This window comes from Brassica rapa, chromosome A01 (assembly GCF_000309985.2).
Source record: "Brassica rapa cultivar Chiifu-401-42 chromosome A01, CAAS_Brap_v3.01, whole genome shotgun sequence".
Taxonomy (NCBI): domain Eukaryota; kingdom Viridiplantae; phylum Streptophyta; class Magnoliopsida; order Brassicales; family Brassicaceae; genus Brassica; species Brassica rapa.
In genome coordinates this window covers 24,934,813-25,075,441 of record NC_024795.2, presented here as the reverse complement: position 1 = coordinate 25,075,441, position 140,629 = coordinate 24,934,813, and the positions used below count along the sequence as shown (strand labels likewise).

Sequence of the window (140,629 nt, the reverse complement as noted above, 5' to 3'; positions counted from 1 at the left end):
CTTCTTATCTTTGACTTCTCTCATATTCTTCATTTTATTGATACTATAAAATTTGAATTGACACATTCTTGGTAACACAGTAAAACGAAACGAGAGGATTAAAAAGCAGAGCAGGATAAGAAAAAAACGAAAATTACAGTGGCAGTAAAACTTATTAACATTCTTTCTCGTCTCTCCTCAAGTAGATTAATTCTCCGGCGACGACGATACTCTTGGAGAAGTCACCGGAAACAACGGCAGAAGCTGCGGCTCCGATTCTCTCGGAGACCGATGCAAGTAATACCCTTTTTCCGAGATCGCTCTCTCTTCCTCCGACAATGGCGACATCCTGTCAAAAGTGTCGCTGTCGTTACCGTCGCCGCCGTGTTTCAGCGGCGTCACGGGACTGTTCAGTGCCAGCTTCGGGAAATCAAGACAGCTAGGCGACAGAATCTCCTGGTTTCTCGGCGAGAATCTCGGGCTTCCGGCACCGTTTCCGCCGCCGATCATGAGCGTATTGATCATGAGGCTGTTCTTGAGACTGTTGTTGTTAGATCTCCTCTCGTAGAGTTTGTTTCCTGAGTGTTTCTTCGGCTGTGTTGTTTTGATCGGTGGAATCACGAAGTTACCTTTGCCGGGAGGAGTCGTCGGAGGACGCGGCGAGTCTGGGGATCTCGGGGAGGAGCTTCCGGTGAGCATCTGGACGACTTGTTTGAAAGAGGAAGTGTCTGCTTGGACAAAAGTTGTCGGGTAATGATCAGATCTGGTTATGATGTGTTGATGTAAAGATGAGGAAGCTGATGAACAAGAAGTGGAAGATGGGTTTCTTGAATCTCCTTGTTTTGTTGCAATCTCCATTGATGTTTACCCTGATGAAAACTCTAATGTTTTTTCTGTGTGAGTTTGAGTGAAAGAGAAGAGGATGAAATTAAATGGATGTCTCCTCTTAAGGTTTTGGGATTATAAAAGAAGTTGGATTGGTTGATTTATTTAATTTGGAATCTTTCTTTATGGGAAATTTTTCTATTGAAATAAAATATATAAACAAATTAAAGTTGACATGAAGATTTGTGCCCAGGGAATCAAAAGATGTTTTTATTAGGCAATTTTTAAGTTCTTACTTTGAATTTGTCTGCCATATTGAATAAAGAAATTGCAATTAAAAGTAAGAAGTGAATTTTGTCTTGATTAGGCTCTGTTAATATTGAAATCTATTAATTTTACACACTATTCAGAGAAGGCAAATCCAAAACTTTATCGAACAACAAATTATATTTGATATATACTCAAGAGATTTATTTTAAAAGAAAATAATAATCATTCGTAATGCTCCTCCTCTCCGCTGATGTAATTATCAAAGGCATATCTTTTTTTTATGTTTGCATACATACATCATACATGATACGTATATGAATATAAAGGATTATCGTATTTGGGAAATATTCCACAGATACCAATCAAAGTCGTACACATACACATGTGTTGTGTTTGTACATAATGTATGCGTGTGGGTATGACATCGACGTATCAAAATTGCATCTGTGATTTCAAATGAAAGAAACTTCGAGTTCTTTCTCTTATTAGTGGGAAGTGGGAACTGTGGACTTAGACTATATATATAATATTACGATATTACATACTCCTTCAAATAAAAATTACAGGTAGATAAAACCATGATACATTCACAGGGAATGGTAGCAATTACATTTAGCATAAGTGAAATGAACAAATAATGAATTAGTCGAAGTTTGAAAATGTATAATGCTAAGTACATGTTTTTTTTGGATCAAATGCTAAGTAGTAAGTACATGTATCTCAAACTACATACACAAAACATACGGTGCAGTTATTTGTGATTGTTTATTTTCCTTTTTTCTACGACTCGTTCATAGAAGTAGACTTTTGTTAAAACAGATTTAAAGAAAATTTCTTATTAATTTCCACTAGAATAAGTCTAGTCAATGCTTATTTCCTAATTTGAACAAAAATCTTTTGTGCAAGTTACATTTTAGACTGGCTCCTTTTAGAAACGAAGAAAAAAGAATGATGTGATAGGCATGCATGTCTTGAGACGCAAACCCTAATGATTAATATTTAATTATTTATTTAAATTAAAGTCTCTGACCATCGGGACACTTGTATGCCTGAGATTGGCCGGTTTTCCCTTAGTTGAACGAGCAAATACTCATATTAGCCTACCTCTACTAACTATCCCCTATATATTAATTGAGAAGCATTTGAAAATATGTAACCTCAATTTTGTATTAATTAAAAAAGACCCATTGCTTTTGTGGCACATCTAAATGCCTTCTAAATCTATTTTCTAAGAATTCTAGAGCACCTAATATAAAATATAGTTCAATCTAAAGTTGTCCCGTTTTTCCATAATTATATAACATTATAGAACATTATATTAACATAAAATATAAGAAGTATATATTCTTTCCTTAAATAAAAGCTACGGAATTACCTAATATGATTTACATATATAATGCAATTAATGATTATGAATAATAAAGATTTGATAACAATTTTTGCATCCTTCTTCATTTTTGTTTAATTTTATATTATTTAAAAAATTAAACAATCACATTAACCATATAATAAAAATAAATAGATTTTTTCTTATATCTTATATTTTGAATTTTTTAAAATGACTTTAAATTACAAAAATGAGGAAACATTATATGTTATATTTTTTTTAAACGGCTTTAAAGTACAAAAATGGGGACACCTTATATGTTATATTTTTCTTATATGTTAGATTTTTTCTTATATGTTATATTTTGAATTTTTTAAAACGACTTTAAATTACAAAAATGTAAGTTTTTCTTAAGTATATGATTAAAAACATTAAAATGACATGTATCAATTCAATGGTTGGTCTGAAAGCTTTTAAAACCATATGGAAGATAAAAGTCAAAATAATTCAACTGTGGAAACAATACTGTTCACTTTTTTCAAGAATGTGTTCGATGAAAAAAATAAGGTTTTTATGTCATAATTTGTTTAATGTCCACTAAAGAACATTATATTAACCTAAAATATAAGAAGTGTGTATTCTTTCTTTAAATAAAAGCTACGAAAACCTAATATGATTTACATATATATGATAATTAATTATTATGAATAATAAAGATTTGATAACAATTTTTGCATTCTTCTTCACTTTTGTTTTATTTTATATTATTAAAAAACAATCACATTAACCACATAATAAAAATAAATTTTTTCTTATATGTTATATTTTTTATTTTTTAAAATGACTTTAAATTACAAAAATGAGGAAACTTTATATGTTATATATATTTTTTAAAAAACAACTTTTAAAATACAAAAATGATGACACCTTATATAGTATAATTTTCTTATATGTTAGACTTTTTCTTATATGTTATATTTTGAATTTTTTAAAACGACTTTAAATTACAAAAATGTAAGTTTTCCTTAAGTATATGACTAAAAATATAAAAATGACATGTATCAATTCGATGGTTGATATGAAAGCTTTCAAAACCATATGGAAGATAAAAGTCAAAATAATTCAACTGTGAAAACAATACTGTTTATTTTTTTCAAGAATGTGTTCGATGAAAAAAATAAGGTTTTTATGTCATAATTTGTTTAATGTCCAATCCGATCAGCCCATAATAAATTAATTATAATTTTGTTCCATAATTTTTAATAAAAATTGATCCGATAATAAATTATATAATAACAACAAAAAATATTGTATATGTATAAATAAAATGATCAAATATATAAATTATCGATAATATATACAAATAAACTTACCCTGCGCAAGGCGCATGTCTTATCCTAAGTTTATAATTAACTTCGGGTTAGCCGGTCCAATTTTAATTGGTATAAATAAGTATTAGTATATCTGTATACGATAGTCCATAAAAAGCATAATAAATGTTGATGAAAAGTAGTACATGTGTCGTGTTTAGGCTACACACATTATTTCGTAGAACTACAGATGATTTCGTTAGTTTCCACTTTCCAGTAAAAATTAATTGTTCTCTTTTTTAATATGCTTGCTTAGGCCTGGGCATTCGGGGTCCCAATCGGGTTTCGGTTTTATCCAATCGGGTTTTGGTTTTTCGGATTTATCAAAATCAGCCCCATTCGGATTATATGAAAGTTCGGTTCGGGACCGGTTCGGGTTCTATCGGGTTCGGATTGGAGTTAGTAAATCTTCAAAGAACCGGCAGAACCCAATATACTTTCGGGTTCGGGTCCCAATCAGTTTTTCGGTTTAAAAGTACCTGATTTTTACCTATTTTATAACCAAAACATGAGTAAAATCGGTTCTTCGGTTTTAAAATACTTGATTCGTACTTATTTTGTAACCAAAACTTAAGTAAAATCGATTCAAAAATAAGGAACATCAACTATGATCATTCAAAATCAAACAAAAAGTAAACATATTTACTGATAAAAAAAAACCAAATAAATAAAAGCATAGAACGAAAACCAAGTTGAGAAACATTGTTTAACGAAAACAAAATCAAAATCTAAATACTTCAAGATTCAACGGTCATCTTCAACCATCAACCTTCGTGTAATAGAACCACCAACATTTATGTAATAGAACCACCAACCTTCACGTAATAGATAAGTACTTTAGATGTTGAATATTTCTTAGTGTATTTTGGATACATATTAGGAATTGAGATCATGTTTGATACAAGATCTTTTCGAAGTTTTGAATGTTTCGGGTTCTATCGGATATCCATTTAGATTCGGGTTCGGTTCGGATAATACCCATAACCCGAAATACCACAAAACAAGATCCATTCGGTATTTACATCGGGTTCGGATCGGTTCGGATTCATTTTTATCGGATCGGATTCAGTTCGGATTATCGGGTTCGGTTTATTTACCGTACTGCTTGCTTAATTAATTAACGATTATATATGTTGATGATGAAAAATGATATTTGATCTGCTTTAGTCTTTAATATGCCTGAGTAGTTAGATAAACAAACTAATGATGACAACAGATAAAAAAAAATTGGGATGATATAATGATACATTATTGGTTAATGTAAGCAAATCATATGTTATCATAGCATTTGGTTGAAAGTCAATTCCAAAAATAAGATGTCGAGACAATGACTCTTGATTAGTAGAGTATTATCTATGAATGCGAGAGGAACAAACACATGTAAATCTATACTATACTAAAAGGAGGATATAAGCTCCTCTTAGAGTGTCCACGTAGGCACAAAAAATCGTCCAATCAGAGAGTCCGAAGTTGCCACGTCATCTCACTTATTTTTTCGTAAAAAATGAAAAACCAATGCAAAGGAAAGGATCAAACCCAGGTTAGAATGACATGAATATATGAGAGATACCACTAAGCCATTGAGACTTTCTTAGACACATATACAAGAATCACTAAATATGTAATCACACTCTTATGTACATTTATAATAATATGGATTCAACTTTCAAGACTCCAATACATTGTTTTGTAAAAAAAAATAAGTAAGTGACTAAGCTAATATATTCTTTGAAAGTGTGAGAACATTGACATATACCACAAAGAAATAGATTTTTGTTTTCGTGACAAAGTTAAGAATTTTGTAAAAGTAAGTTTAACATATAAATTTTCGTGACAAATATGAAAAAACATAAATTTTTGTACAATTTTGACAAAACAACTCAAAACATAGTTCTCTAATGTCTTAATAAAATATTATTTAAGGGTGCAATAATTAAATATATCAATTCAATAAATTTTGTAATTTATAAACAAAACAATAACACAACAAATTTTGAAACATTTGTTTAACCTATCGATTTCTTTTCATGAGAATCCAACTAAACAAGATAAAAAAAACAATTAGATTTATTTAATTACCATTTTATATATAGATTTCATATACACAAATAAATATAATATAACAACATAAGCTTGCTTTCCCCGATTCATATTAAAACCTTTTTAAGTTATCTACCAAAACAAATTAATTAAATCAATCAAATTGTTAGAATAAAACAAATTAAAATATAATTTTATTTTAAATTAAATTATTTAAAAACTGATTTGATGGTAATTTTTATGACATATATATATTATGTGAAAGAAATATAAGCTTAATATGGAAAAAAATCTTAAATACAAAAAACTCTAAAATTAACAAAAACAACTAATAAAAATTAAACTATGATATCAATTGAAAGCTTCTTAGACAATATTAATAAAATATTTAAGCGATAATAAGACAAATTTGATTTTTTTTTCAGCCAAAAGTTTATTATTAATTAGCATCAGTTATTTCAAAATATTTAAGAAATGATGGACTTAAATGATATATGAACTATGAATAGTAGTACTTTGTAAAGCTGACTTAGATAACACATCTGTACATCATTTTCCGTCCTTTTTGATGTCTAAATTCAAAATTTTCAGAGCAGTTATTCCACAAAGAGATCGTATGAGAAATTGTTTTGATATTCATATTTGTTTCTTGACTGTTAAGAAGATTGATAACTGTAAAAATGTCTCCTTCGAATATTATATGTCTATAATCGAATCTCCACCATGAGACAACTTTGTTTAAAAAGTAAATAATTTCATTTTTTATATTATATAATAAATATATATTATTTAGATAATAAAAATATAGTTATTCATCTATTACAAATATCTATGCAAATATGTGAATCAAATACAACAATCAAACAACATAATGATTTCCACAAAGAAAATTTAAAATAAATATATTTATGTTATGTAGTCTTATTTTATATTCTTTAAATAATGTAATACAATATTATACATTATTTTTTTAGAATTGAGAATTACATATATATCAGTTAGACAAATTAAGCGATAATTAGACAAATTTGATTTTTTTGCTAGCCAAAAGTTTATTATTAATTAACATCAGTTATTTCAAGATGTTTAAGAAATGATGGACAAAAAAATAGAATGAACATAAATAATATATGAACTATGAATAGTATTTTGTAAAGCTCACTTAGATAACACATCTACACATCCATTTTCAGTCCTTTTGATGCTTAATTCAATTTCTTCAGAGCAGTTATTCCACAAAGAGATCGTATGAGATTGTTTTGATATTCAGATTTGTTTCTTGACTGTTAAGAAGATTGATAACTATAAAAATGTCTCATTCGAATATGATATGTCTATAACCGAGTCCCCAACATGAGACAAGTTTGTTTTAAAAGTAAATAATTTTATTTTTCTTATATTATATAACAAATATATATTATTTACTGATAATAAAAATATAGTTATTCATCTATCACAAATAACTATGCAAATATGTGAGTCAAGTAGAACAATCAAACAACATAATGATTTCCATAAAGAAAATTTTAAAAAATATTTATATTATGTAGTCTTATTTTATATTTTTTAAATAATGTAATACAATATTATATATTATTTTTTTAGAATTGAAAAATACATATAAAATTTTATCCGCGCGTAGCACGGTTAAAAAATCTAGTAACTAATAAATACCACTATTAAAGAAGAGACTGGATCTTTACTGCCTAACCCATAGTTTTTGTTTTAAATTGCCTAACCGTGGTTGGTTTCCCACTCTCTTTCTTTTTAGGGTCAATTAGCCAAATAGTTAAAATTTGAAGTGAAATTAAGAGAATAGCATTGATTTTGACGTAATTGGGTAACTAACATTTAAGGCCCATTTGATCCGGTAATACCCTTGGTTGGTGCAAGTAACCGGTGAAAGATAAAAAGTTAGATGACGTAAACAAATTGAGGTATGGCTAATATTTAAATTACATTTGAGTGAATATAAGGAACCACGTCACATATTTATGACCACATACATATGTTTCAATGTTCTATTCCACATCACCGAAATAAAACAGATTTCTAACCTCACTCACATACTCTAATACTAAACATTATCCCAAATCTAACCCATATATACTAAACATTATCCAAATCCCACCCAACCCCTTAATACTAAACCCTAAACCTTAATCAATAAACCCTAAACTCAAATACATAACTCTAAACCTAAATATAAATTCTAAACCCAAATATAAATTCTAAACCCAAATAGAATAAAACAAAATAAATAATATAGTATATATTGGTAAAATTATGAAATGCCTATAATTTCGTAGAAGAAGTTGATGTTGATCCCAACTATACCTCCTCATCTTCTAAATACTAAACCCTAAACTATATTCACTAATCCCTAAACTCAAATATAAACCATAAACTCAAATAGAATGTAACAAAATAAATAGCATGGTATATATTGGTGAAATTATGAAATATCTATGATTTCATGGAAAAGGTTAATGTGACCCAACTGTACCCAACTATATCCTAAACTTTAATCCCTAAACCCTAAATATAAACCCTACACGGAAATATAAACCCTAATCCAATGTCAACCCCAATCTTTCATAAACTAAACCCAAATGGAACAAAATGATGAAATATCTATGATTTCATGGAAGAAGTTAATGCTGATCCCCCAACCATATCCCCTCACCTTCTAAATACTAAACCCTAAATTATATTCACTAAACCCTAAACCAAAATATAAACCCTAAACCCAAATATAAATCCTAAACCCAAATATCAAAGTCTAAAAAATTATATATATTATGTAAAATTAAATTATATTATGTAATATTAAACTACACAATCTAGATCATAGCACGATATTTACTTGTTCAAAAACTATATTTCTTAACAAAATAAAACACTCTTTAGTAATCATCAAATGGAATGGAACATGATAAAATAGAAGAGCAGCAGAATATATCGCATTTCATAACAGGAATAGAACAAACATAACACATATTGTTTTACATTTCTATTCCATATGCGAATAGAATAGAACAAACATAACACATATTGTTTTACATTTCTATTCCATATGCGAATAGAATAGAACAAAATAAACAGACACTGTTTATCTTCTCCGATCAACTTCATCCACGGCGAAAAAATGTAACTGTATCTCGCAACATCAGTGGAGATAATACATATAACCGTATCAGAGAGACAGATTTTGTTGTTGATACAGTAAATAGAAGAGAAGAACATACGGTGGTGACGGAAGATGGTGCCGTTTGCATAGATGGAGGTGATCGCCACTACACAAGTCTTTTCGGCAAGGATCAACACAAATTGGAATGTGAATGCTAATCAGCAAGGGATTGTAATCAGAGAAAATGCGGTGGAGAAAATCTGGAGTGAAACTATTCAAAGGGGTGTGAATCTGGAAGAGACACGACATATTTTTGCAAAATAGTAATTTTTAATTTTATTTTTTTCTAGCAGGTTTCTCCGGTTTCAAGCAGGGGTAATACAGCAATATTATATAAAAGACATGTGAAACAGTGAAAAGTTAGGGTAATTGGCTACTCAATCAATTATGCTTTTTTGTAGCGTCATCTCACCTAATTTCCCTTCTTTTTACTCATTTCGGTTGCTAATGTGCTAGGGAATATATTCATAATACTTCAAATTCATTTTCTATTAACTATATTAATTAACCTAACGATGCTTATATTAGTGGTTACCAAATGCTTTCTTGTCACAATCATTAAGTAGTTAGGTTCTGTCAAAAAAAAAAAGTTTTTAAGCTAGGATTAAATCATCACCAAATTTCATTCAAACCATGTATGTTCCCATTTTTACCTAAATTCTGATACAAAAGAATGACAGACGAGTTTGACTATCTATATTAATGATTCTGATCTTCTTCTTTTTCTCTTTTAAGTCAGAGTTCTGATTTTCTTATATTTTGATGGTGTTTACTTTTTCATCGTTCACTGCAAGAAAAAAAGATCCAAGTACAAGTGTCCACCACCAATTTTTTATCGGCTGTAACAGTAAACACAAAAAAGCAAACAATCAGAGAAGATTTCTCACCATGGCCAAGAGCTGCCTAGGTTCGTCAATTAAAGTTCAACCATTAACAATTAACAAACGAATAAGCAAAACAAATTATCGCACGTACTCAGTTATTAAAGACCCTACGAACTTATTGTAATTGTTTTTATAAGCTTAGTCAGTTAGTCTTATTGAACATGCAAGTCGTTTCAATTTGGGCCAATCTAACCCATTAGTATATTTTCGAGACCCGCCAGTGGATATATGGCGTGACCTCTCTCTATAACATGAATGAATATATATCTCTAGTTACAAAATAAGTTAATAGTACTAGTATCAATAATATCATTCAGTGAGAAAATAAACAAAAATCCTCGACATCTGAGAGACTTGGTGTAGAGTATCGAGTGACTATATAAGCTATTGACTGTCTAGGCTTATAAAATGTTATGTGTGTATGTAATAGTCTTGACTTGAACAGTTGAATGAATGAACATAATACTGGTGTTCAAAAAAAAAAAAGAATGAACATAATACAGTATATTTTCTGCGTAGTAATGAAATTGATTTTTTTTAAGAAAGGGCATTCGTAGTAATAAAATTGTTTCTACGTTTAATAACTATTAGCGATGATTCTACATGCTCAATGGAATGTCCACAGGCTCTTCGAAGGTCACCGGTCAACGTTTAGCAAATAGTCAAAGTAAAAGTAATGAAACATTGGAATGGAGACGTGAACGATGCGTTGAGGGAAAACATTAGAGTGTCTTGATCGCGTTATGCAAGCAAACATGATGGCCATGTGACTCTTACCGAATGTCGTGGCACCCATACCGTTACCACACGTGGAGGTTTGCGTAGGTTTGGGTAACAGATAACCCATGCATGAACTGCATGACTTCTCAAGTTCTCAGCATAGCAGTAAAATGTCATATATATATATATATATATATATATATATATATATATATATATTGTCCAAGTACATAAGAAATCTTATATCAAATAATAAACTAGGAACAAAATGTAACATTTTGGTTTTAGGACTGTAAGAGGGTGGAGTTGATCTCGTGATCACTATTTGTGAATGAACAGACTTACTTCAATTAGAAGATTAAACACATTTTTCACAATAAAGACATTGGCATTTTGTTCAAAATTATATACTTATTATTATTTTCTAGAGAAACTATTATATATGAGAAACACTGTATTAATCCTCAAAATTCCAATGTATGTATGTTAAAACATAATATTCTTTTAAAAATATTTTTTGGCAAAAAAAATGATGAGATGCTGTTAAAGAAGTGTGTAACAAACAAAACTAAAGTAATTCATCTCATAATTAAAATTAAACAAATCGTGAGTTTCACCAACTCTCTATTTATCTCGAGCTTATATCGTCTTAATTATGAGAATCATATTGAATTAATAAGAAAATGAAAGTAACAGCTTGCTCAATACGGGAACTAAAAAGCTGTAACAATGATGAGGACAGTAGCAATAAGATACTTGTAGGTTAAGGTATTGCATTTGATTTTCTTTTCACTTTCCGTTACAATTAGACAGCAAGTATCACTTGTTTTTGCCTAATTTTAAGGAGTTTTATAAACAGTCTAATAAGTATACATCAAATCTAGAGTTTATGATACCTACATACACATCTGACATCTTTCCTTAAATTTCACGTTTCCATTTGCTTCTTTTGTGTTCAAAAGTAAACTCATCATCGTAACAAATGCTCATTAAGATCCATTATACGTTCATTAAACTCATGCTACTCGTCTCATTAATCCTCTATTCCCTCATAACCGCAACGTCTAATCCTCATTCAGTTGTACCCGAAGATATTACCAGTGAAGAAGACCCGGAGTTCTATACTCTTGATGAAATCCACACAAACCTAACAACATCATCCAAAACCCGCGTAATAGTTTCCCAATACAAAAATATCAGAAAAGGGATGAGATGTCATGTTGGGCGTCACAACATTTGCAATGGCGTAAAAGAGGACAAGGGAACGAGTTTGTTGTATTGTTGCAACTTGCAAGAAACATTGTCGGAATAGGTTAGGTGCCAAGAATAATTGTGGACAGTGTAGTCACAAATGCCGATTCGGGCAACGATGTTGCGGAGGCATATGCACCTACATTGGGTTTAATCCTGACAATTGTGGTGATGATATCTGCAATGGCACACAAAAATTTCTTCTATATTTCACACTAAAATAAAATAACTTTATCATAGAGTTGGATTTGCTCCAATGATTCACTCTATAATAGAGTGAAATATAGAGTAATATTGCTTTTTCACTCCAAATATAAAATAAAAAAATATCATTACTCTATAGTTCATTCTATTATAGAGCGAATCATTGGAGTAAATCCAACTCTATAATAGAGTTACTTTATTTAAATGTGAAATATAAATGAGATTTTTGTGTGTCATTCGAAACGGTCTAGAAGCAACAAGAAATGTAAATCTGGGGCTAAATGCGAGTATGGATATTGTGGGTACGCTTGATTTTTTAGAGTATGAAAATAATCGGAAGGTTATGTGATAATTTGAAGAGTATTGTATTATTATTAAAAAAAACTTAAAAGTTTATATTCTGTAAGATTTATAAGCATACGTACACCATGATTCTGCGTGAATATATGTAAAACATAAACAATTGAAATTAGTTATTCGCAGGGGCGTCCCTTGGCACAGCCAACTGAAGCATTGGCCTAGGGCCCCCATTTTTTAAGACCTCCATTTTTAAAAGTTTTATTATAATTTTTATAAATAATTTTGGATTTTACTGTTTTGTAAAGTAAAAAAAATATACCAATGTCAAAATGAATTAAATTCAGTCCATTACTAATATGTCAGTGAAAAAACAAAATAATATTAATATGGAAACATTAAAAATAAAATGAATCCACAATTAGATAGGCCCCCAATTTACTTTTTGTTTATGGCCTCCATAACTCTAGGGACGCCCCTGGTTATTCGTCATCTCGTTGAAATATTTGTCAGTACTGCCTGAAAACAAAACATGTGAGCATATTTATATTGGCAGTGTTGCATAACACTATGAAGACAAAATTTATCGTAGAGATGTGAGAGCTTTCTGTCATCTCTGACCTGCTATTCTTTTAGCTTTGCACTTTATTTTTCACTAAACCTCGACATTTTGTAGTATAAGGCGAGCATCATATGATGACCATGATATAACAACAGTACAAATCATTAACCTATTATGTAAACACATATGTAACAACCAACTAGAAAAATTATTTAACATTGTTGTTCAAAAAAATTGGATTCCATCTTTTTCTTATACAAGTTATGAAAAATAACAGGTAACAATGTGTATCACCTAAAGACTAATTATTACGTCTGTTATATCTTTCAAGGAACACACATGTTTCGTCTTTCAGATTGTGGGTAATAGATGTTGAATTGAGTACTAGCTTTCAGGTCTAAACGTGGACTCCATATAAGAGAAGAGGGGAAAAATCAAACTTTTATGAAATTCAAGAGTAACCAAACTGTTAAAATATAGCTTATGTGTTTGGATACTCTTACATTTCATAAGTTATATCCATTTGTGGGTTCTAAAACCTGTCAAAAAGAGTAGGTTTTGCGATTTATGTTAGGATCCAACTCCTACCAACTAGTCCGTCTTGCCGGTTATACTGTATATCAGAGGTAACAAGTCAGGGAAATTGAGTTTTAGTGTCCTACAAATATTATAGGATACGAAACAGCTCAATCGAAACACTAATAATGGTTCTGGACGCCAGACTTATTTTTTGAAATGAAAACAAATAATCAGACATTTTAAAAGGAACTAGATTCTGACCCGAAGGGCGGGTATATTTTTTAATTTTCTTTAGAAATTTAATTTTTATATTTATTTATGTTTTTTTTATAATCATATTTGTGTTTTTCTTTGTAATCATATTTATGTATAAATTTAAAGCAAAATCTATTTTATAAAATAATAGCAATTTAAAATTTATACGTTTCTTTGTGATCATATGTCTGTACATGTTTTTTTGTAATCATATTTGTATGTTCCAAATCTTGACCCGCAGGTATAATGTCGGTTTGTAATTTTTTTTTAATGTTTCTATAATTATGTAACATTTTGCTCGAGATCTAAATAGACAAATATGATTACAAAGAAAAAATGTATGCCAAATCAACTTTTAAATTGTTATATTTTATAAATAGATTTTAATTAAGATTTATGCCCATGTACAATTACAAAGAAAAATACAAATATAATTACCAAGATAAACAAAAATATGAAAATTAAATTTTTTTAAAAAATATGAAACTAAAAATATATATACTTACTTTTTCAAAGGACGGTCAGTTAATCAAATTAAAAGTTAAAATTGTAAAAAGAAAAATGTTGAGGTTATTGAATAACACAAAAGAAATAAAATTTTTGGGTGGAATACTATTGAAAGTAGTAAACGTAATTTTGGTAAAACCCCAAAAAAAAAAATTGTAATGTACTATATAACTGTTGGATAATATAAATATTAGAAAGAAGTTGCCACCGATAATTTTGGACTGGAAGTTACAAAATATGTATTGACCCATAGAAGGTTGTTAGGGAGATACATTTTGCTTAATAGGACCCGTTAATTTTAAGCAAAACTAAATCTAGTAAATGAATTTTAATAAAAATATCTATTTAAAATTCATCAAATTAAATGAGTTTGAATGATTAATTATTTTTATTAAAAATCATTTAAAACTTGATAAGCAAACTCATTTTAACATCAATACTAAACTGCCCAAAGAAAACCACTCAAAGTCATTCATTGTCATTATATTGTTGAGGAAACCTGTATTTTATAAGGGAAACTGACTAATTATATACAACGATTAGGCACCTGCTGTCAAATTACATTGTGGCATCGCGCATGAAAAATATGATTACACTTAGCTTTAGTTGTATATATTAGTCGAGCATATATTAGTCATTTATTTCGCATGCTCAAATAAACTGTTTATTTTAACCAAAAAACAACGACTGTTATGTGTATGAGAAAAGTGAGTTTTGAAATGTTGGAATTTGTTGTATCAACAGGTTTTAATTTCATTAAATGTCCTTAATATACTTGAAATTGATACAAATTTTGGTTTAGCCAAACCACTTAATTACACGTAAAAGACAGGATTAAAAGAGATAGTGGAGGGCGGATCTACCCTTTACAGCAAGGGGGCAGTTGCCCCCAGTAAAATCTAAAATTAAATTAAAATACACAGTGAATATCTGAAATCCCGTAGCCTAGTTGGTTAAAATCCTTCCAATGCCCCCATTAAACCCAGGTTCGACTACCCTCCCTGCATCTTTTAACCTGATTTTTAATCTTTTCATATTTTAGTGCCCCCAGTTAAATTTTTTTCTAGATCCGCCACTGTGGAGGACGTGGGGCAAAGATAAAAATGCAGTTATATTTTGTAGTTATATTTAGATGTATATTTTTAAAATGGACTGAACTAATATCAATGGGGCATGTTTCTGTTTTAGTAGTATTGATTGTTGAGATTTTCCTATATTCGATACCTTTAATTGTATTTCCTTTTATTTTGATGCAAGATAATTGCGATTTCCTCTTTGCAATCTATTAATTTCAATAAAATTAGATTTCATTTCTTGGTAGTTGGTAGATTCTCTCGGAAGGGTTTAGGTGATTTTCTCTGCCAAAAATTAATTACCTTTAATTGTATTCTCTCGACTCAGTTCTAATAAGTTTAGGTTTTTTCCTTTCTGCTTCTTTCTCCGGAATTCTAAAAGGCAAACACCCCCCCCCCCCCTCCCCCCCCATCCCCCCATTGCTATATCACAAAACGTCTGAGCCTGATAACAAAAGTAGAAAATGCTCAAAGGGCTTTATTTAAACAGAAATAGAGATAGCTTATTAAGCTTTATTGAACAAGAAAGTAAAGAGAGGAGAAGAGATTTAAGTTGTCACCAAGATCTAAATGATTCTGAAATGATATTCATAAAGATAAGGTTTTGGCTGCACAAACCGCAGCCTTAGTTGCATTCAATGTAGGATTCTTACATCATATATATTAGTCTAGAAAACCCTAAATACATGGGTTAATGAGGCTTCTTAGTAGATATAAGTTGGGCTTGTATGTGGGCTTCAATATCCTCCCGCAAACTTGGCATCGGGTGGTGAAGCAAGCAGCTGAGCCAAGTTTGAAGATGCACATGGAGCTGGCTTTGAAAGGAGCATGAGTAGTTGAAGATCCATGGAAGGCAGGTAGATGACTCTATTCAGCTTGGAGAATAGACATAAGTGTGAGAACATCTTCAGGTTCTTTTGACCTATTTGTCTTACAACAAGTTGGGGATTTTTCTTTTTATCCTCCTAACTGGACTAAGCTATCTCACGGCAAAAGAGAATATCCATCCTACAACAGCCTAAACCCAACTCCCTATTTCCTATTCATCTGCCATCAAAACTCCTCATTTTCACAATCTGTTTTTCTTCTGGACATTTAACCAAACATCTTGTGTGTACTCATCAAAACAAAACTTGTCGCCATTTATCTCATCGCTATCAAACCCAGAACTAGCCTATTCATTTTCCTTCCAGATTCCAAGCCTATAGCACTAAATCATTCATAACATACCAGAAGATATGCGCTGATGAAGAGACATGAAGGAGCTTCCCCTGCTTTTGTTCCCACAAGCGCTTCTTCTCGTGTTTCCATATTTTTTTTTAGCAGATGGGCTTTTATCTGGAAGGCCCAATAACATGTTGATTTGCTGGAGCCCAACTTCCTCTTCTTCTTCGATTGGAAGATCTGCTTCTGGCTTTTCTTATCAGGCGACCGTGGTGGAAAGAGTAGAGCTTAAACTTCACTGTCATATCAACACAGATCTGCAGCACAATTGCAGAAAGTCTCTTTCTTTTCTTTGGATTTCGCCCATGAACCAGCATATTGTCGATGGCTTAGATAGAGGGTGCAGAAGCTAGAAAAAGATAGGGTAACCCATGAAAATCGACTGAAACTCTGATACCATGATAACAAAAGTAGAAAATGCTCAAAGGGCTTTATTTAAACAGAAATAGAGATAGCTTATTAAGCTTTATTGAACAAGAAAGTAAAGAGAGGAGAAGAGATTTAAGTTGTCACCAAGATCTAAATGATTCTGAAATGATATTCATAAAGATAAGGTTTTGGCTGCACAAACCGCAGCCTTAGTTGCATTCAATGTAGGATTCTTACATCATATATATTAGTCTAGAAAACCCTAAATACATGGGTTAATGAGGCTGCTTAGTAAATATAAATTGGGCTTGTATGTGGGCTTCAATAGAGCCAAGAAGCTGTATCCTTTACAAAGCGCCTCACAACCCTAATCTCACTTCAAACACACAAGAAACTTCACTTAGTCCTTGACTTGGACAACACGCTAGTCCACAGCGTTAGGGTTTCCAATCTTTCCGAAGCGGAGAAGTACTTAATCGAAGGTGAGAAACCAGGTTTGAAGCTATATCAAAGCAGGATAATAAAAGTTAGACCGTTTGTCAAAGACTTCCTTAGAGAAGCCAACACGCTATTCAACATGTCGTACGTTTACACAAAGGGCGATTTGTTATACGGTAAAGAAATTGCTAAGATGATTGATCCAGACAAAACCTATTTTGGAGACCGAGTGATAACCAGAAGAGAGAGTCGTCACACGAAGACGCTTGATTATGTCTTGGCCGATGAGCGTGGAATCGTGATTGTGGATGATACGGTTGAGGTTTGGCCTCATCACATGAGAAACTTGTTGAAGATCACTAGGTACTTCTACTTCAAACACAATGGTATTGATAAAGTGTCATCGTACGCAGAGAGGAAGAGAGACGAGAGTAAAAGCAGAGGAGCATTAGCCAACCTTCTGAAATATCTCAAGGATATTCACAATGGTTTCTTTAGCTGTGAAGTCCAAGAAGAGCTGGATACAAAGGACGTTAGGTTGTTGATAAAGGGTCCCTTCAAACCACATGGATGTTAGATTTCTCCCGTTTCATATTTGATTTGTTTGGCTATAGTTTTTAAATAAAAACTTTTGGAGATGTAATTAGTCAAGAGACTTGTATCCACAACATTCTCTTAAAAAGACAGCTTGAGGTTTAGAAGCAATTAGGATATGTTTCTTGTTTTTTTTTTTCAGACAGCTCTCTAAACAGACTATGAGTAACATCTAAGGTTATGAAGCTAACAAGAACTATAAGCTCCTCACTCACTCACTATATATCTCTCTTTCTCTCTTTAATTAGGTAAAGTCAAAAATCTTTTTTACTGTATCTTTCCATCCTCAATTTACTGAAGAAATAAAAACAAGAGGCAGAGCGCCAAAGCTAGTGCAGCAGACAAGAGTCCCCAGGGCGAATATTTGTGAGCTTTTCTACGGTTTAAGATGGCTTTAGGGAGAGCTTCTGTTCCTCTTCCAGGGTGTTTGTACCTGAAGCTTTCTCTTGGAAAGATTGATCTCTGCTTCTCTTTCCCTGAGTCTAAAGCCCTAACCTCTTCCAGCTCATTGATTGCTCGGTCTAGTTCTGGAGGAGAAGAAGAGTTTGCTGCAGCTTTCTTTTTAGCCTTCTTCTCACACTCCTGAAAAAATAAAACAAATATTTTAGAAACAAACCAATGAATAAGATAACAAAGATAGTAAATGTAATCTGCCTTGAGTTCTTTTTCAGCTTCCTTTTGAGCTCTCATAACAACTTTCTCTTGTAGTTTCTTCTTCCTTTCCATAGACCGAGCTTTCTCTAACTGCTCTTCTTTTTCTCTCCTTCAAAGTCTCCTCTTCTTCTTTCTCATACACAGGGAAGTCCAAATCAGTAACATCACTCTCCTCAGCACTTGAACTTGTTGAAACCTATCTCCCTGATTACATTTCCCTCTTCTCTATTCATCATGTGAATTGCCTCACCTTCCTTTCTATTCTTCACTAGGGCTTGCTCACCTTCATGATCTCTAATCCTCCCATCTCGGCTCAGCTATTTTTCAGAGTGAATGTGAGATTCTTTTAATGTAGTCATCCCTATAAGCCTTGTCACTGTTTGATGGAGAGCGGAAGCTATGAATTCAAGAATCAAGGGTTTGATTTTGAATCTGGTAGTGTGTTCTTGAAGTCAACTCAAAAACAAGAACGATAGATCGCGAATATGCGCAAAGCTCTTTAAAACCTAAAAAATTTATTAATCTTCTTAATCAAATCGTAACTACAAAGCTTGGGTGCGGTCTTCTTAAATACTAGCTAAGAAAACCATAAACCTAGAGATTAACAACTCCTCTTTCAAAAAGGAAAACAAAAATAACTAAAAAAGAAAGCAAAAACGACTTTAATAAAAGGAAAATTCCTATACTGAAGAGGAGTTGTGAACATCTGCATCCTCACGTTGATTACCCGCGATCACGAGTGTAGTTGCATCACTATTCCAACGAGTCATGAATCTATCAACCTATTGGAAAGACAGTATCAAGATTACATTTTCATACACAGAATCAATTAAACTAAAATAACAAACAAGCCTCAGAGCTAGTGTGCACTTCAAGATCTCTGTGTTTCTAGAAGCAGCAATTTCTTTAGCTTTGCTCATAACAGCAATACTCTGGAAAAATTCGGCATTTTAACAAAACATAACACAATGTTATTACATCCATAAGTAAAACTAACAGAGAGACAATAAATATTTACCCTTAAATTTGTCTCGTTGTATCCTTTCATATGACTTGTCTCTCTGATCAAGTACGTGTGCCATTTCCACATCCAAAGCCATGATCTTGTTTTAAAGATCTCCGTAGATTCAAGCGTTTTCCAAATGGGTCCAACCCAATAGTGTTTGGAGAAGGAAAATCAACTCTTATTTTTTTTTGGCATCAATCAACTCTTATTTGTACAAGTTGATTGTTGACTCTTTTAGTATTTGAATACATAATAAAAACCCCTTTATATCAGGAATTCATATATGTAAAATGTATAAAGATTTTGGCAAGAGAAAAATAGAGATTTGACCTTCCTCTTTTATACATTAATAACTTATGGATCATAAAATTAAATGCTTACAAAGCATTGCATTGGCCATTACTTTTTTGAACTAATTTTGAGCCATTGTGATAGATACCAAGTATCTTACTATTGACTTGGAGGTGAGGAAGCTGACGTGGCTGGTTAAGTAAAGGGTGTAGAGCAAAGCCTTGGGTTGTTCCAGAGGGTTTGCTGTTAGAAGAGTCTGAAGAAGCTATCGGAGGTGATAGTATAAGTAGGGGAGAAGAGGATGATGAGAGACTTTATGCTTTGATGTTGTATGAAGATTGACGACATGAGTCATCTTGACCCGATCGCCATGAGATCGGTGACGAAGGTGAAGCTCGCCATGAGAGCCTAGCCGGAGTCAGCTCAAAGCTATTTGTTTATCATCTTGTCATCTCTATTCTAGCTTGTAATCTGTGTTTGGAGTGATCAATAAGAAGAGTTATAGAGTTTGGGATATCAAAGACTCTATCACATTGACCATTATTTTATATACTATTTCATGCTGCATATTATTAAACTATACTATATTTAAAGTTAATATATATATTAAATTAATTACTATTTTTATGGGATGCTGATCAAAATCCAATTTAATTTGGTAAAAATATTGCCAAAATAGATGTCAATTACATTATTTAACTATGTTTGCCTGTTTGGATAAATGACAAATTTCTACATCTCTCTAATTACCCTGAAACAAAAGAGTTTTAGTATTTAATTATGAGTTGCAAACTTTTTAATGGCCTTATACACGCTACATTAAAATTAAACAACAGACAAAAACAATTTCATTTGGAGAGATTACCATATACAATTTCACACAGTTTTTCTCTCCCAATTGCCAAACACAAAGTCTATCATATTTGTTTTACCAAGACAAACAATATCTACCTCTTTTGAGCATATCTCTTAACAACACAACATCACAATTCTCCTATATCTTGACTTAGTTTCCGATCAAGTTAGTTGTCTTATTTCTTAACCTTTGCCATTTGAAAGGTCAGGAAAATAATACATTTTAAGATTAGACATGCTACTGCTAGTGGGATGTACCGAACCAGCTTGTATTGACAAAAAAATGTCCCATCTGGTTTACAAAAATAAGCCCATCAAATACGTATATTAGAGTCAAGGCTCAACTAATTCAAGGTGTAGTATGGGTCTCGGTCCATGTTGAGCTTCAGAGTTAAGCCCATTGAAACTAACTGTGATCTTGTGATCACTCCATGTGGCTGGTGAAATAGTTAAGCGTGTAAATTGTTACCACTGACGTAACTACCGCAATATAAATCAACCTTTTGGCTATTACAACAACATAAAGTCGTATTTCATGTGTGAAAGCAAAATCTTTTGCTATGGTGGTCCCCACTTAAAAAGTGACGGAAAGCAATGACTTGTGGATACAAATTTATTTCAAAGTGACACTATGTTTTATCTCTTACATTGGTAAACAAATAGAGTCTGAACTAACTCTGAACTCTAGAGATGTTATCAGGCTTGAGTTAAGAAAAAGAAGAAGATAAAGTATTTATTACTTTAATTACAAGATGCACAGAGAGGATATTTTAGGAAATGTTTAAACAAAGAAATGTTGCTATCACATATAACAAATACGTGTCTGTTTGTTACAAATATGTTTTGCTTTAATATGAGTACCTATCATCTACACGCACATCCACACATAATATTCAATAAAATGGGTCATCATGGTACTTGGCTCACTCACTGTCAGCCTTTGAAAAACGTGTCAGCAAAAGGGTTTGCATTTGTAATAAAATAAAATAAAATAAAATAAACCTAAAATTGAATTAGATTCCAGTAATAAAGGAAACAGAGTGACAAAAGTAATGAAATTTACAGCTCAAAGAACAAAAAATTTGATTGGGAGAGAATATTTCAACGAATGAGAGTTTCACACACGTGAAATCTCAAAAAGGCTTTTCTCTATTTGCTTCAGCGAGTTCACAGTCTCTCTCTCTTCTTCATCTCTATATAACTCTCTTCACTCGACACAGAAGAGTCCCGTGTTCTTGAGCTCTGGAGCAGACCAGAACAAAGCCACAAAGATTAAAAAAAAAAAGCTTCGAGATTTCAACAACCAAAATAGAAAGGTTTCGTTTTTCAATCTTTTTTTTTTTATCTAAATCTCTAGATTTGTTTTTTTTTTGTACAGTGCGTTAGATCTAAATGGCAGCTTCAAGATTCTGATAGTGTTGATTTGATCTTGGGGATAGTAGTATACGTCAAAGGGTTTCTAAAAAAGTATCCATTTTGTAATCGGGTAATAGAGGTTTTTAAGAGTTTGCTATAAGGTTTGCGCTTCTGAGATGTCCAGATTGATTCTTTGATTGATGAATCCAGATCCCAAGAGAGCCTTGTCATCTTGATTGAATTATGTTGCTTAATCTGGCAACTTCATGTTTTAGTATCTTCTTCCTTTCTATATCTGTCTCTAACCACTTTACTAAGGTTTTTTTTCACATTTGATAGGTCTTTGTGTCTGATCAAGCCTGAACTCAAGATTGTGTCTGATTTCTCAACTTTATGTTTCTTGTCTCATGATCACTACTTTGCTTCAATGGGGTACGTAAACATGGAGAAGAGATGGGTACTATTCCCTCTCGTCATCACATCACTCGCCTTCGTTTTCCTCCTAGCAACCTCTTTCAACATGGGCCTCATCTCCTCCCTCCGCAAATTCAACAACATCTTCTCCATCATCCCTTCACGTCACAGCCACGCCAAGAACCAAACCAAACTCGACTTCGCAGAGTCCAAACTCGCTAGACAAAGACAAACCCGCCCTCACGAAGAAGACAACAACCTTCCACGTTTCGCATACCTCGTCTCCGGGTCCAAAGGAGACGTGGAGAAGCTTTGGAGGACGCTTAGAGCGGTGTACCATCCGAGAAACCACTACGTTGTCCACTTGGATCTTGAGTCACCCGTTGACGAGAGACTAGAGCTGGCTTCTCGGATTAATAAAGATCCTATGTATTCCAAAACCGGGAATGTGTATATGATAACAAAGGCTAACCTTGTGACTTATAGAGGACCGACAATGGTGGCGAATACACTTCACGCTTGTGCTGTTTTGCTTAAGAGAAGTGCTAACTGGGATTGGTTTATTAATCTTAGCGCGTCAGATTATCCACTGGTGACACAAGATGGTAATAACTAAAACTCATTTTCTTTGTTCTCTGTTTCCATCAAGAGGTTAAGTCTGATTTGATTTCTCTGTATTATGCAGATTTGCTTCATACGTTTTCGAGTCTGGACAGGAACCTCAACTTTATTGAACACACAAGTGAACTAGGTTGGAAAGAGTAAGTTTCTTTCACCTTCTTGAGTTTCCTCTTTGGTATTGATTCTTGTTATCCTTGTGAAGGGAGAAGAGAGCAATGCCAGTAATGATTGATCCTGGACTCTACTTGTTGAACAAATCAGATATCTACTGGGTCACTCCTCGTCGAAGTTTGCCAACTGCGTTTAAGTTATTCACTGGTCAGTCCTCTAACCTGTCTTTGAAGCTCCATTGTTGCTTTTAGGCCTGGACATATAAACCAAGAATCTAAAACCGAACTGGAACCAAACCGAAATCATATCTAAAACACATTTTATATACCTAAAATATTATTTATTTAAAATTACCAAATATTTTTAAAATAATACGGATAAACTGAACTACCTGAAAAATCCGAATTATCCTAGTATTTTTATCTAACATATTTAAAATTATGAATTATTTGAATATTGTATCCAAAATATTTAAATTTATTTGAATTATCTGTTATTAAGTTCGAAAACTGGGGAAAAAAAATTGTTCAAATTATCCAAAAACTGGACCCAAACAGAAAGTCAATTGGAACATAAAATCTATCGGATTTTTAGCCGATTTCCAATATTGATACCCAACCGGATCAAAAACCAATATAACCAAACCGACTTTCATATAATCCAACGAGTCCTATATCTTTAGAACCGAAAAACCAAAAACCGAAAAAGAAAACAAATTAGGAACTGAAAACTGAACGCCCTTGCTTTAGATCCATAGGATCAAAACAATTTTTTTCTTTGTTGTTGCTTTTAAGTACCCATTAGAGCTTGTTGGTATTGCAGATGCACATGATCAATTCTTTATCTTGCCAAATAAAGCTAATAATTTAATGCTGTTCAGGATCTGCTTGGATGGCTCTATCACGTCCATTTGTAGAATACTGCATATGGGGATGGGACAATCTACCAAGAACCCTTCTAATGTATTACACCAACTTCGTCTCATCACCTGAAAGTTACTTCCACACTGTAATCTGCAACGTCCCCGAGTTCTCCAAAACCGCAGTGAACCATGACCTTCACTACATCTCCTGGGACACTCCGCCGCAGCAGCACCCTCACGTGTTGACGCTCAACGACACAGTGCAGATGATATCCAGCGGTGCTGCGTTCGCTAGGAAATTCAAAAGAGACGACAAGGTGCTCGATGTGATCGACAAGGCGTTCCTTAGACGGAGGAATGATAAAGATGGTTTTACTCCTGGTGGGTGGTGCAGTGGGAAACCAAAGTGCTCCCAGGTCGGTGATGTGGCTAACGTTAAGCCTGGTCTTGGAGCTAAGAGGCTTCAGGGACTTGTGGAGAAGTTAGTCAGTGAGGCTAAAACAGGAGTTAATCAATGTAAATAGATCCAAGGACGAAAAAGTGAAATCATATATATATACACATAACATATAGGGATGGTTTCAGAGAATCTTGCAGTTGGCAGGGCTTTTAGTTTGGGTTTAGAAAACATTGTTTTGATTGCGTAGACGCCACGTCACCTATTGGTTACATTAGGGTTAGTTTTTTTTTCCTTGTTTGAATTGAATAAAAGTTATAATCTATTTTATCGAGATGTTTACAAATACAAAGATCCAACATCAGCATCTTTAATGAAATTCTATAAACAATCTTTCTTTCTTTTCCTAACCATTTTAGTAATTGATTTACCCTATATAGTAGCCCAACAAAACAGATCTCTATCACAAGAAGAACTAGAGGTCTTTTGAAGGTATCCTTTTGCTTTTGGTTCCTCAGAGGCTCTCAAGCCACCATTTCAAGAATCTTGATGTTGCCATTGGAGTTAGCAGCGACTAGCGTAGACGACTGTCCTCGCCAGCAGATTGAAGATATGAACTGTGAGGCATCGTCGATTTCAAGACCTGACAAGGAGTCAGTGTTGCTGAACATGTATGACATCACCGGCATTGGGAATGCCTTGTGGTACACGAAAACCTGTTAGGATCCACAACAAGAAAGAATCTCAGACAATCAAGTTTTTAAGTGACGATTGTTTTGCATTAACCCTTTTTACCTCGTTAGTCTCTGAGCCTGTAGCTATATACCCATCAGAGACAGATAAGCCAACAAAGTTCTGCAATAGCATATACCACTTTAGATTGTGTTCTCAGAAAGCTGGAGAATAAAGAGAGTCTAGAAAAGGAATGTTAACCTTTAGATTAGTGTGTCCAGCAAATGAATGAAGAGGGGTTTCATTAACACCAGAAGCAGACATCGATAAATCCCAAAGCTTCAGCATGTTGTCAGTAGAAGAAGACACAAGAGTGGATGAATCCACAAACTTGACATTACTCACTGTCTTGTTATGACCAACCATTGTGCTCAGAGGAATCTTGGGGTTCCTAAGATCGTAGTAATACACTTTGTGATCTGCAGAACCGAACGCTAAAGACCGGCCTGAGTCTGATGGGAACTGGACACAGCATATATTAGCCTTTGTCTTGATGGTTCCAATACTAACTCCCTGAAAAAACGTTTCACAACACAAAAAAAAAACTCCTTATATCATACAATCCTGAGGACTAACATGTAAATTTGGAGAAAACTAGTTTCAGTTTTCAATAGCCGACATTTTTAAATTAGAATTGCCTGATTGATACTCCATAGCTTAACGGTTCCATCATCACTTCCACTAGCCAGCAAAGTAGGGTCTGCTGATGAAATATCAATGGACCATACTCTCTTCTTGTGCTCCTTCATCTCTGTAACCAACTGGCTTCTTGCAACATCCCATATCTAAAACCACAAACGTATATTAGTGCCAGCTTAGATAGGGGGCAAATGGTGCAACCATCTGGTCAAATCAGTTGTCCCTCTATTTCTTAAAAGATACATGTATTTTTACACTAAAATTAAGAAAAGCTGTCCAAAATATTTATAAGAAAATATGTTTATTTTTATCACAATTTTATTAAAAAAGAAATCATATTTTGAGAAAAAAAAACAATTATCTATCAAAAAAATATTTTAAAAAATAGTTTGGAGACTCAAATTTTGTTGCCCTAGGGGCTCATGACATTATTGAGCAGGCCCTATGCCAAACTGATTTCATGAATCTTGAAGTTCTTATAACAACAATAAGCAGAATCTAAAGACTAACCTGAACAACGCCTTCAAAGTTACTTGATGCAATCTGACTCTTTATGTAACTGTTCCAACACACACTACTTAGCCTTGACCGGCTAGCTAATTCCACAACCGGATAGTGAATGTCCCGGTTACTGTTTACAATGGAGTTATATTCGAAGATCTTGATCTTCTTGTTTACACCAGCAGTGGCGAAAAGCTCTCCATCTCGGTCAAATGCAAGTGCGCAAACTAGGTTAGAAGAGTTCAACAAGTCTCCTTGTTTCAAATCTGCTTTCACTCTGAGCTTACTGAACGATAAGTATTTGCATAAACCCTCAAGGAATGGATCTATCCACCCGCCTTGTCTCAGAGGATCATTGTTGGAAACAGGGTTGCTTACTGAGCTTATCATTGAACCTCCTCTCCCGTTTTCACTACTCAAAGGCGAATGTCTAGTTAATGATTTCCCTAAAGCAGCAGCTTTCATTTGCCTGCGCCTTGTTAGAAAGTAGACCGTTTCTAGCTTCTTGAAGTTTCTCATCAACCTGGAGCTTTCAAGAAGTGTGCTTCCTTGACTCTCTTCATCAACTTCAACGTCTGTTTCCACTTGAGGAATCACTTGTCTAAACCGTTTTCTTGAGGCCAACAATGTAGAAGGACCAGAGGGAGATTGGTGATCATCTTTACTGAGATCAGAGTATGAGCTTCCTTGTTTCTTCAGAATCAGCTGTCTCTTCACAACTTGCTCAATGTCTGAAGAAAGAAGTGAAATAGTATCCCGCAAACTACAAGCAGAATCTTGCTTTCTTTGTTGAATCAGTAGCAAGAACTCGAGTAACGACTCTTGTTCCTCGATTCTATCTCTCAGCTCTATTGCTGCTTCATGTTCAACCAAATTGTCTCTTGGTTCGGTTATAAAATCACTCTGCAGCAAGTCACTGCACCAATAAAGACAACTTCCCTATTAGTTCCATTTAGTAAAAGATGATGGAGATCCAGGGCAAGTCCTTGAAACATTCGCCTCTAACACTTCCCTCCAAATTTTTGAAAAAAAATTACATTATCATAATATCTCCAAATTTGTAAAGAAATATTTTATAAAAATCTTTATTAAATCGCATAGCCCCAAAAATCTCATGGCCGGCCTGTAGAAATTAACAATGCACGAAACTAAAAACACGAACTAAACCTCATTGATGGTCGACAAGTTGGCTCGGGATGGAGTAGCCACAAGCAGAAAGAAGCTTCTTTATGACATTTGAGCAGTATCTGAGGCGGAAGTACACGATGTCTTAAACTAGACATAATTCTTGACTTCTCCTCTCTTGAAGTCACAGGGCAGAATAGCTGCAAGAGAGACATAGACTTTAAATCTAAAAGCAGCTAACAATTTTTCCGGGTAACAATTTTTGCCGGAAACCCAAACATTGTAAAGAGTCGTTCCCAACAAAAATTGAAACCGAGTGATGGAGTGCCTACTATACACTTTTTTACCACTAGGCCAACAACTCGTTGGTTGCGCAGCTAATAATTTGTTAGAAATAATGTCACAAACCTCAAAAAGAAGAACGCCTAGACGGTAGACATCTGAGGCACAAGTACTTGGAGAACCAAACTCCTCTTCAGGGCTAGTATACCAACTTGTCTCCATTGCTAATACATGTTTCATCGGAAAACAACGTTGCTTCTTCTCTTCCTCTAGCTTCTCGATTTGTCTCTCCAAAATCTTGTTATATGATCCTTTCTCTTCCTTCTGGCCGTCCTCAGAGCCGGAGTCAGAACAAGAAGCGGATTCGATGAAGGAAACATGGTTAAAAGAAGACATGACAAAACAAGATGGCTTAACGTTATGAACAACAATGCCTTGAGAGTGAGCCGCATTCACAATCTCCACGATTTGTCTGAACACGTGCAAGCACTCGAGAACATCTACAGACCGTTCAGGCTTATCAAGCCACTGTCGTAAGCTGACGTCACCCCATTCCAAGGATCTAACGAAAGGGTCAACCCCTAAAGAATCTTCTTCTTCGGAGGAGGGTTTGTGTGTGCTACTACCAAACATGCTTCTGACACACTCATCAACTGGTGGGAACTCAGTGTTCCTGTCTGAAAACCCTCTAGAATTGGAGTTTGAAGAACCTTCCATCGATAGTAACCAGAAACCAACAAGTAGCTGATGAGTTGTCTTGATTTTCAACTCTTAACTGGAACCATTTCGGATTCAGCAGCTCATTGCTTAGGATCGTTAATCACAAGTCACACGTCCGCCAAGAACTTGAGATTCTCTTTTTCGAGTGATCACACCCACAAAAAAAATCTCTAGGCTAGAGAAGGAAGAACACTGAATAACTTAGGAGACCCACTTGAGAAAAGCACACAAAGGACATAGCTATCATAGAAAAATGTAATATTTTGATCATATAAACAGCCAAAAGAGGGAAGGAATCTTCTGTACCGCAACACTATTTTTTTTTTGAAACTTAAAATTACAAAAGATAATTTTTTAAAGGGGTGCAAGAATTCCAGGGTACGATTCTGTACCACAAAACTTGTTAAGCTTTATTAGTGAGAGGGATAAGATAAGAAGAGAACCTGAGTGAGAGGCCAAGCATAAATGATCTTTTCGGGATTGAAACAGAACCACACATGCAACATCACCAAACACAGTAACTCTATAAAAAAAATTAGAACCAGCCACTCTCTCTCTTCTCAGCCTCATAAAGTCTCGACCTTTTGGGATAAAAAACAAAAACGACTGCTGAAAGAAACCATTCACTGTCGAATCGTCCTTTAAATATTTTATATTATGGATGTCTCTCAGTTCATGTTTTTTTTCTCCACCTCTCTTTTGACGCAAGCAACGTGGTAAATCAACGGCCTCACAAATCACAAAACGAGAAAAAAGAAAAAATTTAAATGAGACAAATGTATGAATATAAGCAAACATTGGGGGTCAAATCTTCAAGCTTCTGCTCTGGAATAAAGAAACTTTAAATAATACAAAAGACCAGATTCTTTCAAAAGCAATGAATCTCCGAAGTTCAAATAATGTGGTGCCTCGAGACCCAAGTTCTAATATTTCAAACTAATAAAAAAAGATTTGGCTCTGATTACGACTTTCCGAGACAATAACCAATCCAGACCGGTTTAGTCGTTGGTCACTTGGTTTTGCTCAGATATCCGAGTTATCGATGGTTTTGAAGTTGAATTGGACACATAAGGTGTGGTGTGAAAGAGGAACAGGGCAAGAAAACAGAGTTTTGTGAATTTGCATTGTCAAATAACAAAACATCCAGCTTGAGTTTTCAAAGAGCCCATTAAAAATAATCAGTGGAAATGTGGAATGGTCAGTTTGATAACGCCACCATCACCACGGCCAGCAACGAAATGGACCTACTGGTTTCAGTGAAACGAGGTTTATAAAATAGAGAAGACAAACAAGTTGTTTGATAATTGAATTCGATTAATAATTGCTTTCATTTGTATTTCTTGTCCTGTTTCTTAATGAAACTTAAAAACAAAAATTTCATAGCTCGTGTATAACTGTAGGACACTCCACGTTTATGATATTTTGCATGGGAAATATTATTATCTTTTGCATGGAAAATCATTTTATTATTCTCTATGGTAGTATTTTCTATTATTCTCTTCACGTGGATGTAGTAATTTGCTCTGTTTAACCTACCGACAAGGACCAGGATCATGAGCACCTATAATCCGAAGCCTCAATATAATTTTTTAAAATGTTCATTTTATTATCAATCTCGGATTGAAACCAACATGAATTACAAAAGTGCAGATACTAAGCCACATATTTGGCTTTTTATTTGTTTTAAATTTTGAACGTTAACTATTCACTCCAATAAACAGAAATAAAGCAAGCTCAACTTACCAAAACCGAACCAAAAACCAAACCGGTTTAGTTGTTCTTGGCGTCGTTTTCAAAGGACCAGCTCCAAACGTCGTGACGCTCAACGCCACGTCCCATGGCTCCAGCAAAACCGACGTAACCGTTTTGCAAAAGAACATCATTGAGCTCTCTCGGACCTTGAATCAAAGGTCTCTTAGGTTTCTTCACGTTTTCAGGCGCGAGCGTAACCGTAATCCTATTGTCTCTCTTTCTAAACTCAACCCAAGCCGTGAACTTCTCTCCACTACTCAGATTCACATCTTTAAACGACCAAACTTTCCTCTTCCCGACACTCGTCTGAACCCAATAACCAGCGTTCGCAGCAACATTTGAAGTCATGGAGTTGATGTTGAGTCCGACATGGTTACCGCTAATGTCTTGAAACTCTTTGTTCTTGAAAGTGTCGAACTCGATAGAGAAGAGGTTGTTCTCCGCCTTCCCGTTGTTGGTTTTGTTGAGGATCCCGAGGAAGCCGCCGCCCGAGGCGCCGGAGTTATCGGCGGTGGGGACGATGATGAAGGCGAGGCCTTGACCGGAGTTTGGGTTGGTGCGAGGAGTGATGGAGAAAGTGAAAGAGGTTTGGAATGAGTAAGGAGCTGAGTCGTTAGAAGGCTTGAGAGGGATGGGGTTGATGTAGAGACCTTGACCGTGTGAGAATGGGGTTTCGTCACGGGTCATGGAGAGTGCACCTGTTCTGCCTACGCCATCTGAGGAAGGACCAAGCTCTGCGTCTCCTAGGAACAACAAGTTGTTGCCATCGAAGGTTTTGAAGTTGAACTTGACGGCGAAAGCTGCGTGAGCTAAGAACAGAGCAATAAAACAGAGTTTGTGTATCTGCATTGTGATTGATGAATGATGATGAAAGTTTACAGGTTGATATTGTGTTTATATAAAAGAGTTTTAAGCCATCGAGTTTGAATATTCAAATCGAAAAGCCAAAACAAAAGATTCGAAAATGGTCAAATAAATAAAGCCAAGTGGACGCAGCCACATGGGCCTTGCAGTGAAATTGGACCGGCCAGATGTTAGTGGGACAAGCCTTATCCTTTTGTTGATTTATAACTATTTCGAGTAATTAATTGATTATCTTGTGTCCCCTTTATCTACGAAACATTGTGTGAACTCATGTTAACAAGTTTGAATACGTTGATCTTTCGTGCTCAGCCTATTTGATATGTAATAACTTATTTGGTTTATGAGAATCTAATGAGAAACAGTTATCATCCAATGCCGTCTTAGCTCAGTGGTAGAGCGCGTGACTTTTAATCCCGTGGCCGTGGGTTCGATCCCCACAGACGGCGTCAATTTTCTTTTTTCTTTCCGTTAAAATACTTTTTTTTTATCAAAAAGAAGATATATACAGGTATAACAAAAAGGCCTGGCCCATCGATAGGCCGAACATTCAGGCCCATTAAATCTCTGGTTTGGTGTTATTTTTTCTCCCTTCCTTTCGCAGCGTCGCCGAGATTCTCATCGGTCCTCCTCGCCTCTGCTCTTTCGTCCGTAAAGGTTAGTTTTTTCTTTTTATTCTTTCTCGAGAACCTTTGTATCAGCTCGCTTTTAAAGATGCTGCAAAATAATCAGAGAACTTGTTAAGTTATGCTTAGGTGTTGTGTTTTTTTGCCTTCAGTCCGTAACGATGCGGTTATTTGATTTAGGGTAATTGAAATAGTAATGAAGACCTTTGGATCTAAAGAGAGTCTTAGATTTGTAAGTGAGCTTAAAAGCACACAAGTATTAAAAGCTAGGAAGCAGCTTCATAACCACTAACTTATTTATCTTGTTTTAGCTGTTCCTCGAGATTGTCGGAATCTATTAAACTAAGATGGAGTTAGACCCAAAGAAGGTGGTTGAAGTATACGAGAGATATGAAGCTGTTGGTGATCAGTTTCTCCTTGTTCGAAATCAGGTGCATATTCATTGTTTTTGATTGGTTGAAAACTTACAAGTACAATAACACTAATGGGAGTTTTGTAATAACAGATGGTGGAGAATGATAGGGAGAGGAACGCGAACCGAGAGGCTCTTACAGCACTTAGGAAGAAAGCTAAGACAACAAAGACTAGCGTCCCTTCTCCTTTCGACTCTATGATGAAGGATACTCATGTGAGCTCAACCAAAGCCTTGATTCAAGAAGTTTGCTCGACTTGTGGATCCCATGACTCTACTGAACCCACCTGGATGATGCTTCCTGGAACAGATCTTTTCGCTGCGGTCCCTTTTCATGCTGTTCACACAATGCTAGAGAAAGGTTCGTCCTCTCCTCTCTACTACGGTTTAGCTACTTTCTTACAGATTGATGATGAACTACTGGTGGTCTAAGAGTGTATTTTTTTAAACTGTGTAGATGAAAAGAGAATGGAGTTTGAATCAAAGAAACTGCAGAGCTTACTCAAGGAGAAGACTCTTGTACTATCTGAACTTGGGGCTCTTGCTGATAGCGTTCCTCCAAGTGTTATCAGATCGCTGATTACGTTAAAGGACAAACCTTCAGTTCAGTAGTAGTTTAGATTGACACAAACGGCGTTATCCATTTGTGATGTTGAAGGATCAAGTCTTCTTAAATGTTGAAAAAGTCATAACCTTTGATTATAATTAAAAAATCATAAAATTTCCTTGTTTCTTCTAATAAATAATATTTTAATTTTCTACTGCTTAATAGTATAAAATAATGTCATGTGAGTCATGCCTAATGGATAACGTTTTTTCATAAACTTACAAATAACATTATTGACATAATTTTTTTGTTTTTTTTTTTACTGACAATTATTTAAGAGATATTTATAAATTATCACTCCCATTTAAAATCGGAAAGCAATCTTTATACGGTGGGTTTTGAATTTCTGTTGAACAATAAAGAAAGCTGACAAAGAGGAGCAAGCAAGATCAAGACAAAGATCTTCTTTTGCATCAAGACAACACTAGAGTTTATCTTAAACTATATTTGATTCAGACAATCTCTCTTTCAAGACCGTATCTTTCCGGCAAAGCTTAAACCCTCACCACAGCCAAGTGTTTGCCTTTTTTGCTCTTCTCTATTAAAAGATTCAGACTTTCAGTTTCATCTCTGTCTTTGACTTTTTGTTTTCTCTCAGGCGATCTAAAAAAAATCCGATGAATTCACATCTCTTCCGAGTAATCTGTATACTCCACTCCGTTATCGCACTCACGAGCGGGACCCTGATGATGTTCTACACAGAGAAAGCCTCCATCTTCGGCCACGGCAGCGACATAGCTAACAAGCTCAAAGGCTCAACGCCTCACGACGAGCTGCTCATCCGGATCTCTCAGTCTTTCTCCGGTTTGCTCCTCTTTGCGATAGGTTTGGTGCTGTTCATGGTGTCCTTTGTTAAGGATACAGAGTTTCATGGCTTCTTCGCTGGAGGGTCGGTGATTCTCTATGTGCTTATGGCGTTGTGGAGAGTTGTGTTTGAGTGGAAGGTTGAAGATCTTGCGTTTGAGTGTCCTAAGCAAGCACTTGGAGATATTGCTTTGGCTGTTTCGTGGGTGTTCTTTCTAGTTTATACTTGGAGGGAGAAGTATGATTGATTGGTTGATGATGCAAGAGAACCATTAGCTTTGGGGGGAAGTGAAGTGTCTTTAGATCAAAACCATTGTCGGTTCTCATAGTTGTCAGAAGATCAAGTGTGAATTAATTGGATTTTGTTGTTGATATAGAGGAATTGTCAATGAAAATAAAGTGTTGGTGACTATCAGTGTTGTAAATAATTTGTTGGTGACTATCCCTTTTCTTCTTTAAGTGTGTATCAACATCTCGTCAAGGTAAGTGTGATGGTTCTGTGGACAATAATCACATTCATAGGAGCTCCATTCTTTCAGAGTCCATAGACCATAGATAGCTTAATAAACTCCATTCGCTCAGCCTCACTGTCTGCTACACTAACAAAAAGTTTAACTTCATCACTTCTCTGTCTTTGTAGTCAACAACATCAAGAGACATTTCTTTCAAAACATGGGCCTGGACCATTTCAAGCCCAAGCCCAGAAGACGGGTCCATAATTCAATTTCGATGCCTTGGTGAACTTGTGGTGTGGATACTTACACATTCAAAAATCAAAAATTCTAAACAGGTGGCTCTACTTTTCAATATTCGTTTCATTTATTTAAGTCGCCGCCTTCTTCTCCAAGCCTAAAGGTCTCTTCTTTTCACCTGTTCTCATTTGATTTTTCCTCTGCAAATTCATTCAAAGGTTTGTTTTTTTCTTTCAGGTTCTTCCCTTTCTGTGAAATGTTGTATCAAGAACTGTGATATTTCTGTAAATTAATTAGAAAGTGAAATACTTTTTTTTTGTAGTTTCCTGAGTTTGATTTGCTTGCTTGCTCATTGATTTCAATTATTACCAAATTGGTTTATGATGTTGGCGCTTTTGTTATCTTCTAGATGAGAATTCGTAGTTTTGAGGTTCAGGGTCTTAAGTGTTTCTTAGGGTTTATCAGATTTGTTTAGAATCTGGAAATTTGATAACCACTTATAATATTTTTTAGCTATTTCCTGATCATCAGTTCTCAGTTATGTATTTGTGGTAGATTTTTCACTTACTTAGTTATTACAGAACCCAAGTATGTTATTCCCATCTTTGTTTTTATTGGATAGTGAGAGCATATGACAGGGTTTAAGGACTTAAGAATTATTACAGATGAGTGTATTGTGTAATTCAGTGTTTTGATGTTAAAACTTCTTGAGTGTAACATATTGATCTATCACAGCATGCATTGAACTACTGATGAATGGTTTGTTTTCTCGTTTAAAAATCAAATAGGATGTTGTGTGGATACTTCACTTAGTATTGTTACCTATGTTATATACGTTTTGATCGTATTCTTCTTTGTCCTCTGCATTATGACTGACAGGATGAGTAACCAACCAGCAAAAGACGGTGCTGTTCCTCCACCCGTTTCAGATAGCAAGGCTGCTGCAGCTGCTGCAGAGACAAAACCAAAGAAGAAGATATGTTGTGCTTGCCCTGACACCAAGAAGCTGAGAGATGAGTGCATCGTCGAGCATGGTGAACCAGCTTGCGCTAAATGGATCGAAGCTCATAAAATGTGTCTCCGTGCTGAAGGTTTCAACGTCTGAAAAAGGCTTCTTTTTTTTCCTACTTAGAATATATAATTTGATGGATCAAAAGTAATGAGAGCAGTTCATTGCCCCCAAAGAACAAGAGATTGATTCATCTTGAGGATTTGTATTTGGATACAGAGTCCCCATTTTGTTGTGGTTGAAAATAAAAGTCCAAAGAAACTAAACAAGCATCGATCTTTTCAAATATGTTGCAACTCTTTGTAGTGTTAGTCAAGTTTTACAAGGAAGGGAAATAAGATGTTTGTTCACACCATTTTAGCAAGTCATACGAGCTCATATATGGCCCCTTTTTCTTAGGCATTCGTCAAGGTTCTTAGGCTGCGGTCGGTGCAGCTTCAAGGTTGTTTGAGCTCTTGTTCTGCTTTGTGATGAGACCATTGATTGCTCTGTAATTCAAAGAGAAAGAGCTTCCACTATTTATTTTAAGAAATGGGCTTCTGTATAATTGAGCCTCATCATGTCTTTTCATTGCTAGCTTATTGATAAAAACTAAAATAATCTACTTAGGCCCAGTTTCTTTTCAAAATCCCCACAAACAACTTGGTATTTTTTCTTAGTTTATGATATCAGAAAGTACTAAGAGTCTCACCAAGTCACCAGTGGTCACCATTCATATTAGTTTTTCTTTGTTCTGTTTTTTAACACATCGGATATTGAATGGTGACCAATGAATGAAAAGGAATAATGTATTCCTTAATGTTCATAAAAAAATTTACCATGTATAAGAAATAATTTTTCTTTTCCATTTTTTTCTCATTCCATTAATTGTAGAAAAATATAAAACAATATGGTTTGACTGGTGACCAAAGAAATGTTAAGAAATATTCAATTCTTTATGATTTCTATAAAATTACATCATTCATAAGAAATAAATTTTCTTTCCATTTGTTCTCATTCTTTTTTTTGTTGAAAATAATAGAACAAAATTATTTCTCACTATATTTGAAAAAGAACAACAGTCCCCATTCATTCTTATTATTTTATTTTTTTTATTCTTTTCTATTTTTTCCTATTGTTTTTACAATGATCACTAGTTAGAGCCATTATCCCCCTATACATTAAAAGAGAAGTCACTTTAGTGATTTTTGCTGAGGTGGCACTCATATAGAGCTTCTGAGGAAAAACGTTATAATTCTATTGGCTGTTTTTTTTTTTAATTTTTCTTTTTCATTTATTTTAATCAAACGCTTATGTAGACAAGCCCAAAACTATTGTCGATTTCGTTAAGCCCATATATAGCTAGTGGATAATAATTATCGATTTAGTTTAGCCTTGGGTACCCGTTCGGGTTCAGGTCGGGTATTTCGGATTTTCGGGTATTTCGGTATAGAGGTGTAGAACCCGTTCGGGTATTTCTGTACTTCGGGTCGGGTATTTTTAGTTCGGATTCGGTTATTTCGAATCTGGTTCGGATATTTAGATTTTGAAAAAAAAAATTAAAATTTTCATTTCTCAAGTTTCTTATATTTAAAAATATAACTTTCAGTTAACTAATTTTTTATTTTTAATAGATTGAATAGTTAATAGATTTGGACATAACATTTTAAAACTAAAAAGGCATTAATTTAGTTATTTTTTAAAAATTTTGGGTGTAACTTTTTGTTAATTTTTTAAATAAAAAACTTGACATGCATTTTAAGTGAGTAGCAAATCTAAATATCTGAACCCGATATGAAATAACCGAATCTGAACTAAAAATACCCGAACCCGACCCGAAGTACAGAAATACTCGAACGGGTTCTACACCTCTATACCGAAATACTCGAAAATCCAAAATACCCGATCCGAACCCGAACGGGTACCCGAACGCCCACCCCTACTAATTAGAAACATTATAATATTTTCTAAGCAAATGTAATTAATATGATACTAGGTGACCGGCCCGCACCCTGTGCGGGCATAAGAACATGATCGGTCTGCACCCTGTGTTCTCTCTCGGCATGTACCTCACAAGAGAGAACACAGTAACGTCAGTATGAAGAGGCAGATATTGTGTGTATGTATAATTGCAACATCACAAAATATTTTGTGTGTTTACGAAGATACTTTCATTCAAAAAATGAAATAAATAGTGTACAATTTTAGAAGTAACAGAGTTTATATTATCATTAGTTAGAATTTTATTGTATATGTTTCGTAATTCTTTATTTTAGGTGAATAATATTATTTTTCCATAAATGATAAACAAACATTTATGTAGACATATTAAAAAAAATATAATAAAAATCAAAATATTATACATAAATAATATAAATTATGAAGTACATTTCTCGATAAAGAAAGCATATTCAATTAGAAACTTGCAAAAAATTAAATAAATTTTGTAAGCAATTTGACGGGTTAATATTATTTGATAGATTTATAAATTTCTAAATTTTATTGAACATGAAATAATATTAAATTGACATACCGTCATCGGTCTCCTAACTCATCACAACCCATCTAGCAAATACAAAAAATAAATAATTGCAACAGTTTATTCATTTTAAAATTTTTATTTGCAAAAAAAGTAGATTAAAATTACGTACCGTGACTACAAAATATTCTGAAAAACTTGTTCAATATTTTTGTCTGCGACTTTCCTTCTTTACCAGTTATTAGGATTTTTAATCCAGATCTCCACTTAACTCTTGAAAGTGAAACTTTGTCTTGCATTTTGTTATTTATTTATAAATTATTTTAAAATTATGATAAATTTATTCTTTAATTAACGATAAATAATTTTAAATTAATATTAATAAACATTTTTGGATTTTTTAATATTTAAAATAGTTATTATATAATTATATTCGAACACAATTCATCAAGTAGAGTATAAAACTATTATAATTATCTTATATAAAATTTCGTTCATTGTATTTTATAGTTTATAAATATTAAAAGTAATAAATAAAATATTATTAATCTTTCTATAATACTTCCAAGGTAAAATGGGTGGCAGAGTCGATGAAAGTGGGTGGCAGAGTTGATTCATCAAGTAGCATATAATACTTCCAAGGTAAAGTGGGTGGCAGAGTCGATGAAAGATGAGGAGCCTTTGCGTCTAAACACATTTTTCTTAGCACACAAGCAGCATCGTCGTAATACCTTAATAGTTTGAGAGAAGAGATTTATGAATAATACTTTAAAGAATGAAAAGAGAATGTTTGTATTTTAAGACCTTGGTGTCTCATATATATATACAGTCGATTTATTTCTCATATTAATGACGCACAATATTTTGCACAATAAATAATGAAATCGTTTAAAGAATATTAAATGTGTATTGTCAAAAAATGATTTGCATATGATATGATTTTAACTTGTGCAAGTAATCCATATTAGAAAGGTAAGTTATTAAAAACAAACAACCTAATTAGAAACATTAAAATATTTTGTAAGCAATGTAATAAATATGATATCAACATGCGCAAGTTTACCGTTTGAATAATAAGGAACTTTTTTAATATTTGTCTTAATTCTAAATCTTGCCCAATGGTAAACTAAATCGATAATATTTAATGATTTCAACTTGCGCAAGTAATCCATATTGTGAATAAGTTATTTGCATATTTACTGATTTCAACTTGCGCAAGTAATCCATATTAGAAAGGTAAGTTATTAAAACAAATTTTGTCAATAAGTTATTTGCATATTTAATGATTTCAACTTGCGCAAGTAATCTATATTAGAAAGGTAAATTATTAAAAACAAACAACCTAATTAGTAGGGGTGGGCACTTTACCCGATATCCGAAGTGGCACCCGAACCCGATCCGAAAATACATGTCAAGTTTTTTATTTAAAAAATTAACAAAAAATTACATCCAATTTTTTTTAAAAAATAACTAAATTAATGTCTTTTTAGTTTTAAATTTTTATGTCTAAATCTATTAACCATTCAATCTATTAAAAATAAAAAATTAGTTAACTGAAAGTTATATTTTTAAATATAAGAAACTTGAGAAATGAAAAATTTAATTTTTTTTTCAAAATCTAAATATCCGAACCCGATCTGAAATAACCGAATCCGAACTAAAAATACCCGAACCCGACCCGAAGTACAGAAATACCCGAACAGGTTCTACACCTCTATACCGAAATACTCGAAAATCCAAAATACCCGATCCGAACCCGAACGGGTACCCGAACGCCCATCCCTACTAATTAGAAACATTATAATATTTTCTAAACAAATGTAATTAATATGATATCAACATGCGCAAGTTTACTGTTTGAATAATAAGAAAAGTTTTTAATATTTGTCTTAGATCTAAATCTTGCCCAATGCTAAACTAAATAGATAATTATTATCCCCTAGCTATATATGGGCTTAACGAAATCGACAATAGTTTTGGGCTTGTCTACATAAGCGATTGATTAAAATAAATAAAAAATAAAATTCAAAAAAATCGACCAATAAAATTATAACAATTTTTCTGAGGAGCTCTATATTAATGCCATGTCAGCAGAAATCACTAAAGTTACTTCTCTTTTAATGTATAGGAGGATCAACATGCGCAAGTTTACTGTTTGAATAATAAGAAAAGTTTTTAATATTTCTTTCTTGTGAGCAACAAATATTACAGAACTCTTAAGAAAATATTTTCTTTGGGCAAGATTTAGAATTAAGACAAATATTAAAAACTTTCCTTATTATTCAAACGGTAAACTTGCGCATGTTGATATCATATTTATTACATTGCTTACAAAATATTTTAATGTTTCTAATTAGGTTGTTTGTTTTTAATAACTTATCTTTCTAATATGGATTACTTGCGTAAATTAAAATCATATCATATGCAAATCATTTTTTGACAATACACATTTAATATATTTCTTTAAACGATTTTATTATTTATTGTGCAAAATATTAAAATCATTAATATGAGAATAAATCGACTGTATATATATATAGGAGACACCCAAGGTCTTAAAATACAAATATTCTCTTTTCATTCTTTAAAGTATTATTCACAAATCTCTCCTCTCATACTATTAAGGTATTACGACAACGCTGCTTGTGTGCTAAGAAAAATGTGTTTAGACGCAAATGCTCCTCATCTTTAGAACCCTGAACTCAACTTTTTGTGTCTTGTCTCCAAAAAGCATGTCTGGTCTATCTTTTCCATGTGTTGAATACTGGTAACGACAATATGGTCTTCCTTTTTTTATATGTAGACCAGGTCGTGAGAGTGATAGTGATCCAGAAAACCTTGATTGAACATGCTGAAAATATTTTCTTAAGAGTTCTGTAATATTTGTTGCTCACAAGAAAGAAATATTAAAAATTTTCCTTATTATTCAAACAGTAAACTTGCGCATGTTGATCCTCCTATACATTAAAAGAGAAGTCACTTTAGTGATTTCTGCTGACATTGCATTAATATAGAGCTTCTCAGAAAAATTGTTATAATTCTATTGGTCGATTTTTTTGAATTTTATTTTTCATTTATTTTAATCAATCGCTTATGTAGACAAGCCCAAAACTATTGTCGATTTCGTTAAGCCCATATATAGCTATGAGATAATAATTATCGATTTAATTTAGCATTGGGCAAGATTTAGAACTAAGACAAATATTAAAAAATTTCCTTATTATTCAAAACAGTAAACTTGCGCATGTTGATATCATATTAATTACATTTTCTTAGAAAATATTATAATGTTTCTAATTAGTAGGGGTGGACGTTCGGGTACCCGTTCGGGTTCGGGTCGGGTATTTTGGATTTTTGAGTATTTCGGTATAGAGGTGTAGAACCCGTTCGGGTATTTCTCTACTTCGGGTCGGGTTCGGGTATTTTTAGTTCGGATTCGGTTTTTTCAGATCGGGTTCGGATATTTAGATTTTGAAAAAAATATATTAAAATTTTCATTTCTCAAGTTTCTTATATTTAAAAACATAACTTTCAATTAACTAATTTTTATTTTTAATAGATTGAATGGTTAATAGATTTAGACATAAAAAATTAAAACTAAAAAGGTATTAATTTAGTTATTTTTTAAAAAAAATTGGATGTAATTTTTTGTTAATTTTTTAAATAAAAAACTTGACATGCATTTTCGGATCGGGTTCGGGTGCCACTTCAGATATCGGGTAAAGTGCCCACCCCTACTAATTAGATTGTTTGTTTTTAATAACTTACCTTTCTAATATAGATTACTTGCGCAAGTTGAAATCATTAAATATGCAAATAACTTATTGACAAAATTTGTTTTTAATAACTTACCTTTCTAATATGGATTACTTGCGCAAGTTGAAATCATTAAATATTATCGATTTAGTTTACCTTTGGGCAAGATTTAGAATTAAGACAAATATTAAAAACTTTCCTTATTATTCAAATGGTAAACTTGCGCATTTTGATATCATATTTATTACATTGTTTACAAAATATTTTAATGTTTCTAATTAGGTTGTTTGTTTTTAATAACTTACCTTTCTAATATAGATTACTTGCGCAAGTTAAAATCATATCATATGCAAATCATTTTTTGACAATACACATTTAATATCTTTCTTTTAACGATTTCATTATTTATTGTGCAAAATATTATGCGTCATTAATATGAGAAATAAATCGACCGTATATATATATGAGACACCCAGGGTCTTAAAATACAAACATTATCTTTTCATTCTTTAAAGTATTAGGTTTTTGCCAAAACTAACCCACAACTTGATTTTAATCCCAAACCTATACCCAAACTTGAATCAAATGCAAAACTAACCTAAAAGCCTAGTGAAATTACAGCTCAGCCCCTTGTGACCAAACAAAAAAACAGAAGCCATTTTTACGAATATAGCCCCAGTAAATCGTCTGAGTCGTCTGAATTGTTGGAAGTCGTCTAGACGACTGAAGTTTCAGTCGTCTGGTACCAGCTTATTTTAAAAATAATTTATAAATCTTGTAAAAAATATTTTGATGCGTGAAAAATAAAAATCAAGTAATTATAAACAGTTTTAAGTGATATAAATTAAGATATGATAAAATTGATTTGTTTTGAAGATAGATGAGTGGAAGTAGTGAATCATGAAATACTTTGGTTTAGGAGTTTGGCAAACATATGTTGTAGTATTGTATGGATTGTTAGGGTTAGATTTTGGAAAACTAAAATGTTTTTTTCAGAAATTAGTTTTCACTTATATGTGTTTATTTCTGTGTATAGTAAACACTTTTCAAGTTTGATTTGGTTTTATGAAGTGTTTAATTAGATAATTAAGTTTAGGGGTTATGTTTAGGGTGTGGACGACTTATATTTCAGTCGTCTGTTGAATAATTTACCCGGACGACGTATATTTCAGTCGTCCAGACGACTTACTTGTAAGTCGTCCAGACGATTTACTTGTAAGTCGTCTGGAAAGTCTTCTATTTTAGTTTCCCACTAAAAATATTTAATTTCCCGCTAAAAATATTAAACTCTTCTGGACGACTTACATGTAAGTCGTCTGTTTTAATTTCTTCACCAGACGACTGAAATGTAAGTCGTCCAGGAAGTCGTCTGAGTCAAAAATATTTAACCTAATTAGATTTTTTGCCTCCCTATATAAAGAAAAATTTACACATTCTCTCTCCTCCTCTCAAATGGCTGCAACAAAAATGTAATGTTCATCATTCTAAAACTCTCCAACCTCTCTCTAATCTCTTTGACTTGAAAACACCAAACTTTATATGAATTTTTCAGTTTTGTCTCATGTATTTCTTACTAATCTATCTCTTTTACAGGTTTTTAATCAAGTGGTACTCATCTTCCACTAATTTAGAGGTAGATCTATTAATTTTAGATATGTATTTTTGTGTGTTCTATAAATGTAGATTTATCTAATCTTCCACTCATTTTTTCTGTTTTTAAGTCATTTGAACGTTTTTGGATATGCAGGTTTTTCAGATCTGGATTTGATGTGCAGGTTTTTCAGATCTGGAAGACTTCTGGGACGACTTACGTGTTAGTCGTCTGGAAGTCGTCTGGAAGTCGTCTAGAAGTCGTCTGGACTTCTTGGAAGTCGTCTGGACTTCCAGGAAGTCGTCTGGACTTCCAGGAAGTCGTCTGGACTTCCAGGAAGTCGTCTAGACTTCCAGGAAGTCGTCTGGACTTCTAGGAAGTCGTCTGGATTTTTCTGAGCGTTTTGGTAAGTTCTTATGTCTGATTTTTCTTCATTTGGTAACTTCTTGTTGTATAAAGTTCTTACTTTTTTCCCAAACTAAAACTCTCCAAACCCACTTTAATCTCTTTGACTTGAAAACACCAAACTTTATATGAATTTTTCAATTTTGTCTCATGTCTTTGTTACTAATCTATTTTTTTTTGCAGGTTTTTAATTAGATGGTACTCATCTTCCACTAATTTAAAGGTAGATCTATTATTTTTAGATATGTATTTTTGTGTGTTCTATAAAGGTAGATTTATCTAATCTTCCATTCATTTTTTCTGTTTTTAAGCCATTTGAACGTTTTTGAATATGCAGGTTTTTCAGATCTGGATTTAATATGCAGGTTTATCAGATCTGGAAGACTTTTGGGACGACTTACTTGTTAGTCGTCTGGAAGTCGTCTGGAAGTCGTCTGGACTTCCTAAAAGTCGTCTGGACTTCCTGTAAAGTCATCTGGAAGTCGTCTGGAAGTCGTCTGGACTTCCTGTAAAGTCGTCTGGACTTCCTGTAAAGTCGTCTGGAAGTCGTCTGGACTTCCTGTAAAGTCGTCTGGACTTCCTGTAAAGTCGTCTGGACTTCCTGTAAAGTCGTCTGGAAGTCGTCTGGACTTCCTAAAAGTCGTCTGAACTTCCTGGAAGTCGTCTGGACTTCTTAGAAGTCATCTGGACTTCTTAAAAGTTGTCTGGTCTTGTCTACTCATCTACTCAAGTTGTCTGGTCTTGTCTACTCATCTACTCAAGTTGTGAATTGCATGTATACTCTTTTAGTTGTGAATTTTTTGTAAAATCAGTAATAATATTTTCCAAGATGTATTAAATGTGCTAACAATGTGTTTACACATTTACAAATCAATGAAATAATAGATTTCAGTAGCCTTTTTCTTATCTTTGGATCTCTCATATGCAATAATAAACTCCAATGGCCTTTTTCTCATCATAATAAACAAGAATGTTGGTAAGAGATGGAAACAAACAATAGTAACTAGTCAAAGCATATCATATTTTTTATAAGTTTGCATTGAAAAACTTAGTCAAATTTAGTAAAACTAAGGGAGAGAACATATTTTGTAAATATGAGTTTTACATATCTTGAAGTTACTTATCATTCTTAAAAATACAAGTTATTCAAAAACTAACGTAGAAGACTTAAAAACTAGTGGAGAAGACGCGGACGACTTCAATCTAAGTTGTCTAGACGACTAAACTATATGTCGTCTGGTCAACGCAGAGGTTATTTTTGCAATTGACTTTGAAATCTGTTATTTCGGACGACTGAAAGTTAAGTCGTCTACTATTGTTTGGTTAAAAAAAAAACTCCAAAAAAGCTAGACGACTTACATTTCAGTCGTCAGAGGTTAGTTTTGCATTTGACTGGATTATTTCAGAAGTTTGACTTTTTGGACGACTTACATTTCAGTCGTCTAGTGAAAATTAAAATAATAATATTTTTTTAAAAGTAGACGACTTAAAGTTAAGTCGTCGTAGGTTAGTTTTGCAATTGAAAAAAAAAACTTCAAGATTTAATTATATACAGACGACTTATAATTCAGTCGTCCACGAGACGACTGAAATGTAAGTCGTCTAGGATTTACGAGGTTTGACCAGAATCTCGGAAAAAAGTCCTGGACGACTTACAATTAAGTCGTCTGGTGGACGACTGAATTATAAGTCGTCTGTGTATAATTAAATCTTGAAGTTTTTTTTTTCAATTGCAAAACTAACCTATGACGACTTAACTTTAAGTCGTCTACTTTTAAAAAATATTATTATTTTAATTTTCGCCAGACAACTGAAATGTAAGTCGTCTGGGGAAGTCAAACTTCTGAAATTATCCAGTCAAATGCAAAACTAACCTATGACGACTGAAATGTAAGTCGTCTAGGTTCTTTGGAATTTTTTTTGAATCCAAACAATAGTAGACGACTTAACTTTCAGTCGTCTCAGGTTACAGATTTCAAAGTCAATTGTAAAAATAACCTCTGCGTTGACCAGACGACTTCCAGGTAAGTCGTCTACAGCCAGACGACTGAAAGGTAAGTCGTCTACAGCCAGACGACTTCCCAAGTAAGTCGTCTGACGAACAGATCTGGAAAAAAACTCGATGTCATACCTTAAATTGGTGAGATAAGTTCCTTAGCATACATAAGGCTTCTCCAAGCACACAGAATCACAAACGAAAGTCACCCACCCATAATTGTTAGCTTCTATGACTCTATGAACCATAAAAAATTTAGAATCAAAATCTTGGGTTTTTTTAGCTCATTGTGGAGAGAAATTGAGAGATATGTTGTGTTTAGTTCACAAGAATGGAAAAAGAAGAAGGGTAAATCGATTTTGGGAGCATTAAGAGCTTCAAATTGGTTGTTCATGGTGGTTGTGGTATTGATGACAATGGCAATCTTGTAATTACTTGAAGATGATGAGGGTGAGAGAGTAAAAATGTCATTTTCGAAAAAAAAAAGAAAAAAAAAATTGATGGCATTTTCGTAAATTATATGAACTTGTGGGGTGAATAGGGCAAAACCAATTTTCAAAAAAAAGGGAGGTTAGTTTTGTGTTTGACTTTAAGTTGTAGGTCAATTTTGCAAAAATCCCAAAGTATTATTCACAAATCTCTCCTCTCATACTATTAAGGTATTACGACGATGCTGCTTGTGTGCTAAGAAAAATGTGTTTAGACGCAAAGGCTCATCATCTTTCATCGACTCTGCCACCCACTTTGCCTTGGAAGTATTATAGAAAGATTAATAATGTTTTATTTATTACTTTTAATATTTATAAACTATAAAATACAATGAACGAAATTTTATATAAGATAATTATAATAGTTTTATACTCTACTTGATGAATTATGTTCGAATATAATTATATAATAACTATTTTAACTATTACAAAATCCAAAAATGTTTATTAATATTATTTTTAAATTATTTATCGTTGTTTAAAAAATAAATTTATCATAATTTTAAAATAATTTATAAAATGCTTACAAAATGCAAGGCAAAGTTTCACTTTCAAGAGTTAAGTCGAGATCTGGATTAAAAATCTTAATAACTGGTAAAGAAAGGAAGTCGCAGACAAAAATATTGAATGTTGTCTACAAACAAGTTTTTCAGAATATTTCGTAGTCACGGTACGTAATTTTAATCTACTTTTTTTCAAATACAAATTTTAAAATGAATAAACTGTTGCAATTATTTATTTTTTGTATTTGCTAGATGGGTTGTGATGAGTTAGAAGACCGATGACAGTATGTCAATTTAATATTATTTCATGTTCAATAAAATTTAGAAATTTATAAATCTATCAAATAATGTTAACCCGTCAAATTTCTTACAAAATTTATTTAATTTTTTGCAAGTTTCTAATTGAATTTGCTTTCTTTATCGAGAAATGTACTTTATAATTTATATTATTTATGGATAATATTTTGATTTTTATTATATTTTCTTTTAATATGTCTACATAAATGTTTGTTTATTATTTATGGAAAAATAATATTATTCACCTAAAATAAAGAATTACGAAACATATACAATACAATTCTAATTAATGATAATATAAAATCTGTTACCTCTAAAACTATACACTATTTATTCTACTTTTTAAATGAAAGTATCTTTGTAAACACACAAAATATTTTGTGACGTTGTAATTATACGTACACACAATATCTGCCTCTTCGTACTGGCGTTACTGTGTTCCCTCTCGTGAGGTACGGATCAAGAGAGAACATAGGATGCGAACCGATTATGTTCTTATGTCCGCACAGGGTGCGGACCGATCACCTAGTTTCTTATTAAATATGATAAGGAATAATTATTGTTCGTCATTGCTAAAATTTTATTCCTATATATAACTTTCCTATAAGTTTTTAATCTTTCTATGATGATTACCAGTTTGACCCGATGTTTTTTTTGTTATGAGAGGAAAATCTCTTCTTCTTTTTTTGGTAGAAAATCTCTTTTTTGGTCAACAAATAGATCTAAGCAAAAATCATACAATGTAATTTAAGGAAATGAATTAAAAAATCTTTTTATTTTCAAAACATAAATATTTTTATGTATACGTATTACTTATCACAACTTTCCTACATATATTCTGCATTATTAGTTAATATTATAGTAAATTAATAACAAGTCATCTTTATCGTATTTATTCAGAAATTAAAATTATTATATACTTTATAACATAATAAAATAATCATCCAATTATAGTTTCTCTTTTGCATGTATATCTAGAGGACTATCTATACCTCTAGATTAGATTTCTCCCAAAAGATCTTTTAAATATCTTACTCATTTTATTTGCTATGATTGCTCTGTAAAAAAAAGAAAACAGAAGAGTTCCCATCCGTTGGATTAATCCAACACTGTTAATCTCTGACATCCTACAACTGTAGAAAACCATAGCATTGGTCACACTACCAACCGTGTCGCGTAAGCTCGGCTCGTTTCCTCTACAGCAGCACACTATACCACAAACCATTACTACCACCGTCGATACAGCCACGTCACCACAAAACAAAATCACAACCGTACGAATAATACCGGGCCCCACCTTGTAGACTTTTTTACGTATTGACTTGAAAAATAAAAACGCACAATTTGGAAAACTTCCATTAAATAATCAATTTCTATATTAAAGAGGGGATTAAATAGAGAGAAGTGGTTTAATAAGAAGGAAAGTGTTGTTTCATCATCGCCTCTGCGCAAGGTTAGTGAGCTGGAGATCGATCGTTTTCAATGGAGCCCGAGATCGCTCACCCCGTCGCTTCTTGCTCCGCAACTCTTAAGGTTCATGCTTTACCTAATAAATTCACTAAATTGATTTTTGCGAGAATTGTGTAATTCTCCCTGGGTGATTGCGTGCGATCATCGTCTGGGTTTCTCCAATTTTATTGATTTTAAGGGTTTAGTGATTCGCCTTAGTTTTTTTTTTTGGTTTTAAAGTTCGATCACGTGCATTGTCCGTGTCTCTTTGATGTTGGATTGGTTTTGTTCGTAGTGTTTTTTTTTTTTGCCAATTGTAGTTTCTTGCTTTCGTGTTCTGATCACTGAGACACCGTAACACTGTGATCGTTTGCTATGTAATGTGTTTTCAACTTTGTTGGCGATTACTTTATCTTATTGGTATTATTCATTGTCTTGTAGACGACACCTCCAGAAGCTAATGGTGTTGTTAATAACAACAATGTTGATAGTAAGAACAAAGGGAAGGCTATACAATTGGAAGACGATGATGAGCAACTTGAGGTAATTAAAGTGTCTATATTATTTTTATTAGTAATGCTTTCACAAGCTAAAAACGGATTTGATTATTTTTGTTTATTTAGGGATCTGCTAGTGATTGTTATGACACAACCAACAACGATGAATCGTACCCTGGTTCCTCTCCATTATCAAATAGCTTGCTAGACCCTGATTCTTTGATCTACGAAGACGACGATGACTACTCTGATCAGTACGGCTATGAGATGGAGGATGAGCTTGAGGAGGAGGAGGATGATGGCGCTGGTGATTACGTCTCTGAGTATCAAGCCCTGTTTGATGCTAAGGAGAAGGATATCCCAGCTGGTGTTGAGGTGTCGATGGACTGGCTTCCAAACTCTGAAGCTGCTAAATCAAGTGGAAGCGGCAAGTGTTCTCGTGATGAACATGGGATCAAACCTGAAGCTCCAAGCAGCAGCTCCAAGAAGGCGACAGTGGGAAGTGGAATCCACTCATCTTGGAACACTTTGCCTCACAACTCCAAAGGAGTTATACCGAACTCTGCTTACGCGTTGCCAATGAAAACTCAGATTTACAATTACTCTGCACATGCTTTGAAGTTTTCTTCTTCTTCTTCCGATCATCTTGAGCCTCAGACTCCTGATACCGTGATGGGGGAGGCTCCGGTTCCTGCTCCAGCGCAGGCTTCTTCTGGTTTAGTGCTTCCGGTGCCGAACCACCCACCTTGGTATAAAGGGCATAAAATGTATCCTAGCGCTCGGCCTAGAGTGGATGAGGTTATCTCAGCTCAGAGTTGTTCCAGGGTTAAGAGAAACATGGAGGATTATCTTGGCAAGTATTTGTTTTTCAAAAAGTTTGACATTGTTGAAGATTTGGGGGATCACGAATACGCTACTCAGGGAACAACTACAAAGCAGGTTTGGTTTGACCATTACTATTGAATGTATGGTTTTGTTTTTTTTGTTTTTTCCTCAAGAACTGACTATTTCTTTGTCCTACTTTCAGCATTCCAAAGAATGGATGAAAAGGATTCAAGAAGAGTGGAGAATTCTTGAGAATGATTTGCCAGGTTAGTGTAATAACTAGTTAATACACTGTCTTATACATAAGTTTCCGCTGCTTTACATTGTCTTTTTGGTTGTTTTTTTTCTTGCAACAGAGATGATATTTGTCAGAGCTTATGAGTCTAGGATGGACCTTATGAGGGCTGTGATTGTTGGAGCTGACGGAACTCCATACCATGACGGTCTCTTCTTTTTCGATATCTACTTCCCGGATACATACCCTTCTGTGCCACCGGTAAGTCCAACGGAACTGTCTCAAGTTGTTGTCTATCTCCTAATGTCTTCTCTTTTGTGATTTTGAATTTTTTTTGTTTTTTCGGTTTTGTTCAGATGGTTCATTACCAGTCTGGTGGGCTAAGAATCAACCCAAATCTGTACAACTGTGGGAAAGTGTGTCTGAGTCTTCTCGGCACTTGGAGTGGTGCACCGAGGGAGAAGTGGATCCCCAACAACTCCACAATGCTACAGGTTCTTGTCTCGATCCAAGGTCTAATCTTGAATGAAAAGCCTTACTTCAACGAGCCTGGCTACGAGAGAACAGCGGGTTCTGCAGGCGGTGAGGCCCAGTCTAAAGCTTACAGCGAAAACACATTCTTACTTTCTTTGAAGACGATGGTTTACAACATGAGGAGACCACCCAAGGTAACTATAAAACTTAAAACTCATCCGTTGAGGAGAAACATGAGCTTGTGATTGTTCTTGATGTGTTTTGTTGGATTTTTACAGTATTTTGAAGACTTTTCGTATGGGCATTTCTTCAGCTGTGCTCACGACGTGTTGAGGGCGTGTACTGCTTATAGAAACGGAGCTCCGGTGGCATCTTTGGTGAGGGGAAAGGTTAAAGAAGGGGAAGAGAGTAGCGAGAGATGCTCTGAGAAGTTTAGCCAAGATGTGGGTATCACTGTGGACACGCTTCTGTTGAAGGAGTTCATTCTTCTAGGTGTCCTTGGTCTGGAACCTGAAGAAGACAAAGCCTCAGAGATTGACGTTGCAGAGAGCAGTAACGGATCACCGAGAGGCGGAATGTCTTCGAATTGAGCTTCCTTTTCTTATTTGATCCTTTTGCTTATTTTAAGGAGCTTAAGAAGCTCTTCTTAGGCGAGATTTCTTCAATGTTAACAGAACACAGAGGACTTGGTTGATCCGTTTCTTATTATCATTGATCCTTCTTATATATGACATGTCTTTATTGATAAGCACTCTCATTTGTACAGTTGCTATCACCTAATAGAGAAGTGAGTTAAAAAGTCTTAACGATACAAGCCTTACAAGGTCTCCATTTTGACTTTCAAGGTTCATCTTTTGTTACATATAATTTAGGTGTTTTTAAACTACTGTATTTAGAAAAGAATATATTCATATAATTATCAAGTATGAAGATACAATATATTCATATTGTCATCATTGATGTCTAGCGCATCTTTTTCTTTTGGGTTAACTTCTTTGAAATTATGCTAAAGACTGGAGACAAAAGTGTTTCAACCGTTAACTATTATTCTCTTTCTAATGTTTAATCAGGTTTTGTATCTAAATATTGCTTTTTGTTTTGAGGCTTTTTTTTTTGTTAAACAAGATTCTTAGACATGTTTAGTTACAAAACCTCTAGATTCTTTGTAATGTCTTCAAGTGGAGGTGCTTCATGTTCATCCTCACGTGAACCTCTTCAATTTCTTGATTTTCTTGAAACGTTATTGCTACGTGCTGCCTTCTTGAATCTCTCACGATTTGTTTACTCTTCCTTAATCTCGTTAGAATCTTGTACGACATGGGTTTTACTTGCATTCATCCCAAGAAAAACCCATATAGCGACGAGCTTCACTTTGTCAACTAGTTCATTGTTGAGATACCTCAGGAGACAGAGAACACCTGCATATCTTTTCTCTTTAGCCTTCTTGTATAATATCCAAAGAATCAAACACAAGGAAATTTTTCTTCGGATTGATATTTCTATGATATACAATCTCCACCCTCTAATGATAAGAGTGGACTCAGGAGTTGAAAGAAACTTCACCCAGAAAGCTCTTGGCAACAACTTCATCGTTTCTTGAATGGTGGCGGGAACATCGACAGAAAAAGCCATTCTAAAAAATGAGAAACTGTTAGTTTTTTCTTTATTTATTTTTTATAACGAAATCATATATATAATAACTTTTCTTGCAGTTGATTTTCTCCTTATCATATTTACAAAATCAATAGTATCAGACCAATCAATATAGTCATGCAGCTCAAATCTATACTCCAACTCCAACCGTACAGTGCTTTCCTTGTACACATAAGTTTCATATATGATATATGGTCCCATATCTCTATGAGGTTCCAGAATTCTAAGTTCACCAAAAACAGATCTCAGTTTTGCTATTAAAAAGAACTCTCATTATTAATTAACTTCTTGAATCTCTCTATTTGTTTTCTTCTCTTTAACTTCTTCGGAATCTTTTTTGACATTGGTTTTATTTGCATTGTCTAACATTATTTCAAGACAAATACATAGAGCAACGAGCTCACTTTGTTAACAAATTCATTATGGAGATACATTAAGAGACACACAACAGTTTGAATTCTTGCTCTTTAACCTTCTTCTCGATTAAAATCAGAATAATAACCCACAAATCAATATTGATTGATCTCTCGATAATAGATTATCTCCAACCTCTCATGATCAATTCTCGAACTAGCTCTGGTGATCAAACAATAGTGGAAGTTTCACAAGGAGTTGATGAATAAAGTCTTTCTATATGTGGAGGAGAGACTTGTTCCACTTCGCCAAAAATTTCCTGGAAACGTCGTTTGTATGTTCATCTTCTTCTTGGATGGCGAGAACATTGATGAAGTCCATTCTGTGAAACAGTTGCGTTCTTGAGAAATATTTACGTTCTTTCTCTTTCTCTCTTGAGAGATGAAGCTGAGGGCTAGAAAGCTCTTGGCAACAACTTCATCGTCTTCTTGAATGGTGGCGGGAACGTCGACAGCAGAAGCCATTTTAAGAAACGAGAAACTGTTAGATTTTGTTTTTCTTCTTTTTTTTTAATACCGAAATTTATATATATAAAATAGATTTTTTTTCTCTTCTAAGAGAGTCCACGCCAACAGTTTTAATTTGTGGGTCCCACGCTTATTTCCGAGTTTGGTTTGGTTATTACGTACATATGATTTCAGTTCAATTCCATATAAAGCCCGAGTAAGCTATAAGGCCGATGGAAATGGTTGGTTTCGTCTCAAGATGAGTGATTTTGGGCAGACAGGAATTATGATTACTTTGAGTATTTCTTACTCCTGAAATGAGGAACTCATCTCTTCAGCTTCAGGGTGTTTGTTACCCTCTAATCTTCCCTAGCGTGAATGGTAAGTATGCATTATATATTCACATTTCACAAAGCTTTAAGTCTTTATTTATTTATTTATCTATTTATTTATTTGAGTTTTGATCTTTTAATTGTAGTTTATTGGAGCTGCCAATATATTGCTCGTGCTTCAAACTTATCTCTGAGCCACTGGCAGAAGATGAATGGTGTGAACATTCAAGATGACATGATCATAGACAAATCGATTAGAAGGTCATTGGATTCTCGTGCCTCGGTTGTAAAGGTCAGAGAAATGATAATATTCTCTCTTTGACATGTAGATTCTACTTTCAAACTTGTTCTTGGAACATTGAAGAATGTTTGGTTGTTCAATGGCAGCGTTATGTTGCTGATATTGGCAAGTCATGGCCAGTATTGATTGTTTGTGGAGGCATTGTCCCGCTCTTCTAATCCCGTTGTTTGGCTGCTTCTTATTCGGCATTTTGTTGCTGCCATGCCATGGATAACCGTTGTCCTTTTCAACATGCTTTTAATATCAGTGACTGACTATCTTCTGTTACTTGAAAGGTTGGTTTGAGAAAATCATGTTTCTTCTGTCTGTCTCAGTATTTTCTCGTCATAATAACTCAATATATGTATTACGTTTCTATCTTCTGTAGCTGGATGGATGATGCTGTAACACCAATTATTGGTGAGCATGTGTCCCCACATAATTTACAAAAATTAGGGCCCCAAATCTCTAAGAAAATCCTTGAAAATTGTTTAAACGTATGTTTTCTTCTTGAACTCAAAACCAAAAAATTACAAAAAACAGTTTTTTTTTTGTTAAAATTATATAAAAGAAAATAACCTTTTATTTGTTTAAGTTCAAGTTTTTTAGTTAATTTTGTTTTCTCAAATTTGTTTCTACCAGAAAATTGTATTTCTATTTAAAATATTTTTTTTTTTAATTTAGTGGTGTGAATGTTGATGGTTAGCATACTTTATCCTATTTTAACATATATAAATTAGAATGCCTTTTGTTTGTTTTCCTTATAATTTTTAAGATATTAAACATATCTTAAAAAAGAAAAAGAAAATTCTTTATAAAAAATGAAAAGTGAAATCATTTAAATACTATAATCATTTTTAATATTATTTTATTTTATTTTTCATTAGCATTTTATATTATATTACAATATAATTAATATTTTGATTATAAATAATTTTTATAGTAAAAATCTAATGCTAAGTCATCGTATTTGCCTCGGGCCCCTGAGAGGGTTGGCACAGCACTGCCTTTAGTCCCACACTTCTACATGCTTATTTGCATTTGCTTGTTCACAGGAGCTGACTCATGTCCGTGGAGTCGCCATTCTGATGACTTTTATCTCAGTTATAGCTATCCTCACTTCAGTTGCCATCATCCACCGTATGTATTCTCATGGCAACATCAGTCCTCAAGGTGACTACTAGCTTCTTAGTAGTGTAATAACTAGTTTGGCTTTTCCTAATGAAATGTCATGTTGTTGTTGTGTATGCTTATGATATTCTTCCAGGCAGCTGCTAAAGTAATAGGAGAAGTGCAAGCGCTGATTATATTCCGGCTATACCATACGCAATGCTCGCTATATTCTATATGTTCTGGCTATCGGCGGCTCTCCATCTATTCAGTTCTGGTCAGGTTGTTCAGAACAACTGCAACAACATAATCTCGTCTTAAAGAAAGTGATCTGTGACAGTTGTTGCGGTTACAGCATTCGTTACACTCCTCACATCACCATTGCTATATTCTTCCATCGATTTGGTTGTTACTGGGACACACAGTTCTTCAGTGAATCTTCTGCTACAGTGATTACTGGTTCTGTTGCTTCCTATTACTTGGCTTGAGAGGAAGCATCGCCAGAGATTCCTTTTCTTCCTGTGTTTGCCTCAATGAAGCGGCTTGCACGCTACAACCTAGGAGTCTGTTTGACTAGAAAATTTGCTAATTGCTAATATGTTAAGACATCATGCAATGCAAGTGATAATCATATACAAGAAAACAGAGACATGGATCACAAGTGGAGTAGTGTTTCAAAAAAAAAAAGTCACAAGTGGAGTTGGAACCACTTATCTAGGATTCCATCTCCTGCATCTTTCACTTTGATTAATAAATTATACACACACTTGATATGGTTTGAATTGTACTTTAGGGAATTAAATTTAGGAACAACAAAAGTATAATGCCTGCCGAGAGAAGCACAACTAACTACTCTCATTGCAGACTTACATATACTGATGACCAAAATAGTTTGCATATCAGCTTCATAAACTCTACGAGGATTTTTGATCTGTATAATATCGCTAAATATAATCAGAAGTAGAGGACATGTTTCCTCCACAATGATGGAAACTGGTGTCCTCTCCTCGTCTGACTGGAACCAAGAAAACAAAATTGGGAAGTAGAATCAAGATGATGCAGGACATCTAGATTTACTGCTACATATGCTTAAACAATGAGATTGTCATGTCGATTTGTTGCTTCTCTACATGTAATGCACACTTTTCGTTCCTAGCTAGAACTCATCCAAACTCCATAAGACATTACGAATTTCATTCGAAAGAGCCATGGACATCATTGTATTCTAAAGTACACTTTTAAAAAATACATTGTTAAATCATTAAATCAGACACAGAACGAGTGACTCTTCCCTTAATATGTTTCTACACAGGAGTTGTTACCACCTAACTAGTCGAATCGATGTGCTACACTGAAACGACCAATATTTTCACTAACTAATCGTTAATCATACACAAGAATGGACATACGGGAAGGAAAAGCTATGAACTTACTCATATTTTCTATAGAGTATCTGCAATACAAACAAAGCTCAATAAATTTGTTGATTTTGGTTGTACTTAACCCAATCTAAAAAACGTTGCCATCGTTCTGTGTAGTCAACATATATAATTGTCTTGAAGGACTCTCCAAGTTGTGATCTGGATCAGAAAATTAAAATTATTATTGGCTTTTAAAAAAATCATTGTTGTTGTCGAGTGTTGTACAATGTTTATTTAGTTAAAAAAAATCACTATATGCGCAGTTAGCTACATTTACTAACTGTTTCTTCTGTTTGACTAATGTATGTTCATCCTCATGTGAACATCAAGAGATCTTTCTATGGTTCCAAAAACTATTTCTTCTCAGTGTACATGCACAAGCTGTAGACTCTTGGATGAGTTCTTTTCGAGTCACTATTGTAGCAGGGTTGTGACAGTGGAGATAGAATGGATCTTATCTCTACTTTAGCGAATACAAAGTCTCCAGCTCTCGTAAAACCTTCAAAGGATAAGTAGAGAAGTGACTGAGCTGGTCTAGGATACTTTGAAAAGTTTCAATGAGGATTGAAGACCATACGTTCTTCTTCATGTCTTCTAGTACCACACAATGTAACTACCTCCACTACTTTGTAGAAAGCATACTCCAACCTTTTCATTCACATCAAACAAGCCTGATTTGAATAAGTACTGGCCAAATAGTGGTAGATGAGGAATTATAATCTCGGCATGAAGAGTATAATTCATGGCTCGTTTTTTCAAGCACTTTGGCTGATTCTATACATAATTATTGTGATACAAATTGTCATGAACCGTATGTGATATAACGTTTTTCCTTCTGGACTAAGGCCATCTTGTCTAATAATTTCAGAAAAATAAATGTAGGTGTTGCGACCTTTATAAGGTGACTTCGGAAACTAAATATTAATATCTTGCAAGGACATCAACAAACATATTAGACTTCAAAAACGAATTCTCTTTAAAATTAGAGGTAACAGATTGCATCAAGTTTACATTCCAAGGGAGTTTAGACCATTTATTTTTCTATATATTTTCTATATTTATACACAAACTTCTTTTATTGATGACTATCTCCTTGTCATATTTACCGAAGTAATGGTATCAAACTACATAACAATAGTAACACTACCAATAATTATAGTCAAGCAGCTCAGATCTATACTTCAACTCTAACCACATGTGTTTTTCTTGTACATAAAATATTTCATATATGATACATGGTCCTACAACACTATCAGACTCCTTCAAAATTCTAATTTTACCAAAGCAATCTTAATCTAGATTAGAAGAAGGAAGATAAGAGTCCAAACACGACACAAGTGGAGATTGTGAGACATATTGTCAGCTCAATGTACATAATTGTCGCCACACGATTACAATAGAAGCTACAATAAGAGAAAAGAAAGAGATGATCCACAAACCAAATTTTTATTCATCCTTCTAAACCTCTTCAATATCTTCTTTAATATGGGTTTTCCAAAGATATACACATATAGCGATGAGTTTCACTTTCTTATTAACAAGTTTATCTTGTAGATACCTCGAGAGAAAAAGAGCCGATTGAGATCATGGTTCTTTAACCATCTTGTGGATTAAGATCCGAAGAATTACCCATAAGACATGCTTTCGTTGGACTGACGTCTTGAGAATAAAGAATATCCAACTTCTTAGGATAAATTTAGAAACGAGTTCTGGTGGTTGAACATGAGTAGAATTATCACATGGTGATGATGAAGACACTCTTTCAATAATCTTGTTAGTGTTTTGGTTAAATTTTATTTGAGGTGGGGATAGTTATTAGATGTTTCTTCTATACAATTGAATCTGTTTTTGTCTTTCAGAATCATGAATCACTTATGTGAAACTCTGAATTTATAAGGATTGGAATATGAAAGTAGAACTTTTAAAGCATCGTTAGTGGTGAGAAACTCGGTTGAGTATCTCACAAATATATAGTAATATATTCAATATAGTTTGATTGTTTAGTTAAATTTTAAGTCATAAAAATAAAGAGACTAATGGTATGAGGCTAAGTGTAGAAGAGTATCTTAAATTTTATTGTAGAGACTAATATACTCATCTCATTCTTTTTTATTACTTTAATGTTGAAAAAATCATTGAGATATCTTCAATGAAGACTCTCTTAGATCTGAACTTTGAAACATATCATATAAGGAGGAATGCTTTCTTGAATTCTATAGTTTTTTTTTTCTTGAATTATATAGAATTAAAAGCAATGTAACTGTTCCTCAAGGTATTGTGATAAGAACTTGATTATTTTTTCAGCATAGGGTTCAATATAACTCAAAAACAGAACCATGACTTAGTGGCTGCGATGAGAAAATGCAGTATTGCATAAAACAGCCATCTCTGGTTTTGAGAGATCTAGTATTTAAAAACTGTTTGTTTGATGGTGCAGTGCCAAACCTATCTGATTCCGAATGGCAAACACAGGTTCTCAAGTCAGATATCCCAATGTTGGTAGAGTAATTTTGGCCACCTTTGTGTGGAGTGTGCCGTATGATTCACCCCAAAACATTATAAGCATATTGTAATAATGTCAGATGACTTGATAAACCAAAAAATTATATTTCTGCCAAATGCTTCTTTGCTTTTGTTACATACGAATATTGTTTGAAACATCATAGTCAAATTTTGTAGTGGAACTAAGCAAAAGGATATGAACCAATGGTGTTTTTATTTCTTGGCAAAACTCAATTTCTCAGGGTCAATCTCATCAATACGAATCATCAACACGAGGCCATCATCTTCTTTAGACCAGGCAATGGATTCACCCTCCAGCAGCTTTGCAATTGCAGTATGCTAAGAAAACAAAGTGAACCAACTCAACTCAAAGTTCGTTTTAGAGATGAAGAAGATATATGAGCTAAGATAGTTAGGTACCCTTCGTTTGCATTTGGAATCTTCCTTCTTGTCACCTAATTTGACTCTCAGGCATTTGATAGCTGGATCATAATCCATAAAACAGATTAGATTCGTTTATGCTAAAGACAAAAATGGTTTAGTGAGAGTGAAAACGTACATGGAATGCCAGTGAAGTTTTTAAGTTGGAGTTTGAGAAGACGAAGAGCTTCCCTTGGTTCAAGCTCATTCACATTCACTAATACTACCTCGTCTTCCTTATAAGTGGAACCATTGTCTTCTTCCCTATAACATAGTTTAGAAATTTTCTAAACACCTTTTCCATGTTACAGTACAAGATTGAAAAATAAATGGTTGCGAAATTAACCCACTTGACTTGAAGCATCTTTGCTATGGATTTGTCATCAGCTTCTCGAGCTTTTTGTCCAAAGAAGTGTCCCTATGTATTGTGAAAGATATCAAAATAAGACAAGAACGACAGAGAGATCACATTCAACCACAAAGTTCTTTTACCTTTTCCACTAGTCTCTGTGCTCGCTCGGTTTCTCCTTTGGAGAATGCTTCTACAGCCTGCCCATAAGAGAAAGAGGTTTTTTACTTATCACATGAAAATCCTTATAATCTCAAAATACTTACAGCTCCGTAGTATTCTTTCATCTCATGCAAATTCTCGTGCACTGCTTTGCGATGTGCCTTGTATTCATTTTCATCATCTTCATCTATCAAAATTAAAAAGTGAGAGACATAGAGATAGTTTAGCAAACTCTTGAGATTTAAACTCAAATAAACGTACATGTAAAGACTCTGACACGGTTTTACCTTGTTTAGATGTATGTGACGATTGTTTCACAGTGACAACTCCCTCTTGAAAAGGGTCTTCCAGAGGTTTAATAACAGGACGACCAGCAGCTCTTCCTCTCATTTCTCTAAATCGCCGAGTTAGTTTTGGCACTTCCTCATATCTTTCTGGACACGAGAACAAAGCTTCTAAAACCTCCTTTTCAAGACCCGAGTTGTCTTTGCCTCCTTCCTGTGAACCTGTTAAGTTTCTTGCTCCATCACTGCATCTTCACAGAGAAAAAGAGATCAAAACGTTTGCCAAGGGAAGGGTTTTGTACAAAGATTTGACAAGAAAAAAGCGTACCTCTGAGACTCTTCCACTTGGTTGCAGGAAGTGGATCCACTTGGTCTTTGAGGATCAACTTTTGACATCTTTAAGAAGAAACCAAGTAACCAACCAGAGTCAGATTTAGTAGAAAAACATTCAAAAACAACCACCAAAACTGAATGTCATATAGCAAAAACTCACAAGTTCATTTGAAATTCCAACATCAGCATGCTTCTTGGTATCAGTCAAGTCAAGTAGTTTCTCCGTACTCTGCAATATAATTAAAGAATATAGAGTGGATGATGCCAAAAGAAGAAGGTTAAACACACAAAGATCCAGTAGCAGGATCTACAAAATACTCACAGGAGCCATATGCTAAGAGCTATAGAGAGATAGCACTAACAATCAAGTGAACAAAATTAGAGGAGACAGTAGGAATGATTAGTCAACTCTATCTCACAATTCAGTCAGCAAATAGTATTAAAACACAAAAAAAGGATTGTCAAAGTAGCTCAAGGGTAATAATTATAAATAATTTTCCAAAGTAGCTCAAGGATAATAATTATAAATAATTTCCAAAGTAGCTCAAATAAAAAGTGATGCAACTATTAAGGTCACTGTTCATGTTAAAGGTGGTGGTCATCTTGATGAGCTTCAAATGTATGAGAGAATATAACAATATTTAGCCAAGAAAAGGTAAAACATATAATATATTTGTTTATATGATAAATACAAAGGAATGTGCAAAAGCAAATTAAAGAAACAAAAATACATTACTTATCTCAGAGCTAAGGGAACTGGCTTACCTTCTTCACATCATAGCCACATACGCCTGATAGTTTGTTGGACAAGCAGATAAGTTTTAGCATCATGAATACCATTAAAGAAGAAAAGGATGTGTAATCAAGGAAAGGAAGAAGAGAACTCTGCTTACCAAGAATCTGGTGAATGAGCTCAGGGCTAGCTTGAAAGCCTTCTCCAAGCATCTTAACAATAAACTCCTCAACCTCAGTTGGCGCCCTGCTTATGATGTTTGCCTCCTTGCTTTCTTCACACCACATCTCAGTTTCTGGTATATCCTTTGAGTCTATTTTCACCGGTTTACTCGCTTCTTGGCGAGGATTAGATACAGGTCTGGTTCTAACATACTCCTTACCAATAACACTTGAAACACTACCAACAGACACAGAACTCTTTTTTGGCCTCAATACTTTGGCTTTGGCATGAGTTGCTTCATTCTTTTCAACTTGGTCACTCTCAGTAGTCTTTTCAGTCATGGCAAAGAGAATCTCGCCAGCCACATCAACATTCTGACTAGCTTCGTGGTACGCAGCGGTTATGTCGTCTAGAGAGAAACGAGAACCAAAAGCTTCGAGAAGCACTTGCAAGCTTCTTGAATCTTGATCACTGTGTGAAGAAGAGCTTGCAATCATTGACATCTTCTCTCCTTTCTAAAATCACACTACAAAACAAATCGTTTATAGTTACTATAATGCTGAGTGAACAGTGTTCAAGTTTCAATCTTTGACTAGGAACTAAAAGCAGAACACGGGCTTGTAAAAGACAGGATTTTTAACTATAATGAAGCGGAGATAGACCAAAAGGAAATGCCTTTGCAGCAAATCAGAAATGCCAAAGAGTTTTCGCTTTGCCTAAAACGCCGGAGCCGTACAGAGGAGGAGGAGGAGGGAGGGAGGGCTATTCAATCGAGACTCTGAAATGGGTTTTTGGTTATCGAAAGGACCAAACTTGTTAAGTCTAACGGAGAAAGAAGGGGACAAGAGAGAGGATTTGCCAGCGATGACAAACAATTTTTCAGTTTAAGTAACGAGACATCATGGTCAGTGGTTGCATGAGGACTGAGGAGTGTCTAAAGGTTTTTTATATTGTATGTAGGTCCTTTATGTTTTGTTTATTGTTGACTAAGTCTCCAATAGTTTTACTCTTTATCAAAAGAAGCACTCTTTGTTTTGTATTTGACAAAACCTGAAACTGTTGTTCCTTTTTGATGTTTTCCAGTCATAAAGTTTGCGTTTTTACTGGTGATTAGAGAGGAGGTATTAGCTACAAGTGGTCAATGAGGATTCTATGGGGCTGTGCAACCGTTAATGTTGTTAGAGATTTGAATCTGTTTTCTCCACATCTCATCTTAGACATACCTTGTTTGTTAACCATATGACTGTTCAGGTTTATACAGAACAGTGCACATGCTTTGGCTGAAGGTTCTACCAACTTTTAGTCATATATAATAACATCATGTTCCAAAGATTTTGTGTGGATGGAGTACTTTCTTGTTGGGCAAATCATCTTAATAAATTTTCAAAACTTCAAGTTGGTAAACATACAATTTGTGTTATCCCAGAAAATCTCCTTAATATTCTTCATGCTAAGTTTGTGAATCCCTATATTTCTTGCGTATTTTCAGCAAAGGCACTTTGCGTTTAAGGGATGTGTTTTGTTTAAAGTAAAATCTAATATACTATAAAACCATGAGGTGGTTCTTTACTCGGGAATGTACAGCAGAATCAACTTATTTTCTAGAAAATAAAATGGCAAAGGGACACCAAGGCAAATGCTTTGGATTTGTCCTCTTACTATGTTTCTTCAGTTCAACTTTCGCACGCAGGATTCTTAAGGATCTAGACCATGTAGTGAAGCCTGGGAAGGTTAGTTTGAGGGAGCAAGATCATGGCTTGTTCAGTCTAGAACCTGACCACAAAGTCAAGCCTGGCCATAATCCGCAGTCCGCGTGGTGGGGTGAACCAGAAGAGCCTGAGGACAAGGTCAAGCCTGATCATAAACTGCAATCCATGTGGCGTGAGCTAGAAGAACCTGATCCTGAAAAAAAGCATGCTCATAAAGTAATGCCTGATTACAAAGAGAAGCTTAATGATGGTGGCAAAGAGAAGATTGATGACATAGAGAAGCCTGATCATATAGTAAAGCCTAATTACAAAGAGAAGCTTAATGACAAAGAGAAGATTGATGGCATAGAGAAGCCTGATCACACAGTTAAGCCTATGGGATATGGCTATGGCGTTGGTTATGGCAGTGGAGGCAGCGGCTTTGGAGAAGGAATAGGCTCTAGTGGAGGCAGTGGTTTTGGAGAAGGGATAGGCTCTAGTGGTGGCAGTGGTTTTGGAGAAGGAATTGGCTCTAGTGGAGGCAGTGGCTTTGGAGAAGGAATTGGCTATGGTGATGGTTCAGGTGTTGGCATTGGAGAAGGAAGAGGGTCAGGGTATGGCCAACCTAACTGCGGTCCTGTCAGGGGAGCCCCAGGTAGGGGATTTGGTGAAGGCATTGGACGAGGTAGTGGTTCAGGGGAAGGGATTGGTATCGGTAGAGGAGGAAGTGGCTCTACTGGTGTACCCAGTGTAGTTGTCCCTCCCATAACTGTACCAGGCACAACAATCCCTCCCATAACTGTGCCAGGCACCCACATTCCCGGTTTTACGATTCCGGGAGTGACGGTTCCTGGCTTTGGTACTGGTGGAGGATGCCAAACCGGTGGGTGCACCCCAAGCGTGCCATACTACCATCCACCTATATACCAACCACCAAACTGTCCCCATTGTCCTCCTTTCGTTTCAGGACAAGACAAACACATGTCAGATAAAGGGACCATGACCGAAGCTCTTGCACCCATGTCAAATGAGATGCACAACTAAACTTTGTGTCCATGGAGAACACAAAGTCTGACAATGAGATTAAAGTATATTTTGGTTTGGTAAAAGCTTCACGTTAAATTGAATAATCCAACTTTATCCCAAATAAAGTTCTGAATAAATTAAATGTGGCGAAGGAATAGTATTATGTAAAGAAGCAAGCAGGCAACTGGAACTGTATTTTGCATTTTCATGGATGTATCTTTGACAATGAGTTTTTAATAGGGCCAAGCTTGTATTATAGTGTGTTATTTTCTTAATTTTTAAAATAAAGAGTGATTATGGTGGTGGGCTTAATAGAAGGATGAACTGAGATTATACAATTATAAAAGACTTAAGTATAATATATATTGATATATAATTATAGAGATTCTTTCTAATTATAGTTAGGTTTTTATACATTAAAATTTTAAAATTATAAATGAATTATTTACTATGCTTAACATTTTTCAATAAAATTTAATTTAATAAACATAATCATTTAAATTTTATAATCTCTTTCATTATTAACTAATAAAACCAAAAAATGGTGGCAACTAAGTTACCAATTATTATAATAAATAAACACAGATTATGAAGAAAAGAAAAATTTAAAAGACAAAAACAGTGTCAAGGCAACGACCAAGCCTCTCAAAATATTCTGCGAACTCGACAGAGAGGAAGAATCGCCACAAAAGAAGAAAGCTTAAGAAGCAAGATATTGATTTCTCCCTAATTCTTTTTTTTTTATTCCTCTTCACACGTCTTCGCACCATTCTTCTTATATAAGAAAAAGAACTCTGGTTTACACTTTTGATTTCATTAGTGGCAAACTGATAAAGTCAAGAGCTTTTGCTTTCCAGGTTATCTGTCACCCATTTCACATTCCTCTTCCTCTTCTGCTCTTCTTGATTGTTTTTGGTATTCGATCGAAAGTTTCTTCCTTTTTTGGTTTTGTTGATTGCTTGCGTGTTCCTCTGTTTTGGGTTCAGGTGAATTTCGGTGGTCGCTTGAAACTCTGTTCTTTAAAAAAAAGGCTGAGAGGAACTGGTTGGTTTCCTTAGAGGATCTCCCTTCTCATTTGATCTTGGAGGTATTAACCTCTGGCCGGCTTAACGCTGTTGATCTACTTAGCCTTGAATTGACCTCTAAGGTTTTTGGAGGGAGCTCTGGATTGTTGTACCCTTTGAAGTTCAGATCACTAGCTGATTACGCTGCGTCTCGGCTTTGCTATGTGCATCCTGTGTACGCGGGAATGGGTTTGACTACTCAAAAGGAGCTATTTGCTAACTGTGAGGGGAACTGGAAGCGGCTTTTGAGGTTCTTGCAGTCTGTTGACCAGTCCTCAGATATGGTTCAAACCTCTGCAGGCAATGTATGGTCTCATTCTGTGAATAGGACTAGAGCTCTGAATGATTATTGGTTAGATTGATTTGGTTTGGAAGTCTCAGATGCATTTTCTTTGATTCTTTATGCAGATGCAAGTTACAACAGGGAGGTATCACACGTTGCTAATCAACAACTCAAAGGTCTACTCTTGTGGTTCAAGTTTGTCTGGTGTGCTTGCTCATGGCCCAGAAACTACTCAATGTGTGGCATTTACGCCTATAGAGTTCCCATTCTCTGCTAAAGTTGCTCAGGTCTCAGCCACACATAACCATTCTGCCTTCGTATTGCAATCTGGAGAGGTTGGTAGCTTCTGTTTTTATTGAAACCTGTCCACCATACTCACTCATCTCTTTGAAATCTGTTACAGGTTCTCACATGTGGGGATAACTCATCGCATTGCTGTGGTCACTTAGATACTAGCCGTCCAATTTTTAGGCCTAAGCTTGTTGAGGCTTTGAAAGGAACTCCTTGTAAGCAGGTTGCTGCGGGGCTGCACTTCTCTGTGTTTCTATCAAGGGAAGGGCGTGTGTTCACATGTGGATCAAACACACATGGACAGCTTGGTCATGGCGATACCTTGGACAGTCCAGTACCCAGAGCTGTTGAATTTTTCCAAAGCGTTGGCCCTGTGGTGCAAATTGCAACGGGACCGAGCTATGTGCTAGCTGTGACGCAGGATGGCTCGGTTTACTCCTTTGGCTCTGGTTCTACCTTCTGTCTTGGTCATGGGGAGCAGCAGGACGAGCACCAGCCGCGTGTTATTCAGGCTTTTAAGAGAAGAGGTGTTCATATACTTCGTGTCTCTGCAGGGGATGAACACGCAGTGGCACTTGATTCCAATGGACGTGTAAGTTCTTTGTTAGAAGAATCTTGTTTTGAGAAATTAGAAGAATCTTGTTTTGATTGTTCTTTTAAAACGCTTAGGTTTACACATGGGGTAAAGGTTACTGCGGTGCTCTAGGCCATGGAGACGAAAACGACAAGATCACTCCTCAAGTTTTGGTCAGTCTCAACAACTGCCTTGCTGTCCAGGTCAGACATTCTTTCTAATATGTTTTCTCAGGGAACTAATATGTGATCCGGTTTTAGATTCTGTTATTTCGTTTACTTCAGTGAGGTTTTGGTTCAATTTGTATCGGTTTCAGAAATGTTGTAGTCATGAGTCTGCTTTGGCTTGTAGGTGTGTGCAAGAAAGAGGAAGACGTTTGTATTAGTGGAAGGTGGAGTGTTGTATGGGTTTGGGTGGATGGGATTTGGAAGCCTAGGGTTCCCGGACAGGGGAGCTTCAGACAAAGTCCTGAGGCCAAGAGTGTTGGAGAGTCTGAAACAACACCGTGTCTCTCAAGTTAGCACCGGTTTGTACCACACCATTGTTGTCACTCAAGGTGGTCGCATATTTGGTTTTGGAGATAATGAAAGAGCGCAGCTTGGTCATGACTCACTGCGTACCTGCTTAGAGCCAACCGAGATTTTTCTCCATTGTGGTCATTCTTGTAGTCAAGTTTGTTGATCCTAAACGTAAATAAACAATTGTATGAACTGGATTGAGATTGGATTAACTGGTCAGTGTATTTTGTATGATTTTGTATCAGTTTGATTTTTTTGTTTTGTTTTTTGAGTCATGGGATTGTATCAAAGATATTTCGGGTTTTGTGGATCGTAAATACTTCTGGTGTGAATTAAGCTTGTTTTTATATACTTAATGATTATTCGAAAATAAGTTTTACCAAAATAATTGTAACGACCGTCACCCGGGTCTCTTTAACCGGTTTAGTTTGTCTAATTATTATTATTAAACCAAAGCCTTATTTTTAAGTTGTGCGTGTGTGTATTTAAAATGAATCAAAACCCTATCAATTTTATTTGGTCGAGAGTGGAGCCGCCTTATCATATGATCATCTTGTCCTTCTCTCTTTGGTATCTTCTTCTCCATGCACCATTTCTCATCTCCTCCCGAGCTCTCTTGCCTGTTAGTCTCTTCTGCTCCTTCATTATCATTCATGTGTTGGTGTGAAAGGAGAGATCATCTTTCTTGTGTTCGTGTGTTGACGTTGGAGGAGACGAGACGCGCCGTTCACCATCAATCACCACTGGATCCATTGTAGCTGATTCCTATGGAACTATCGTTGCTCTTGCTCTTGTTGGTGTCATGTAGCAGAGCTGAGACGTGGGGGAGAGACAAGCGATGTCGGCGTTGTCGCTTCTCATCATCATGACGCCGATCCACACCACCACTATACCAGCCGTGAACTAGTGGAGGAGTATGCCATTTTACCGGAGAGCCGCGGCGTGTCACCGGCGATAATACATCATGGAGTCTAAGATCCATAACCGTGGGCCTTGCTGTGAGGTTGAGTGATCTTTATCCACTTACTTGTGCAACAAGTACTCTTATGTTATAAACCTTAAATTAATTATATTTTAATTATGTCTTATTGTTTTGCCTATATTCTTTTCCGATCTGGTGTGTTGTTGGCGAGATCAAGATCCATGGCGAAACCTTAGCTTTCTTGGTGATCAAGTTATGTCATCGTTTTCCGATCTGATTCTAGTTCTAGATATTGGCTAAGGTGAGGGTTATTCTGTTTAATCCCGTGCTAGTTTAGTACTACCATTATGGAAAGTTTAGTTTCGAAACATGTTCCGTCTCTGTGAATCGAGTCTAACTAGAGTCTTGCTTGTTTTTATTTTATTCTTTGTCTAAACCGGAGATAGGAGATTAGATGATTCAACTGTTGATTGATTTGTTTGATGTTAAAAGACGGTTATATATAAGTATACATATAGTATGGATTGGTTAGCCGGATACAGGGAAGTACTTCTATATCGGCCTATTTGTGTGGAGATTACGGGGCGTACAGGGAAGCACTTCTGTACCACGTATGAGCTGCGGGAGTACAGGGAAGCACTTCTGTACTACGTGGCAATTGTTTGAGTTGAGATTGCGGGGCATACAGGGAAGCACTTCTGTACCACGCATGAGCTGCGGGAGTATAGGGAAGCACTTCTATACTACGTAGCATTGTGTATGAGGAGAATGTGGGAGTATAGGGAAGCACTTCTGTACTACACATACTTTTGGTATACATGAATATAAATATTTATATCCGTACGAGGAGAATGCGGGGTGCAAAGAATAGCTATGTACTATAAGCGCATTGGTTGTTATGTGTGGCACAATAGGTGTCGTGTTTGTTTCATGCTAGAGCTACGCCTACATAGTCGTAGTGCTATGTACTAAGTCAGTGGTTTGCGGTTTAACATCCCATACCTCACTGAGTGACTCCCCTGTTGCTCACCCCTCTTTCTTCCCCTTTCAGGTGAGACTGACGAGCATGAGTGATTGCTATCGGATAGGTGTTTTTGGGCGTTTATTTCTTTCTATTTCAAACTTGCGATTTTTATATTTTTATCGTATTTTCAGGATTTATTTCATTAGTTGGATTTATGACTATTTATCGAATTTATGGTATTTAAAGACTGTTTATGAGGATTAATAAATATAGATTTCAAGATTATTATTTATTATATAATTTTAGAGAGTTCGGGTATTACAATTTGGTATCAGAGCGGGGCTCCGTCCCGGCTCTGACCCGGTACGGCGATTTGTGGGACTCGGATTTCAACGGTTTTCAATGTTTCGGAATTGGGGTTAAAAAAAAAAAAAAATTGACACCAAGAAGTTCAGTATCATTCAGTTAGTTCCAGGGTTTCTGATTTTTTTTCTTTGCAGTAGAAGACCAAGTTTATCTTCATTTCCTTTGTTTCCCATCTCGTGTTATTCTTTCTTCATAGTCGTTGAAATCCTTTCCCAGTTCTCTTTAAGAATTCGGGACGAATTCTGATTAAGTGGGGAAGAATTGTAACGACCGTCACCCGGGTCTCTTTAACCGGTTTAGTTTGTCTAATTATTATTATTAAACCAAAGCCTTATTTTTAAGTTGTGCGTGTGTGTATTTAAAATGAATCAAAACCCTATCAATTTTATTTGGTCGAGAGTGGAGCCGCCTTATCATATGATCATCTTGTCCTTCTCTCTTTGGTATCTTCTTCTCCATGCACCATTTCTCATCTCCTCCCGAGCTCTCTTGCCTGTTAGTCTCTTCTGCTCCTTCATTATCATTCATGTGTTGGTGTGAAAGGAGAGATCATCTTTCTTGTGTTCGTGTGTTGACGTTGGAGGAGACGAGACGCGCCGTTCACCATCAATCACCACTGGATCCATTGTAGCTGATTCCTATGGAACTATCGTTGCTCTTGCTCTTGTTGGTGTCATGTAGCAGAGCTGAGACGTGGGGGAGAGACAAGCGATGTCGGCGTTGTCGCTTCTCATCATCATGACGCCGATCCACACCACCACTATACCAGCCGTGAACTAGTGGAGGAGTATGCCATTTTACCGGAGAGCCGCGGCGTGTCACCGGCGATAATACATCATGGAGTCTAAGATCCATAACCGTGGGCCTTGCTGTGAGGTTGAGTGATCTTTATCCACTTACTTGTGCAACAAGTACTCTTATGTTATAAACCTTAAATTAATTATATTTTAATTATGTCTTATTGTTTTGCCTATATTCTTTTCCGATCTGGTGTGTTGTTGGCGAGATCAAGATCCATGGCGAAACCTTAGCTTTCTTGGTGATCAAGTTATGTCATCGTTTTCCGATCTGATTCTAGTTCTAGATATTGGCTAAGGTGAGGGTTATTCTGTTTAATCCCGTGCTAGTTTAGTACTACCATTATGGAAAGTTTAGTTTCGAAACATGTTCCGTCTCTGTGAATCGAGTCTAACTAGAGTCTTGCTTGTTTTTATTTTATTCTTTGTCTAAACCGGAGATAGGAGATTAGATGATTCAACTGTTGATTGATTTGTTTGATGTTAAAAGACGGTTATATATAAGTATACATATAGTATGGATTGGTTAGCCGGATACAGGGAAGTACTTCTATATCGGCCTATTTGTGTGGAGATTACGGGGCGTACAGGGAAGCACTTCTGTACCACGTATGAGCTGCGGGAGTACAGGGAAGCACTTCTGTACTACGTGGCAATTGTTTGAGTTGAGATTGCGGGGCGTACAGGGAAGCACTTCTGTACCACGCATGAGCTGCGGGAGTATAGGGAAGCACTTCTATACTACGTAGCATTGTGTATGAGGAGAATGTGGGAGTATAGGGAAGCACTTCTGTACTACACATACTTTTGGTATACATGAATATAAATATTTATATCCGTACGAGGAGAATGCGGGGTGCAAAGAATAGCTATGTACTATAAGCGCATTGGTTGTTATGTGTGGCACAATAGGTGTCGTGTTTGTTTCATGCTAGAGCTACGCCTACATAGTCGTAGTGCTATGTACTAAGTCAGTGGTTTGCGGTTTAACATCCCATACCTCACTGAGTGACTCCCCTGTTGCTCACCCCTCTTTCTTCCCCTTTCAGGTGAGACTGACGAGCATGAGTGATTGCTATCGGATAGGTGTTTTTGGGCGTTTATTTCTTTCTATTTCAAACTTGCGATTTTTATATTTTTATCGTATTTTCAGGATTTATTTCATTAGTTGGATTTATGACTATTTATCGAATTTATGGTATTTAAAGACTGTTTATGAGGATTAATAAATATAGATTTCAAGATTATTATTTATTATATAATTTTAGAGAGTTCGGGTATTACAATAATATCTATATATATTGAATATATTGATACAAATAATTGAAATTAATTAATGTTCTCTATTGTGGCCGTTCTTGGGGTGGATCCAACTTTACCTTGTCATTTTCTTATATGATCTAGGATGCAATTAATTAAAATATCACATTAAATTAGGTTTATGTTTATGTTTATTACCATTGTCAATTAGTTTATGTTTTTCTTTCATAGTTATCAAATACTCCAACTAGTGACGTTTTTAGATAGAAACATTTTTTTTTCTAGAAAAAAGGAATATGAGATGAAAAAAAAAACAATATATTCCAACTAGTGACGTTTTAGATAATGCAAGGCTGCCAATAAACAAAAAATTCAAAAAACAATATATTCCAATATCATTTCTTGTGTCGGCCTATTCTAATATCATAAGATTCATAACATCAAGATTTGACACAAATATCAAATGATGCTATTAACAGAGATCGTATAATCATATATCCCAATCCTAATGGTACTTTTCAAACGTAGCACGTTAAGAGATCATATCATTACAAAGATAGCCTGTCTGATTAAACAATCTAAATAAATTGTTGGGTTTACAAGTTTATTTACTAGATTCTGAAAAAAAGACAGATGATTATAGAATAAATTAAGAAAAAGAAACGGATAAGAACACGTCGGACAGGTCAGAGAGTCAGAGATGGGTCTTATCCAAAACTAAAATCCAAGTCAGCATCACGTAGAATCACCCCATATAAATACTCTCTTACATCAAAACACTTTCTCCTCATTACAACAACAAAAGATTCAAACTTTGATCAAAATGTTGGCAATATTTCAGAAAGCGTTTGCTCACCCACCAGAGGAACTCAACAGCCCGGCGTCCCATTTCTCCGGAAAAACCGCAAAACTTCCCGGTGAAACTCTCTCCGACTTCCTCTCACTCCACAAGGACACGGCTTTCTCCATGAACTTCGGCCACTCCGCTGTCTTAGCTTACTCCCGGCCTAATAACTCTCTTCGCCAGAGGTATACATATACTCACTCCGTTTCACTAATAAGAGTAGCATTTTACATTTTTAATACAGATTAAAATATAATTAAAATGTATTTATGTTTTTAATAAATACATTTATCTAACCAATAGTTTAAATTATTTATAAATTAATGTAATTTGTAATTAATATTAAGTTCAAAATAGGTATAAATTGCAATGAAATTTTAAAGTGAAATTATTTATATAACAATAAAAAATGTTAAAATTACTCTCTTTGAAAGACAAGAGAGAAGATCATATATACACACATATTATAGATTCAGACATGTTGGTTCTGACACTGTGTTTCAGGTTGTTCTGTGGGATAGACGGAGTCTACTGTATGTTTCTTGGTACATTGAGCAATCTCTGCACGCTGAACCGACAGTACGGACTCACGGGGAAGAACACGAGCGAGGCCATGTTTGTGATCGAAGCTTACCGAACACTACGTGACCGTGGTCCTTACCCTGCAGATCAAGTCCTTAGAGGTCTCGAAGGAAGCTTCGCCTTTGTCGTCTACGATACTCAGACCTCCTCTGTCTTCTCAGCTTTGAGCTCTGATGGAGGAGAGAGTCTTTACTGGGGAATCTCCGGGGACGGGTCTGTTGTCATGTCTGATGATGTGGAGATCATAAAGCAAGGATGTGCTAAATCATTTGCTCCTTTCCCTACTGGTAAGGCAAAGATACAAAAGCTTGTAATATAAGAAACAACATTTGAGAGTCTGATTGTTGTGTGTTGTTGTGTTTGCAGGGTGTATGTTTCACAGTGAGACAGGGCTTAAGAGCTTTGAACATCCGAAGAATAAGATGAAGGCGATGACGAGGATTGACAGCGAAGGTGTGATATGTGGAGCTAACTTCAAAGTGGATGCTTGTTCTAAAATTAGTGCCATCCCTAGGAGAGGAAGTGAAGCTAACTGGGCTCTCGCTAATTCGCGTTGATCTCTTCTTCTAATTGGTTCAGTTCTCTGAGTTATTCTTTTGTCCTGTTGCAGTTTCCTTTTATTTTGTGTAAATAGACATCAATAAAGAAGCAAAGGCATTTTTATATTGCAAATAATGAACTCTTTACTCGTTGAAATTGTTAATTCCATGAAAAAGAAGTACACATTTTGATCCATGAGAGGGAGAGAAGAAAACAGAACAAGGAACAGTAGAGACAAAGAATGTGAAAGTTTATGACTTGATTGAACTTTGATCATTCATCATCCTTCCACATGTCTGCAAATTCATCAGGCTCCAATGGGTTGGAGAGTTCATGCCTCTTTCTTCTCGTTTTCGCCTTTACTTTCTTTGCAAACTTCCCAGCCTTATTCCTTTTCTCCAATGCTCGGATCTGGAGAGAAAAATTGAAAGAAATTAGTATAACTTTCACATGATTTAAAAAGGTGCATTCAGCAAAATGTGACGGGAGAAGCCAAGTACCTGGTTTGGAGATACGTAGAATGGATTCTCGTAAAGGGTTGGACCTCCAAAGCTGCCTCCAAATATCTTAATCGGATTTAAACAAAACCTTGGACCAACCTGTCATCAAATTATGTTTCAATCAGAACCAATTAATTAAAATTATGAATGTGTAATAGGTTGTAGTACATACCTCGACAAGAGTCATTTTATCAAGACCACCTCTTGCAACCTTGTCAGCCTCGTTATGAGGCACAGATATCTACAATGTGACAATAAAAACAGACCTTCACTTAGCTAACTCAAGCTGAAAAAAAAGAGGAAATGATCTCTGAGATGGTAATGATGTTTAACCAACCTGGTAATTACGGAACCATATATGGTCATCCACAATTGAGAAAGCAAACACATGGTCATGGTACGGCTTTGACTTTCTATGTTCCTTAGGGATTCCAAACACCTGCAAGAGACAGGAGAAACCTAAATTAGCATGCGGTACAAACAAAAATACTAACCAGAAACATAAGTAAATGGGATTAATGACCTGCGTTAACATCTCTTTCAAAAGCTTCCAGTGTACATCTTTGTCAAAATTAGATGAGAAGGTCAAGAGAGGACGCGACCCTTTCAAATGATTTCCAGTGAGTTTCAGCTCCTCCATTGTGTGAACTTCACCATAATACAGATTCAAAAAAAAAAAAAAAGTCAGATGTAAGCTAGTCTTGAAACAATGTACGAGGAGGGGATGGAGAAGTTACCAGCATTAACCAAGAACTTAACAGAGGGACCACTAGGAGACTTGACCATCCACATGTAAAGATCTTTATGCTTCCTACACTGAACACCAAAACAAATAAACACTTACCAACTTCAGTTTCTTGAAATTAAATTCAGACCACAACAGAGCAGCAATTGATTATGGAACTCAGGTATTAAAAAGATGGAAGCTTTACCTCGAAGAACAAACAAGAAGAAGAGCCCTTAAGCTCAACAAGCTCATTAAGAGTAGCCCCTTTACTGCTCTTAGCTTCAACCTTACTATCCTTCTTACAATGAGGCAGAAGCGACACCATGTTCAGCATCAGATGCCTATACCTGAAACTGATCCTTCGGGAGCAAGTAACGAGAACCTTCTCTTTGTTCCTGAACCCAGACGCTGCCTTGGCTTTAGATTCCTCAGCATCTTCGTTCTTGTCTTTCCAACCCAATAGAGTCCTTTTGGGTCTCTCCGGGGCTGAGTCGTCTTTCTTCGCCGGCGCCGCCGCTTCGGTCTCGCTGTGCTTTCCAATGAAGCACCGGGACGGCATATGCTTGACGTCTCCCGTACCAGCTGCGTTTCCGGGACGGGGACGGCGCGGGGACGGCGTGGGGACGTTTCCAAAACGTTTCAGAAGAGGTGGGGACGGCAGAGATTTTTGGGGACGGCTTGGTTAGGTTCCGGGGACGTTTCCTAAACGTTTCTTATGTAAAGTCCGTATAGTTTTGTAAAAAATTGATTATTTACCTTTTTTTTGATGTTTTTTAGTTTTGTAAAACAATTGAAAAAAGGAAACACGTACTTATATAAACAATTAGGGTTACAAAGTTTATCATCATCTCTTAAACTTAAACAACTTCTTATTCAGTTATTCACTTCATCTTCTTTCTCTCAATTGATTCACGTCAAAGGAAACACATTAAGTATGATTACAAATCCTGTTTTTTGGTTTGTCAATTCTCACGTAAAAGTAGATAGTATTAGATAGTATTGGTTTGCTATGGTTTGTTTCACCACGTACGTATCTGTGATTTCAACTTCTTATTCAGTTATAGTGATGTTTTATTTTATTTAAGATATTATTATGGTGTTTTATTTTATATGAGATTTATGCTTTGGTTTTAATATTTATATATACATATTTATTTATATATATATATATATATATATATATAGACGTACCCATGCCGTACCCGTATCCATAAATTTTAGATTTAGCCGTTTCCCGTCCCCGTCCCCGCCCCCGTATCCGTCCCCGTATCCGTCCCGGTGCAACATAGGTGCTTTCTCTTCCTCCCCATTTGGCTTTTTTTGTTCTTTCTATTTGCGTAAACAGCAGCTAAATTCTTTTTAGGGTTTTAGGACAGAAGTCAAACCTACGGGACAAGCTGCTTTAGCTTATTTGACAATCGAAAACTACATCGTTTTGATGTTATTATTAGATGGGCCGAAATTTTAATGGACCTAAAGTTACACAAGAAATGGGCATGTAAAAGGCCCACAAAGTGTTCACCCAATCAGTAATAAATTAATAATAGATTAAAGGGATTAAACATCTATCTCTTTATTCTGATCTTTCTTTCCCATCGACGTAGCAAGTAGCAACTAAGATAATAACAGTTGACGGTAAATGTTGTTAATTTATTAAACCGACACAACCGGCTGTTCACAAGTCATAACTATCTATTTGCTGTGAACGTATGTTACTTTTTACTTATACTTTATTATTGAAAAGTTTGTACTAAGAAGGAAAGTTTTTTGCATATTAATCAATTCGAAAAGTATGAATCATTCATATTCATTGTACACTTTACAAAAATCCACTTATTATCTTCAAGAATCCAATAGTATAGAATATAGAAGATTGAAACTATACAGACAATAGAAAAAGTCATCTACGGGTATTTAAGTTTTTCATCAATTATTTCAAACTGCTTGTATTTTAACTCGCTAACTACATAATTTAAACCATAAACCAAATTAAATTGATTTAGTCTAAACCAAAATCAAATATTCGTATTTTTTCTTTCCTTGAATATGTTAATTAATGTAAAAAAATTAATATTTTCCTAATTACATAATTTTTTAACTTGCGAGGAATGTTTATATAAATTTCTATATCTTATTTGAACGGGAGATAAGTATAGAAATATTTAAAGTGATTGCTTAACGAATCACTTTTGTGTTTTTTATGAAAAATTGCAAACTTTAAGAAAATTAATTAATTTTATTGAATTACTATTGGTTAAAAGTTATTGAAAATTAAAAATTAGAGAAAATGATATATTTATTATAGTAGTTTAATGTTTTTTTTTTAATATGTGTGAAAATACTAAAAAATCTATTATTTTGGAACGAATGGAGTAATATATAGCTTGTGAACAATGTTTTAGCTTTGACTAAGGTAATCTGAAGATAGCTTGCTTACAAAGTTTAGATATAAGTTTCTTTAGGTTCCGAATGGTAACGTTCGTTCCGCACTGCACTGTAGTCAACAGTACCAAAAATCTCTATATATATCATATATCTATATGTTCTTATAACTGTTAGAATCGCACCACAGTTAAACCGCTTGTCCCGCCCCGCTCAATCTGATGTTACCATTCGGAGCCTTAATCTTTTATGTTTGTAGATATTGTTTTCTCAATATTTTTTATGATTAAATACGTTCTTTTAATTTGTGATATTTTAAGTATGCAAATATCGAATAATTATTTACATGACTATCAATATTAAAAACATGATTAGTATTTAAAGTGATTTTGATGGGTTGTTGTTGACAAACGAATTGTTCATTAGCAGCAATTAATGTGGGGTTTCGATATGATAATGTAGTTGTGGGTTTTGGTTTTAAATATTAAGTGTAAATGAATATAGTAAATTAATCAGTCCAAAATTTATTTTATATTGTTGTATTTTTTATGTAATAATTGTATCTTCATAGATATTTTTTTTTAGATATTTTATCCTACGGAAAGTGCGTATTACTACTACCTATTAGTTACTCCCTCCGTTTTTTATATATGACGCTTTAGAATTATGCACATAGATTAAAAAATATTTAATTTCTAAATAAAAACATTATTAATTATTTACCTAACCACAATTTAACCAATAATAAAATAGAAACTATAATATCATTGGTCATCTAGCATTAATTAGTCATAAATTTTACATAGAAAATTGAAAACGTCAAATAATTTGGAACAAAAAAATTCCTCTAAAACGTCATATATAAAAAAACGAAGGGAGTATTAGTTAAGTATAGTGACAAAAAATTTAAAAAGATATATGTTCTTTTTGTGGAGATGTATCATTTAAATTTATGTTTCTTTTTTAGAAATGTATATATGTATATCTTTATATGACCACTAATTTCATTAAGTCTCTTAAGAGTTAGATATAACAAATATTTAAAGATACAGTAAGAAATTTTCTTAAAGTGTTTTGGAAATAGATGCTTAGCTTCATTGCAATGTCAGAAGATCCATGTATTGAAAATATTTTAATAATTTTTTGAAGTTTCTATTTACACAAATTGTGGGAAGATGAAGCTAAGCATCTATCTTTATATGGATTTTTTAAAATTTCCAATTAGTTAATAAAACATGTATTGAAAATTAGATCTTTTTGAAACAATTTTTTTCTCTAGACTATGTAATTTTATGAAACAGACGGAGTATTTGGATTTTCACATTCTTTTTCTTGTTGGTCCAACAAGAGTATTTTCACATTCCATATTGGAAAAGAAAAGTCGTGTTTCCCAGATTTAGTACCATAAATAAATCATAATACTAAATAGCTTTCCACTTTATAAGTGTAATTATATAATCGATTTTATTTTCTGTAGATACATTAACAGCTCATTATTATATCTGTCTTTAAAAAAAATGCTCTTTCAACCTTCCAACAAAATGAAGGAAACGGCGTGTGCCAAGAATAAAGAACCGAAGCCTGGATGCTTTCGTAATGTTTTTGCTGTTTGGTTTCGTTCTTCAAGATGCCGACAAGCTTCAAAGTGGTAAGAAACCTAGTTTACTTGCGTTAAACGATAAAGGGTTTTGTTTATTGTTAAGTGTTGATTAATCTGCTGTCTTTCTTATTTGTAGCAAACTCCATATCCAGAGTCTGCAATGTTCCGTCAAGATTCATCGGAGACGAAGAGACTGTATGGTTAAACAGTCCCGGTCTGATGTCGCTAAGCTCCTTGATAGCGATCGCTTACAGGAAGCACGTCGTAAGGTATGTAATCTCATGCTGATACAAGAGGTTTTGGAGGTCCAGTACCAATATTTCACTTGATTATATATATATACCACTTTTAGTCACCATTTAAGTATTCTTATTTGATCCATATCTTGAGGATCACTAGTTGTCTTATCTGACAATTAAATTTTCCATACCATAGACGAGGCAAATCTATGAGGACGAGAAAATGTTATCAGCTTATGATCAAGTCGACTACTTCTGCACATCTATATTACAGAATTTTTCTCCTTTGGACCGTCAAAGGTTAGTTGTTCCATGACTTGTGACACACGGTACCATTTAAAAACTTGAATGGTTCCATAACCCTAATTACTTATGTTTATCTCTCCAGCGATGTCCATCTGTTACCAGAAGAAACTAAAGAAGCAATGGCCGGACTGATATTTGCTGCATCAAGAATCGGCGAGCTTAAGGAGCTTCAAATCATAAGGAGCTTGTTTGTCCAAAGATTTGGGCTTGGGTTTGACAAAGATTGTGTAGATTTGCGTCCAGGACACTTGGTGAGTTCGGAGATAGTGAAGATTCTAGAGACGAAGTATTCGAAAGATGCATTTACTCCAGAGAACCTATTTGGAATTTTCCAAAACTACCAAACCAACAGTACCACTACTAATGTGGATTCAATAACTGAAGATTCAGCTTCACGTAATGATCATGGCATTGCCCGTTCTGATACAGCGAAAAAGAGAAACCAAAGGAAGTTATGAAGAAGAATTCAAAGTTTCTGGATCGCTCATCGTTTATGAGGTAGAAGTTTGATTGTGATTTGTAGTATGGGTTTGATGTTCTTATTAAGATTCTTCTTGTGTTTTTTTATTCAATTTAAGAAAACAAAATTATCTTTTCATTTTTACATTGTTAGCTAAAATTATAATTTTATATGTTTTTATTCTCCAAATTATTTGGACTAGTGTTTGTATTATCATCATCTTTATACGTATGTCTATTGTGGACACACCAACGGTGTTTGGTTTATCATGTATGCGCATTTGCATCTCATCTGCACATACGGTACCGTATGTTCTGTGTATATAGTAGTTGTCCATTGGACGTAGATTTTGCTATGACTGAGTTTCTTGAGAATTGAAACATTTGTTTGGTCTTGATGAAAAAAATGACTTGATGAGGAGTTTTATGATGAGCTCGGAGGAGATGAAAATGGGCTATTTGGGCTTTCGACATTTAATTCCTTTATTATAGTCTAAACCCATTTACAGTATACGTAATCGCTATCTTAATGTAGAAACTCATCTTTACGATGTATTTTGAAAATTGGAGTTAGGTCAATCATATTCTATCACGCTAAAATAAAATAATTTTTTTATACAATTAGATTTGTTTTAATGGTTCATTCCAAATATAGAATAAAAAATAATAGTATTTTATATTTTGCTTTATTATAGAGTAACTCTATTGTAGATTGAATCATTGGGAAAAAATCAAACTCTATAATATAATTATTTTATTTTAGAGTGAAATATAGAAAAAAATTTGTTATGACTGAGTTTCTTGAGAATTGAAACATTTGTTTGGTCTTGATGAAAAAAGGACTTGATGAGGAGTTTTATGATGAGCTCGGAGGAGATGAAGATGGGCTATTTGCGCTTTCGACATTTAATTCTTTTATTATAGTCTAAACCCATTTACAGTATATGTAATCACTATCTTATTGTAGAAACTCATCCTTACGATTTATTTTTAAAATTGGAGTTATGTCAATTATCTTCTATCACGCTAAAATAAAATAATTATATTATAGAGTTTGATTTGCTTCAATGGTTCATTCCAAATATAGAATAAAAAATAATATTATTTTATGTTTTGCTTTATTATAGAGTAACTCTACTGTAGATTGAACCATTAGAAAAAATTTAAACTCTATAATAGAATTATTTTATTTTAGAGTGAAATATAGAAATTTTTTTTGTTATGACTGAGTTTCTTGAGAATTGAAACATTTGTTTGGTCTTGATGAAAAAAAGGACTTGATGAGGAGTTTTATGATGAGCTCGGAGGGGATGAAGATGGGCTATTTGCGCTTTCGACATTTAATTCCTTTATTATAGTCTAAACTCATTTACAGTATACGTAATCGCTATCTTATTATAGAAACTCATCCTTGCGATTTATTTTTAAAATTGGAGTTATGTCAATCATCTTCTATCACGCTAAAATAAAATAATTCTATTATAGAGTTTGATTTGCTTCAATGGTTCATTTTAAATATAAAATAAAAAATAATATTATTTTATATTTTGCTTTATTATAGAGTAACTCTATTGTAGATTGAACCATTAGAAAAAATTCAAACTCTAAAAAAATTTGTCTACCATAAAGGATGGTTTAACCAGAACATAAAGGATGGTTTATACGTATGTCTATTGTGGACACACCAACGGTGTTTGGTTTATCATGTATGCGCATTTGCATCTCATCTGCACATACGGTACCGTATGTTCTGTGTATATAGTAGTTGTCCATTGGACGTAGATTTTGCTATGACTGAGTTTCTTGAGAATTGAAACATTTGTTTGGTCTTGATGAAAAAATGACTTGATGAGGAGTTTTATGATGAGCTCGGAGGAGATGAAAATGGGCTATTTGGGCTTTCGACATTTAATTCCTTTATTATAGTCTAAACCCATTTACAGTATACGTAATCGCTATCTTAATGTAGAAACTCATCTTTACGATGTATTTTGAAAATTGGAGTTATGTCAATCATATTCTATCACGCTAAAAGAAAATAATTTTTTTATACAATTAGATTTGTTTTAATGGTTCATTCCAAATATAGAATAAAAAATAATAGTATTTTATGTTTTGCTTTATCATAGAGTAACTCTATTGTAGATTGAATCATTGGAAAAAAATTAAACTCTATAATATAATTATTTTATTTTAGAGTAAAATATAGAAAATTTTTTGTTATGACTGAGTTTCTTGAGAATTGAAACATTTGTTTGGTCTTGATGAAAAAAAGGACTTGATGAGGAGTTTTATGATGAGCTCGGAGGAGATGAAGATGGGCTATTTGCGCTTTCGACATTTAATTCCTTTATTATAGTCTAAACTCATTTACAGTATACGTAATCGCTATCTTATTGTAGAAACTCATCCTTACGATTTATTTTTAAAATTGGAGTTATGTCAATTATCTTCTATCACGCTAAAATAAAATAATTCTATTATAGAGTTTAATTTGTTTCAATGGTTCATTCCAAATATAGAGTAAAAAATAATATTATTTTATATTTTACTTTATTATAGAGTAACTCTACTGTAGATTGAACCATTAGAAAAAAATTAAACTCTATAATAGAATTATTTTATTTTAGAGTGAAATATAGAAAAAAATTTTGTTATGACTGAGTTTCTTGAGAATTGAAACATTTGTTTGGTCTTGATGAAAAAAAGGACTTGATGAGGAGTTTTATGATGAGCTCGGAGGGGATGAAGATGGGCTATTTGCGCTTTCGACATTTAATTCCTTTATTATAGTCTAAACCCATTTACAGTATACGTAATCGCTATCTTATTGTAGAAACTCATCCTTACGATTTATTTTTAAAATTGGAGATATGTCAATCATCTTCTATCACGCTAAAATAAAATAATTCTATTATAGAGTTTGATTTGCTTCAATGGTTCATTTTAAATGTAAAATAAAAAATAATATTATTTTATATTTTGCTTTATTATAGAGTAACTCTATTGTAGATTGAACCATTAGAAAAAAATTCAAACTCTAAAAAAATTCACTATCTTGCTTGAGTTTGAGATGTAAGGTAAAGGATGTTATCGAACGACGCAGAGCATGTTTCAAAAAAAAAAAAAAAAAAAAAAAAACAACAACGTAGGCCCTTTTTTGCCATCTCAGACTTACTACTGTGGCTATGTGGCTTAATATATAACTATATTGTATTAGTGTTGACATTGCTTCACTATTAGCAATAACCAATAATAAACGCTATTGAAAGAAAAGTATAAAAAAAAACATTTTTCACTTTTAATCATATAAAATTATTCTTTGTTTAGCTTAATTAGAAATTATATAAGTTCTTAGTCTATATTAAAAGCAATAATATAAGACCTATTCGATTTAAGATCGCTCGTCGCTTTTATCAGCTGAGATATGTCATATATTGGATTATGCTTATGGATGGAGCTCATATATACTTCTATATGCTCCAGATGAGCCACTTCTATATGATAAAAAATAATTTAAAAACAAAAAAAAAATGAAACGTAAAGCAGCATCACAGATTGAGTTCAAATTTCACTTTGAGTATTGTAACTTTTCGTGGAGATTGAGATCAATCTACCGACTCAGCAGCGAAACAAAAAAAAGTATGAAACTCCTTATAATATACTCCATCACGTTTCAAAGATAAATTTTTTAATATTTTCACACATATTAAAAAACACATTAAACTATCATAATAAATATATCATTTTCTGTAATTTTTATTTTTTCATAAATTCAATAAAGTCAATTAATTTTTTTGAAGTTTACAGTTTTTTTATAGAAAACACAAAAAATACATCTTTCTGAAACAAATTTTTTTTTTAAAGTCTATCATTAAAAAACAGAGGGAGTATAAAACAAGCAAAAATTTGGGAAATTCATTAACGATATATTGATGTTGTCATTGTTTATTTAACCAGCCATTACTTACATCCACATGTAAGAGCACCTTCAATAGAGGTTTTTAAGGAAAGGTTTTTTAAAAAAGCTTTAAAAAAAACAAAAGGCTAAGAACATCTACTCTATTAAAATAGAGTCCTAAATTTATCTACCATTGAAAGTTGTCACTTAATTTTGGGATCCTTTCAAATTTATTACTAAACTATTTAATTTATGGACCATTTTAAGTTTGTTATATATTATTATATTAACAATACAATAACTCTAACTAGACCTCATGCTGATATATACGATCGTAGTTGCTTCTCTTGAGATCATAACCTGCAACAAAAGAAAAATTAGATTAATTAATATTTTTTCCATCTTTCATTATAATAACATTGAAAGAAGATAGTATATTGTAATTATGGCCAGTTGATAGACTTTTAATGCATTACTGCTTGGTTCTTTCTTATGACACACACATGACTTTTAGGAATGTAAAGGATTATCTGAGTTTAGAAAGAATTAGAGAAGGAGAATAAGAGATTAAAAGACTACTTAGTGACTAATGGAGAATCATAGTGAAAGGAATAAAGAGAAAGATTGTTTAGAACTGTCTAATCTTTCATTAAGGACATGAGTTACAATATATAGTGTGAGCATACAAGGGTTTTCGAAATCAAGAGAAGACTAAAGCATGTGAGGTCAATCAGGAAAGGATAAGCTCATTTGGACTAGCCAATTAGCTTCTCCACATGCGCGGAGCATCTAGCATCTTGGACCAAGATGCTCTTGCCTTTCCAGCTGTTCCAGCCTGTCAAGGCGCGCTCTACCTTATCCCTAAACGGTCTGATGCATCAAGGTAAGTTCCTTCCCTTCACCTAAGTTACCGCAAGTAACTTCTTTACCCTTGTCAAGGTTTCACCCATCTTCATGTGTACGGTCATGTACGGACCTTACCCAAACCTTCCCAAGCTTCAACTCATCTCCTTAGTCTCAACTCCTCACTTGCTTCACACTTATACTCAACTCAACTCAACACTCCCCCTCAAGCTTAGCTTTGTGAAAGTCTAAGCTTGGATAGCTATGAGATCTTCCTCATTAAAAACCTTACCAAGGAAAACCCATTGGGATAAAACCTTGATAAGGGAAAAAGAGTAAAGACCTCACAGCCAAGGGGATCAGCTCCTCCTCTTCCCAAGATCAATGAGGCCCAACCGTATGTGAATGAACTCCATTGTCTTCTGTCTTGCAGCCTTGGTGAACACATCCGCTAACTGATCTTCACTTCTTGTGTAGCATGGCAAGATGACTCCTAAGATGATCATCTGCCTCACCTTGTGGCAATCAACTTCAATGTGCTTGGTTCTCTCATGGAACACCGAGTTGGAGGCAATGTGGATAGCTGCTTGGTTGTCACAATGCATGGTCATTGGCGTGGCTTGATCAATCTCCAAATGCTTCAAGATGCCTTTGATCCATACTAACTCGTTGGTGAGCTTCAGCATAGCTCTATACTCAGCTTCTGCACTTGAGCAAGACACCACCTTCTGCTTCTTACTCTTCCAAGTCACCAAGTTGCCTCCAATGAATGTGCAATAGCCTGTGGTTGATCTCCTGTCTGCTCTATCACCAGCCCAATCCGCATCACAGTATCCCACCACTTCAGTGCTTCCATTGCAGCCCATCCATACTCCTTGATCAGGTGAGCCGTTGAGATACATCAAGATCCTCTCTATCATGCGCCAGTGATGCTCCTTAGGCACTTGCATGTGTTGACTCACCTGATTCACAGCAAAGCAAATGTCAGGTCTAGTTATGGTAAGATAAATCAATTTGCCAACTAGTTTTCTATAGAGTTTAGGATCCTGATAAGGCTTGCTGTCTTCAATCTCCCCCTCTCGTGGGACTTTGTAGCCATCCTCCATAGGCATCCTTGCTGTCTTGCCTCCATAAGCACCTGCACCTTTCAAAAGATCAAGTGTATACTTCCTTTGGGACATGAACAAACCTTCCTTGGATCTACATATCTCAATTCCAAGAAAGTATTTTATTTCTCCCAAGTCTTTAATCTCAAACATGGATTTAAGGAACTCCTTGGTTGCTATGATACCCTCCTTATCACTTCCTGTGATAATGATATCATCAACATACACAAGGAGTGCAATCATACCTGAGGGGGTGGTGAGTGTGAAGAGAGTGTGATCTAGTTCAGACTTCTTGAAGCCTCGGCCATTGAGAGTAGTGCTCAGCTTGTTGTACCAAGCTCTTGGTGATTGCTTCAGCCCATAGATAGCTTTCTTCAATCTCAACACATTCCCTCTCTTCACTAAGTGTTCAAGACCTGGAGGTGGATGCATATACACTTCATCCTCAAGTTCATCTTGTAGAAAGGCATTCTTCACATCCATTTGCCATAACCCCCATCCAAGATTCACAGCCAAGCTTAACACAATCCGGATTGTATGTAGTTTAGCTACTGGTGAAAAGGTTTCTATGTAATCTTCTCCATAAGTTTGAGTGAAACCTCTTGCAACTAGCCTTGACTTCTTCCTCTCAATCTTTCCATCCGCCTTATACTTGATTGTGAATATCCATCTACTAGTCACAGCCTTCTTCCCTTTTGGTAACTCACTTTCATACCATGTATCATTCTTGATCATAGCTCTTGCCTCAGCTCCAACTGACTCCTTCCATTCTTTATCCATGATTGCTTCTTCATAGCTTCTTGGGATGTAATTCTCATCCAAGTTAACCATGAAGGCGCAATGTTCTTCAGGGTATTGGGCAAATGAACACACGACTTGAGAAGGATGCTCCACAGCTTGGGCATTTTAGTACACTCGCGTGTTTACCCAAGAGGAAGGATCCTTTCTCAGCCTTGTGCTTCTCCTCAATACTGGTTGTTCTTGCTCTTGAACCGGCTCATCTTGTGTATGCGGTTCTTGTGCTTCACTCTGATGTTCTTCCTCTCCTTGGTCTTGCTCACCTTGATGATGAGAACCTGAGTTGAACTCTCCTTCTTCCTCACTCAAGCCGACTCCTTCTTGGCCATTTTCTTGAGTTTCAGGTTCACTTCCCCCCTCATGATCAAGGTGAGGTGTTTTAGCAGCTCCACTTGGTGCAGTTGAGCTCTCTTCTTGTCTTCCACTTCTTGTGGATTGGTCCTGGTTCATCTTGATACCGAGACCTTCCAAAATGATTCTTAAGACTCCAGCCTTATCTGATGTGAGATCCTTCAAATCTTCTTGATTCTTCTCCTCATAGTATCCTCTTTCTTCAATGAACTTCACATCTCTAGATACAAGCACCCTTCTAGCTTCTGGATCATAACACTTATATCCTTTTTGAGTTGTTGAGTAGCCAATGAACATTGCCTTTCTGCTTCTTGCTTCTAGCTTGTTCCTCAACTCTCCTGGTACTAGAACATAGCATAAGCATCCAAACACTCTCATGTATTCCAAGGATGGCTTGCGCTTGTTCAGAACTTCAAATGGTGCTTGATCCTTCAACACCTTTGTAGGCATCCTGTTGATTAGGTAGCACGCAGTGGATACAGCATCACTCCAGAATCTCTTAGGTACATTAGCTTGGAACATCAGTGACCGAGCCACTTCCATCAAGTGTCTGTTCTTCCTCTCAGCTACACCATTCTGTTGTGGTGTGTAGGGACAGCTTGTTTGATGAAGGATTCCATGGTGATCTAGATGACTCTTGAACGCATAGCTTCTGTACTCTCCTCCATTATCTGATCTCAAAATTTTAATCCTAGCATGATAATGGTTAGTCACATAAGCTTGAAAGTTCTTGAATGCATCTATCACCCTATCTTTTGATGGAATGAGTGTTAACCAGGTGTATTTAGATTTTTCATCAATGAATGTGACAAAGTACTTATGATTATCTCTAGAAAAACTAGGTGCAGTCCACACATCAGTATGAATCAAATCAAAGCAGTTTTCATAAACAGTAGATGTTCTTGGAAACACATTCTTACAATGCTTGCCTAAAATGCAAGCCTCACACTTATTATTTTCAAAAACCACACCTGGTAACATCAAGTTTAAAGCCCTCTCATGGGGATGACCTAATCTAGCATGCCACAATGCATTTTTATTCAAACTAGAAGCAGAAGTAAATGAGCAGTTATAATTGGAAACAGGATCAAGCTTCTCAAGCATGTATAAGTCTCCCTTTGTAACTCCTTTTCCAATCAATTGGCTGCTCTCAATATCCTGAAACTTCACATCATTAGGACTGAATATAACATTGCAATTCAAATCAGTAGTGCATTTCTTAACTGAAAGAAGGTTTGATGTGAATTCCGGAATGTAAAATGCTCTAGTGTTCTTATCAAATAGCTTCAAGTTTCCTATTCCCTTAATAGGTATCTTATCCCCATTTGCAATCATCACACATCCATTAGTAGGTTCTATATCCTTAATCAGGTTGGTGTCACTAATCATATGATGAGATGCACCTGAATCTATAATCAATGGTTTGGATATATTGCTAGCACTATGGAGATGCTAATTTGTGATCTATATGCATTCATCCTAGCATTTCTATCAATGCAATGCTCAATTCCAGTCTTACTATCAATCCTAGCAATCTCAGCCACATTAGGAGTCATTTCTATAGTTCTAGCAATCATAGAAGCACCAAATGAATACCCATGAATGTTACCATTATCCTTGAGCATTTTGATGAGTGCATCCATCTCGGATCTCCTGATGAAGTCTTGATCATTGCCTCGGGGGTTGATAGCTCCAGTATAGGTCACCAAAGCCTTTCCATCTCCTTCACGGTTCTCCACTTCAGCTCCTCGGTTAGATGGCCCTGCTCCGCTTGATCCTTCAGTCATGTGAGCTTTTGCCTCTCTCTCCTTCATGAACTTAGCCGGCTTCAAGTGAGGATGGAGTATCCAGCACTGACTCTTCTTGTGTCCATGCTTCTTGCAATGATCACAATTCCCATTGAACTTCCTATCCTCATACTTGTTGTAACCAGCTTTGTTGGCTTGAGGAGGCTCTTCCCGGTCAGGTTGCACAACATTTGCAAGAGATAAGTCTCCCTTGCCTCCAAACAAACCCATTGAGCCCTGCTCCTTCTGTATCTTAGCACACACCTCTTCAAGGTCAGGCAGCTTTTCGGACCATAGCATGTGCTGGATGAGACCACTGTAACTTGCATTCAACGTGAGCAGCAACCCAAAGACCTTGTCCTGCTCACGTCTCTCATTTAGAAGCTCTGGATCAACCGTGGTTGGCCTCAGCATCTCTAACTCAGACCAAAGAGACCTGAACCTCCCCAAGTGCTTAGTGAACTCCATGTCATCTTGGGTTAACCCATTGATCGCCTTCTTGACTTCAAACACTCGGTTCAGGTTAGAAGTGTTTCCATACACTTTCTGTAGAGTATCCCACAGCTCCTTGGCTGTCTCACAGTAGCTATAAGCATCTAGTATAGCCGGCTCCAAAGAGGCATGAAGGACTGACATCACCATCATGTCTTCTTGTTGCCACTTCTCTACAACACTCTCCTCGGGGCTCTCCTTTTCACCCTCCTGAGTAATCGCCATTGGAGCCTCACCAGATGTGATATGCTTCCACAAACCCTTGCTTCCCACAGCAGTCTTCACCATCCTAGACCAGACTAGGTAGTTGGTTCCTTTGAATGTCACCGCGACCTTCATCTTCATGCCACTATCCATCTTGAACAGCTTGACGTCTACAGCTTGAATCAACCGGTTAGATCTTGAACTGAGAACCCACGCTGCTCTCTAGAACACAGATTTACTCTTGAGTCTTCAAGTGAACCTCCCGCGGACCACCAAGACACACACAAAACACCTTGAGCTTTTGAACTCTCAAGAAACTCTCAAACACACTCACTTGTTCTCTTAAAGTTTCAAACTTGAATCCTTAAGAGAATCACTCACGAACTCAGATTGCAATCAACCTGGCTCTGATACCATATGACTTTTAGGAATGTAAAGGATTATCTGAGTTTAGAAAGGATTAGAGAAGGAGAATAAGAGATTAAGAGACTACTTAGTGACTAATGGAGAATCATAGTGAAATGAATAAAGAGAAAGATTGTTTAGAACTGTCTAATCTTTCATTAAGGACATGAGTTACAATATATAGTGTGAGCATACAAGGGTTTTCGAAATCAAGAGAAGACTAAAGCATGTGAGGTCAATCAGGAAAGGATAAGCTCATTTGGACTAGCCAATTAGCTTCTCCACATGCGCGGAGCATCTAGCATCTTGGACCGAGATGCTCTTGCCTTTCCAGCTGTTCCAGCCTGTCAAGGCGCGCTCTACCTTATCCCTAAACGGTCTGATGCATCAAGGTAAGTTCCTTCCCTTCACCTAAGTTGCCGCAAGTAACTTCTTTACCCTTGTCAAGGTTTCACCCATCTTCATGTGTACGGTCATGTACGGACTGTACAGACTTGTACGGACCTTACCCAAACCTTCCCAAGCTTCAACTCATCTCCTTAGTCTCAACTCCTCACTTGCTTCACACTTATACTCAACTCAACTCAACAACATTTAGATTGAGATCACTTTTCTCTGTTAAACTTAGAGAATGTCAGTAGATAAGATTCAATCATATAGAGATTATATCATGTTCATCTTTTATGTTAAATAAATAATATTTTTTTTATCATAGCTCTAAATACAATTCATACATGTGTCTTTTATGTTAGATTATATATTTTGTAATTCAAATAAGATTAATATCTAATAATTTGGTAAATACAATCATTATCTAAAAGAATATTAGAAACATGTTATCAAGAACAGATTTGATCGAAACTTTACTTACCTGTCTTGCAAACAAAATAGCCACTAACAACTTAATTTGATTTCTTTATTTTGTTATTCTGTTATATTTGATAAGGTAATATATAATTTTCAAGACTTTGTTCCTTATATTCTGAGCTCTATATTTATTAACCGACAATCTACATTCCAAATATTGTATATCTTAACTTCTTATAACAATTTCTACAAAATATGGGAATCAGATCTATCAATCCTTTCAAATACGTAAATCAGAATATCTTAACGAGACTTATTATCTTAAAAGTAAATCCAAATTTTTTTGTGCCAAATATATTAGATCTTTTTGATAACAAAAATAGTTAGAAAGACGTCATATTAATTTGTTAATATAGTTTAATAAAATACTTTAAATAAAATAAAATATTTTATTTTAAGGAAAATGAAATTGAATTTACTCTCCATATCAAACTAATAAATTACAAACTAAACATCCAATCTATTAATTTAGAGTCCTATTTTATCTATTATTAACAAATCATAATAGGACCACTTAAAAAATTATTTAATATGACATATTTGATTATTTAAATTAATAATAAACAACTATAAATATATTTTTGTTTTTTCTAATTATAACAAAATCTATGGAGAAATAATCCAACAAAATCTTACTTCAAAATTTAAATATTTTATAAAATAATATTTCAATTAATTTTGTAATTAGTAATATAATATTGTTATAAATCAATGCTAACTAAAATTTTATTATTATATAATTATTCTGTATTATATAAATAAAATATGAAAAATATATTAAAGAGGTAAATTAACAAATTTTATTTTTAAAATTGTTTCATTTAAATAAATTATCACTCACCATAAAAATGGGTTAAAATTCGTAAACTATCTAATATTTATACAAAAATAAATTTATTAGAAACTCTCAACAATTATTGTTTAAAATGTTTATATACAAAATATAATAATATATAATAATAACATTTAGTTCATATACTATTTAAAAATATATTATTACAAAACTACGAAAGTTTAATAATTCATTTAAAATATTAATGACAAATCAAATTTAATTATAAATATATTTTATTTTAATTATAACAAATCTGTAGAGAAAAATTTACAAATATCACCAAAAATTTAAATATTTTTTTATAAAATAAAGGATTGATGTAGTAACAAAAAATATTCAAAATTCATGTAATCTTCCAAACTTAAATATAGTAGTGTAATTTTTCAAAGTTTTCTTGATAGAATATAACATTTTGAAAATAATTATTCAAACTCAAAATGATAATATTTCAAATTTTATAAAAGATTAAATCATAGACAATAAAGAATAAATTTTTGAAATGACTAGGAAAAGTAAAATATATATGTTGTAGAAACTAAAGGAATCTAATATTTTGAAATCTTAATTAAAAAAAAACTTAATATCATAACATTTAAAATATCATATATCAATAAAATTTACTAAAATAATATGATAGATGCTACTATGTAAAATAATAGGTTTATATTATTTAAACAAAACCATGTTATTTACTTAAAAATCCCATAAAACACTAAAATGATATATGTTAAAGTATATTTTTTAACACACAACATGTAAATATTAATTATCTTAAACATTTTTATTTTTCATAATACAAATAATTAAATTTTAAAAATATATTGTAGCAGAATGTATAAATTAAAAAAAAATATTTTGGAAGAGATTATCGATTTGATTATTTCATATTGTTATTTTATTGTACCTAACTTGAAAATATATTAGTAAGTAATAAAATTAATAACAAAGTAAAATGTATTAAGAAAATCACTATATATTAATAACGTCGAATAAGAAATATAAATAATAATATTATAGAGTTACACAATATATAATACAAAAATAAACATTTTTTATTTAAAAGATTTATAATAATATCAAATACATTTATAAATGAAAAATATCTGCACGAACGTGCGGGTTAAAATATAGTCTATTCTATTAAAAGAGAAGCAGTCTTGAAATATCTACTTACAAAAAGTTGTTGGACTTATTTGTTAGAAATTTAACATGTCTTCTTTTATATAGCATCAATAATATTAACAGAGAATAAAACATTCATTAATAGCGGAATATTCTTTTAGTTTTTGGGATTTAACTACATTTAAGCTAACAATAAAATCGACCAAATTAATTATACTTTACTCTACAATAATAGGTCAGTATGGTATTTTACCAAATACAAGAGCGGTTATTTAATATTTATTCATTTCGAATTTTGAATCAAATCACATTGAATAAATATTTATTCTAAACGTAGACTAAGTAAACATACTAAAAATGCACTAAGATTTTTATACTAATTAACAATTTATCTATGTTTTTTCTGTAATTCAAAATCATTCAGAACTAAAAGAAATAAAAGGGTATAGATTAACAAACAAAAAAACATCTAATTATTTTTAAAAAACCTATGTATCAATACTCAAAATAAATCATTCAAATATTATGCATATATTCAATATAACAAAAAAATTCTAATATAAACTAAAATACTATACTGTAAACCATATATCATATACATATTTGAATATCATTTATTTTAATTTTCATCCATCATAAAAAGTTTTTTTGAATATTCCGTAAAACCAAATAAAAAGTTTACCTGAAAATTAATATAATAAATTATTAAAGAAAAAATATTATAAAATTAACTTTTAAACCTAAAAATTTTACCTAAAAATTAACATTTTTTTTGAATATTCCGTAAAACCAAATTAAGATTTTACCTAAAAATTAACATAATAAATAATTAAAGAAAAAATATTATAAATTAAATTTTAAACCTAAAAATGAAAACATAAACTTATACTAAGTTATTTATAACAAAAATAAACTAATACTGTTATATCAATAATTTTTTTTTCTGTTAACATTTTTGAATGATATAATAAAATTTTATTCAATTTTAGTTTTATAAATATATGAAAAATTTAATCAAAAAGTTTTATTATGTTTTTTTGAGTTTATATGAGATCAATCAATATCGTATTACAGGTTAATAGCAAAATTTTGGATTGTTATTAGATTTATCATATTTTTATATAAATGCGAACTGGATTATATTCTGGATCGTCGAGTTGCGACCATGAGTCGGGATTGGATATAAAAATGGTGCTTCAAACTCAAACATTATGATAAAACAACTTAAAAATTATTTATTTAATAAGAATTAAATTCAAGAAAATTTTGTCAAAAGGATCAACAAAAAAATACACGCGCTTTCGAAGCGCGGGTCAAAATCTAGTGGATTTTTAAAACAAAGTTTTTAAAATTGGTAAGAACTTCTAAAGTGTCATTTTTTTTATTGGCTCCTTTTGAGTGTGTCTCTCTCTCTCCTTTGCCTTTTTTTTCCGTTTCAAATGTTCTACCATTAGAGATGACAAATTACAAAAAATTTAAACTTCACAAATAACAAAATTTACAATTAAATTAATCATTACTCATGATGGTTTTTAATCATTGGAGATGGTCTAAGAGGTTGCAACCTATACCATCTTGAAATCCACGTCATTGGATTCTTTATGCAGTGTTTTCTTTTTGCCTAATTTCCAGTGTGTAAACATTATGTTATTTGCATGATACTCACGTTATGCTGTATGCATGATCGCATCGTGAAAACGAGAAACCATATTTGAAGAGAAACAACTTTGACCAGTCCATTCTCTATCATTAGGTGGATCTTTATTCGAAGAGAAACAATGTCAATATTGGAACTAATTTACACTAGATGCGCCGTGACACGAAAGCTTTTTAGTAAAAGAAACCCGGCCAATTCATTAATTCTTCTATTCGCTTGAATTATTTGTGAATACAAGATTCTAATAAAATAAAACTTTGATAGTTATTTTTTTTTTCAGTTTTCACATACATATTTCATATATAAGTGAATCTAGTGTTAAGAAAATCATGAAAGAAAAGCCACATAATTTTCTAAGAGAAAAAAAGCTATTCAAGATACATATGTTCTCCTTTTTTCTTTTAAACCTAACACCCTAGTAGTAAAATTCTTGTTAATTGGTTTCGGATAATTTGCTCGGACCTATATTACAAACTGACCTGATGAAATAATTTGCAGTCAACCAAATAAAAACAAACTGACCTATATTACAACAATTCATTTCGGATAATTTGCAGTCAACCAAAAATTTTACAATCTGATTAATAAAATATTAGAGAAAAATGGAGAGTCTACATCATTAGCTTGTGTTTAGTGTTCGTCTTTCTCTCATCCGTAATGGCTTTTTGACGAGGAAAATATCAACCTATAATCGCAAAACACATGTCAATTCGTCGTAGTTTAATCCGTATGAAACTGCTCTACATCTTACCATCTCGTGAACTCGCACCCCGTCATTCACTTACACGTGTCTTTTCTTCTTGACTAAATAAAATAATTTGGCACACACCCATTAAAAAGGAAGTAGAATCCTTTGTACTTTTCGTATATTGTCAAAGAAATATACCGCGTAAATTACAGGAAAATAAAGTCTTAAACAATCAGCTAATCTTGATTTTGAATGTGTGAATATTGAATATTGATCCAGAACATAAATAAAACACTTGGGAAAACGGTAAAACCCATTCAAGGCTACAGTCACACGCACGTACACACAAAGTAATAAATTAAATTGTCAGTAATACAAAGTATTAGTATTATTTTTTTTGGTCAAAGTAATACTAATACGTAAAAATATAATCAACTTTCTTGGATAGGTTTCTGGTTCAACGAACCCATGGGATGGCATAAATCACGACGCTCAAATTGATCCACGTTTCATGATAAACCCAAAGATATGGGACCCATATTGAGGCTGCACGTTAACGAAGATTAGGCGGCGGTGTTGAATCTCTCTACGTATATTATATATATACACTAGGGCCGGCCCGCCCTACGGGCGGGAAGTTATAATAAAAGTGATTTTATAATAATTTATGAAGTAATTTAAAATTATGATAGATTAAAAAATATTATAAACGAAAAAATAATGAAAGACTTATGAGATCATTATAATTATTTTTTGTTTTGAATTATAATGACAGTAAATTTCACTATTCTCTGATAAATAACATTATATTTTTAATATTTATTTTAATTCAAATGTTTTGTTTTATAATATTCTTAATTAAACTAACTTATTTAAGGTTTTTTTTTGCGAATATGACTCAAAACTTGAAGTTATTCCTAAAGTAATTCATGCTTCTTTTTTTTTGTGATGTAATTGTATATTCCCTTTGTATGTATGTTTTGTTAAGAGAAGTATATGTTTATGGTTTTGAGAATTTTAGGGTGTCGAAAGATTATTTATATTTGAGTTAAAATGTTTTAATGAGGAGGTTCATTGAATGATTTAATGTGATAGTCAATGAGGATGCATGAATCCAACCGACTTCCATAACAGTTCCAAAATTCAACCAAGGGTAGAAGAAGTAGAATCGAACAGTCAAATACGACGCCTTCCAACTGATCTTGATCGGAATTCAGCGTGGTCGGTGCAGCAAATCTTCATTGGCCGTATGTTTGAACCGGAGTTGTTAAAACGCAGCAGATATGTCTTTCGTTCGTCGACATTATTTTTGGAGAAGAAGTCGTCTCATGTGGGACCCTCTCATGTGTTACTCTACGGCCCAGAAACCCAATTATGTTAAGCCCAAAACACTGATCTGAAATATTTATTAACAAAAAGAGAAAAGCACATTAATAAATGTGATTAAGTGAAACAGTGAGTATCATCCAACCCGGACACGTGTTGACCTGTCAGGAACCGGCTTTATGATGTGGCAAAGCAGGAGTGAGGCGAACATATTTATATATATATAGATTAGTAAATTAAAATTTTATTTAACCTATGATTCAATTTTTTTTTTTGAACAACAACCTATGATTCAACTATATCAAGATTCTGGCCCCCTAAAAGACTTTTTGATACTTTATATAATAGCTAGGGTCGGTCCGCGCTACGCGCAGAATATGGTTTAAACGTGTTATATATAATTATATTATTATATATTTTCATTGCGTGTGTGTTTATGTTAGCATTTGCAAAAATAATGTATAAATAATAACGTTATGTTTTTAAGAATGTTTGGGTGTGGAAAAATTATATATACTCAGATTTATTATTGATTTTGATGGTTGTGTCTATAATAAGAGGTTGCGGAATATATCATATTATATAGGTTGGATGAAGTTTACGTGGTCTTCTGATTGTATGTTTTTATAAGGCTGAATCAATTATTGATTGGTCAAACTTGATTTGCTATATTTTGGAATCTGAAGAATGAGCTTGTAGTTTTTATGCTTATTATTTGTATGAATGGCATGGGCTGCAGAGAGTTGCATTTCGTAACAATTATGTATATTTTGTGTTAGTTTTTGTCTGTTTGTTTATAATCATTTTTTTCAATATCCCGATTAAGTTGATTTATTTATAAAATTTTGTTCAAACTGAAATTGATTTTTTTTTATGAAAAGCAATGGAGACACTGACTGTGAAGAGATTAGCATAGCAAAACTAATCAAAATTTAAAACAATGAAGTGGAAAAGTGTAAAAAGAAAATGTGTCTATGGTTATACATGATAAACTATCTTCAAGAACTTCTCCAATTTTGCTTGAAATATAAACATTCAGTGCATCTACTTTCAAGATCATTGAGCTTGCAACTTCTTGGTGGTATCATGAGGATTATATTTGTACTATAAGACTTCCTCCTCATGATAGGAACAGCATCGTTTGATTTATCTCCAGCACTTGTCCGCTCTGGATTGTTGGTTTGCCACTTATAAAGATCTATATATTTCATGTCTTTTTCTTGTTCTCCTTTGCACATCAAAAGAATGGTACATAGAAAGTTACCTTTAGCATATTGGTTGGTGGCAGAGAGCTTGAGATGTTTTAGGCCTTGTTGGGCTTGTTCGACGCAAAATATTGCTTGATTCCTCCAATATAATGCACTTCACCATTTTCATGGTTGAAGCAAACTTCCATCTCTTTCTATATATAAAATCTTGTTATTTTGTGATTATAAATAATCTAAAAAACACGGCTGGGCTTTTATATTACTTTCAATTTTTATATATCTAAATGAATAAAGGTTACAATATTTTATATTTATTTTGAATTTATTTATATATTAATATAATTAATTAAAAAAAAAACTGGTGAAAACTGTTTTAAATTTTATAGAAATTCATATTCATTTTTAATATTTAGTATATAGACTTATAAAAAAAGATGTTGTATATATATATTATTACATAAAATATAAGTTTAGAATGGTGAAGTATCAAATTTTGCTCTTTTTTGATGATTTAGTGCAACATAAAATATAAGTTTAGAATGGTGAAGTATCAAATTTTGCTCTTTTTTTACGATTTGGCTGGACTATATGTATAGATGTCAAATACAAATTTTAGAGAAAAATAAATATCTAAGTGGGAGAAATTTTATCAAAGAAAATAGGTGATAAATAGTAAAAAGTATTTTCTCTTCTTACCGTTAGTCTCAAATCAATCGTTGAACTTTTATATTGTTGAAACCTGATATTTTTTTTTACCAAATTTGTATCTTTTTAAGTTTTTATACATTGGATCTATTTAAATATGTATTCTTGGCCCATCTAAGTTACAGAAGTCCATCGAACAATAATAAACCTAATATGTAATTAAACTAACCCACCATTAAATAGAAAAAAACCCTAGATTAAACATTATAGTCTGCGGTATTGAATCTTTTTCTTTCTCAGCCGCACAAAACAACATCTCCTATGCTCGCCGTCATACATCTCTGTAATATCTTCTCACTGTTATGCTTTTCTTCTCTACACAAAACCTAGATCCTCTGTAACCTTCTCTTCTTGCCGTTTTCTAAAATCTCAAAAATTTGCTAAAGCCTTGTAGCCCTTGTTTGTCTTCCTTCAATCATAAAAAGTTGTTGTATCTTCTGATTTTGAGGTGGAGGAATAACGTCATGCTCATGCTCGTTGAGGAAGTGCTGAGAGATGTGAGATAACTTTGAAGATGATGCTAAAGGGATGAATCCTTACTTATTTATAGGTGAGAATGACCGCCTGAATGAACAATAAGAATCAGTGAATGCAAGATCGTGGTTTTAGAGGCCATTAATGATAATCAATTCGATTTGTAACTGTTGGAGGTGAAGAACAGAGACCGAAACGACATGAACAGAGACGGCTTGGAAGTTACTGTCAAAGCGCCGGACCAACATGCAATTTCAGAGACGGCCTAGCATTTGGTTGGATAGCGGCCCAGAGAGAATTATCCATATTAGAGTGTCTCGTGGAAGCCCATTTTTAAAAGACACAGTAGAGTGGATGCAATAAAAACGCATGGAAACGGTGAGTTTTGTATGTTGGGACCTGGGTTTAAAAAAGCGTGCTAAGGCGTCGCTAAGGCGTGAGGCGACCTTGGTTGGGAGGGTCACCGCCTCGAGGAGATGAAGCGAGGCGAATTCGAGTAAGCGTTGCTTCAACCTCGCCTCAAGTCGCCTTTCACGCCTCACGCCTCATCACGCTTCATCGCTTATGCAACTAAAGGTAAGATTCCTATCACAAGTTATTAACATATAATATTCACTTTCTTTTTATGGTTTCAAAACTTCAATTCACTTCAAACTATTTAGTGTCTTTACATTTTTGAATAGATATTTTCAAGCGTGAATCTTATCCAAGTCTATATTCATTTTTTTTTCTGGTTCTATAAATCTTTTGTTTCTAAATCTATGAAGACTTAGGTTTATGTTTAGTTTCTTTTAAGGATTTGTTGGTTTGATTCTCTTTTTTTGAAGACTTTATTGGATCAATTCTCTGTTTTATGCTCTGTTTATGAATACTTATTAATTTTTAATTTTAATGATTTAGGATAATGACAAAGAATGGAAGAACCTGAATCATTCTATGACTAACCACTAATCCTATGTGTATTTTTTCAGGCTACGCCTTAAGTTGGTGAGGCGGTCTGAAGCGACGCTATAGCTTTGAGGCGAGCTTGACCTTCCTCACCGCCTCAAGGCTTGAAGCGCTATTTTAAACCCAGGTTGGGACAGGTGTCACGTTCACAGAGCTTGACTTTTTGAGCTGGCTGCTGAGGTGGCGCGTCCAGGAGAGAGATAACTCTACTTTATATATAAAGATATGCACTCCCGAGTAGCAGAGTTTCAAAATCTTGAATGTGAAAAATACACAAAACAAAACAAAAAACAAGAAAGTTCAACGCCGTATCAGAAAGGTGTAGATACTTTATTTGTCCGAGAGAATATAAAGAAAAGAGAATGGGTATCCAAGAACTCGACCCGTTGGCCCAACTAAGTTTACCACCGGGCTTCCGGTTTTACCCGACGGACGAAGAGTTGATGGTTGAATATCTATGCAGAAAAGCCGCCGGTCATGACTTCTCTCTCCAGCTCATAGCCGAGATCGATCTTTATAAGTTCGACGCGTGGGTCTTACCGAGTACGTTGCCTTAACCAGCTTGGTTTAACCCAAAGAGTCTATTTATAGGTAGATGTAATGTATCTTATTCTTGTTGTTTGGTTTTGTAGGTAAGGCGTTATTCGGGGAAAAAGAATGGTATTTCTTCAGCCCGAGGGATAGGAAGTATCCTAACGGGTCGAGACCTAACCGGGTTGCCGGGTCAGGTTACTGGAAAGCCACCGGTACGGATAAGGTTATATCGACTGCGGGAAGAAGAGTTGGGATCAAGAAAGCTTTGGTGTTTTATGTAGGAAAAGCACCAAAAGGCACCAAAACTAATTGGATCATGCATGAGTACCGTCTCATCGAACCCTCCCGTAGATATGGAAGCACCAAGGTACGTAAACTCAAAAAATAAATATACTAAATTAGTTTGTTTTGTTTATTTAATATCATTTAGAAAATATATTTTTTCACAGCTTGATGATTGGGTTTTATGCCGAATATACAAGAAGCAATCAAGCGCACAGAAACAGGTTTATAGTAATCCAATGACAAGTGGAAGAGAATACAGCAACAATGATTCGTCGACGTCATCTTCCTCTCATCAATACAATGATGTTCTCGAGTCGTTACATGAGATCGATAACAGAAGTTTGGGATTTGCGGCCGGTTCATCAAACGCACCTCCCCACCATAGTCATAGACCGAGCTTAAACGAACAGAAAACCGGGTTTCTTAATTTAGCTAGGGAACCAAGCTTTGACTGGCCAAGCTATGGTGGGCATAACTCGGTCCCTGAACTTACACCGAGTCATAATGTTCCTCGTCTCCGTTACGGCGACGGTGGTGGTTATTTTCAAAGTGTCAAGACAAATGAAGAAGACAATAAGACGCAGCAACAAGCTGAGGGTTTCAGTGCTGACCCGGTAAACGGATTCGGGTACTCGGATCAACAACATGATGCTTTCGGGTTTATTTAATTGTGTAACGGTGACATAAGACGATTTATTTTTGTGTATCAGTATCAGATTAATTAAGTAATATAATGTAGAAGAACTGTAATTATTTGGGGGGGGGGGGGGGGGGAGGGGGGGGGGGGTGTGGGTGGGGTGTTAGGCGTAGGTTCCGCTTGCATATCATTTGTACTCAAAGATACAATTTTCCAACCTTCTGATTTTTATAAAACAGATTACGATATTTGATAATTGGTCGACAAACAATAACGATAACACAAGAAACCGTGATCGTTTCACTTCTTTTATGCCAAAAAGTGGTGATGGATCGTTTCATTATAACTTATCCAAGCTATTTCAGCAACAATAACATATTTTAGCGACGACATCCGGGACACACAAATTTGGGAGATATACGACAAATCCTTAATTAATACTAACACTTAAAAAACTTTCTTCCTATAAATTTCAAGCGTTATTCATAAACATATATATATCCATGAACTAGTAACTAACAAACGAACATGTAGATGGGTATCTTTCATCGTTTGTTATAAACGCCGTCAAAATAAACAATAGATGATTTGTTATCTTTCGCTGACGCTAACAATAGCTAGAGTACATGACCAAATTCATATCTTCATCAGTGATGATGTCTAGCCTAAACCACTAGTATATCTCTTGTACTAGGAAAAAAAAAACTATTTATATGACATAAAACAATTTAGCACGAGATACTTGTGCATATATTTATGTACAATGAAATTTACCAAGATGCAATGTTTGAAGTAGTCATGTACAGCTGTAGCCTGTAGGCCGTAAAGCTTAAAGCTAATGTTCAAAATTTGTTAGATAAACTGTGTATATCGAAATAGATGTGTACTGTTAAATGGGAATAGGATAGTGATGGTATCTTAAAGACCAATTGAAAAAAAAAGAGACCAATTGGAGTTTGGAGATAAGATCGGTCTGTTTGGATTCTCCCGAAATTGCACGTGTGGTTCAACGTGGGCAGCTTCTTTGACCATCATGGAATAATTTCTTTTCCTAAAATAGTAACGGTTAACGCCGTACAAGTCTCAAACAAAAAGCAATGCTTTTACTCGTCTACGCTGATTTTCTTCTTCTTTTCTTGAAAAACAAAATCTGGAATCCCTAGGCGTAAACTAAATTTATGCAGATTTTCTCATTATCATGATAATTGATAACTACATTTTATTAATTTTTCTAAGTAATCAAGTAATTTAGTGAAATATGAAAAACAAAACCAATCTACATACAAATATCCATTCAGTTCAATTTTATGGAGTACATAGACTTTAATTTTTTTTTTTGGAAATGGAAATTTTGAAGTTTTAAAGGGGCAAAAGGATAATTTTCTTAAAAGAAATTGAGGTATACACATATAAAATTGAGCAAACTAATTTTCTAAAGATTGTGTAATCCACAGATATATATCATTTCTCATTCAAATGAAGTCGAAAGTATACACTAGAAGAAAACACAGAACATTTTGACGAACTTTTCTACGGCAGAGAAATTCGTCGAAAATTTCTGACGAATTTCTGACCGAATACCGACGAAATGCATATTTTTCCATTCGTCGGTATTTCGTCGGAAATGTCCGATGAAACTCCGACAAAACAAACGTTGTCGGAAATTTCGACGCAATTCCGACCACAATCCGAGGAAAAAAAAAATATGTTACGCAATCTTTTTAGATGTTTTGAATTTTTCGTATTGGTCGAAATTTCGTCAGTATACCGACGAAATTCCAATGAAAATTATTTAGCCGTTCGGTTTCTACGGAATTCCGACGAATCTTGACCGTTAAAACGTTTTGACGGATTTTTGACGGTATTCCGTCGATTATGTTGACAACTTTCCTTTATAAATACATGCTCTCTCTCATTCCCCTCATTCCCCTCATTCACACTTCATTCTCTCTTCACTTTCTTTACTACAAATCCAAAACAAAAATAAATCATGTCTTATGGAAATTATTATCGTTCTTAGATGGATAAACTTCATTTGGATCCAAACACCAAGTTGCTTACAGAAGAATACGCAGAAGGTGTTAGAAAATTCATGAGGCTTGTTCAACAACAACCGGAAGCAAATACCGATATGTTAAGATGTCTCTGCTCTTCCTGCAATAATAATCAGATTTTAAAGGAATGGGATATTTGGACTCATTTATATATGAGAGGATTTACACAGAATTATAAGGTTTGGTATCTTTATGGGGAAAATGGTTATGAATATGGTAATACTAGCGAACCTCAGTCTGTTGATAGGTTAGAAGAACCAATAACGGATGTAGATTATGGTGTATGTACTGAGCAAATGCTAAATGATCATTATAGAGGGAAAAAACCCAATGCAGAATCGAGGAGATTTTTTGACATGTTGAATGCAGGAAAACAGCCTTTGTATAATGGTTGTAGAGATGGTCATTCACCCTTATCATCCGCAACTTGATTGATGGGCATTAAGACATTTTATAATTTGGTTAAAGAATATGTGGATGCGATTGCTGATTTTGTTAAAGGTGTTCTCCCAGAGGATAATCTTGCACCGGATTCATACTACAAGATTCAGAAACTTGTAGCGGGCCTTTGTTTACCGTATCAGGTGAAAAATGTTTGTATCGAAAACGGTATGATCTACTTGAGAGCGGATGAGAACATAGATATATGCAAGTTTTGTGGGAAACCTCGTTATCAGAATACGAGGGGAAGAGTTCCAGTGCCATTCAAAAAGATGAGGTATTTGCCTTTGACGGAAAGATTTAAGAGGTTGTATCAGTTCGAACGCACAGCCCAACCAATGAAATGGCATGCAGAGCACTCCACAGATGGTCAAATTAGACATCCTTTAGATGCAAAAGCTTGGAAACATTTCCAATCAACATATCTAGAATTTGCCCAAGAGAAAAGAAATGTTTATCTTAGATTATGTACTGATGGTTTCAGTCCATTTAGAAAGCATGGAAGACAATATTTTCTATTGCCAGTGATTGTGACACCGTACAACTTATCACTGAATTTGTGAATGTGACGAGAGTTTTTATTTCTCTCAATACATGTCCCTGGGCCAGAGCATCCTAAGAGATCATTAGATGTGTTTCTTCAGCCACTGATATATGAATTGCAACAACTATGGGCACATGGTGCTGAGACATACGATGTTTCGTGCAAAGAAAACATTCAGATGCGGACAGTACTTATGTGGACAATAAGTGATTTTCCCGTATATGGTATGTTATTTGGATGGACACACATGGAAGGCTTTCATGTCCATACTGTCAAGATAGCACATATGCTTTCCAACTAAAGTACGAAAGGAAAATGTGTTGGTATGACTGTCACAGGAGATTTCTACCACCCGATCATCCATATCGTAGAATTAGAACTTTGTTTACGAACAACAAGAAGGTGTTTGACACTCTACCTGAAGAAGTTAGTGGGGAAAGTTTATAGAAACAGCTAAGTGATTTTGGTGCAGAAAGGATGCCATATGTAGGTGGACATGAAAATATTCGAGTCGACGCTGTTGGAGAACTACACAATTGACACAAAAGAGTATTTTCTGGAGAACTACACAATCATCTGTGGACATGAAAATATTCGAGTCGACGCTGTTGGAGAACTACACAATCATCTGTTACGACATAATTTAGATGTCGTGCATATTGAAAAGAACTTTTTCGACAATTTGATGAACACAATCCTAAACATCCAAGGTAAAACGAATGATATTTTGAAGTCAAAACTGGATTTAGTCGATATTTGTGCTCGTTCTGAACTTCACGTTGATGAGAACGGTATGGCTCCTTTTCCCATATACCGACTGGATGGGAAATGCAAATAAAGTGGAGTTCTTTGATTGAATTACAAATAAAGTGGCATTTACAGACGGTTATGCTTCAAATTTGACTAACTGCGTGGATAAAAGCGAAGGAAAGTTTACTGACTTGAATAGTAACGATTGTCATGTAATGATGCAGCACGTCCTTCTGTTTGCTTTTTCATAAGATGTTGTTGTGCACTCGTCGATTTATCCGAGTTTATAGATGATGTTGTGCACTCGGAGTCGGAGGATGAGGTTGGAGAATTTGACGAAGATTCTAAAGATTCTACAGATTCTGAGTTGATTTGTGTTATTGGAGTTATTTTTTATAAGTTATTGGAGTTATATGTGTTATTAGAGTTGTTTTTATAAGTTATTGGAGTTATGTGAGTTATTGGTGTTGTTTTTTTATAAGTTATTGGAGTTATGTGAGTTATTGGAGTTATAAAAGTTTTATGTAATTTGTATAATATCGAGCTAAACAAATATTTTTAGTTAATCTTCTTAAAAACCATCTGTTTATTATAAAAGTTTTGTCTCAGAGCAATATATTGATATTTTGAAACCCTATACACTCTTTCGTCAAAATTCTGTAGGAAAAGGACGATGAAATGAAAGCTTCATTGGTATTTCGGTCGGAAATTTTCGACGAAACTCGAGACGTCGTCGGAATTCCAGACGAAATATAGTTTTAACTACAAATAATTCATATAAAATATAAAAATGGATACAAAAATACCAACTAACACGTATTAAGTGTGTATTATAATGTTCACAACGGTTAAAGTTTTTCAATTTTAAATACTCTATATGTATATATATCCGCTTATTCATAACATTTTTCATTAACACTTATATACTTAAACAACAAACATATTCCAAAATCTAATCATACATATTTAATTTGTATAATATCGAATTAAAAAAATATTTTTTAGTTAATCTTCTTAAAACCATCTGTTACTAGAAGAGTTTGGTATTAAAGCATTATATTTATGTTTTGAAACCCTATACACTCTTTCGTCGGAAATCTGTTGGAAAAAAGCGAGGAAAGGAGAACAACGTCAGTATTCGGTCGGAAACTTCCGATGGATAGTCCGACGAAATAATATTCTTCCTCGTTACGTTGTTTGTACACGTTTCCTAGACTTTCCTACGAATTACCGACGGCAATTGACCGACATAACCTTTTTCATCAGAATTCGGTCGGAAATTTTTACTTTCCGCAAACTATTTTGCGGAATTTTATTTTGTTAACCGCATATAAATAAATACCGACAGAATTTCGACGAAATATAACCGACAAACACATATTCGTCGGAATTTGGTCGGCTGCGTTTTAAAGACATAACCCGACACTTCTTCTTCTTCCTCATTTCCGTGGATCAACTCAACTCACTTATCTCCCGGTGATTCATCCTTCACCCACCGCGAATCTCTCTCCCTCCGACAAATCCCTCTTTCAAATCCCGTTCCACAACCATGTAAGTCATCTAAACCCTCTTTCAAACTCAATTTTAATAGTTTTTGATGTTAGATTTAGAGGTTTTATATATAATTGAATGTGAATAGTTAGGATTGAATGGATAATTATAGCAATTAACATGTTAGATTTTGTGGTTTATATGTAGATTTTAGGTTTTGCATGTTAGATTTGTAGATTTTAGGAATTGTATGTATATTTTGTGAAATTTATGTGTTAATTATATTTTATAAAACGTTTTATATATATACTGTTTGATATATTTATATAAACTATTAAATTTTAAAAATTATAAAAATGACTCTTCAAATGATTTATAGAATTTGTGGTTTATATGTATATTTTTGGAAATTTTTATGTTTATTATATTTTATAAAAAGTTTTAATAGTTTAATATATAATACTAAAACCGTTTATTGTATATATATATATATATAATTTATTAAAAATTTATTTTATACAAGCTTACTATAAACTAAATAAATGAATATTCCTTTCTAATCGTTATTTTTTCGTATAAATGATCTTCAAAAATGTTAATTTTTTCGTAGGTCTGAGGATGGTGGTAGTAGACCATTACATCGTTCTGCATTCCGAGATTGGATTCTTTCGGGGAGTCATTCCTAGACTTCGGGCTCGTCGCATGAGCAAAACTCAGTCCCGTTTGTTCTTCCTCCAGTCCCTCCTCCATTTGTTCCACCGCCTGATCCCGCTGCTCCATATGATCATGGTACCATGCCGGTTGAGCTTCTTGTTCTCCAACCCAGTCGAGAGCATCTCTGTGTGCTCCATACGTATCCACAAGGATACACAACTTGGTAAAGTTTTCTCTCCTTTTTTTTTAATTTTTAGTTTAATTTTTATTTTATTTTATTTTATTTCTAACAAAATCTTTGTTTTTTTTTAAAGTTCACAAGTCGAAGAATGGCATTAGCAGGTGCATTAACCAGATGATGTATTCCATGCTCTGCAAGGGATATTCGACCTACAGTGTGATGCCTAGCGAAGAGTGCCATTTATCCGTAACTTTGCGATAATTTCTAAATTCTAATATTTTTATTTTGGGCTTTAATTTTTTAATATATATTATCTTATTTCATTTTTTGGTAGCAACATTTCAATTGGAAGTCAGGCCTCACGGAAACTGTCCGTCAAGCCTTCCATGAAAAACGGCAGACACTTATACGAAGCAAATATATGGGTGGAAGCAGCTATGGCTCAAGGGGAAGACACCAAAATACATCAACCCAACGGTTTGGCTAGAGTTGCGGCAGCATTGGATGGACCAGGAGACTATAGACAAATCAATCAAAAACTCAGCCAACCGCAAGAGCGATCGTGGCGGGAGGTGTTTATGTCCATAACCTCGGTGCTTGCAGTATGTCTTTTAAGGAAGATGAACTTGTAAGTTCTATATATATATATATATATATATATATATATATATATATTATTTTATTAATATTGTACTTAGGTTGAAGCAAATGCGGGTAATCCCGTTGATCATCTCGATAACATGAAAGAGGCGTACACTAACAAGAAGACGGGGGAAATTCAGAATCTCATCATCAAAGAAGTCATAGACTTTGTGCAAACCCAAAAAGAAGCATTACTTGCTTCTCAATGTATCTCAGATGACGATTCCTCTGCAGCATCCACGAACAAAACCCAAGCTTGAATGAACCAAATGGTGGAACATGTAAAATTTATTTTACCATTGCATTACTATATTAAGTTTATTATTAATATATATATATATATATATATATATATATATATATATTTATAGGCGGTTCCGAAGAAGAAAGGCCGTTTGGTTGGTTTGGCTTGGCGTCTCTCTTCTTGTCCTTCCTCTTCACAAGCTCCGTTTGCTCCTCCTGATCCTATGATAATAGAGCAGCTACAGAACAAATATGATCGGATTGTGGCACCGGAGACGCCGAACGCCACAATTCTTACTGAATTAGCAGGTCAAAAAAAGACAAAGGAGATAATGAAAAAGATGAAGCGTTTGTTTCCTGCTGAATTTTCTTAGTTTCTTTTTCTATTTTAAAAACTTTTAAATGTTATTTTTAATTATGTAAAACTTTTAAAAGTTGTTTTTAATTATGTAAAACTTTTTTCTATAATATTTATTTTAAATCCAGTTCTTTAGATTTTTATTTTAACAAAACAAAGATTTTATTAAATACAATTTATAAAAAAAAAATTAAATAAAAAAGACCGACGAAACATATTTCGTCGGAAATTTGTCGGATATTGCCAACCGAATTGTGGTCGGATGTTTCCGATGGAATATTCCGACGAAACTCTGTCGTCAAAAACTTCCGAGAGATATATTTCATCGGAAATGTTTTTCGATGATCACTGTGGTCGGAATGTTTCCGACAAATTTCCGATGAAGTATATACCGACGGAACGAATCGTCGCTTTTCCGTCGGAAATATAGCAGTCAGTTTCTCTCGGATTTTCATCGGAATTTGCCATGAATTTTCGACGAACTTTTTTTTTCCGACAAGATCATTCCAACGACTTGTTTCGTCGGAATTCACTTGATTTTTTTGTAGTGATAGTTTATATTTGTATGACCGTATCGATATATTATGTGAAAATTACTTTTAAACTGAGTCGTTTAACTCTTCAAAATCCACCAACTAGTATACTACCACTGTATTAGTTAAAATCGGACAAAAAAATGATACACGTTAAAAAAAAATATCCTACATGCCAATATTGTTGGACGAAGCTCTACACAACTCATTGGAATAGCAAATTCTATCGCGAATACATGAAAACGAAAGCTTTGAGTATCTATACTATTAAAAGGGAATCACTCCTAAAAAATCTACTTAAACAAGATTGTTGGACCATTTCATTAGACTTAACTATTTATTTGGTTTTAACTTATATTTCTATAACTATTTAAATACTTTACATAAATTAAATGAATTCATTTATTATTTTCTCATAATCTATTATATAATTGCTCTAACAATAAATCCATATGAATATATGATAGATTATTCAAATGTGATCATTACCACATATAATTCTATTAATAGTATAAACTTTTAATGGTTTAGTTATGTTTAATAGGTATATAATTTGTGTTTTAAAATTTTAAGTACTCATTTGGTCCTTACTTTGGTTTATATTTTTTCTATGCTCGATTATTTATGAAATTCAGCTTAATTTTGAGTTTTTTTCTCAGTTTGGTACGGTTCAGTGTACTCGGGTAAATGTACTCAAACCTATACATTATCTCTTATATAAGAAGAATTTATTTAATTTCAAAAATAAACCCGCGCTTTCTAAGCGCGGGTCAAAATCTAGTAATACTTTTTAACCATTTTGATTAGAAACGAGTTGTGGTCCAAATTCAAGAATTTTGTACGCTAAGAATTTTGTGGTTGACAAAAAAAAAAAGCTATTGATTCGTTTGACCATGTCACATGTTAGGCACAACCAACTGAAACATCCTTAGATCTCCAAATTTTTAAAAGCTACTAGTATATAAGAAAATAGAACTTTAATCAGTTAAAAAAATATTCAGTTCATACTATATTCTATATTCTGTATGGTCCTCGAAATTTGGTCAGGCCATGTTTACTACTTATTATAACCATATCTGATCTATTAATTTATGGACTTATTTGCCAAATAACCCAAAAAAATTAAAAATTAGATTTTGAGAGAGAGAGTAGAGAAAGATAAGAAGAGAAAGTAGGAGAGAGAGGGGAATTTTGTTTAGTTAGTGTATTTAAGTTTTTTTCATGTGTATAGGGTGCAATTTCCCTTAATTTATGATCATATTCTTATCTACTTACAAATAGTTTGGTTCATTACATTTAACTATCTTCCTATTATTTCCATTTATACCTAACTTAATTATTATTAAATAACCTAAAATTAAGGAACTAAATAACTAATCTATTTTTTAATAATGAATTCAATTTATGTTAACACTACTTTTAAGCAAATAATCAATTATATTATATTTATTAATATAAAATAATTATATATGCTTACTTATTCATATATACAATTGTACTTTAATTCAAATGCAAAAAAAAAAAAAATTCCCTAAAACCCTCACCAAATACATAATAATATAATTTTTATACATAAAGTTTTAAAATTAGATATGTTGGAACATGTTATCATTGATATATTTTACGAGTAGTTTTACGGGTAATTCCAACACATATAAAATATTTATCAAATATAAATATAATTGAACAAAACATAAAACATAGTTAAAGTTATGCTTGAGCGCAGTTACCCGTTGCGATATGGATTGGGTTTTTGGAATTTTGATTCTAATTTATTTCATATCTTAGGTCTCATTCTGTTAAATTTGTAAGTACAAAACAAGTTCGGATATAACACATAGGTTTTACTTCTAAATTGTATCTCATCTAAAATCCATAAAGTAACAATATATTGTTCCGATTTAGGTTTTATGGATTAGGATATATCTGAAGTTAAAACCAAAACTGAAAAGCAAGACTTAAGAAATAGGATTGGATATTTAAGGTACTAATTGAAGATTTAAATACATATTTTTATATATAATTTCTAAATAAATATAGAATTGAATATTTGAAGTACATATTTATGTTTCATATATTTCTATTTGCGATTGCTTTAGAATTTTGGTCGGTTTTTGGATTTTTTTTTGGGATTTTTTTTGTTTTTCGGGTTTTCCGTTCGGGTTCGGCTAATAATATTTTGGCTCCGGATAATTAATGTACCACACTATAAAACATATTATGGGATTTCTTATATTTCAGATTGGGTACTGATAATGTTTTTTTGGTTAGACTTTGGGTTACAAATTTTATGTCTAGACCTATTTTAAATGAAGAGAAAATGAGATTATATAAAAAATTTACCAGAAATTTTAGTGCAGATAAAAATCTAGTTTATTTAATTAAACAAAAACATTGGTTTTGTATTTATATACGTATTGGGCCAAGACCCGAAACTGGGACTAGTTAGACTTATATATTTTACATTAATAAGTAATGTCCTATATTGGGCCTGTGAATTGGATTTCAACAAACGCAATTTCTCTTATTTTTGTTCAAGAACAAAAAATATTTTCATCGGGAATATAATCTTTGCAATATGTGGCAGTGATACTTGAGAGATTAGACTATTTTGTTTGTCAACTTGTATTTTAAATAGATGAAACGTCCATCTTTTTTCTCATCAATAATAATAACTTTAAAGAGTGATAAATCTAAAAGCTAAAAAGGTTAAAAGAGATGAGATGATAAGATTATTTGAGATGCCTCCATGATTTTTGAGTTCACTAGTGATTTTATGTATTTTCTACACGAACATCTATATTTTTGGTACATCGGTTTATATAATTGTAATATAAGCATATATGTAAGTAAAAAATAATATGCTCATATACTTAATGAAATTAATCTAGTATATATGGAATATGTACATATATGATTTTGAAGAAAAAATCAACTATGTATATGGTATTAAAAGCATATATGATTTTTTCTAAGTACATAAATGTTTTAACAGTGAAGAAAAAATCTTATACTCCCTCCGTTTCTTAATGATAGATGTTTTGATGTTTACACACATATTAAGAAAACACATTAATCATGCATCATTTTTTTAATTATCAAATTTTAATGTGTTTTAACCAATAGTCTTTCAATAAATCTAATTAATTTTATTAAAATTTGTAATTTTTGTATAGAAAACATAAAAATTTATTTTTTTGAAACAATTTTTTTTAAAAACTTTTATCTTAATAAAACGGAAGGAGTAATATTTAACAATGGAATTTGAGATAAAATACATAAATTTATACAACTTTTTGTTGTAGTTTGTTCCACCGTTGCTTGTATGACCTTTCAGTGGGTTAAGAAGTTCACTTATCATATTTAACAAAGCAGACAATCGAGGAGGTCTTTAATCAATTTCCATATCAGGCTTAAAAACAAAAACTAGAAAGAAAAAATAAAGTAAAATTTCATGACAAGCAAGTCTTAATCTACTTGATTGATTTTTTCATCAAGCATAATTAATCATGGCCATTAACCTGAACCCTATCTCCAACGAATATTTATGTATGATTTACGTCAAGTTGTATGTATTAAACATAATTCTATTATGAGAAGATATATGTACAAAAACCTCACATGTGAAATACAGTAATATAAAATCGTATCAGTAAGAACTTAGCTAATAATTTTGTTTACATATGTCAAACAATAAAAACTAGACTGTTTTGAAATTTGTGTTAAAATTTTAATTGAATTGGTCATGCTTATATTACTTGTATGTAATACAACATCGTGTTACATATTTTTTTTTCTTTTGCATTTTCATCTTTTATACAAAGACACATGAGATCGTTTAAGCTATATATACATATTTATTACTTTTAAAATATCAATTACAAATATTTTTTTAACAAATCATGAATCACTCAGTGATCACTACATCAATAGAACGTATGGTGCGTGTGGTGTTGGATGATATAAAGAACTTAAATCTCTCATATTTGAGATTCCGAAGCAAGTGTTTCTCATTACTCAAATAATTATATAAATTATTTTCTATTTTTAGATCTTGTCATTATTGAAATTTAATATAATTTATCATTGTGAATATGCAAGTAAATAAAAGAGAAAATTTCAAACATTAAAACAAACCGTTAGACAAATATTATTTTATAGATTTTTTTCTACGATTCTGTAAATGGATAACTATAAAATTCTATACATCTGTAAAGATCTTGTATATGATTTTGAACTGTTTTCGACTAAGATATCAAATATTCTAAATACATATAATTTTTATTTATATTGAGTAAAAGTATAAACCAATTAATTGCAGTTAATCATGGACACACATACAAGAGAATGCATCTAAAAATAATAATTAAAAAGGGTCATGCAAAATGAGCACTTGCAAATCCGTTTTGTATTTTATAAATATAAAACAAAAGACAATTGTAGTTTTTCTTGGTGTCATAGGAGTCATGTGTTCTCTCTAATACAATTCTTAACTAATTAATATGAATAACGAGTGTATATATATATAATATAAATTCAGATAAACTATTTTGTAAGATGAACAAATTACAAAATCTAACAACAACTACATCTCATAGGCTAGAATATTATATTATGTATGACATTGTGTTGGCTGGCTCGGTTATGATGATATCAAGACATCACATATGGACTGTTGTAATCACAAGACAAAACTACATCTCGTAGGCTAGAATATTATATTAATGATCGTGAAACAAATATAAGACATATGTAATTTCAATACCAAACTGCATATATGTTTTTTGAAAAAGTTTTTTTCTTCGAAAAAGGCAAACTGCATATATGTTTAATATAGTAAGTGAAACTACTGGCAAACGGCCAGCTAAGACGCGTGAAATCAAATATCAAAATGATTTTTAGCTAGGTAAAATAATGTCAAAATGTTTGATAATCTTCCTATGTTTTGGCTTACAAATGACCGTGGTTTTTTTTTTTTGGTCAAACAATAATTTCATTACTTAAAAGAGGATAGTTTATCCTTCAACACAAGGAGAAACCTCAGCCATAACGAGAGCTAACTTTGCCACACAGTCGGTATCAGTGTTTTGCAAACGAAGAACAAAGAGAAACACAATAAAGTCAAGTACATAACTAAAATAAGAAATATCAAACAACATCCCAAATAGGGCTGGTCTTGAAGTCTTGGTTTTCAACATGCAGATGAGGACTTTTGAGTCATATAGCACCGTGAGAGATCGAAGGTTTGACGAGGCAGCCTTCATGACTGCGGAACATACCGCAATGGCTTCCTCCATTAACGCTGAGGAGATAGAGCGTTGATGGAAGCTGATGTCCAGGGGAGGCGGAGAGACGTTCTTGAAAATGCTCGCCACCCCAAAGGTACCTGTGGTATGATTCCAAGCCGCATCGACGAAACAGAGTGCTCCCGATAGAGCTCGAATCTGGGGAGTGAACAAGTGTGAGGGGTGTGTAGGTCGTACGTGTGGTACGTGCTCGTTGGTTTGAGCTGCTTGTCACCCCTTTGCGTCTGTGATTGATTTGATCACCACATCTTGAGCTGAGAAAGATCTGTCATCAAAGCATAATTTGTTACGGGATTTCCAGAGATTCCATAGCAGCCAAGGCCATAGCGGCACAAAAAGACCCACAGAGGGTAAAGTAATCATCCTCGTATTGAGGATGAGGAGTTGAGCAATCAAAGGAACTGTAGCCTCTGGTTGCCAAGTTAACGGACTGCGCTCCCACACTTCAAGCGCAAACGGGCATGTCATGAGTACATGAATATCATCTTCGATTCCTCCACACCGTTTACACGCAAAGGGGGGAACGCCATGGCTGGCCAAGTTAGAGCTGACTGAGATTGCTTTCTTTATAACTTTTCAGAGAAAGTCATTGATCTTCGGGGACGTTTGGAGGTTACATATGTGCTTTAGACAGTCGAAAGTTGCCGGTAGCTGGGTAGGTCTAGGCTCAGTGTAGCATGCTAGCTCGTAACCTGTTTTGGTTGTATACTCTCCTGTAACATCTGGAAGCCAAACGAGAGAGTCAGCCACATGGGGCGAGCTAGTGATAAGCTTTTGGATAATTCCCTCATACTGAGGTAGGTGAGCTTGGATGCAGCCAGAGTCCCATGTATTCGAGATGGGGCATAGCAGGTCACAGACCTTAAGCGTGGTGGCGTTTTGGGTAGGAGGGCCGACGGGGACCTCCGGTGTGAGACATGAGAGCCATGGGTCCTGACACACTTTAATACTCTCCCCTTTTCTCACAACCCAAGTCAGTCCCTTTTTTAGAAGGTCTCGACCGATAAGGATGCTACGCCATCCATGTGATGCCACCGAAGGAAGTTCGCAGTCGAGGGAGCATGAGTTTTTTTGCGTACTTTCCTAAGAGGACCTAGGCAACTAGTGAGTTCGGTTCTCTTATAAGCCTCCACCCAATCTTAGCTAGTAGGGCGTCATTAAAGTTCTCGATGACTCTAAAACCTAATCCGCCAGCATACTTCGGTTTTGTTAGAGTTGACCAAGCATCCCAACACATTTTTCTTTTCTCCGGGTTAGCATCCCACCAGAATCGAGTTTGAAGGGAGGCCTAGAGTTTGAAGCACAACATAGCATAGTTCGGCATGGCTGCCAAGACTGCCGTGAGGAGCACTTGCTTTCCAGCTCCAGAGAGAAAGCGTGTCGTCCAAATATTAATTTTCTGTCTGATCATGTCCAGTATTGACGCAAAGACATCTCTTTTCTTCAGACCGAATAACTCGGGAAGGCCAAGGTATTTTCCTAAATCCCCTTCAGTGTCGATGTGCAGTTCTGTTTTGACTCGAGATTTAACCTCCGAAGGAGTTCGAGCCGAGAAAGTCACTGATGATTTCTGGAAGTTCACTAGCTGGCCGGAAACTGCTTCATAGGTCTTGAGGATTTGCGTCAGCGTCGCCACAGTCGTAACACTTGATCTACAGAAGAACATCGTGTCATCCGTAAACAATAGCTGGTTGATATGAGGACACCTAGTTTGGTTTAGATATTTGTGTAGATGGCAAAAAAATATTAATGTATCACATAATGAAAGCTATGGTTACAAAAGTTCACATATTGGATCGTTTGAAAGTAGGTCGTTTTTTCTGCATAAAAATTTTCTTAATGAGGAAAATTTGAAATACAGTATAAAGTTTGAAGTTAGGTTTACCATTATTAGATACCAAATACCTTGTACCCGAGTGAAATTTACCAACCTACATATATTATTGTTAAATAATATGCATCGTTTGTTCGAATCTCCCTAGCATCTCACTTATTATAAGGGTCTATATTAACTTGGGCCTTGGAGAGATTAATTATAAGGTTGAAATAATTGATAAAAAAAATTGTCTAGATTCGTAAGTTTCCAACTCAGATTTAATTTCTAGATACAATATCCTGTTGTCATTTATATATTAAGTGTTGGTACTTTCTTACATCTACATTCAAAATGGATTTATATTTTTGATTGATAACTACATCTTATATCACAGTCTTATTTTTTTTTATCAACTATATCACAGTCTTATATCACAGTCTTATACTATCGTAGATTTCAAATTCAAAATTAACTAATACTAAACTAATTTTTCTGTGTATTATAAATTAATTTAGATCTTCTCTTATTAGATGAAAAATATTTGATTCAGATTAAATATTTTTATAACTATGGGTTCGAGATGTGCCAAATTATCGGGATCAGTTGGTATTTGTGTGGTTGTGTTGAGATTGTGAAAGTTAGAAAAGAAAAATTAGTGTGCAACCATGTAAAGCACTAGAAATCTCTGTGAATGCAAATAGGATGTCTCTTGACTATCGAACTGATGGATGTGACTATGAAATGATGTAATTCAATTGACTAATTAGAGGCAAGCATTCATTTGAGTTGGTACAACGTGTGTAAAATATGGTCCACATTTCTCGTTTCTTTATTATTTTATTTTTTTGAAACTGTTGTTTCTTTATTTTTTTTCCCTTTTTCGAAAACGAAGTGCTCCAAAACGAAAATGTCTGAGAGACAATTTGTATGAGTATATAATAAATCAATACCACCAAAATTTAATGTTATTGTTTAATTATTTGTAACTATAAAAACAATTTAAAATGTATCAAGTATAAACTTTTAGCAAAAAAAAATTAAAACTAAAAATAGATCTTTTTTAGCAAAAAAAATTTTAAAAATATTTACATGAACATGTGGATAATAAATAGGAATAGTAATATTTTGTTCATTTTATAACTAGGTGTTTTGTCCGCATTTGCGGACATAATATTTTTTAAGAAAATTATAAATAGATATATTAACAATTCAAAAACCATTATAATAAATTATTTATATGCTTTTGAAAATTTTAATAATTAACTAAATATTAATTTAATTATACAATAACTTTTTATATTTTAATAAAATATATTTTATTACATAAAATAAATTTGAAAACATTCATATATACATAAAATTATATACATAGAATTATATTTATTTTAAAAATATTATGATGTAAAATATTTTTGATAAGATAATAATATAGAATCCTTTTAGATAATCTTATAGATAATGTTGAGAGTCAAATTAATAATAATTAAAAACAATTATGGGTAATTATATATTAACAAATATAATATAATTATTTATTAAAAACAATTATGGGTAAAGACTTAAACATTCTAAATTTTAATGTGAGTGTGAAAAAACTTTTTCGAAAATAATAGTATAAACAATTTTGAATTCTTTGCCAACATTTTCAGAAATTATCACAATGAGTGATTTTGATTGTCTTAAGAAATTTATCTTGAAAAATAGATGATTCCTTCTATCTTAAGTGATTGATATATATATATATATATATATATATATATATATATTAAAATTTAATCGGTTTAATATTACTAAACCAAATACAATATAAACATATATGTAGTATTTAATATTACTAAAGTAAGTGTAATATAAGTTTACCTATGATATTATATTTAGAATATTTTAATTAATTATTCTCAAGATAATGATAAATTATCTGCTAAATCACTAAATTATTTATTAATATTAATAATATTTTAATATTAATAATTAAATATAAAATATGACTAAACCTAAAATTAATCAAATTCAATTTTCAAATAATAATATAGATATGAGAATATATATTACGAATATATATAGTACTCTGACGGATTCTTTTCAGAATTTGTTTTCTTTTTGGTCAAACCTAACGTCACCTTATAATTGAACTTGTCAATATAAATAAGAATTACATTAAATTCAGTTGATATATGTCAATTAGAACATAAAGGAACATACAGAGATGCAGATCACCCGGTTTGGTTTACAGAATCAGTATGAGTCTGTATTGTTGATGACAAAAAAAAAAAGAATATAAAAGAAAGGTAAACTAGAACATTCATCTTTTTTTTACGTTTAATCTCATTCATTTCAATATAGAGTCCATGACCAAAATGGTCGTACATAGATGCATAAACCAAGTACTGCAAACATACACCAGTACAAAGAAGGAAAAACAGTAGCTAATAAAGACATATCGATGCCAGTAGGCACCAAAGTAATAAACCTGATACCAGTAGGCACCAAAGTAATAAACCTTGAACCGTCAAGGTATAAAAACCAGCTGAAATGAGACCACCAGGGTATTAGTCTACCATTTTCATTATTTCCTATCAACCACTGGACTAGGGAATTCTGTAAAGTCTTGTTAAAGAGCTCCCAATCTATTGAACATTCATCTTTGTTTGATAATTCTCTCAGTAAACATACATTAACAAAAAAAACACAAAGGAAGCAATCCATTAATAACATCACAGGAAGTATTAAAACTTGATCTAGAAAATCTACTAATGTTACCAAAAGAAACTATATTTCTTTTGTTTCACTAAGAGTGTCATTTTGACTTTTTTTGTTATACAAAAAAAAAAAGTTTCAGAATTTTAATACAATTTATATATATATTATGTTTAATAATAATTGTAAAATGTATTGATCTTATAAATAATTTTATTTATCTCAAATATTACTGATTACATAAATTTAATTCATAAAATCTATATATATATATATATACATTTTTAATTGTTTTTTAATTTGTATTAATATGTCAAAATAACACTTTCAGATATAAAATATCTAATATGAGTTATGTTTTTAGGATTCCCATGGTCAGAAGTCAAAACTGAAAAGTCATACAAAAGCTTCCTCTTAGGAGTCTGATTAAGTATGAGTGTATGACTGTGTGTTGGAAAAAAAGTACTCCCCCCGTTTTTTTATATATGACGCTTTAAGATTGTGCACATAGATTAAGAAACATTTAATTTCTAAACAAAAAATCATTAATTGTTTATCTAACCACAATTTAACCAATAATAAAATAGAAACTATAATATCATTAGTCATCTAGCATTAATTAGTAATAAATTTTACATAAAAAAATTAAAAACGTCAAATAATTTGGAACAAAAAAATTTCTCTAAAACGTTATATATAAAAAAAACGGAGGGAGTATTATATTAAAAAGTAGTAAATGTCCACACCGTAAGTATATTGGTGGTCGAAAATATGCATGGTTATAATTATTTTATGTGACGTTCGAAAAAGAAAATTAAACTAATAAATCAACAATAAAGTAATAAAATCTTAAAAATCACATGAAATGGGCCGATTTGTTTGTTTCATAAAATATTATTTTAATATTTTTTAAAAAATATATATTGGTTCAATTATCTCAATAACAAAAGCATGACATATGACATCTAAAACGTAAAGCTTTTGAGTTTCAAAAAAAAAAAAAAACGTAAAGCTTTTTTCCCACACCCACCCGGCCATCCATTTCCACGTCATCAATTTGTTACTTTCTGTGGCGATTATATGGGTCCCACTTCTCCGACTGCCACGTGTGAACATCGCTACCACTTGGAATCTCACGTGTCGACTTTCCACTTGGAAGTGAACAAGTAACGGTGTCCACACAGAAAACAAAAAAAAAATGACCTAATTTTTGCTATAGGTTAGAGAATGAAATTTATAAAATTATTAAACAATTTAAAAAACATTTCTAGGATACCACTAAAATATATATATTATAAATATACTATAAAAATAAAATGATCAAATATTTCATTAAAAATAAAAAATTATATTTGTAGGATTAGATAATCTATACTTAAAATTTATATTTGAGGGATGAAGTTTAATTTGGGAGAGAGGTCTAATGTTTTTCTAACAAATATTTAAATTTTAAAATAGCAATTTTAAGAATAGTTTCAAATAACTTTGAATTTCAAAGTAAACGTTTTTAAGAAAAATCAAAAGAAAAATTTCAAAATATAAAAAACATATTTTCAAAATATAAAAAGCAAGAATAAAAAATCTTTTAACTTTTTAATGAAATTTTTTTTAGTCATTTTTATCTTTGTGTGTTTTTTTGGTCTAAAAAACATATTTTAGAATTTTTATGAGATTTGCCCAACTATTTATTCATTTTGCAATAAATTTGATCTTTATAAATTATAGTTATGCATAATAACAGGATATATAGGTTATTGGACTTATGTGTACTGTAATTTGTCATCGACTAAAGAAAGCGATATATCTTTCTTTTTTTTTGCTAAGAAAGCGATATATTTTGCTATTTTCATTTTGATATATATTAATATATTTTCCTCTGTCAAAAGGAAATAAAAATAGCAACAAATATCATTTTCGATGTTAATAGCAGCCTCCTCTTCGTTGTCGTGGTTCGTCTTGAGGAGCCTATATATAAACGCAGATAAAATATAGATTTTTAATTTTAATTATATGGTTAAACTATACTATTATCTAGTCGAAATGACTAATTTAACCTCGGACCCTGGTTAGTTTAGTAATTACATAGACTCGACATGATTAATCAGGCTTTGTATATGTGTCGCATTGTCGCCACATTCAGATCCTTTAGTGCAACCAATGCACACTAAAATCGGCTGGAATACTGGGGAATTTTGTACTTTACAATAATCGCTGATTAACATGAATTGTGTGAGCTTATCGATTTTTTATCTAGTGTATGTGGTAATGTTAGAGTCGTTTCCAAAATCTGTCTTCTCTTGTATATATATTTTCTTAATGATGGTGTATCATTGTGAATTTTTCATACTTCTTATCTAGTATTACATTGACACAAATCGCTGTGGTAAAGCATCTAGATATATATTAAAATAAAAGATTCCACAAAAAAATTAAAGCTGCAAGAATTACAAACATTAATTCCATATCTACCAACAAAATTCTACATATTGTCTCATGAGTTACATATCTATACTATACTAAAAGGGAGATATAAACCCCTCTTAGAGTATCCACATCAGCATATATAATCATCCAATCAGAGAGCCCGAAGTTGCCACGTCATCATCTTTTTTTTTAAAAAAAAAAAAAAAATGCAAAGGACAGGATCGAACCCGGGTTAGTATGACATAAATATAGAGCATATACCGCTAAGCCATTGAAACTTTCTTGAACACATATACAAGAATCACTAAATATGTAATCACAAACTCTTATGTACATTTACAATAATATGGATTCAACTTTCAAGACTTCGATATTTTGTTTTGTAAAAAAAATAAGAAAGTGACTAAGCTAATATATTCTTTGAAAGTGTGAGAACATTGACAAATATGAAAAAGCATAGATTTTTGTTTTCGTGACAAAGTTAAGACTTTTGTAAAAGTACGTTTACATAAGCTTGCTTTCCCCGATTCTATATACACAAGATTCTATATACACAAATAAATATAATATAACAACATAAGCTTGCTTTCCCCGATTCATATGAAAACTTTTTAAGTTATCCACCAAAGCAAATTAATTAAATCAATCAAATTGTTAGAATACAACAAATTAATATATAATTTTATTTTAAATTAAATTATTTAAAAGTGTATTTTCATTAAAAATAAAATAATAAAAAAGTAAAACTGATTTGATGGTAATTTTTATGACATATATATATATATATTATGTGAAAGAAATATAAGCTTAATATGGAAAAAAATCTTAAATACAAAAAATCCTAAAATTAACAAAAAAAACTAATAAAAATTAAACTATGATATCAATTGAAAGCTTCTTAGACAATATTAATAAAATATTTAAACGATAATTAGACAAATTTAATTTTTTTTGCCAGCCAAAAGTGTATTATTAATTAGCATCAGTTATTTCAAGATGTTTAAGAAAGGATGGACTTAAATGATATATGAACTATGAATAGTAGTACTTTGTAAAGCTGACTTAGATAACACATCTGCACATCATTTCCAATCCTTTTTGATGCCTAAATTCAATTTCTTCAGAGCAGTTATTCCACAAAAAGATCGTATGAGATATTGTTTTGATATTCAGATTTGTTTCTTGAATGTTAAGAAGATTGATAACTGTAAAAATGTCTCCTTCGAATATTATATGTCTATAACCGAATCTCCAACATGAGACAACTTTGTTTAAAAAGTAAATAATTTTATTTTTCTTATATTATATAATAAATATATATTATTTACTGATAATAAAAATATAATTATTCATCTATCACAAATATCTATGCAAATATGTGAATCAAGTACTACAATCAAACAACATAATGATTTCCACAAAGAAAATTTAAAAAATATATTTATGTTATGTAGTCTTATTTTATATTCTTTAAATAATGTAATACAATATTATACATTATTTTTTTAGAATTGAGAAATACATATATATCAGTTAGACAAATTAAGCAATAATTAGACAATTTTGACTCTTTTTTTGCCAGCCAAAAGTTTATTATTAATTAGCATCAGTTATTTCAAGATGTTTAAGAAAATATGGACAAAAAATAGGATGGACATAAATGATATATGAATTATGAATAGTACTTTGTAAAACTGACTTAGATAACACATATGCACATCCATTTTCAGTCCTTTTTGATGCCTAAATTCAATTTCTTCAGAGCAGTTATTCCACAAAGAGATCGTATGAGATATTGTTTTGATATTCAGATTTGTTTCTTGACTGTTAAGAAGATTGATAACTGTAAAATGTCTCATTTGAATATGATATGTTTATAACCGAGTCCCTACATCAGACAAGTTTGTTTTAAAAGAATATAATTTTATTTTTCTTATATTATATAATAAATATATATTATTTACTGATAATAAAAATATAGTTATTCATCTATCACAAATAACTATGCAAATATGTGAATCAAGTACAACAATCAAACAACATAATGATTTCCACAAAGAAAATTTAAAAAATATATTTATGTTATGTAGTCTTATTTTATATTCTTTAAATAATGTAATACAGTATTATACATTATATTTTTTTAGAATTGAGAAATACATATAATATCTTATCCGCGCGTAGCGCGGTTAAAAAATCTAGTATATAATAATAACTTAACCCTTCGATTAATTCTGAAGCTAGTTACTTAATTTAGGTAAATTAAATCTTGTAATAGTAGTAAACAAAAATGTTGTTTTGCAATTTTAACCTAATCTACGCGCGGGTGTATTTATATATATAAGAGAAAGAACAGAGGATTAAGCCCCCATAAACTGGCGTTTTATGCTGCCATTTAAAAGAATGGTAACGCCGACTCTGTGAAGCATTTTTCATCAGACCTAAAAAAAAAACAAATATCTAAGCAAAAAAAAAAGAAAAAGAAAGGGAATAATCTTTGATATGAGCTTCTCTTACAATCCTATAAACTAGCAAATCCTCTTGTGTTAGATTTTCAACCACGGAGAAGGTTCTTGTAATGGAGAGTACAGATTCTTCCGGTGGTCCTCCGCCGCCGCAGCCTAACCTTCCTCCAGGATTCCGTTTTCATCCAACCGATGAAGAGCTCGTCGTTCACTACCTTAAACGCAAAGCCGCCTCCGCTCCTTTACCTGTCTCCATCATCGCTGACGTCGATCTCTACAAGTTCGATCCATGGGAACTTCCTGGTAAAGATCATCTCATCATCATCATCATCATCCAAGTTTTTATCTCTTTTTTATGAGTTCTTTAAACGTTTTCACTTTCTCCAGAGATCATTTATCTGTGTGACGTACGATCTAACATTTTTTATTATTATTTTTATCTGTGTGACGTATGATCTAACATTTTTTATTATTTTTTTTATCTGTGTGACGTATGATCTTCTAACCTTTTTCTTTTTTTTTTTGGAATTTTTGTTGTTGCAGCTAAGGCATCGTTTGGAGAACAGGAATGGTACTTCTTCAGTCCTAGGGATCGGAAGTATCCGAACGGAGCGAGGCCAAACAGAGCAGCAACGTCTGGTTACTGGAAAGCTACAGGTACTGATAAACCGGTGCTTGCCTCAGACGGGAACCAAAAGGTCGGCGTGAAGAAGGCACTCGTCTTCTACAGTGGCAAACCTCCAAAAGGCGTTAAAAGCGACTGGATCATGCATGAGTACCGTCTCATCGACAACAAACCAAACAATAGACCACCAGGATGTGATTACGGCAACAAGAAAAACTCCCTAAGGGTAAAGATTCACCACCTTTAATATTCTTGATATTTATGTCATTTCTTGATTTCTTGATTTTTTTTTTTTTTTGCTAATCATTTCTTGATTTTTTTTAATAGACAATTTCTTGATTTATTGATTATTTGTTACGTAGCTTGATGACTGGGTACTATGTCGAATCTACAAGAAGAACAACGCGGGACGACACGTTGAGAACGATAAGGATCATGATATGATCGACTACATCTTCAGGAAAATCCCTTCAGGACTCAACCACAATGTCTCAAGATCAATGAACTTCTTCCCGGGAAGATTCTCCAGTGCTTACGGGATGTTTTCCGACAATGATCCCGGTTTGTACGACGGAAGCAGCATGATGTGCAGCAGCGGAACCGATGCAGTCAATCTCAATGTCTGTAATGGTAATCCCATTGCCGACGTTGTTGGTAACGGTTTGAACCCTGTTTCTTCCTCTGGACCGATGATGATGATGATGGCGAATCTGAAACGAGCTCTTCCGGTTCCGTATTGGCCTGTAGGGGAGGAAGAGCAGGAAGTATCTCCAAGCAAACGGTTTCACGGCGTAGGAGGAGGAGGAGACTGTACGAACATGTCTTCATCGATGGTGGAGGAACCACCGCCACTCATGCAGCAGCAAGGTGGTGTGTTGGGGGATGGATTATTCAGAGCGACGTCGTACCAACTACCTGGTTTAAATTGGTACTCTTCTTAAACCGGTCTGGGTTGTAAAAAGTTCTGGTGACAAGTGTCGGAATTGCTGAGTACGATTCTTTTCCGATTGGTGGGGCCATTTGCACTATATAATTTGAGATTTGTGTATATGTTTTGGGTTAATTAATTGGGGCATAGGGGTTAGAGGAAGAGAGTGGCAGAAGTGAGGCAAAAATCATATAGAAACAAAAGAATATACAGTTTTCTTTAATTTAAATGTTGCAATGTAAAGATTACATATACTTAGATGTTTATATATTGATTGTGTAGATGCATATATAGTGTTCTCAATGATATTTTGAGAGTGTATTTACTTGTAAAGGAAATGATTGAAAATAAAAAAAAATAGTTGTGTAACTGTGAGTTTTCTTCACTTACCAATTCAATTTTACTATAGTTAAATTAAAGGATTGTGTATTTATCCCCAAAAATCCCCTAAACTAATGTAATTATCTTAACATTAAACAGGTATATGTAACTGGATTTGAATTTAAATTGTTATTTTAATAGAATATGATATACTTTTTATCCTTATGATTGTTTCATACTAGATGTTATTCTGGTTGATGATATAGACTTTATCTCTTATGTCACGCCCATGACTTGCTTTATCCAAACTTCTTTTGAAACTACGAAGTGCCCTAGAGTATATGTTTGTGTAAACACTAAAATATAGACATTATATTATAAAAATAGTGAAAACCAATCTTCTTTGGAAACATCCTGAACTTGCTGAACTGATTAAAAGTAATGATAAGCATCAGGCAATCGCAATGATAAGAAATTACAATATTTGCTTGTAAAGCTATAAATATAATGATAATGTAGTATTATATTATACTGGTTGTGAGTTTTTCTTTTTGTTTTCTATGTATATTTTCGTATCATTAAATTCATACCAAACACTAGTCCTAAGTTTTGTAAGAAAGTATTATATTTTTTGTAAGCAGCAGCTATTTGTATTCTGTTAACCCCTAATCTTTTGCAAGCAATATTCAATAATCACAGCAACTGTAAATAATAACAAGAGATATTTATTATTATCTGAGACATAGAAATTTTCTTTTGTTTTATTTATGTAAACTAGTCTATTACATAACTATCTTACTTAAAACTGTAATAAATTTTTACTTGGTCAGAATTAATTATCTGATTTGAACAAATAACCCCCTAATTATGAATGATTCCAGATACGTTCAGGTGTGGGTGTCATTTTCTACTCATAACTTTCTCTTATATTTTGTTGTCAGCCTGCTCAGAACTTAGATTTACACATCGCAAAATATATTTTTTTTTGGAGAAAAAATCGCAAAATATATTCCATTAATCATAGGTCATACAGTTAGATTACAAGCATACCAAAAATAAATCACGGATTTCAAGGTGGATTTATTTTCTTAATAGAAAGCCGGCAACCGTCGTGGGTTGATCAAAAGTTAAATTCAAAGATTTTATTTGTTATTTTTTGGTAAATAAAATGATAACCGGTAATAGGTAGCACCGTAGCAAGTATTCGTTGGACATGAGTTTTGACATCTTTATTTAGCCACTATGTTCTTCAAAATATTTGTTTACCGAAAAATAATCTACATTGAAAAATTATCAAAGTTATTGAGGGCACATGCATGCACAATATATTTTTTCAATATTTTAAATATATACTTTTGACGTTTGAAGCATTCGAACACTTTGGATGTAATTAACTAAAACTGTACAATAGGAGTATTATTTAGGGTTTATCTTTCCTTGGGATCGGAGTATTTTGTAAAGAGTTTAATTTGATGATCGGATCCCAGTTTAGGTGTATCTGCCACCTGAAAATAGTATCAAAACATAATTCTCAACAAAAAAATATTTGCTAACGAACATAATTAATGCACGTAATATTGGCTGGTGCATGCAGCTGCTAGGTTCGATGAGTCAGTGCAACGGTATCTTTAATCTTTCACACAACTCAAGTTACGCGTCTCATAACGTATTTGATGGCACGCGTGCCAGACGGAGATTGTCTAGCTCCAATATTGCCTACATGTCGTGATTTAAATCGTTAATATAAAGCAAAACTTATTAATAGACAACTTATAATTAAATATATGATCACGGTTATATTTTTACAATGGAAGTATTACTGTCAATCCGATACTTTTATTAGAAAAACAAAATTCACATAAACACACACAAAATCACACATACTCCCTCTGTTCCATAATATAATATAAATAGTTTTATCTAAAATCACAAAGATTAGAAAAACTATTATTTTTTTAAAAAATTATCATTTAATGTATAATTTATATATAATTGAACTAATAATAAATAAATTTATATAATTTGATTGGTCACATTATATCCAAAAATATAAAAATTGCCTAAAAATGTGAAAACTGCTTACATTTTGAAACCAACAAATTTCTTAAAACTATATATATATATATATATATATATATATATATATATATATATATTATGAAACAGATGAAGTATATTATAAAACTATTGTATGATACATACTTAAAAAAACTCTTATTGATTAAAAGATACCAGTTGTTATATTTCCCTTTCATAGAACTAGTCGCCCACGAATTTTCAGAATTTCTTAAAATCAAGAAATTGGATGTTTAAGAAAAAGAGAAGAGAAAGATATGGAAAGGCATACGATGTATGCATAAAAGAATGCTGCAAGTGGCCAGCGATGGACCATATTCTTCTACATCAGCAAAATGAATCATTGCCTTTAAACCAAGTGATTAAAACCGCCTTTAATTACACTCTCTTCTAGATAATATGTACAAATTACCTTTCAGAAATTTTGTCACCATTAGCACTTAATTTGGTAAACATATTAATTTTATTTCAGGTCACACTTGCCATATTTTTCCATGATCATTTGTTTTCCCATTCAAAATATATATCTCTCATGCTCAATCAATTTCTTAAAATATCTATATATTATCTTATCTTCTTGTACTAGCTTGTTCCCAAAGGAACCGTACGTAATATCTTGCTGTTTTCACATAAGGTGTTTAAAAAAAACGAATATGGAAGAAATATTTTGTGGAAATAGAAATAGCAAGCTAAATAAGAGGAATATAACAAGATGCAAGGCAAATGCACAATGAAGATCAAGACAGCCGTGACATTTTTTTTGTAATGGGTCGCACAATATCGATAAGATAATTAAGTTATTCCGCACAAAAAAAATACAACTATTATTACTTTGAAAACATTCGTAAACAACACAAAAAGGTAAAAACAAAAGAGAGCTAAAGTGGCAGCACTAGTATGTAACTACTAAGTACTAACTAGTGCGATTGATTTAACTCATAAACACCAAAATGTTATTTTATTACTGCCACACACTAAAATACACACACATATGTGGATTAGAAGTTTTTCCATAGATTCTGATTTGATTTTAATTTTTATATATGTACAAAAGCAAGGATAAAATACTAATGAAGGTAAATAAGGGCTGGTTGGTGGAGTGGAAATGCAAGGATGAAAGATGGACAGATCGGGGAATATGAACTAACGCTGTCTTCAACTCTCTATTGGCTACATGACGATCTTTTGATTACGACAGGAGTGAATTTTTAGAAACCCTCCAAAATCTATTTAATAGAATCATTTATTATTGTATATGAGGATAATATAACACTCTTATTCACAATTTCAGTTATATATCGAGTCATCATTACAACATGATGAAATTCATGGACTTCTAGTAACAAGAAACTGAATACAAGATTATCACATTCGAATATTTTAGTTTATCATATGTACTGATGTTTTTTTTCTTACTGTATCTAATTAGCATCCTGCAAATGATGCGCATATACATTCATATTGCCGTGGACTGGCTGACTGATAGATTCATATGTTCTCTATATATCCAAGAAGCTCCAGACCAGAATCCATAATCTCCACGGGTCAAGAATTAAAGCAAGTTTAAATGATTTCTCGAACTTGGTACTTCTGCCCTTATGATCACAAGGTTTTACTGGAAGAGGTAGCAGCTCGGATCAGATTCATATGTTTCTTGTTTAAAAAGGATACAACTCTTTAACGTACCTTAAAACAAAATGTACAGTACACACCACTTTACCACAAAATGGTACCATGGAAGAAAACAAAAGATAGAGAGGTCCAAAGATCCAGGTTGTGCAGGCCATTTTGCATCCAATATGATAAAAAATGACAATACCAATTATTGAAATTAGATGGCCCTCTTGTAAGAGTTTAGAAAGTGTATGGACCTCACAAAATTTTCTAATCTTCTCAATATGGTCTAAAGTAGATTGGACCCAAAAAACAACTTGGAAAGCTTTTGGCCTTTATGTTATTTAATTAAATAAGTAGAATTTTGGTGGAAAGCATGTCTCTTTTCATGACAAAAGTATTGAATCTTCTCATTTATTGTTCTTCAGAAGTTCACCGTTGACCTGTTGGTGAGATTGAATTGGTCAAACTTAGACAACTTGAGCAACCAGAATTTGAAAGTAGACCAACCTCTCCATCACACAAAGATTGAAACCAAAGTCAATTCACATTTAAATATAAAGACAGAAGAGAACTCATTCACTCTCTCACACAATTCATAAAACAGAGCTTTTTCTGCAAAAATCATTAATAAGTGATGCAGGTTATGAGAAGGATCCCATCAGGAGAAGGCGCAGATATGCGTGAAAGATCAGAGACGACTCGGGTCAGACGTAGGAGTCACGGTTCGGCCCTGAGAGTTCGACAGCCTTGCACGTGTTCAGGACGGCCTGGCTCGTCCAAGTGCGTGAGGCACGGGTTTATGGTGCCAAGTGACGGAAGCAAAGAGGTGTTGCGAAGAGCTTTGACGCCTCCGATCCGGCGGATGAATCTCCGTTGGTTGAATTTCCGACCAACACCTAGCAGACTCTGTAGAATGTCTTCAGTTTGATTTTAAAATTTGGATACTCTCATAACTGAGAACTTTTTTTTTGGTTTGAATGTAAATAAAAAGTTGAAATTTGTTTTGTTCCAGTAATGTTGGAAATGAGATCCATTTGCAGATATCTTGAAACAAATCCACCAATAACGCTAGTGCCCACGGCTAACGAAATTTTTTGGACGTATGACCGAAAAATTAAGTGAATTTTATGATATAGTTCGTCAAATCAATTATTATAAACTTGTCAATATACACTAGCATATTGCATATATAATAAATTGAGATGTTACACTTGTACTCTATTATGTTGAAGAAAGGGTTTAGAACTTTTGATAACAGCTTGATTTACCGTATTGAGTTTGGCTCTATCATATGCACCGTTGGTTACCTGAGACAACGCGAGATGCAATAGCTTTGGGTTGTCACTTGTTTCCAAGACTCAAGAGTACATAGTACAGTCTCTTAGGTTTAATACTGTATAGTTAGCAAAAGTTGAAGTTAGAGTAAACTTTGCGAAATTCCCTGCTGGTAATGGAGCTGAATAACCATCGGTAACAACCTATAAATCAGATAATAAGTAAAAGCATTGTCTCGTAAAAGAACAGCTAGAGAGATTGTTGCGTAAAACACAAGTAACTGACCCTTATTTAAAATCCCATTTAGCTTTGATACCTGGATTGTAGCCACTCTTTCTTTGATCTACCTCAGCTTCAGCTTGAAACGTTGAACGATCACTTTTATTAATGGTGATTTCCACAGTTCCTCTTCCTGCTAACCTACAGTTCCCATGTACAGTTCCCACATGGGAGCTGCTTTATTTAATTCAACTCAGTGAAAAAGAAAACAGGACTCACCTAAGATAATTCAAATATTGCTGAGGAGGCAAAAATGGCAATCCAGATGAACTAAGTCCGTAACTTCAATGATCAATCAAGTGCTAATCAGAACCTAAAATAGACTATAACAAAGAGGAACATGTTCTACCTTTAGAGCTTTCTTCTCATTGCTCTCCATTGTACCATAAAGCTTTCTTTGATGGATTCTCAAAACATACGATATATCTTCCAGTGAAGCCTAAGAAACGACATATAAACGGCCTGATGCTTTCTCCTATGAGGATTAAACAACTCGCGACGTTATGAGGATGTGTAAAAGCCTTGGCCCAAACGTGGCCCATTTGGATTTGTTATAATTAAATTAATAATGTGGAGAACATCTATCACATCGATGTAATATGAAAAAGACATGTCATTTAATGCCCAACGAATTTTACAAGACGACAATCTTGAAATTCACTCAACCTTCAAACATGGTCGATTTTTTTTAATCCTATACTAATTAGTCAACATGGTCGATTCAGCACCATAATAAAGATCTGATTATATTAATAGAATTGTTTGTATATAAATAAATATCAAAACGCGGCCATTAACAAGCTAATCTGGTTCCGCTTCGCCTCCCCAGTATTTAAATTTCTAAGTTTTAATATTCGTAACTAAAATAATACAGTATAATCACAATCATCGTTTCCAACCTCCCGACTTGTACTACGTGCCGTTTGATAATATAAACCAACCGACACTGCCGTTTTAAAAATCCACGTCAGCATCTCCAATCGAGCCGGACTTCACGTGGTCCGGCGACGAGTTCGCTTGGTTTACGGAACGACACGATGTGGCTTGCAGCCATAAACGCCGTGACTCGCTCAGAGACTCGGATGTCCTCCATCTTTAACTCCTGGAGTCGCCGCACGTACTCAGGCACGTGTAAGAGATCCCACACCACGCACAAGCCTCCAGGCTTAACTACTCTCACTATCTCCCCCAAAACTCTCATCCTCTCCGCCGCAGCCTCAACCGTCTTCTGACCGTGCTCTTTCCCCACCGTATGCACGAACACCGATGAGACAACAACGTCGAAGTAGTTATCCCCAAAAGGTAACGTCCTCACATCTCCTTCCCGACAAGTCACGTACTCTTGCACACCTGAGTGATTACAAAACAGAACCAAACTTCAAAACATGAACAGGTTGTGTAATGACATTTATTATTTTTTTATTTTTTTCATTTATTTGAAAGAAACTAGAGAGTTGACTTTGGAAGTGTACCTTCGAGTTTAGCGGTGCGGAGAGTTGAGAGGGTGGTGCGTTTAGACCGGTCTAACCCGACGACCCGACCGGAGCTACCGGTTTTCTTGAGCTGAGTAGCGACGGCATTGAGGAGGATGCCACGTCCGCAGCCGAGATCGAGAGCCGTTTTGACGCAAGACCAGTCGCTGACGGAGCTGACCATGCGCTGAGCCATCTCGTACTGGAGCGGAACGTCGGAGTAGAGGAAATTAGCGGCGGCGAAGAGGAGACATACGGCGGAGAGAGCGGTGACTGCGCCGGTGAACCCTGCGGCTAGTCTGGCGGCGCCGGGGAGGAAGAAGGAGTCGAGGAAGAAGCAAATCTGGTCGAAGTAGATGAGGAAGAGAACGGAGAGGAGGGAGAAGACGAAGGCGTGGAAGAGAAGGAAGACGAGCGTCTGCCATTGTTCAATACCGTATATCGCGTAGATCTGAGCCCAGTCTCTGTTCCCGGCGGTTTTACCCATTTTGATATGTTTCTAGGTTCCGATCAAACGATCTATAAGGTCTTCGTGAGTCGTGACAAAAACTCCCAATAAGGAAACTGTAGCTGACAGAAAAGGAAAGAACAAGTACTAGAGGCTTCAGACACGACAGGAGTTGAAAACAAGCTGTTTTCTTGGGGAAACAAATAGATCTCAGGAGTTTGAAACTGTCTTTCAAATACAACTGAAGTGGTGAATGATATGAGAATAGATCAAGGACGGTGATGATGAGAGCATCGTCAGAAGAACATGGTGAGAGAGTGAACTTATGAAGAAGAAGAAGATGAAAAATGGCAACGACTAAAAAGAGAATTATGGAAAGGGATTTTTTCCCCATATTCACGCGCTTTCTTTTCACTCTATGCTTGTCGGTTTCTGCTTTTTCAACCCACTGCTTTCTCATTTTATTTTTTTTAAATAAAAAAATAATCTGGAGTTTTGCTAACAGAAAGTCATAAATTCTATTAATAACTCGTTTCTTGTTTAATGTCATTATTTTTATACAGGCACCTTTTGCGTTTGTTAGTCTCTTGTAGATGTAGTTTATGAATGTGTCAATGGTCAAGTATTAAAATAGGTTCATGATGTTGTTGATAATCATTGAGCTGTTATCACTACTTAGATATTTGATTATACACTCCTATATAGCAACAAAAATTTAAATAAAAATATTTCTTTTGTACATCTTCACACTAAATTTTGTGGATCGATATATAGTAAACGTTATTTAGAGATATACATATTTACTAGTAGTTTTTAGGGATGAATATTGAAGGGTGATCTGAAATCACGCAACACAGTGCATGCATGATAATCCTACAATATCTACTAGGATCTCAATCTCACGCCGTCTCTGATTGGTAGCTATACTGGCTTAACAAAAACTTTTTAATATCTATTCAATTTAATAAGAGTGAGATATTTCAATATAGTAATATATAAATTTATAAAAAACAACATTATCTTGAAGATGTATCTGGTAGTTGCTCTGCTCCGATGAGATTGGTCTCCGGTGGTACAGAGTTCCGGCTTGAAGCTCCGTTGCAGCGGAGGTTGGAAGCGGGTTCCTCGGTTGACGCGTGTCTCCTTCTTTCTCTGGTTCGAGCACGTGGGCTCAACAAATGACGTTTCCTCCTCCAGAGTGCAATCTTAGTTAGTTGGGCCTTGTTAGGTTTTGTAATTTTATTTGTAGCCCATCTCTTTGGACCTAGTCTTAAGTGTTTAACCTTTTTTGGCTTTTTGTATCATATGAACTTGTTATAATAATAATACCAGATGACAAAAAAAAAAAAAAAATCTTGAAGATGTATCATGCATACATACTTTAAACTTTGTCTCTTTTTGAATTCTCATATAACCCTAGAACGCGCTTCTTCTTTACACATGGTTTCTAACTTTCTATGTACTTTGTTTTTTTCAAATTAACTTATTCTTTACACATGGTCTCTATGTACTTTGTTTTAAGAAATTTAAATGTTCTGTCACGGTGTTCGAAGATAGGATCTAAATGTAGTACATAAAATTCAGCAAATGAAACTTCAAACACACACGTACACAACCAGTCTTCTTTGACTTAATTTATGATATTTAATTTCTCTGTATTTAAGTTAATACCGACTTAATTGATGATATTTCCCTTTATTCCATAATTAGCAAAAAAATATAATTTGGCTTACATAAATTACTGGCAGTTGTATATAAGTGGTAAAATGGCAGAATTACATCATTTTACTTGATAGGTAACAATCTGAACTATATTCCCTTCTTAGCAACTCCGAACTATATTCTATGAATGTTTACAACGTGTTATATATTTCATTAAATATATGGTCCGGCCTTGAGATTTTACAGGTTGTAGACGAGTTAATAGAGAATTCAAAAGTTTGGGGATCGGATTTTTTTTTATAAAAAAAAAATTGAGAGTCTATGTCCATATATATTTTTTTTAAATTTCAGAGGCTTAGAAGAAAATAGCACGACCTAAATTTTAACCCAATAGTTATAGGCTAGTCATAATGTATGTTTTAAAATTTTAATTTATAGTACTAAAATAGACCAAACCAAATGATACATAGTATCTTAAGAAATTTTCAGTCAAATGTCTATATATATTTTTGTTAAGTAGTACGATAACTTTGTAAAAATAAAAGGATAATACAAGGATGTTATGTAGGCTGTTTTTTTTTCTGAACAGACTGTGTAGGCTGTTCACGATCTTAGGGCATCTCCATTCCTACTACATTTTTTTCTCTAAAATGGAGTAAGGAATGCTCCAATCCAATTCCATATCTCACTCCATAATGAAATTCACTCCATAAATGGAGTAATCTATTTTTTGTTTGTTAATCATTTCCTTATGGAGTGGAAAATGGAGTAGGATTGGAGTAATTTTACTCCATTTTCACTTTTACTTCATTTTAAAGGAAAAAATGGAATTTTACATTAGATGCTCGAATGTCCAGTGCGTAAGATTTGTAGAGGATCATCAAGGGTAAGTTCAATCACTAAACTATAACCGTACATTTGTCACTCTCATTGAATGATTTATCAATATTGTTGATTCTCCGTTAATCGTGGCATTGTTTACGTGAAAAGTCTCCTCTGTAATTACGATCAGACAGCAACTATATTCCTTTTCCGTTTTCTTATATTCCAATACAAAAAGTTTATGGTAATCGCCGAATTGTAGTTTTGCTGAGAAAAAAAAATGGTAATCGCCGAAATTACGGATAAATTCAGCTGACCCATCGATCAAACCAACCGTAGTGTTTCAAAACCAAGTTTTCCAAAGCCAAGTCGGAACCAAACGGCCAAACTAAAAAATGTCCCATGCGAGCCATCTCAAAATTTATAACGTTTTTATTTTATCTTGATGTAATCATATTAACGACGCACTCAATATATTAATAGGATACAAATTAAAGATATAATCATCATCATTAGGGAGAATGATTTAAACGTATAATATATTGTCTCCGCTGATTATTCACACTTGCGAAAAATATATAACGCAAACGACTTTAAGAATTGGGGTCCAGAGATTTGACGAATACTAAGCAAACGTAAACATGAATATGGGAAACAGAAGGGAAAGCATTTCGTTACCCCCACCGGCTTTATTAAATGCTTTTTTGAAATATTAAAACACGAAAGTCTAAAATTCACATTCCTACTTGCTATACCACCATTCCAAAGAAGCACTTGCTACACTATTTTCCTTTCACAAACATACCAAAAAATGTTGCTAAAAAAAATAAAAATCTCTAGAATGATCACTATTATTTTTTTTATCATAAATATATCTTACAAATATCAAAATGACCAAAATAATTCATGAGATAAAGAGATTTAAGGGGTTAACTAATCTAGACTTAAAGTTTAGATTTAAAGGGTAAAATTTTGGAGGGGGATTTAAGATTTTAAAAAATTAAAAGTTAAAAGAATTTTTTAAAAATAGTTTCAAAATTTTTTTTTGAATTTCAAAATAAAATTATAAAGTACAAATTTGAAAAAAATTTATAAAAATTTATTAAAAAACTCGAAATCAAAAACGTATAATTTAAAAACTATAATTTTTATTTAAATAATTATTTATATTTATATATTTTTGAAATAAGAGTATAATTATATTTTATTTCTTTAATGAAACTTCTTTTATCATTTTTTTTTAATTGAAATATATATTAATCATCCCGATAAACGGGTATTAAGGTCCAATTACAAAGCCGACGAAAAATTCCCAAATCAAAACATAAACATAACCACCTTCGCCAACCCACTAAACCCGACACATTCCGGTAGCTCGTTTTAAAATCATTAGGAAATCCGGATACCGTTCTCCTTATTGCCTCGGATGCCGGGAATCTTCACGTCGTTTCCAGAGTAGCTAGCTCTCGGTAAGTTACAGACTTATAATCATCACTTCCAATTTGCACGCAAGTAGTAAAGGAGAAGGGGTTAGAACACAACCTTTTGAAAATCGCACCACCCGCCTGTACAAGCTCCTTTAGCGCCAAAAGAGACGCCCAATACTAAGCGGTCGATGAAGACCTCTCATCATGGACGGATGCAAGAAGACGGGAACGGAATGTCGGCTACGAGAAGAATCAGCCAACACTCCATGACCTGCAAAAAGTATAGCAATGTCACACTATCGAGAGAACAGACCCGCGGCACTGAGATGAGTGACAGCGCCGACTGAGCCACCAAGGAGAGGAAGCTCCTCAGACCAAAAGGACCCTCCGAACTCCTCGCCAGTCGCCCTCCTCGAGAACCGAAGAAAGGTCAAGTCTTTGATGACATAAAGCTAACAGGTGGCACGATTCAACAACACAGTGAGTGGAGAACCCGATAGGACCAAGTCGACATGACTCCCAAAAATAACTGAAACTAATCGCCCGGAAGAGAACAATCTAATTAGAGAGAAGAGACTACTCATCCTCGAAGTAACCATAGACGACTAATGACGACACTGCTGCACAGCCTCACTCGACGAGAAAGCATCACAAGCTCCGACACCACGTCGGCCGCAAGCGCTAGAGCCCGCCTCTGAGGTAAAAGAATCCTCCAGATCTCCAACGAGAGTGAAAACGGCAAGCGTTAATACAAGACGCCAAGAAAGAACGACAATACTGCTTCAACACTTCTCTCACCCACTGCCTAGCTAAGGCCACATGGTGACTGAGACCAGAACAAAAGAGAGAGCAATCCAGTCACCAACATCCCTACAGAAGGTTTAAGACACCTCCTGTCAAACCCTAAAAAGCCGACTACACCGCCAGAGACCCTCACCCAACACGCGACGACACTCCAAAACCTAGCTAAGACTCGTCAAGGCCGGATCTTTCCTGCAGAAAAGACGATCTATGGAGCCTTCCAGATCCAGAGCACACAATCAAAGCAGAGAGAGTGAAGGACACCACGGCGAAGTAAAGAGAAAAAGAGCGGTTGAGAAAGAAGGAGTCGCCTCCAGATGCCGGTACGTGCCGTCCAGGCCGGAGCTGGAGTGGATCATTTTTCTTCTTATATGCTCTTCTGGTGAAAACCCTATTTTATTATCATTTTGAAACATTGTCCAAAAAAACATACAAAATACCAATAGTTTCGCAATCTTCTCTATCCATAAACGATCATTTTCCTTAATTTTGAATGTCGCTATAAAAATATAAATCTTACTGAATGTTGACCTATGTATGTGAAATTCGAGGAGATAGCTATTGAGTTTTGGACGACCTAAAACACCAAACATTGTTAAAAACAACAGTAGTTATGTCTCGAAGATCCGAGGCTATTAAATCCAAATTATATTCGATGTTTTATCTAGTCTGATTCTATAATTTTCATGAAATCTAACAATACTAAAAGGGAGATATGCTTAAAGAAGAAGCATGCCACGTCAGATTAAAAAATTGTCCAATCAGAGCATTCCTTCCTGCCACGTCATGCTCTCAGCATAAAGCGATCTGTCGTCTCTGATTCTTCCTCTTCCTCTGCGTCGTCCTGACTCTCAGCGTTTCTCAATTACTGCATGTTTCTCCACACTTAATCATTCATCATGTTCTTTAATTCTCTCTTAATCAGGTAACCTTCCAACTCCCTCTCTTCTTCAAAGGTTTAATCAAACCATTCTCTACAGCATCCATTAGATGACAACAACCGATGGCCATCAAATTGATTCAACCTACGATAATTCTCCTGTTACATTTTATTTCGTCGACTTAATCGGAATCAGGATTACGCTTTAATTTGATCCATCTCTGGGTGGCCAGAAACACTGCCAGTGGTGGGAGCTGCTCATCTTCAACGAATAGGATGATTGATTTTCTCTGCAATTTCCTTCCTGCGGATTCTCACTCAAACTTCCTTACATCTTACTGATTTCTTTTCCAACAGCCCACTGTGATGCAAGGTTTCATTTCATCAAACTGTGCTCCGTGCTACCAGCCACAGCCTCAAGAATTTCTTCGCTACGAAGCCCAAAGAGATCTATCGAATTGCTGATCTGCGTGTAACCATTTGTTTCTCGAAGGTTTTGAAGCCAACTATGGACATAGGGGAGACCTCTATGGTAAGCTCTGAAACGATCTTCAGCTTATCTGCGTTATATTTGATGCAAATTATTGAGCTTCTTTTCTAATTTCACTTTATTAATTTTCAAAACCACTATTGTTGCTTACAGTTGGGTTTAATAAACTTAGGTAGCAAATTAGCAAGTGTATAAACACCAAGACAACGTAGAATTAGAAATTTACTTTTTTTTGTTTAGTTTACGTTGTAGTTCTTCTATATTTTGTGTATTGCTTTGTTACTTTTATTGGTGATCGCCATTGAAAAAGGTTTATGTTTACCTGAACAAGTTGAATCAGGTAAAGGACTGTTTTCCATGTTTCTGAAACGCAACGAGAGACTCATACGCCGAGACAGATAAAGGCTCCATATTCCCATAATGTATGTATGTCTCCAAATCTTTGTCAAACATATATTTATGTATAATATCTTAATATAAAACTGGGTTACAAACTGAGAATTAATTGTGTATACCCAAACAAACAGGTCAATGGAATGTAGTAGGCTTAATGTTAGGGTTGATCTTTCTGAGAGGAACCAAATGTACTAATACATTTTAGGATTGAACATGTATAAATAATAATTTTCTTACTTAACATTGGGGATTAACAAAAGTGAGGATGATATGGATTCATTGCTGGCATTATGTGGGAAAAGATTTAGATTAATTAGCCTAAGGGAACTCCAGAATCTGGAGAAACAGCTGGACACTTCTCTTGAACATATTTGCTCCAGAAAAGTATGTACGTATGTCTTCCTTATGGGGCACATACACTCGCACACATCTATGTAACATGTTTGAGTTTGTGCAGATATAAATATATGTCTAACCATTGTAAGTGATTTAGAAAGATTATTATTTATCATTAAAACTGTGGTTATAGGTCATGGTATAGTGTTTGTCTTATGTGAATGAATACAATTTTGACTCATTGGTGCATAATCAACTTATGTACAAGTCCCTCAACCACCTTCAAATAAAGGTATGTGAACACCACTTCATCTCTGAAGTCGTGAGTATGTGCGGCTTATGTAAGCGGGGATGCCAGGACCAGGACAACTCTCATATTGGAAGACACTAAGACGCATGAGGGACTTATGGATGGAGATTTTTACTGGTGGTCTACAAGCAGATGATTACCGAAAACTGTTGGAGATAAAAAAAATTTATGAATCAGGTGTCCAGCCGAGTTCAAGAAGGAGCTTGCGGTGCATTACTTGCATGGGCAGGCGCAGATATTGTGTGTCAGTGTGGTACGGAGCAAGCCTGTTGGATATGAAATCCCTTGAGAGACCTTTAGAGAAGAATTCAATAGGAAGTATTTTCCGCAAGAGGCGATGAACAGTTTCAAGAGATTTAGGGCACCATGTCAGTTAGGGAGTATGAGCGAGAGTTCAACCGCCTCAGAAGGTTTGCACTCAGTGAGAGAGACTGGAGAACAATCTGCGATTAGCAGATTCTTGGAGGAATTGAGAGCTGATATACGCAACCGATGTGCAATATGGGCATATGGTAGCTTGATTGAGTTGGTTGAGAAATCAGTCAGGATGAAGGCCAGGCTTTTGGAGGAAGCAAAGCTCCTGAAAAGTACTCAAGCCAAGATGACCAAGGGAGCAGAGTTGTTCTGGTGGAGTCAACAAGTGTAGGAGGTGTGGTCAGCGAGGCCATTATGCACTGGACTGCACAGCTCATTTGGTTGGAGATTTGCCACCACCTCTTAGGAGGCAAGTTGTGGTACCTCGGGTGTTTGTTACAGCAGGTCAGGATGGCACATAACCAATAGAATATAAAGAGCGTGTGGAGATATCCCTAAGAAGGGTTTCCTTTTTCGTGGAAATTGCAGGAGAGGGCAAACAGGAGGAAAACACATGCTTATCAAATAATTGATCACTTTTTTTTTTTGCCTTTCTTGATGTTTGACAACCACTATACTATTTCAAGTTCCAGTGTTTTACTCCACTTCAGTCTCAAACTTCAGCTACCTTCGCTCCACTTTTGGCACCTGTTTTTTTTTTCTAAAAATGAAGAATTAGTTGTTTCTTTTCATTGGCTTAATAATGCGCCAAGCTGCACGTAAGGTGGGCTTTGTCCGTTTATTATTAACCATGAGCTTTATTTTAGCAAGGACATGCGTGGTTGATCCTGTTGCATTATATTTCGTTGACATACTTATAAAATATGTATAAAATTCAAATAATACATATAACATACTTATAAAATATGTTTTTAAAATTTTATTTAATAAATAGTGACATGTTAGATAGAAGATAAGTTAATATAAATTAACCAATTAAATAATAATTGTATATGTATTATTTATAGTTTATGTGATATGAACAACCAAAAAACAGTCAAGTTATTAAGTTAAAACAATTTAATTTACCAGGTTTAAGAGGATTAAAAAACTAAAATAAAAAAATATATTATGAATAAGTAAGTACTTTGGATACACTATTATAATACTATCTTTCACATATACTAAGATAATGTATAAATTTATAACTAACACTACACTACACGCATTCCTCCCGAAATCGAGCGGATCAACCGATATGGTTTACCAAAAAAAACATCCAGTTAAGTAAAAAGGTTAAAAGTTTACATGAATGTAATACGGAACCTACCAACAAATACACCACTTACATCAATTTTAAAAATAATCAACGAAAAGCTTTAGGCTATCATCATTTATTTTATTGTCTTTACATCATACAATTTTTTGTGCAAGAAAATGTAAAAACTTTTTTAAATATTCAATAACAAAAGTCTTAAATATGTAATCCGCGCGAAGCGCGGACAATAGATCTAGTGATTATATACAAGAAATATATCCTACTTCACCGAAGGATGCAATAAATTCATGAAATGATTACGCAAGTTTTTCTTATAAAGTACGTGAATGTTGTCGAACAAAATAGTGGAATGTGGTAAGGACCTTTGTACGTACTGTTAACATCA

General features: G+C 33.8%; 18 protein-coding genes, 1 long non-coding RNA gene, 1 other non-coding gene and 2 pseudogenes across 33 annotated transcripts; 15 read left to right on the top strand and 7 right to left on the bottom strand.

Moving 5' to 3' along the window:
• Positions 1-9: 9 nt before the first annotated feature.
• Positions 10-3,088, bottom strand: LOC103840890 (VQ motif-containing protein 19-like). Its single transcript, XM_033275070.1, has one exon. It carries the CDS (start codon positions 835-837, stop codon positions 187-189), a length of 651 nt encoding a protein of 216 aa, XP_033130961.1. The 5' UTR covers positions 838-3,088; the 3' UTR covers positions 10-186.
• Positions 3,089-11,524: 8,436 nt separating this feature from the next.
• Positions 11,525-12,717, top strand: LOC103840880 (annotated as a pseudogene).
• A 4,462-nt stretch (positions 12,718-17,179) lies between these two features.
• Positions 17,180-21,792, top strand: LOC103840872 (annotated as a pseudogene).
• On the top strand, positions 21,772-24,801 carry LOC103840856 (beta-glucuronosyltransferase GlcAT14A). 3 transcript variants are annotated; one of them, XM_033284007.1, is made up of 6 exons: positions 21,772-21,960; positions 22,003-22,020; positions 22,400-23,079; positions 23,160-23,235; positions 23,298-23,413; positions 24,087-24,592. In XM_033284007.1, exons 3-6 carry the CDS (start codon positions 22,488-22,490, stop codon positions 24,590-24,592), a joined length of 1,290 nt encoding a protein of 429 aa, XP_033139898.1. In that variant the 5' UTR covers positions 21,772-21,960; positions 22,003-22,020; positions 22,400-22,487. The 3 variants fall into 3 exon arrangements, with proteins under 3 accessions (XP_033139898.1, XP_009115628.1, XP_033139899.1); XM_009117380.2 differs by having other exon boundaries at positions 21,776-22,020; XM_033284008.1 differs by lacking the exons at positions 21,772-21,960; positions 22,003-22,020 and having other exon boundaries at positions 22,488-23,079; positions 24,087-24,801.
• LOC103840863 (protein SPA1-RELATED 3) lies at positions 24,770-29,819 on the bottom strand. Of its 2 annotated transcripts, XM_009117388.3 has the most exons (7): positions 27,871-29,819; positions 27,505-27,662; positions 26,347-27,253; positions 25,836-25,982; positions 25,399-25,710; positions 25,261-25,320; positions 24,770-25,181 (listed from the first exon to the last, which is right to left on the bottom strand). In XM_009117388.3, the coding sequence occupies exons 1-7, from the start codon at positions 28,459-28,461 to the stop codon at positions 24,990-24,992; spliced, it is 2,367 nt and encodes a 788-aa protein (XP_009115636.2). In that variant the 5' UTR covers positions 28,462-29,819; the 3' UTR covers positions 24,770-24,989. The 2 variants fall into 2 exon arrangements, with proteins under 2 accessions (XP_009115636.2, XP_018510013.2); XM_018654497.2 differs by lacking the exons at positions 24,770-25,181; positions 25,261-25,320 and having other exon boundaries at positions 25,469-25,710; positions 25,817-25,982.
• Positions 29,820-30,049: 230 nt separating this feature from the next.
• On the bottom strand, positions 30,050-31,229 carry LOC103840846 (lectin-like protein LEC). The gene has a single exon (XM_009117375.3). It carries the CDS (start codon positions 31,063-31,065, stop codon positions 30,235-30,237), a length of 831 nt encoding a protein of 276 aa, XP_009115623.1. The 5' UTR covers positions 31,066-31,229; the 3' UTR covers positions 30,050-30,234.
• A 225-nt stretch (positions 31,230-31,454) lies between these two features.
• On the top strand, positions 31,455-31,526 carry TRNAK-UUU. The gene has a single exon. It is a non-coding gene; the product is annotated as a tRNA-Lys (tRNA).
• A 41-nt stretch (positions 31,527-31,567) lies between these two features.
• On the top strand, positions 31,568-32,879 carry LOC103840837. Of its 2 annotated transcripts, none has more exons than XM_009117367.3 (4): positions 31,568-31,734; positions 32,015-32,134; positions 32,209-32,476; positions 32,573-32,879. In XM_009117367.3, the coding sequence occupies exons 2-4, from the start codon at positions 32,051-32,053 to the stop codon at positions 32,725-32,727; spliced, it is 507 nt and encodes a 168-aa protein (XP_009115615.1). In that variant the 5' UTR covers positions 31,568-31,734; positions 32,015-32,050; the 3' UTR covers positions 32,728-32,879. The 2 variants fall into 2 exon arrangements, with proteins under 2 accessions (XP_009115615.1, XP_033139906.1); XM_033284015.1 differs by lacking the exon at positions 31,568-31,734 and adding an exon at positions 31,878-31,935.
• A 151-nt stretch (positions 32,880-33,030) lies between these two features.
• LOC103840829 lies at positions 33,031-35,499 on the top strand. 3 transcript variants are annotated; one of them, XM_033284026.1, is made up of 3 exons: positions 33,031-33,239; positions 33,321-34,436; positions 35,098-35,499. In XM_033284026.1, exon 2 carries the CDS (start codon positions 33,340-33,342, stop codon positions 33,772-33,774), a length of 435 nt encoding a protein of 144 aa, XP_033139917.1. In that variant the 5' UTR covers positions 33,031-33,239; positions 33,321-33,339; the 3' UTR covers positions 33,775-34,436; positions 35,098-35,499. The 3 variants fall into 3 exon arrangements, with proteins under 3 accessions (XP_033139917.1, XP_033139922.1, XP_033139915.1); XM_033284031.1 differs by having other exon boundaries at positions 33,046-34,381; XM_033284024.1 differs by having other exon boundaries at positions 33,046-34,436.
• LOC103840815 (cytochrome c oxidase copper chaperone 1) lies at positions 34,411-35,515 on the top strand. Its single transcript, XM_033284038.1, has 2 exons — positions 34,411-34,436; positions 35,098-35,515. The coding sequence occupies exon 2, from the start codon at positions 35,099-35,101 to the stop codon at positions 35,321-35,323; it is 225 nt and encodes a 74-aa protein (XP_033139929.1). The 5' UTR covers positions 34,411-34,436; position 35,098; the 3' UTR covers positions 35,324-35,515.
• Positions 35,516-47,718: 12,203 nt separating this feature from the next.
• On the top strand, positions 47,719-51,010 carry LOC103840805 (probable ubiquitin-conjugating enzyme E2 25). The gene is made up of 7 exons (XM_009117325.3): positions 47,719-48,254; positions 48,612-48,713; positions 48,794-49,606; positions 49,695-49,758; positions 49,849-49,988; positions 50,084-50,395; positions 50,480-51,010. Exons 1-7 carry the CDS (start codon positions 48,204-48,206, stop codon positions 50,789-50,791), a joined length of 1,794 nt encoding a protein of 597 aa, XP_009115573.1. The 5' UTR covers positions 47,719-48,203; the 3' UTR covers positions 50,792-51,010.
• A 7,349-nt stretch (positions 51,011-58,359) lies between these two features.
• On the bottom strand, positions 58,360-62,140 carry LOC103840780 (putative nuclear RNA export factor SDE5). Of its 6 annotated transcripts, none has more exons than XM_033281417.1 (12): positions 61,444-62,140; positions 60,801-61,328; positions 60,673-60,698; positions 60,068-60,136; positions 59,903-59,970; positions 59,578-59,825; positions 59,395-59,477; positions 59,272-59,328; positions 59,129-59,197; positions 58,919-59,039; positions 58,780-58,841; positions 58,421-58,698 (listed from the first exon to the last, which is right to left on the bottom strand). In XM_033281417.1, the coding sequence occupies exons 2-12, from the start codon at positions 61,303-61,305 to the stop codon at positions 58,573-58,575; spliced, it is 1,434 nt and encodes a 477-aa protein (XP_033137308.1). In that variant the 5' UTR covers positions 61,306-61,328; positions 61,444-62,140; the 3' UTR covers positions 58,421-58,572. The 6 variants fall into 6 exon arrangements, with proteins under 6 accessions (XP_033137310.1, XP_033137308.1, XP_009115547.1 ...); XM_009117299.3 differs by having other exon boundaries at positions 58,919-59,043; positions 59,130-59,197; XM_009117314.3 differs by having other exon boundaries at positions 58,919-59,043; positions 59,130-59,197; positions 59,578-59,819.
• A 236-nt stretch (positions 62,141-62,376) lies between these two features.
• On the top strand, positions 62,377-63,854 carry LOC103840769 (aspartate, glycine, lysine and serine-rich protein). The gene has a single exon (XM_018656955.2). It carries the CDS (start codon positions 62,416-62,418, stop codon positions 63,532-63,534), a length of 1,119 nt encoding a protein of 372 aa, XP_018512471.1. The 5' UTR covers positions 62,377-62,415; the 3' UTR covers positions 63,535-63,854.
• A 247-nt stretch (positions 63,855-64,101) lies between these two features.
• On the top strand, positions 64,102-70,113 carry LOC103841435 (ultraviolet-B receptor UVR8). 2 transcript variants are annotated; one of them, XM_033281424.1, is made up of 6 exons: positions 64,102-64,373; positions 64,503-64,885; positions 64,989-65,198; positions 65,267-65,746; positions 65,824-65,931; positions 66,080-70,113. In XM_033281424.1, the coding sequence occupies exons 2-6, from the start codon at positions 64,766-64,768 to the stop codon at positions 66,407-66,409; spliced, it is 1,248 nt and encodes a 415-aa protein (XP_033137315.1). In that variant the 5' UTR covers positions 64,102-64,373; positions 64,503-64,765; the 3' UTR covers positions 66,410-70,113. The 2 variants fall into 2 exon arrangements, with proteins under 2 accessions (XP_033137315.1, XP_009116224.3); XM_009117976.3 differs by having other exon boundaries at positions 64,102-64,885.
• A 1,207-nt stretch (positions 70,114-71,320) lies between these two features.
• LOC103840759 (stem-specific protein TSJT1) lies at positions 71,321-72,677 on the top strand. Its single transcript, XM_009117282.3, has 3 exons — positions 71,321-71,584; positions 71,904-72,268; positions 72,348-72,677. Exons 1-3 carry the CDS (start codon positions 71,379-71,381, stop codon positions 72,536-72,538), a joined length of 762 nt encoding a protein of 253 aa, XP_009115530.2. The 5' UTR covers positions 71,321-71,378; the 3' UTR covers positions 72,539-72,677.
• Positions 72,623-74,991, bottom strand: LOC103840749 (ribosome biogenesis protein BRX1 homolog 1-like). Its single transcript, XM_033281499.1, has 7 exons — positions 73,954-74,991; positions 73,759-73,837; positions 73,545-73,669; positions 73,359-73,460; positions 73,194-73,262; positions 73,022-73,120; positions 72,623-72,932 (listed from the first exon to the last, which is right to left on the bottom strand). Exons 1-7 carry the CDS (start codon positions 74,305-74,307, stop codon positions 72,795-72,797), a joined length of 966 nt encoding a protein of 321 aa, XP_033137390.1. The 5' UTR covers positions 74,308-74,991; the 3' UTR covers positions 72,623-72,794.
• Positions 74,046-82,331, top strand: LOC103840739. Its single transcript, XM_009117260.3, has 5 exons — positions 74,046-74,277; positions 75,038-77,778; positions 77,867-77,999; positions 78,166-78,269; positions 78,358-82,331. Exons 2-5 carry the CDS (start codon positions 77,648-77,650, stop codon positions 78,731-78,733), a joined length of 744 nt encoding a protein of 247 aa, XP_009115508.1. The 5' UTR covers positions 74,046-74,277; positions 75,038-77,647; the 3' UTR covers positions 78,734-82,331.
• A 14,809-nt stretch (positions 82,332-97,140) lies between these two features.
• On the bottom strand, positions 97,141-98,677 carry LOC117128892. The gene is made up of 2 exons (XR_004452306.1): positions 98,587-98,677; positions 97,141-97,902 (listed from the first exon to the last, which is right to left on the bottom strand). It is a non-coding gene; the product is annotated as an uncharacterized LOC117128892 (long non-coding RNA).
• An 85-nt stretch (positions 98,678-98,762) lies between these two features.
• Positions 98,763-117,454, top strand: LOC103840729 (NAC domain-containing protein 55-like). The gene is made up of 3 exons (XM_009117250.3): positions 98,763-98,994; positions 99,084-99,352; positions 99,435-117,454. The coding sequence occupies exons 1-3, from the start codon at positions 98,814-98,816 to the stop codon at positions 99,936-99,938; spliced, it is 954 nt and encodes a 317-aa protein (XP_009115498.1). The 5' UTR covers positions 98,763-98,813; the 3' UTR covers positions 99,939-117,454.
• Positions 117,455-122,364: 4,910 nt separating this feature from the next.
• LOC103840722 (NAC transcription factor 56) lies at positions 122,365-124,367 on the top strand. Of its 2 annotated transcripts, XM_033289760.1 has the most exons (4): positions 122,365-122,809; positions 123,050-123,357; positions 123,494-123,785; positions 123,879-124,367. In XM_033289760.1, the coding sequence occupies exons 1-4, from the start codon at positions 122,620-122,622 to the stop codon at positions 124,070-124,072; spliced, it is 984 nt and encodes a 327-aa protein (XP_033145651.1). In that variant the 5' UTR covers positions 122,365-122,619; the 3' UTR covers positions 124,073-124,367. The 2 variants fall into 2 exon arrangements, with proteins under 2 accessions (XP_033145651.1, XP_009115491.2); XM_009117243.3 differs by having other exon boundaries at positions 122,373-122,809; positions 123,494-124,367.
• A 304-nt stretch (positions 124,368-124,671) lies between these two features.
• Positions 124,672-129,116, top strand: LOC103840712. The gene has a single exon (XM_009117231.3). It carries the CDS (start codon positions 128,708-128,710, stop codon positions 128,999-129,001), a length of 294 nt encoding a protein of 97 aa, XP_009115479.1. The 5' UTR covers positions 124,672-128,707; the 3' UTR covers positions 129,002-129,116.
• Positions 129,117-130,347: 1,231 nt separating this feature from the next.
• LOC103840703 lies at positions 130,348-132,430 on the bottom strand. The gene is made up of 2 exons (XM_009117221.3): positions 131,100-132,430; positions 130,348-130,977 (listed from the first exon to the last, which is right to left on the bottom strand). The coding sequence occupies exons 1-2, from the start codon at positions 131,584-131,586 to the stop codon at positions 130,595-130,597; spliced, it is 870 nt and encodes a 289-aa protein (XP_009115469.1). The 5' UTR covers positions 131,587-132,430; the 3' UTR covers positions 130,348-130,594.
• Positions 132,431-140,629: the final 8,199 nt, after the last annotated feature.

Bases quoted from the DNA above. Each gene is read 5' to 3' on its own strand.
- LOC103840890 (XM_033275070.1), bottom strand. From the start codon at position 837: ATGGAGATTGCAACAAAACAAGGAGATTCAAGAAACCCATCTTCCACT.
- LOC103840856 (XM_033284008.1), top strand. From the start codon at position 22,488: ATGGGGTACGTAAACATGGAGAAGAGATGGGTACTATTCCCTCTCGTC. The intron at 23,080-23,159 runs GTAATAACTAAA...TGTATTATGCAG, and splicing joins TCCACTGGTGACACAAGATG to ATTTGCTTCATACGTTTTCG. The intron at 23,414-24,086 runs GTCAGTCCTCTA...AATGCTGTTCAG, and splicing joins TGCGTTTAAGTTATTCACTG to GATCTGCTTGGATGGCTCTA.
- LOC103840863 (XM_009117388.3), bottom strand. From the start codon at position 28,461: ATGGAAGGTTCTTCAAACTCCAATTCTAGAGGGTTTTCAGACAGGAAC. The intron at 27,663-27,870 runs GTTTGTGACATT...TCTCTCTTGCAG, and splicing joins TAGGCGTTCTTCTTTTTGAG to CTATTCTGCCCTGTGACTTC. The intron at 25,182-25,260 runs GTAAAAAGGGTT...GGATCCTAACAG, and splicing joins CAGGCTCAGAGACTAACGAG to GTTTTCGTGTACCACAAGGC.
- LOC103840846 (XM_009117375.3), bottom strand. From the start codon at position 31,065: ATGCAGATACACAAACTCTGTTTTATTGCTCTGTTCTTAGCTCACGCA.
- LOC103840837 (XM_009117367.3), top strand. From the start codon at position 32,051: ATGGAGTTAGACCCAAAGAAGGTGGTTGAAGTATACGAGAGATATGAA. The intron at 32,135-32,208 runs GTGCATATTCAT...TTGTAATAACAG, and splicing joins TTCTCCTTGTTCGAAATCAG to ATGGTGGAGAATGATAGGGA. The intron at 32,477-32,572 runs GTTCGTCCTCTC...TAAACTGTGTAG, and splicing joins TCACACAATGCTAGAGAAAG to ATGAAAAGAGAATGGAGTTT.
- LOC103840829 (XM_033284026.1), top strand. From the start codon at position 33,340: ATGAATTCACATCTCTTCCGAGTAATCTGTATACTCCACTCCGTTATC.
- LOC103840815 (XM_033284038.1), top strand. From the start codon at position 35,099: ATGAGTAACCAACCAGCAAAAGACGGTGCTGTTCCTCCACCCGTTTCA.
- LOC103840805 (XM_009117325.3), top strand. From the start codon at position 48,204: ATGGAGCCCGAGATCGCTCACCCCGTCGCTTCTTGCTCCGCAACTCTT. The intron at 48,255-48,611 runs GTTCATGCTTTA...ATTGTCTTGTAG, and splicing joins CTTGCTCCGCAACTCTTAAG to ACGACACCTCCAGAAGCTAA. The intron at 49,607-49,694 runs GTTTGGTTTGAC...TCCTACTTTCAG, and splicing joins AGGGAACAACTACAAAGCAG to CATTCCAAAGAATGGATGAA.
- LOC103840780 (XM_009117299.3), bottom strand. From the start codon at position 61,305: ATGTCAATGATTGCAAGCTCTTCTTCACACAGTGATCAAGATTCAAGA. The intron at 59,478-59,577 runs GTAAAACCGTGT...TAATTTTGATAG, and splicing joins GTCACATACATCTAAACAAG to ATGAAGATGATGAAAATGAA. The intron at 58,699-58,779 runs GTACCTAACTAT...TTGTTTTCTTAG, and splicing joins ATTCCAAATGCAAACGAAGG to CATACTGCAATTGCAAAGCT.
- LOC103840769 (XM_018656955.2), top strand. From the start codon at position 62,416: ATGGCAAAGGGACACCAAGGCAAATGCTTTGGATTTGTCCTCTTACTA.
- LOC103841435 (XM_033281424.1), top strand. From the start codon at position 64,766: ATGGGTTTGACTACTCAAAAGGAGCTATTTGCTAACTGTGAGGGGAAC. The intron at 64,886-64,988 runs GTATGGTCTCAT...TTCTTTATGCAG, and splicing joins TTCAAACCTCTGCAGGCAAT to ATGCAAGTTACAACAGGGAG. The intron at 65,199-65,266 runs GTTGGTAGCTTC...AATCTGTTACAG, and splicing joins TCGTATTGCAATCTGGAGAG to GTTCTCACATGTGGGGATAA.
- LOC103840759 (XM_009117282.3), top strand. From the start codon at position 71,379: ATGTTGGCAATATTTCAGAAAGCGTTTGCTCACCCACCAGAGGAACTC. The intron at 71,585-71,903 runs GTATACATATAC...ACTGTGTTTCAG, and splicing joins AATAACTCTCTTCGCCAGAG to GTTGTTCTGTGGGATAGACG. The intron at 72,269-72,347 runs GTAAGGCAAAGA...TTGTGTTTGCAG, and splicing joins ATTTGCTCCTTTCCCTACTG to GGTGTATGTTTCACAGTGAG.
- LOC103840749 (XM_033281499.1), bottom strand. From the start codon at position 74,307: ATGCCGTCCCGGTGCTTCATTGGAAAGCACAGCGAGACCGAAGCGGCG. The intron at 73,263-73,358 runs GTTGGTTAAACA...GTCACATTGTAG, and splicing joins TATGGTTCCGTAATTACCAG to ATATCTGTGCCTCATAACGA. The intron at 73,121-73,193 runs GTATGTACTACA...ATTTGATGACAG, and splicing joins ATAAAATGACTCTTGTCGAG to GTTGGTCCAAGGTTTTGTTT.
- LOC103840739 (XM_009117260.3), top strand. From the start codon at position 77,648: ATGCTCTTTCAACCTTCCAACAAAATGAAGGAAACGGCGTGTGCCAAG. The intron at 77,779-77,866 runs GTAAGAAACCTA...TCTTATTTGTAG, and splicing joins TGCCGACAAGCTTCAAAGTG to CAAACTCCATATCCAGAGTC. The intron at 78,000-78,165 runs GTATGTAATCTC...TCCATACCATAG, and splicing joins TACAGGAAGCACGTCGTAAG to ACGAGGCAAATCTATGAGGA.
- LOC103840729 (XM_009117250.3), top strand. From the start codon at position 98,814: ATGGGTATCCAAGAACTCGACCCGTTGGCCCAACTAAGTTTACCACCG. The intron at 98,995-99,083 runs GTACGTTGCCTT...TTGGTTTTGTAG, and splicing joins CGACGCGTGGGTCTTACCGA to GTAAGGCGTTATTCGGGGAA. The intron at 99,353-99,434 runs GTACGTAAACTC...ATTTTTTCACAG, and splicing joins GTAGATATGGAAGCACCAAG to CTTGATGATTGGGTTTTATG.
- LOC103840722 (XM_009117243.3), top strand. From the start codon at position 122,620: ATGGAGAGTACAGATTCTTCCGGTGGTCCTCCGCCGCCGCAGCCTAAC. The intron at 122,810-123,049 runs GTAAAGATCATC...TTGTTGTTGCAG, and splicing joins CGATCCATGGGAACTTCCTG to CTAAGGCATCGTTTGGAGAA. The intron at 123,358-123,493 runs GTAAAGATTCAC...TTTGTTACGTAG, and splicing joins ACAAGAAAAACTCCCTAAGG to CTTGATGACTGGGTACTATG.
- LOC103840712 (XM_009117231.3), top strand. From the start codon at position 128,708: ATGCAGGTTATGAGAAGGATCCCATCAGGAGAAGGCGCAGATATGCGT.
- LOC103840703 (XM_009117221.3), bottom strand. From the start codon at position 131,586: ATGGGTAAAACCGCCGGGAACAGAGACTGGGCTCAGATCTACGCGATA. The intron at 130,978-131,099 runs GTACACTTCCAA...GTAATCACTCAG, and splicing joins CCGCACCGCTAAACTCGAAG to GTGTGCAAGAGTACGTGACT.